Source organism: Silurus aristotelis (assembly GCF_946808225.1).
Source record: "Silurus aristotelis genome assembly, chromosome: 28".
Taxonomy (NCBI): domain Eukaryota; kingdom Metazoa; phylum Chordata; class Actinopteri; order Siluriformes; family Siluridae; genus Silurus; species Silurus aristotelis.
In genome coordinates, this window is record NC_139601.1 from 3,761,415 (window position 1) to 3,892,255 (window position 130,841).

At 38.5% G+C, this 130,841-nt stretch overlaps 8 protein-coding genes across 27 annotated transcripts; 3 read left to right on the forward strand and 5 right to left on the reverse strand.

Moving 5' to 3' along the window:
• Window positions 1-8,966: 8,966 nt before the first annotated feature.
• Window positions 8,967-14,455, reverse strand: rpn1 (ribophorin I). Its single transcript, XM_083533567.1, has 10 exons — window positions 13,886-14,455; window positions 13,047-13,111; window positions 12,158-12,464; window positions 11,601-11,810; window positions 11,311-11,503; window positions 11,086-11,185; window positions 10,815-10,953; window positions 10,271-10,390; window positions 9,892-10,137; window positions 8,967-9,774 (listed from the first exon to the last, which is right to left on the reverse strand). Exons 1-10 carry the CDS (start codon window positions 14,132-14,134, stop codon window positions 9,592-9,594), a joined length of 1,812 nt encoding a protein of 603 aa, XP_083389693.1. The 5' UTR covers window positions 14,135-14,455; the 3' UTR covers window positions 8,967-9,591.
• Window positions 14,456-14,969: 514 nt separating this feature from the next.
• On the reverse strand, window positions 14,970-34,721 carry pbrm1 (polybromo 1). 6 transcript variants are annotated; one of them, XM_083533569.1, is made up of 30 exons: window positions 34,501-34,639; window positions 33,503-33,663; window positions 32,099-32,196; window positions 30,773-30,920; window positions 28,682-28,831; window positions 28,472-28,582; window positions 28,312-28,380; window positions 27,458-27,556; window positions 26,979-27,064; window positions 26,793-26,884; window positions 26,465-26,681; window positions 24,478-24,619; window positions 24,305-24,399; window positions 23,881-24,160; window positions 23,134-23,239; window positions 22,360-22,999; window positions 22,071-22,282; window positions 21,783-21,968; window positions 21,473-21,630; window positions 21,111-21,365; window positions 20,713-20,858; window positions 20,447-20,604; window positions 20,173-20,356; window positions 19,885-20,089; window positions 19,564-19,765; window positions 18,239-18,394; window positions 17,713-17,868; window positions 17,288-17,337; window positions 16,174-16,387; window positions 14,970-15,802 (listed from the first exon to the last, which is right to left on the reverse strand). In XM_083533569.1, exons 2-30 carry the CDS (start codon window positions 33,638-33,640, stop codon window positions 15,630-15,632), a joined length of 4,926 nt encoding a protein of 1,641 aa, XP_083389695.1. In that variant the 5' UTR covers window positions 33,641-33,663; window positions 34,501-34,639; the 3' UTR covers window positions 14,970-15,629. The 6 variants fall into 6 exon arrangements, with proteins under 6 accessions (XP_083389695.1, XP_083389694.1, XP_083389699.1 ...); XM_083533568.1 differs by having other exon boundaries at window positions 28,472-28,603; XM_083533573.1 differs by lacking the exon at window positions 17,713-17,868 and having other exon boundaries at window positions 18,323-18,394; window positions 34,596-34,721.
• gnl3 (G protein nucleolar 3) lies at window positions 34,703-39,834 on the forward strand. 2 transcript variants are annotated; one of them, XM_083533586.1, is made up of 16 exons: window positions 34,703-34,855; window positions 35,396-35,524; window positions 35,745-35,803; window positions 36,036-36,176; window positions 36,268-36,387; window positions 36,568-36,657; window positions 36,778-36,913; window positions 37,001-37,104; window positions 37,186-37,330; window positions 37,443-37,530; window positions 37,854-38,031; window positions 38,252-38,394; window positions 38,553-38,689; window positions 38,769-38,953; window positions 39,387-39,423; window positions 39,560-39,834. In XM_083533586.1, the coding sequence occupies exons 2-16, from the start codon at window positions 35,512-35,514 to the stop codon at window positions 39,664-39,666; spliced, it is 1,683 nt and encodes a 560-aa protein (XP_083389712.1). In that variant the 5' UTR covers window positions 34,703-34,855; window positions 35,396-35,511; the 3' UTR covers window positions 39,667-39,834. The 2 variants fall into 2 exon arrangements, with proteins under 2 accessions (XP_083389712.1, XP_083389713.1); XM_083533587.1 differs by lacking the exon at window positions 34,703-34,855 and adding an exon at window positions 34,964-35,175.
• A 94-nt stretch (window positions 39,835-39,928) lies between these two features.
• Window positions 39,929-47,659, reverse strand: glt8d1 (glycosyltransferase 8 domain containing 1). 4 transcript variants are annotated; one of them, XR_014532167.1, is made up of 11 exons: window positions 47,219-47,659; window positions 43,835-43,916; window positions 43,074-43,172; window positions 42,790-42,997; window positions 42,599-42,707; window positions 42,410-42,494; window positions 42,216-42,328; window positions 41,624-41,790; window positions 41,171-41,283; window positions 40,682-40,936; window positions 39,929-40,621 (listed from the first exon to the last, which is right to left on the reverse strand). XR_014532167.1 is itself a non-coding variant. In XM_083533590.1 (10 exons), exons 2-10 carry the CDS (start codon window positions 43,848-43,850, stop codon window positions 40,752-40,754), a joined length of 1,095 nt encoding a protein of 364 aa, XP_083389716.1. In that variant the 5' UTR covers window positions 43,851-43,911; window positions 47,219-47,395; the 3' UTR covers window positions 39,929-40,751. The 4 variants fall into 4 exon arrangements, 2 of the variants coding, with proteins under 2 accessions (XP_083389716.1, XP_083389715.1); XR_014532168.1 differs by having other exon boundaries at window positions 43,835-43,911; window positions 47,219-47,395; XM_083533590.1 differs by having other exon boundaries at window positions 39,929-40,936; window positions 43,835-43,911; window positions 47,219-47,395.
• Window positions 47,651-49,466, forward strand: spcs1 (signal peptidase complex subunit 1). The gene is made up of 4 exons (XM_083533592.1): window positions 47,651-47,799; window positions 48,711-48,770; window positions 48,868-48,954; window positions 49,202-49,466. The coding sequence occupies exons 1-4, from the start codon at window positions 47,764-47,766 to the stop codon at window positions 49,322-49,324; spliced, it is 306 nt and encodes a 101-aa protein (XP_083389718.1). The 5' UTR covers window positions 47,651-47,763; the 3' UTR covers window positions 49,325-49,466.
• nek4 (NIMA-related kinase 4) lies at window positions 49,450-78,722 on the reverse strand. 11 transcript variants are annotated; one of them, XM_083533580.1, is made up of 21 exons: window positions 78,591-78,722; window positions 73,120-73,211; window positions 58,590-58,856; window positions 58,270-58,467; window positions 57,797-57,904; window positions 57,119-57,273; window positions 56,900-57,023; window positions 56,104-56,643; window positions 55,964-56,020; window positions 55,315-55,455; window positions 55,090-55,236; window positions 54,508-54,574; window positions 53,706-53,812; window positions 52,853-52,993; window positions 52,628-52,774; window positions 52,013-52,079; window positions 51,774-51,880; window positions 51,371-51,462; window positions 51,074-51,291; window positions 50,701-50,834; window positions 49,450-50,288 (listed from the first exon to the last, which is right to left on the reverse strand). In XM_083533580.1, the coding sequence occupies exons 1-21, from the start codon at window positions 78,655-78,657 to the stop codon at window positions 50,190-50,192; spliced, it is 3,075 nt and encodes a 1,024-aa protein (XP_083389706.1). In that variant the 5' UTR covers window positions 78,658-78,722; the 3' UTR covers window positions 49,450-50,189. The 11 variants fall into 11 exon arrangements, with proteins under 11 accessions (XP_083389706.1, XP_083389704.1, XP_083389705.1 ...); XM_083533578.1 differs by having other exon boundaries at window positions 51,774-51,883; XM_083533579.1 differs by having other exon boundaries at window positions 53,706-53,815.
• Window positions 71,683-79,259, reverse strand: LOC310721689 (serine/threonine-protein kinase Nek4-like). The gene is made up of 3 exons (XM_083533591.1): window positions 78,741-79,259; window positions 72,519-72,785; window positions 71,683-72,400 (listed from the first exon to the last, which is right to left on the reverse strand). Exons 1-3 carry the CDS (start codon window positions 78,825-78,827, stop codon window positions 72,182-72,184), a joined length of 573 nt encoding a protein of 190 aa, XP_083389717.1. The 5' UTR covers window positions 78,828-79,259; the 3' UTR covers window positions 71,683-72,181.
• Window positions 79,260-80,641: 1,382 nt separating this feature from the next.
• Window positions 80,642-114,899, forward strand: camk1b (calcium/calmodulin-dependent protein kinase Ib). Its single transcript, XM_083533641.1, has 12 exons — window positions 80,642-80,776; window positions 87,773-87,883; window positions 100,676-100,807; window positions 106,183-106,257; window positions 109,510-109,648; window positions 110,181-110,307; window positions 110,485-110,560; window positions 110,871-110,983; window positions 111,315-111,393; window positions 111,969-112,056; window positions 112,329-112,482; window positions 112,931-114,899. The coding sequence occupies exons 2-12, from the start codon at window positions 87,798-87,800 to the stop codon at window positions 113,035-113,037; spliced, it is 1,176 nt and encodes a 391-aa protein (XP_083389767.1). The 5' UTR covers window positions 80,642-80,776; window positions 87,773-87,797; the 3' UTR covers window positions 113,038-114,899.
• Window positions 114,900-130,841: the final 15,942 nt, after the last annotated feature.

Below are 130,841 nucleotides of genomic sequence, written 5' to 3' on the forward strand. Positions count from 1 at the left end.
AAGGAAGTGTGCGGAGTTCTGGCAGGAAGTGTACGATGGGTGGGGGAGAGGGAGAAAGATTCCTGCTGCCTGCTGGCATTCCTCTCAACTAGCTTCAGCTTTGCGGTTATGTTTTCCAAAAAGGCTCTCTCGATTAGGCAGGTGACACATTGCACTGCCTTCTTTGCTCTTCTCTCTATTTCTCTCTCTCTCTCTCTTTTTTCCAAATCCAAACCTCCAACCCACCTCCAGCATCAACTTCCAAAAAAAACCCACCATCACCTTGCCAAAAAGCTCTGCCAAAAACATCTCTACAGTGGCGCACTCCAAAAAACACAAGGTCCTCGAAAATCCTTCTCAATCACTTTTTGGTTGCACCACAGAGCCAAATAGTCACATTGTTTTTTTCAGATAAAAATTTGTCAAGTATAAGTATTTCGCAAATTATTAAACTAGTGAAACAGAATCTCAGCAGTATAAATAAGACTAGAATAACACAATAGGATAATACGCACATCTGAAACTACAGGTGATTTTAGAAGTGTGAAACGGGGAAAGAAAACTGCACCACATTGCACACGAATGTGAATGATATAAGAGCCAAACTGTCTTATAAACATACAGCATACTGAACATCTGAGACTATTTAAACCTGCTTTACAAACAATGCCAGGTCGCAGCATTTAAATGTGAATCCAATTTATCTAAGATAATCTTCTGAGAACGTTTGATCGTGGAACACTTACGGATATACCTGATAAGGATATAATGCTTAAACACATTTATCACCCCTACAATATTTTCAAGTCTGAATTTTCAGCAAGAAGGCACAAGCGTCCCTTGACTGCAGGCCAACAGGCCATTACACTTCCCTTGCACTAACACAAAAGGCTGTTAAAATCAGCTCAGGCATTTGGCTAACTGCAAAGAGGTTAGATAATAAAGGATCAGGTCAGACCAACCAGCAGGCGGGTCAGGAGAGGGGTAAACATGAGAGGGTGCGAGACAGGAAGCAGCAATAAAAGGAGGCTACTTCCTACCCATCAGCCAAGTTCAGGCATCAGCGCTGCCCTGGTCAATGGCGTCACTGCTTCTCTTGCCAACACACCTGGCATCACCTTCCAATCTTTTCATGCAGGTGGAGGCCAAAGAGCTAACAGCTTGAGGAAGGATGGACAGCTGTAGCTAAAGGAAAGGGAAAGAAGGAGTGAAAGTACATGAGAGTGATAGAGAGGTGCATTAAACAGTGGAGGAAGAAGGATCTCTTTTCGGGCTAAGCTTACTAGACTATCTGGGCTTCCTATCAGTTTTGAAGTGGGGGGAAATTGTCTGTTCTGGAAAGAAAAAGGTTAGATTTGTGGTCTATGGGAAGTGCCCTCGTTCCTCTAATCAGTACTAGGAAGCGTGTGTAAGTGTGTGTGTCTGACCGTCCTGGAATGCTGAAAGCGATGTGGAAATAGAGGCAAAACTAGAAAGAAGGCAAACCATGCACGCACTTGAGACATCTAGTATTTGAAGACTATATCTATAGGAAATAGACATCATGAAGGATGACCGCTAAGGAAATTGAATCCATATATTGTATTTTTAGTAATAAAATTTAGTAATTTTAAGTAATAATCCTCAAAATGTACAGAATGTCCAAGGAGATCACAGTCAAATCTACCAAGTTTATTCCTGCTTATCTTACAATCTAAAATATAAATGCTGTAAAATGATGTACTGTAATAAACATTCATGCTTAGGAATGGTCTAAATTAGGTAGGAATACAGTGGTAATGGAATGGTTCTCAAATGGCTTGTGTTCTCAGATGGCTAAGTCACAGGATACTCCGACAGGAAGCTGGATATTTGAACCTGATTCCCGCTGAGGCAAAGAATAACTCACACACATTAAAAAACATTAGAGCAGGATCTAACACACGCACACGCACACGCACACACACACACACACACACACACACACACACACACACTATCGGTAGAGATGGGCCAGCATAGACAGGAGACTCCCTGTGGAGGCCCCAGTGCAAAGAATCTTTGATGGGATGCCATGTGGTGGAAACCGCAGGTTGTTAGTTGAAGATTTGGACCGTAATCCATGAAGATGTAAAAATGCATGTGCACAAGAACACACAACACACAAACAAATACATGATCCAATAACGAAGGCAGCTGCCTCAGTAGCCACACGCTTCAAAGTTTCTTCAGACAACATTTTAGTTAAAAAGGGATTCAGGATGTACTTTTACTATCGCCTAATAGTTCAGTGATGTGCCTGAGAAGGATCTCAGTATAACCCACGTTAGTAAACAAAACTAGATTAGAGAAGCCCCTTTTATGAACGCTTTATGAAAATTTAAGTAGACCTCAAAAGGGTAAAGGATCTGTAAAGCAAAGTCCTTAAACCAAAGCCCCTTATGAATGTATGGTTTTGTTTTGTTTTTTAAAGGTGTTTCCAACCCTTAAGGTGTTTGTTTGCTCAATAAAATTCAGTTTAGAACACAACATTTTTACCCAAATCCCAAAGAACATCCAAAAAAACCCTAAGGAGCCTGTTTTTTTGCAAAGAGCATAATTTGGTGCATAAGTAGAACCTACTGATGATCACACGTGTGATGGAATCAAGCTAATTCACACTTCACATCATGTGTATACACAGATAGTGCTGCTAAAAATCACTGGATGGACACACACACACACACACACACACACACACACACACACACACACATTTAGACAATTTAATTGATGTTCCACCTCTTTCTATATATCTGTCCCTTTGCCTCCCTTCCCCCTTCCATGTCCTCTCTCGGAAAGAATGCATCTCTCTGCACCCAGGACCCAATCCTGCTTTTGAAGTCTCTCTACCGGAGTCTTCCTTCTCTCTTTCTGCCTCCCTCCATTCTGTCTTCTGCTGCGGCTGTCTGTCTGTCAGCCTTGCTCATCTCCGCCCCCTGCAGCTGTAAGGGTGGAACAGACCATGCCTTTGTGTCCCTCGGACGCTGCCATCTGCTTGTCACTTACCGCCCTGATCACACCTGCCCACCTGCATGGCACACACACCTACCTGACCTTTCATCTCTCTCTCTCTCTCTCTCTCTCTCTCTCTCTCTCTCTCTCTCTCTGCCAGTTTCTTTCTGGCTCTCTAAAATGATAAAGAGAGTGTCCTTTCTTCAATTCTTTCTCTGTTTCTCTTTCTCATTCTTTCTGTTTCTCACTCTTTCAGTATTTAATGTTGCTGTCTTTTGGGTGCCTCCTGCTTTCTTTGTCAATCCTGATTTGTTTTTCACCTTTCCCTTTTTACCTTTTTCTTGCAGGATAGAGAGAGCAAGTGGTCAAATGAGTGCTTGTCAGGGTGGAATGGCTGAGAGCGACTTCGCTCACAGAGCCCATTGTCATGCCTTTGGCCTTCACTTCCAAACCATCCTGCTTGCTTTTCATAAGCTCAAGGCAAAATTACACATTCTTAAAAAAAAGTGGCAGAATGCACTGAAAGCTTGTGTGGCTCTGTGTGTGTGTGTGTGTGTGTGTGTGTGTGTGTGTGTGTGTGTGTGTGTGTGTGTGTGTGTGTGTGTGTATCAGGGAAAGAGGGGAAAGATGAGAGCAGAGGAGAACAGAGAGAAAAGGAAGCCAGGATATGACAGGTGAATGTTCAGAGTGTGGACATTTAGGGGTCATACAGTATATCCACCTGTGCACAGATGAGTGATGCGTGGAGGATTGTACCTGCTTGGAAGGCTGGATTCTTAGTTCTGGGGTTTCTCAATCTTTTCGAGGCTCGGAACCCATTTAGTGGTTAAAAATAATAATAAATTGAGACTTATTCAAACTAATAAGCTCTAATAATATTCAGGTTATTTATTCATGCTGTTTGGGAATTGTGATTCACAGAATAAAAAATTCTATCCAAGCTAAATTTCTTTAAAGGACACTTGGGTTTAAACTATTAATGCTTGGGTTAAATCCGAATTATTCACAGGTACAATGTATGTATGTAGGTAATATTCCAACTCAGTTGTTTAGTTATTCTATCAGGAGCAACTCACGTAAATAGCTTCAGTTACTTCTTATCTTTCATGTTGCAACTGTCATATCTTTAGGAGAAATGCTTATGTATGTATCAACAATGTTTATAACATCGCATATGCATCACATACTGTAAATCCATGATCACATAGTGGTTAAGGAGGGTTAAATATGCTCTTTTGTGTTAATAAGGAGATCTTTCATGCACTTTTTGCTGTCTTTATGTTTGATATCTCCAGGCCTGAAATGGAGAAACTGACCAAGAATGAGTGAGATGTGTCTTCAAGTCATTGTTAGTTTAAAAGTGAACCTAAACTATTTTTTCAGCTGTGGCACCTTGTCAGGGATCTCAACAATAAAAAAAAGAATTACATTTCCATGTATTTTCAATACTAATGTACCAAAAAAAGAAATCTATACATTTGGAAATCTTTTTTTAACTCATAAAATGTTTTCAGTGTTGCTATTACATCAGAAAGCTATGGGAGCTCCAGGAATGTGGATGACTGAAGTTTTACAGTTGATTGAAGCATTGAATGAGTATTACAGTACTGTGCACTGTAATGTGGTGGCTGTCTTTCATTACATTTTGTACACAACCTGCTCCTTGTCCAAAACGCAGCTGGTGTTTTTTTGCAAGAAGCCAATTTTCTCCTGACTCGCTGGAAGGATTTGAACGGGTGGGATTAAATGAAACATTCAATTTGGACATTATTAGACGCTTTCCTGACACACAGACAGGCTGTTTAGCAGGGTTGCATAAAAATACTACAAGAGGTGCATATAGTTGTATGAAAAAGGAGCCTAGGATAACAAGCTGAAGATTTTCTCAAAGACATTTCCTTCATCTAGCATTACTGTTTGAGGTTCTTCGACAGCCTGCACATGGGTACACATTTATCCGCATATGTGTGTGTGTGTGTGTGTGTGTGTGTGTGTGTGTGTGTGTGTGTGATGGAGTGCGGACAGTAAGGGCGGTGGCTCTGTCACCGTGGTGATTTATGAGCGCGCTCAGTTGCGAGGTGCACAGTGCAGGATATTGTTCCCTGACACTGACTGTTCTCTGCAGGCTGTCAGGGAGTGTGCCCATGTGTGTGTGTGTGTGTGTGTGTGTGTGTGTGTGTGTGCGTGTGTGCGTGTGTGTGTGTGTGGAAGGCCTGCAGGTGAGCCATGGCCAGCCCAATCCATCAGCCCTGCTTTGCACTTTCTGCTATTGTAACTTCTCTATCACTAATTAACACCAGCTAGCTCGAACCTCTGCTTTGTATTTTAGTTGTCTAAATGTAAGCTCACATTTTCAGAGGCTGTCATTTAAGCCTTTAAGGGACACACAAGAGAATTTGTGTGTGTGTGTGTGTGTGTGTGTGTGTGTGTGTGTGTGTGTGTGTGTGTGTGTGTGTGTGTGTGTGTGTGTGTGTGTGAGAGAGAAAGTGAGCACGACCACATGGTTTCATCTAACCTGTAACCCACACACACACACCTCATGTGTGTATGTGTGTGCATTGCAGCTTTCACAGTACACCACGTCAGGATACAGTGCTGCTTGTGGATTCCGGTTTAAACAGAATTTCAGCTCCGGTTTGGTCAACAGCTCAACCGCAACTCTGGCACAACAAGGCCTGTAGAACTCAGCAGGAGAGAGAGAAAGGCTGAGAAAGCAGAGAGAGTCAGAAAACAAAGAAAGCAAAATGAGAAAGTCAGTGGTAAAGACAGAAAGACAAAAAAATACATTAACGAACTTCAGGCTTGTCAATCTGATCTGCTTATATGAACACACACTTAAATAAGTAGTGTACACTTGGGGAATGAGGGGGTGGGGGTTAACAAACATCAAGTTATATTAATGCGTATTTTTCTTTGTGTGAATTTGAGATGAATCTATCTATCTATCTATCTATCTATCTATCTATCTATCTATCTATCTATCTATCTATCTATCTATCTATCTATCTATCTGTCTGTCTGTCTGTCTGTCTGTCTGTCTGTCTGTCTGTCTGTCTGTCTGTCTGTCTGTCTGTCCCACCTATCAATAAAGATATAAAGAACATCCCCTTCCACATTTAGTCCCTATTTGCTGTTATAATAATCTCCACTCGTCTGGGAAGATGTTCCACTAAAATTTGCAGTGTGCTTGTGGAGATTTGTGGAGATTTATTCAGCCGCAAAGGTGTTAGTAAAGTCAGGTACTGATTTTGGTGAGGTGATGAGATGAGGAGTCCTGGAATGCAGTCATTGTTCTATTTCTTCCCAATAGGGTTGAGATCAGAGCCACAGGAGGCCACTCAAGATTTTCCACTCCAAACCATGTAAACCATATCTTAATAGAGCTGGCTGCTAGTGCATCCAATGGCCTCCAACTTTGTGATAACATTTTTGGGCAGAAGTACATATGGCTGGTAAAGGCAGGTGTCCCAATAGTCAACAGAGTGAATCTATGTGTGTTTGTCCCTATACAGGAAGGAATGTATGTATCTATCAATAAAGGTAAATAGCCATAGATACAAAAACATATAGTTCTATATAGCATTTATTTCTGAAGTCAAACCTTTTACGATCCAAATAACTTGTGAGGAATTTTTTTTGTAAGTTACTTACATTAAACTTTAAATATACAAGTACAGTATAATTACACTCAGAGTAGCACATTTATAGTTGCAAGAGCATCTATATCTGACTTCAGACATGGATCCAAACAGAATCCTTTCACGAAGCTCAGTTCCTTAGTTATCTTTCTACTGTTTACTCAGTTCTATTAAACAGGAGGCTGTTAGATCAAATCCTAAATCCGGTTGAACCTTAAAGCAAAGTCCTTAACTATCTCAGCTCCCTCAGCTTATTACAGGGATTCTTTTTTTTGCATTTTGCCTTTTCCTCTTTCTGACATGTCCACCAAAAAAATGACATCCGAAACATGACAGCAAGAAAAGAATAAATAAAAATGCATATACAGCTAAGGGATCCGGAGAACTGTGTGTGGTTTTGAGAATTTAAATACATGTGGCACATCAAACCCGGCATCTGTTGCGACCTCGTGCTCAAATTTCCACAGTTTGTTCGTGCATTTTACCAACAAACTATTCCGACATAATCATAACATGTCTGCTGATGTGTGGAAAGGAAGGTTTTAGACCGTTTCCCACACTGCGGGATGAATTGAAGAACGAAAAAAAGAAAATACACATGCACACACATTTCACACTATTGTGTGCATTCACTATCCTGAGGCATCAACGTTTGGTGTCCCTGCAGTGTATATTCTGCAAGATGATTATTGTATGGCACGTACACAATACGTTTGTGCTTATAACAGAGAGCCGAGAGGGGATCTTGTTCTTTCGGACCAGGAAATGACTTCAGCCTGACCTCTCGGGGGAAGTGATGGCCTCAGATTGGCCCCTGCCTTCATTAGATCTGCTATTTTTTGGGCTTAGCTAGAAATGTAACTGTAGACACAGAGACAAACAAAGCGAGGACTTGCCGTCACACATGAAGGCGAAGTGGCAGAATCTGAAGGCAAATCTGACTCTTTATTACCTAAAGGTGAATTGGCTGCACTGGGATTAAACACGGCGGCTCTCCACTAAAACACACCTCTGATGGTTATCACTATATGAGGGATGGTTTCCAGACAGAAGTAAACATTTTTTCTTTCACACATTAATTGCGTAATATTGAATACATATTTTAGTATAAACAAGGCCTTCTTACCACTTGAAAGGCAGCGTATACAGTACAGAATGTTCAAGAACATTTTTTTAGCGAAACCTTCCTATTAATTTATGAGCCATTTTTTTTTACAGCGTTTAGTTTAGGGATATTTATGCGGCTGATTGGCGCCACCCTGTGGTGATTATATGCAAATTTAAATAAATACTTTTAAGCCCAATAGATTTTTCTTTAATAGACTATTACAGTTTCTCTCAGTTGCTTTGGAGCGTTTCTCAGATTCTCAAAACTACTTGTTTAAACGCCACATTATTTCGTCACCTGTGCACATCATGAAAACATTTATTGTTGCTTTGATCAAATTGGGAATGCTTTGGTACGTTCATTTAATCGATTGTCTACAAATGTCTGCTGTTTCCTACATTATCAGTTGTTTATGTCGTGTTGATCAAAAAAAATATTATACTGGTTTTAAGTGCAAAATGGTTAAAACAGTCATCTGTCATCTAAAATTTCTATTGAACATTTTTTTATTTTTGTAAATGTGACTTGAATTGTGCAGATGAATCTTAAAGGTCACTAATGAAGGAAAGTGTATGATTTCAGATCAACCAATGATCAATAAGTTCAAAGAAGAATAAATTTGTGCTTCTGAAATTCATAAATAAAAACATTTTGTGCATTTTCAGTTATTGTAATCCAAACCGTAGTTTATATCAGGAAATACTGAAACTGTACAACATAACTAAATCTTGTTTGTGAACAATGACAAAAGGACTTTTCTGATGGGAATGAGATGTTCATTGACACAAATACTTACTTTGGAGAGATGAACTAAAGATTTTAAAAAAAGTACAGGCTTTTGCATGAAATCCAATGTGTACACAAACCTTTTGTAATAGTTACAGCTAACGTTTGTAGAACATCTAAACATCAAGACAACAAACAAAAAACGAGTGTCTTTTCTGAGGTCAGAAAACATTTACTGAAAAAGGTCTACAGTGTCCATATGTATATGTAAAAGTTTTGCTTAAGCTGTTTGTTATTAGTCTATTTATGTGGAGTTTCTGCATTACAAGACCTCAAGAATAGCTGTTAGTTTAAGTGGCATCATTTTTGGAGACTCCAGTATCAGTGCTTTGGAAAATTCACAGGTAAAGCTACCAAAAAAGTTACACCAGTGAAGGGACAACAGGTCATGTCAGTATCATGCCGGGGTAAGAGGAACGAATTATTTACATAAATGCTTGACGACATTACCAATCTTTACCAGGAAAAAGAAACAAGGCACGTTTTTTTTTTTTTTTATAACAACCTGTTTATTTTTATTTTCCAAATCTTGAACTTTCAACATTTTCTTCTTCCCCCAACACACACATCTGGTGTTTGTCCACTAAATTCATGGTATGAAAGCAAATCGTTTACAAAAAAACGAAAATTATACAAAAAACCTGGAAGAAAGAAGCAAAAAAAGAAAATACGTGGGAGAAATTTTCCCGTGCCATCCACCATGTTCAGAGCTTCGGTATTTTTGCATTTGTTTCAGGGCAGAGCAAAAAAAAATTTTTTAATTAAGTGCCAAATACACAGAAGGAAAGAAATGTTTCAACAGATAAAGTTGGAGAGGAAACATTTGAATTTGTTGTCCTCTTTTAAAACAAAAAAACAAAAGGAAATGAAGATGCATGTAACGTGAGGCATGACTTGAGACATTTCCCTGGTGATCAGAAAAAAACCTAAAAGAAATCTTGAGGGATGAGTAAATGTGTATGTACACACCCCTCTCACACAACCTACAGGATGAAAAAGACGACATACACTTACGTAGCGCACAAAAAAAAAAAAAAAAAAAAAGGCGTGTATGAGAGGTTTTGTGTGTGTTTCAGCACGGAACGGATTTTGTGTGTGGTGCGTGGATTAAAGAGCATCGAGGAGGCCGTCGACGCGTGAAATCAGCTCCTGTCTCCTGGCGGTCAGCGATTTCTCTGACGCAATGTACGCCTCCTTTTTCACCTTCCCGGTGACGAGGCGCTCGGATTCCTGACAGGACTGCAATACCAGGTCCTTCACCTGGCCGTCCAGCTTCTGGATCTCTCCCACCTGAGTGGGGGAAAGCGTTTAGAACAGTTAATATTAATAACCATCACGTGATCTTCTGTAAGTGTGGGCATGAATTTCCGAATTGATTGTATTTGAATACATCACTGTATCCATTACCTTCTCAGCAAGGTCAGATCCTTCAGCTTTAAGGCGAGCCTGCAGACCCGTGATGTCGTTAGTGAGAGTGCGGTGCTCAGCCTCCAAGTTCTTACGGCCCCCATTGAGAGCACCCGTGTCACGTGTCTGCTTGTAGCGGTTCACAACCTCCTCCATGTGTCTGTACAGACCAAGCCTCTTATTGACCAGAGTCAGGACCTGCTCCGTGATGGATGCCACCTTCATGCGCACCTCTGCTGCAGGGTCCTAGAGGACAGTAAATAAATAAGAGATAAATAACTACGTTTAAGGCATAAAAAAAAAATCTCATGTCTAATCAAAGGAGACAGTATTTGCTGAATGTCTAGAATAACTCGGATTGAGAAGAAGCGGTTCGCACCTTGGTGATGGAGAAGTCGAGGCGAACGTAAAGGATGACCGTGAAGAATAAGATATAAAATGCACCGACCACCAGCAATGGCTCCTGCAGCATTAGGATTTTATTGAAGGTGTAGTGAACCTGGAAATATAACAAACCCACAAAGGTGAATAATAATTAATACAGGTTATATTAGTATTATATTCAGTAATGCAAAAATAATAGCAACACTATACGAGATATCGCTAGTGATGATTAGGGTAAAATAAAATTTCCCAAAAGACAAAAAACAACTACTACACTTTTTATCGGTTTATTAAAAAAAATTCATTGTTTAAACTGTCACGCCTACAAAACATTTGCCCACGTGCCTTCAGATAATTCACAAAATCGTATTGGAAACAAAATTTTTTCAAAAGATTTAAAAAATCTGACATTTTCCCATCAACACCCTCTCTGGTATGATCATAAAAAAAAATACTAAATTTCGCAGCACTGATGTAATGAACATAAATTAACTTTCACCTGCACTGTAATTTGATTGAATTTATAAAGCGAGTCTTACCACCATGTCCTGAATGTGCTGCTCCACCAGGTTCTTCTTGGTGGCCACCAGAACAGGCCTGCCAAAGGTGTCCAGGTAGGTGTAGTGCAGCTGGTCGGAGCTTCGTTCGATGGGGTATGGAGTTTCCAAATGAACATTCCTGAGCAGAATAGCAGAGAACGTCATTCATTTGCTCAACAGCATCGTAACAATGAGTGCAAAGTTTTTCCAAATGATTATTAGCCTCGATACTCCATATTTCTAAACACTTGGTGAGAATCCAACACGCTACCTTGCTCCCTCTGGGAGAATCAGTTTGACAGTGAGGAGGTCGATAACCTGATCGTCGTACACGTGATCAACCAGGCGCATTTTCAGAGCGTACTGATCACCTATGGAGCGAAAAGGAATCATGCAATAAATATACAAAAGCTACATATTAATGAGAGCTATTAAAGAATTTATTCGAATTATTATTAATGAATGCAATATCAGCATTTCATTGTGAAAGACGCACCCAAGGTGTAGAGATATTCGTAGCTGGGAAGGTTGTAGCCGATGATGTAGTGTGTCTTCCAACCTCCGAACAGGGGGAAGCGGGGGCGGACTTCAACCTCGACCGAGTCTTCTAGAACCTGCAGGTGAGAGGTGGAGATGTTCCCGATCTCGTCTCGGTAATACACATCTTGAGCAGAAGCAGGAAGGATCGTCTGTAAGAAAAGGGGAAATTTAGTATGTCAAATACAAATGAAACCAGTTCTAAGAGAGACTTTGTGTAAAATATTTCATTTCATCGAGTGACAGCACCTTGAAGGATTTGATGGAGGATATGCCACTGTCAGACTGCCTCTGGTAGTCATAGCGGGAGAACGGCCCCTTCAGATATGCCCCTGTGTGTCTCAGGTCGATTGTTTCCTCCACGGCGATGTTGCCCCAGTGAGAAACCTCGATGGTGCGTGTGATGCTGCTGATGGTGAGGAATGGGGAATTATTCTCAAAGTGGATCTTCATGGTGTCCTGCAGGAATAAATTGTGTACACTGAGTCACTTCATAGGCCACACCGAAACTATGATTCTTATACAGTATTGGAAAAATATTTTGAAGTCGGGCACCTTTAGGATATATTAAAATAAATAAATAAAAACACCCAAATGCTGAGTGAAGAGACTTTTGGATCTGGAAAACACAGGTGCTTCCTCTGAGGAACTCTCGTTTTATTTTTGCAGGCGAGTTGCATAAATCTAAGTCATAAGTCCAAATCTTCCTCCACTTCCCAAAAATCAAAAGAAAAGCAAAGAAGAGAAACAACGAGGTTGCAATTAAAGAAAGAAGAAGCTCCGGGACTCCAACATATCCTGTTTACCTGACTGAACGCAGGTACGTCCTTGAACGGGCCATACTCGATCACCTCATCGGCTTTGCTCGGGTTGCCCAGTTTGGTGTAGCTCTCGATGGTTTTGGAGGCGAGGCGCACATGAGTGGTCTGGGTACGGGTCGGGTAGGGCGAATACAAGTAGTGATTGCCCTGGAAAACCACCAGCTGCCTCTCGGCCTGCGTGATGTGAGTGGGGAACGGTGTGAGCAAGTGGCTGTACACTATCTCCAACTTGATGCGCAGCTTGGCACCAGGTGACAAGGCGGAGGGCAGCTGCACCTGGAAGAACGTCCCGCTGCAAGAGAACGAGAGATGGAGTGAGGGGAGGAGTTTGCTCACGTGTAAGAACTCTTTGCATCAGCACCGGTCCTAGACATAAATAAGGAGTTATTACACCCATAACCTGCAACACTTCCTCATGTTGATGAAACTTTTTTGAGGGTATTTATGGAATTTATTATTATTATTATTTTTTTTTTTTTTAAAGTAAGTTCATTTGCTTTATGAAAATGCATGGAAAACCCATTTTATTAGGTTACTACAGATGCTTCGGTTAGAGGTGATGTATGCAGACGGTGCAGTTGTGGCTGCAGTGAAAGGAGACTTGCTGAATTGTGTTCATTGGGTTTCTTGTTCTAGTAATGCCATTCATTCTCGATGCATGAGATACCTGTCTGTGATGCTATACATAATACTGATGGTTTCAATAGCTGTGGAGTCATAATGAGGGTATGAAGAGCTGGATTGATTCAGGTAGGACACCACTGAAGGCCTGGGTGTGAAATGCACGGCTCACCACAGCAAAATAAATCATTTGCATACCCTGTCAATTAGTTTATGGCACCATTTGCTCGTAAGAAACACTGGGTGCACCCACCTCTGTCCTTTAACAGACGTCTCCTTCAATTCCAAAGCTTCATTTTCATCCTCTTCACCTTTCGCCTGGGTAGAAAGAGAGACCAGAGTGTAAAAATGTAGGACACTGATACAGGAAGTCGTTTGGGATGCAGCCCTGGTGAACAACACGAGCACAAAAGCTCAATGCAGCACAAGCATTTTGATTGACTGATGTGGCAGTTTTATACGAAATATGTCTACATTTTATTTATTTCGCCCCACGTGAAAAGTTTCTAAGAGTGCAGATTGAGGACAACCCGGAAGTGTCTCCTACACACACAGCGCTTACGTGTCACGCAGACAGTGGCGTGCTGCAGGACGCGCGCGCTAATGCTAACGAGTCCACACACACGCGAATTAAACGACGTTTACACCTTAAACTCAATTATGCATATTATTTCACTATAATTGTGCACTTTCCATCTAGTCACTGATACTTTAACCTAGAACAAGCTTAAATAAGCTAGCTGTGCTAATGATGCTAGCGGTAATAAATGATCCGCGTTTGCTAATGGCTAATTCCTTTTTTAAATAATTTAACAAGCCATTTAATTTATTACGTAATAATATAATTGGTTTGTGTATTACTCTGTAGTAAGGGTCAATAATTAGTTGAATAAATGAGTTGTGTTAAAATGTAGTTATTTGAGTTAGCGCCAGCTTTGGCCGTGTCCCAAATATCTTCCCTACATGTCTGATAAGGAGTAATGGCGTTAAAGCGCTCTGTAGTGCACACTTGTGTGTAATAATGAGATATTTGGGATACAGCCGGCCTCAATACGCTCTAACGATACGGCTAATTAGCGTGCATCGACTCACTGAGGCTCCGATGTAGGCGAGGTGCGGGCCAAGCTCGGGCTCCAGGCCCACGGTGAAGCTGTGCGCCGCGGAGTCTCCGTGATTCCCCAGCACGATTTCGTTGGATATTTTGGCGAGGTGTGTGCTGAGATCCACCGTCCGTTTCACGTCCTCATTCACCAAGCCGTCAGCCCAAACTCCACACGACAAACCGGCGAAAAACAACCACATCCAGCTGCACAAACGCAGCACCACCCGTCCCCTCATCATGTCCGGAAACTCTTTACGTTACCAGCCTGAAGTTAGGAAAAGGGCTGAAGCAGAGGCGCGGTGCATAAAGGGTCCAGGTACGGATTCGTCCGTTCTCCGCTCCTGCAGCAAGCGGTTGATTTCCTTTCCAACCCGTACTCCGACAAACGGCGATTGGATTGGCTAGTAGCATGCGTCCAAATGCATGCTGCTGATTGGACAGTTCTGAGGAAAGTGTGACATTCTAACCAATCATAGTGCATGGGGCGGGAATTAGCGGAAAACGGGTGGTATTGTCGGAAGGATGACGTTTCATTCATCGTGCAGCCAGTGACGTAACGTCTAACAATACAACTAAATAAAAGAAATAAGTCGAATGTAATTAATTACTAATTAATACAATAAAATAAAGCAAAATAATATTAAATATAATAAAAATAAACAAAATATTACAAAATAAATAAAATGCATAATTGTTTTATTCCTGTTAAACATGTATTCGTGAAAAAAAAGCGCACTCCTGCTATTTATTTACTTATTTCTTTGTTTGCTAAGTTAAAGTAAAAATCATAAAATAAAATAAAAAAATAAAAAAAAGAGTTAAAGGGAGTATCCTTTTTGCACATTTTAGATTTTGAGCAGAAGTATAAAAAAAAAAGTACAATAACTTAATCCCTAAACTTTATTCCAATATCTATTTTCCTTTTTAGATCCAAATGATAGTGTCCGTCTTTTCATTCAACATTAAACAGTAAATGTACAGCTTATGAGCCCACTTAAAACATTACCTTTAAAAAAAAAAAATGAAATGTTAAGGTAAAAATAAATAAATAAATAATGATGGAGCAAAAAAGCATTGCGAATAGCAGTTTTATTGAAGCAGAGGCTCAGCAGCAAATGATAGTCACTCTATGAAATTCTAATTAATCTAAATGAAATTATAAGAAGGCCACACCTTCTTGTGGAAAAGAAAAGAACCTACTTCCTTTAGGGAACTGCTTTACTAAACTAAAGCTGCGTTCAAAACGCTCACAGGCAACATAAAAAGACGATTTCACTTTCCTAACCGAGAACGTCAAGTCTTCAAACAAATCAAGTCATCGACCACTGTTTCACAACACAGTATGAAAAGTCTCTATCTTAGAAATGGCGTATGGAAAAATGAAGGCGTCGACAGTCGTAGAAGATTTCATGAACATCTCTATCGTAGAGCAACAGTTAATATTAAACTAAAACTAAAACACAAATTCATTCAAAGTGCTAGGAGTCCAATTACGCACACAAACACAAAGGACTACGGAGGACATCGTACAAAAACACACTCAATCTCTAAAGGTGACGCTCGTGTTAGCGAAGATGAACAGGAATGCTGTCGTTAGTTTTGCCAGGTCTCAGAGTGCCGCAGTTTAGTGTATTCTTCATGTGAAGTGCCCAAATTTGTGAAAAAAGTGAAACCCAGCGATGTGTTGGGAGACTGATGATCTGCGTAGTGCCACTGTGGCCCTCGAGCACCGGTTTAGATGTCCTGGATGTTGTATGTCTGTCGGATGTTTAGCGTGTCTCTTAACATGAGGTCTCTCAGGCGCCACAGGGCGTCGGCCATGGTGCTGTGCGCCCCTTTGCTCTTCAGCCAGTGAGTCGGAAGCCTGCTCTCCTGTTCTTTCGTGAGGCGTACGTCTTTCCTTCGAGCTGTGGTAACGTACAGAAACACACAAAAAGACACACTTTATGCATAACGTTTTGAAAGTTCTGTGTTCTGGCTTATCCCCGAATGTCACCCAGGTTTTGATGGATAATGTCACTACTGTACTGTAGATCAGGGCCTAGAAACTGCTGCTAGAGTCTCACTGCTCATCTCGGAACTCAATCACGTATGCTCAATTCTGCACCTGTACATACTCCTGCGTAAAGACTATCATACCAATATCTGGTCTCGAATGGGTTCCCTTTTGAGTTTACACCCCCCTATTATCTCAGGTCTCGAAATCTACAACTGGACTTGATTCGAGTTAGAAATCAAGCTGTTCCTTGAGCTGTGTATCCATGTTATAAGCCCTCACCTGACAACGTCTGGTCCCATTTGCTGACGGTAGACGACTCGGCGCTGAGCCCCTCAATGTACCTCAGGTAGGCCTCAGAGTGAAGGAGACGTTGGGGTTTCGGTGGAGGAGCCACAAATATCGGGGTGGAAGGCTGTTGGAGAGACGGCTGGCCCACCTGACCTTGTCCCGGGTAAGGGGGCGGGGCCTGCTGATTGGCACCAGTCATTCCTGCCTGTTGACACACACATATGCAGGCTTGGAAATTTGTACTGGACAAAGGTGAAGGATAAAGTGGGAGATACAATTTCACACGTAACAATGCATTAGAAGAAACCACAGGCACGTTTACTGACCTCCTATTGGTTCTGTGGGAATTTTTTATCTCTGAGTTTGGACCTGTGATTGTTTTATTGTGCCAATTTGCATAAATATCAGATATAAAGCCCCATGCTTTAGATATACAACAGTCTAAAGGAAAACCTCCTTTAGAGAAACGAGCTATGAAGTACGAGCAACGAAGTGGAAATCAAACGGAATTGGAGACAACGCTATAAAAGAATAGTAAATAAATAAAAATGTCAAAACATTTTGTATATATCCATATTTATTAAATTTTTCCCTCCCATGTTCCTTTTTTACAGCCATAACATGCAACTTTAGATATAAGTTAGTTCTTATTGTCTCTGAAATAAGTCAGTAGGAAATCTTTAAATATACAGTAAACTTACTGTTAGGAAGGTTTACTATCTGGTTCGAAGGACCAATTGTAAGGAAGGTTATCTGGTGTACGCTGATCAGAAGATTGTACTCGCCCAAGCGGTACAGGATTCAGAACACTCAAACCTAACTGGGTTTAGGATTGATCTTGTGCGTTGTGATTCTTGCTGTCAGGTAGGTTGCGCGATGTCGAATAAATGTGTTCTGGCCTTTTTTACTCTTGATGGAGAACAGTACTCTGTGATGTCACCGAGGTAACTTATCATGAGTGATAAACTGTGAATCTCCCTCTAGTGGTAAAACGTGGAAATACAACTGAAGGGGAATGCTTTCCTACACTTACATTATACAATAATGACAGACCTACAGTCCTATTTATATATTTACACACTGCTTATGCCTTTTTACACTTTACCTGGGCTCCATAGGGGTTTCCTGCAGATCCAGGACCCATTCCATTCAGACCTGAGAAAGCAATTGCAGCAAACACACACGCACGCACTGAATAAAAGCACAGGGTTACAGTACGTATGTGATTATCTTCACCTACTACGAAAAATAAGTCAGTGCTTTTCCTGAAATTAGGTTTAAAACCTGGTGCCATTTGCAGCTCTGGTTTACAGAATGTTCAATGCTTGAAAATATCTGACTGTGATATATTGTTGTTACCTGCTACTAGAGCACTCCTTTTCATAATGTTACTCTCTAAAGAAGCTATTTCTCATGGCCAGGTCAGGCTGGTTAAATCAAGCCTATGGTACAGGTAGCCCCTTCAGTTTGAGTTCGAGAGGCAGACAGGAAGCAACTGCACAGGTGGAGTGGGCATGTGGCTGTTCTTACCCGGGTACGGCATGCCAGGGAAGCCATACATGCTTGGCGGGAGATGGCGGTGTAAGTAAGGCAGGAAATGCGGCGGTATGCCAGCCATGCTAACAATGCCATCAACTGGACCTGGCAGCGGCAGCATGGGTGGCCGAAGAATGCTACCCATCATGACTTTGGGGAGTGAAAGAAAGGAAGATGGCAACACAAAAAATATATCCATGCATCAGTAAAACATGCAGCTAACTACAGAAAAGGAAATCATGCGCTGTGTCTAACAAAAGGCTACTTGTCTCATTGATCTTGAAATAAACCAGCTTTAGGTTATGGTTTTTAATACATGCACATGCTCATTAATACAGTGAAAGTATGAAGTGTCATTCATTATTATGTCCACCAGAGAGACAAATCATTAAAGATGAATCAGAGGCAGTGAGGATTGGAATGGCTGGAGAAAAGGAAGTGTGTTAGCAGTTAGGCTTCTCATTGCAGCTCTGTGTGGCACCAGTGCGGTGTTCCCACTAGCGCAGCTGAGAGGGGTTACCTGCCATAGGCGTCATGCTGTGGTTAAGCATCCCCATATGGCTCGGCGCAGGCACCACCCCCATGACTGCCCCTACTGGGGTACCTGCTCTCGGGGAGTTCTGCTGCTGAGCCGCTCTCTCACGCTCCTGCTGCTCTGCCACTTTGGCTGCCCGTTCTGAAACACAGACACACAAACCATTAACGCTAAATGTTTGATCATCATCATTCTGAAAGTCACACACACACACACACACACACACACACACACACACACACACACACACACACACACACACACACACACACACACTCTCAACTGTGTGATTGATCTGTACATACCTGGACTTAACACACACAATTGTACTCACTTCACACATCCATGCCCATATAATATCACTTCATTACTACAAACTGTTTACATGCTGTTTTTGCACATCTTTTTTGACTGCTGCTATTGCTTTTTATTTTGCACAAACCATTTTGTTTACATTTTGTTTAATTACAAATGTACAATAGCGTACTCTTTACTCTTTTACACACCGCACTGTGTATTACAAAAAAAACAGGTTTACTGGTGGGGCTATTTTGTGTTTTGTGTATTTGTCCAACACTGTCTTGTGTTGTCTCTGCACTGTCTGTCTTGCACTGTTTGCACCAGGTTGCACACGATGCATTTTATGTGGCGAGGACACTTACTAGTCCGCAGCTATGTGTTTTATGTAATACCGGGGTTCCGTAGGAACGTTGTTTCATTTCGTTGTCAGCTTTATATGGTTGAAATGACAATAAAATCTTCTTGACTCTTGACTTCTGGTCTGGATTACACACTGATTTGGGTGTAAGAATGCACCCTAAAGTAAACACACTATTTATATAAAACATATTTTAGAAAAAAAGACTCAAAATGCTTTGTATTCTTAAAAAGTAAAAAAAGCTAAAAGACTTTGAATAATACAATTATTTCAAGTATTTACATAAAATAAACTATAACTGTACCTCATCTTTAACATATTTAAGATATAGCTGTTTAGTATTATGAGGATGTGGTAGCTTAATGGTTATGGCTGAGGGTTATTGATCAGAAGGTCTAGAGCTCCCTCTTTTAATCTCTTTCATTGGTCCATTTGAATGTGAACACTACATACAGGATGAAGTAACATACAGACTCATTAAGGCAGGTTACGAGTCTGTAAAAACCTGAAAACTTCTGATCAATGATTATAATGATACAATAAAAACTTATTTAGTATAACAGTATAATAGCTGCAGAATACTATTTTGATCTCTTTCTTACATCCACTGGCTTTTTTTCACACAGAGGCGTCAATGCCGGCGCCGTCTCACCTTCGTACTCGGCTTTCTTGGCCGACTCCAGATTTCTCCACTCTGTGCCCACAAGACGGCTGAGTTCGCCGAAGGAGAAGTCCGGGTGCTGGGCCTTGATCACCGCCCGCATCTCACTGCTGAACAGGATGTAGCCGCTCATGTTGATCTTCCTCTTCGCACCCTCCTTCTTTGACAGGCCCTTAAAGGATTTCGGTGTGGACTGCAGGACAAAAAGTTCAACAATCCACATGCTTATATATTGAATTTTTATATTTTAATATCCACCGATTTGCATTCTGTGTAATTGCTCTTGATTTGGTTAGACCATGCTTCAGTGACCTGTATCGGTGTGTATGATAACATGTCCATATCGCTGTGTAGTGGTGTCTGAAGCTGAGACATTCCCTGGCTGTCTAAGCCATCCCCGTCATCATCCCCAAGTTCTTCCAGTTCTTCGTCGGTCATATCAGCAAACTTGGCCTCCAGCTCCTCGATCTTCTTGTCCAGCAGAGGAGACGGTTCCTTCTGAGGCACGATGAGCTTCCTGTCGCATAAACAGTGACTATGAAGTGACTGAGAATGTAGTTCTCAAATATGGTCAGATAAATAAGATTCAAAGGAACTCACCTAAAATAATAGATTTCATCCTCTACTACTTTGGCGGAGAGGGAGAATCTCTTTAGCCCTTTAAATTTCTTCATCTGCTTCTCGCTTTCAATGTAGCGACTCTCGCAGAGCAACACATCGTCTTCAGGCACTTCGGTGGGACGGCACGACAAGTAGTCTTTAAACGAGGACACTGCACACTTTCCTGAGGAAAAAGACAGGTCAGGATCAATTGTTATTATTAGACCAATAATCAGCTACTTTTGTCAATTAGTAGCAGAACAGCAAAGGATACCAGTAATGCAGGTCATAGGGCAGGACTCCTCCAGATTGCTTAGAAATACCTCCTTTTTATAGAACATCTTGGTAGGCTCGTGTTCGGTCTCCTCAGGGTAGATAAAGATCGGCCCGAAAAAGTAGGCGGCCCCGTCCCGTACCCACATTTTCTCAATCCTGTTAAAGTACATGCAAGCACAAGTTCAAAATAAACATAGCATGAGGTCGCAAAAAGAGACAGAAAAAGCTCAATGGCAAGTGTGCGCATTTGTGTCAATGCTCTACCTGCCCACACGGTGGCGCACTAAGCCGTGAGAGCGAATGAAGACGCAGTCTCCCACTTTGAGCCACATGTCGTTGTAGCAGAGCTGATCGTAATACTGACAACCAGGCTCACCGTTGCTCATCTCCACAGGAACATCCTCCCTCTCCTGCATACAATCCAGGTTTTTATCATTTACACTGCAGTAACAATCAGAGCTCTTCTACTTTTGGAATAAAATTCATTGAAACCATTTATGTTTCTATTTGTATTGAGTGTAATTGTACTATTTTTTATGTTTTATTTATTTGGGTAAAAATTTGCCTTGCCCTGTATGTATATATGAGCAACGCAGAGGGGACGGAATAAAAATAAAAATAAAAATTGGGTGTTCAGTTCTGATCTCATTTCTGATTCACACCTTTTCAATGACAGAGTTCACTGTTTTGTTGTCGTCTGTCGGCTCGGCAGCTTTCTCGCTTTCTGGTTTCGGAGCAAACATAGAGGCCACCCGGACCACTGGCAAGGGCACGTCACGTGGGACAAACTTGACCGAGCTCAGAGGCATGGTCCACATCTTGATTTTTTTGAACGACTTGGTTTTGGCCGAATAGCGGGACTCGCACACAAACACGTCCTCTGATCTAAATCCCTCGGGGCTGAGCTTGAAGTATTCCTGAATAACGACAATACAGTACAGGAAAAATAAACTAAAGAAAAAATCTTCAACTGTCCTGCTGTTTAGAAATCAGCAAAGTTATACAACAGAGTCAAAGACCCTACCTTCACAAACATGACAACACATTTGCCCAGAATTTTATTAACAGGAATTTTGTTGTAGTAGTCGCTTTTAAAGACTTCCTTCTCCAGAAATTTGCGTGTGGCCAGATGGAATGTCTCATTGGGTCTGTAAAACCAGCAGCCATAAAGCCATTTCTCTCCTACGAAAAAGCAAGAGATCCAGAACTTTCAGAACCTTCTGATATCCTATTTTAAATTCATACTAAATGTCTTTAATCTAGCTTTACTCCATACTCCTACTCCTAGTATTTTACACCCTACTGAAGTAATACACATCCTGCGAGTGCAGTACCTGTGTCATCCTGCCAGAGGCGCTCTATACAGACTATGTGAGGCTGGAGGTTTGCCTCAGCAGGCTCTACGTAGACATAATCCCCAACATGATACATTCTGTCACGAAAGCTGCAGTCCTGACTGTAGGTACGCTGGAGGCCTCCTTGCCACGTCCCGGCAGATGATTCCTCACTTTTCTCTGCTTCTGGTGCGAAAAATTTATGACAAATATTATTTATTCAATAGGCTCACAGTTTGACATTAGTACATGGATTGAAGTTTGATGTACAGGAAAAGGCTGCCATACCTTTTTTCTCCTCCTCCCTTTTGAGCTTGTCTTCCTCAAACTCTTTGGGCAGCTTCTCTTTCTTCTCCTTCTCCACATCACTGTGCAGGTGTTTGGAGGTGTAGCTGAGTGCCGGGGTGAGCAGAATCTCTCCGTTCTTACACAGTTCATCTCTGATTCGGATAAAGAAGTGCTGCAGCTCCACTGCGTCCTCGAAGATCTCAGAATCCGTCCTGTGACAGAATCCATTTTTATTTTTTATCGGCACGCCGAAACAAACGAAAAGGCTCTCGCGATTATAGAACCGTACCTGTGCATTCTCCTGGCCTTCTCGAGCACTTCGAACATGTGGTCTTGGAAGACGTCTAACCTCTTATAGCGCCCTTTCTCTACGTTAGCTCGTATGATCTCGAAGTTCAGCCGAGGCCTGTCTGGATTGGCTGGGTCCTCGGCTGCCACCTCAGCCAGCGAGTCACTATAGCAACGACCTTCGTCATCCTGGTGACCCAGAACTGAAACGAAGAGGCTGCGAATCAGGTCCTGGATGAGGCGAGGTACGTCCGGAACGTTGGAGTCGTCGCCTCCTTCCAAGTCCCTCCTGGTCTCCAGAAGGACCTTGTGAAGCACCAGAGCATCTTTGTAGATGAGTGACTCAGGCTCGTTATAGGTACACGCATTGTTAAACATCAGCACCAGGTCCTCCACCAGAGCGTCCACGTCCTGGTACTTGTTGGCCAGCATGTGGCTTTTGACCCGCTCCATGTCTATAGGTCTCTTGATGGCCAGGTAGTAGTCTGGGAGTTCAGCTCGGGACGGCAGGCGCAAGAAGATGGTGCTGAGGCGCCGGCCACGCTTGTCTGTGTAGTTCTTGACTGCCTCATAAAGCTCGTTTAGCTTCTGCTGAAGAGGCGTCAGGTATTTGGATTTTTTTGGGGAGATACCACTCTTTCCTGGAATTATATAAATGATAACTACATTTTTAAAGCTCATGCCTGTTTGTTTCTTGTGAAGAAAGGTAAGTTGTGAGCACTCATTTACAGTAAAGTAAACCGCTAGGTTTTTTTAACACGTCAAAGTAACGTACTTATTTTAAGCTTCGGTGAGATGATGTCCTCGTCTTCTGGCGCAGGCCCCAGTTCTCTCTTTTTCTCCCTCATTATCTTTTCCAGCGTGTTCGCGTCGTTATACACCTACAGATAAAGCAGCGTGTGATTTTAGCGTAAAGAAGAGATCGTATCACTACACTACACACACACTGAGAAAAGACCAGCTACTTCTTTGTTTTATGCTCTTTATAAATAAAAGCTTTATAAACACTGTGCATTAATACAGTGCTGCTGAATTCTCGATTGGTCAGATGGTATTGAGTCATTCTAGATTTTTTTATATATAAAATTCTTTTGCAAAGGAGGCATCCATTCAACGTTTATAGAAGAAGCCTCCAGTGTCAGAGAAGTCTTCAAATGAGAGGAATTCTGACAAGCTGTTTTTTTCCCCTCTTGAGAAAAAACGAGAGGAAATTTTAAATGCAATTTTAAATGGATAAAAACAGACATGTTGTTCAATAAATAAACTGTATTTCCTTACACAAGTTTCTGTGTGAATAGAATAAATTACACATAGGAAATGCAGTACCAGCAGCGCTGCTTTGTTCTAAAACGAAGAAGGCCGCATCACACGGCTTCTTTCATAATTACTTTATTCCTGACTCTTCCCAATCCTGCACCAAGCACAGCTGCACTACCACTGCACTACCACTAGACTAGATTAGATTACTACTAGACTAGTGTCTACTGCTTGGTCACTGCAATCTGTTTTCTTTATCGTCAACCTGTGAGCCTTCTTCGTTGTAGTGTCTCGCATTGCGGAACATCAGCTTCATGTCCTCCACCATGACGTCCTCGTTGGAGTATCTGTCTGCGCGGATGTTGTGGTCAATCGTACGCAGGTCCATGGGCTCCAGGATAATCTTGTAGTAGTCTGGATAGTCTTTCTTAGAAGGTTTAACCATAAACAGGTCACAGAGCCTACGACCCGTGCCCAGCTCTCGAGTCTCGGTCACGGCCTGGTACAGCGACTTCAAACGATTCTTCTTTGTGTTCTTTTTATAACTGCACGACATTCGAGGCAAAATTTGTGAAGAAACATAGCAAACTTTTACTTATATGGTTTGAACTGCATTATGGGATTGTATTATTTACCCAGATTTTTCAAACTAGTATGTAAATATCTGTATACATTCTGAACGATCGTACCTCTTGCGTTTGGTGGTACTGCCATCTGACAGAGTGGAGGACAGCATACTGTCACCATCCTCATCCTCTCTCCTTCCCAGCTCTTTTCTTTTCATCTAAACACAGTCAGGTTGATGTTGAGCCAAGACTCATTGCAAACATCTCACACTCAAAAAAAAGGAGAGAGAGAGAACCTGAAGAATGTGCTGAAGTTTTAGAGCCCGTTTGTAGATGTGGGAGTTGGAGACGTTGTAGCGCTTTGCATTTTCAAACATTACATTTAGGTCCGTGTCCATCTGCTCCACACTCTCGTATTCGTTATTCTTCATCTTTTCACTGCAAACAGGATGAACAGCTGTAACTCAAAGTCTAAATATATTGATTGATCAGGTATTTCAAAGAAATTAACAAAGTAAAAAATGTTCCATGCCTAAGTATTTAACCCCCTTATTTAAGAAGCTCCTGAGATTCTAAGGGTCAAACTCATTACAGCAACTGCCAGTCTAAAAAACAGGAGTGAAAAGAAAATCTATGGAGCTTGCTAACGAAACTGGAGACATCTAAGAGATTGAACATTTCAGTAATGAGAAAGTAGAAGGTCCATCTCACCACCCAAGCACCATCCAGACATGGCACTGCCTTAAAACTAGTGAGTAAAGCCACAGTGGGTCCAATAAATGTGTTCTGCTCAGTATAGTGACTGAAAATGGGGTGAAGGTGCACAAATCAACCATTGGCTATAGAGAAGTAATGCTAAAAAGAAACCACTAGTGAAGAAAAGCCATATGAAAAGCACCAGTGTGTTTTTTGCGCTGTGAATGGTTTCAAAACACTACTGTGTCTTATTATTATTTAACTCCATCCCCACAATGATATAATAGGAGCATTATGTTTACCCTTAGAACTTGGGCTTCATGCCAAAAATGAAAGAAGAATTGGGTTCTTCTGATCTACAGGTTGACAAACAAACTTTAGCATTATCTTGAACACTTTTCTGTATTTATTGAGTTTTAAAAATCGGTATTTAATGCTTTTTGCATTGATGGTTCAGCTTCTCAACACAGTTATTACCCATAAGAAAATCTTTGAATGCTGTTGCCATTGCCTCTTTCCCCTTCACTTTTTTGATGTGTGTGTATTTGGGAAGAGGGGGCAGCAAACATTTTTTTATGGTCCACCACACCTGCTTTAAGCAAGAGGTGCAAGGGCTCCTTGATGTATTTAGAAATAACAATAAATAATGAAGACTATGGCAGGAGAATTTTTTTTTCATGCTGGTGCTTAAGACAGTCTCATTATTTATATAGGGACTGAAAAACTATTTGTTTAGTCATGCATTGTGTAAATAGGGTTTCTCTTGGGTGAAGGCTTGTGTCTGGAGGGCTCGTGGGGCACAAACAGTTCTGGTAATCTTTGATGTTGGTACGCTTTTTGAATACTTTGTTAGATTCTAGATTTCTATTATATTGCTACGGTAGACAACCACTATAAACAGAAAATATTGAGAACAGTATAGAGATAAAAACTGTGATGAAATTGAGAAGAACCAATGTTTTCTATACAGCCTTTCAAGATATTTGCTTCTTGATTTTATATAGTGGGTGAGGAATGACTCATAATTGCTCTCATAAATCTGACATTTTCAAAATGCAGATGGGCTCTTTTTAAGATTTGGACATTAGAGAGTTCTTCACTGGCTTGCTTATCTACAAACATGTCTGAATTAAATCATTTCTATTATAAGCGTTGAGCACTAGAGCACTGAGAGGCCAGAGATATTACCAAGATGTACCCAGGAACATATTACCAATATTACCAGTTTACCAGCTGAGAATTGAGCACCAGCCTGTGGCATGGTTGACTCAATATTAAATTTGTGAACAAGCACAAGCTCTCCTTTAATAGACCAGGGCACAGGTGAAGCTGATATCTACTGATTATAATTAAGACCGTGTCCTATGGCCCCCTCTAGTGGCCAAAGCTGGTCTAGCTTCTGTTTCTAGTTGCTTTCTACCTCCCTCTAGTAAAGGGAAACAGCATTGCTATATAAAAAAAAAAAAAGTCAACATTTATGCAAAATACATCCTTGCATTATAAACATAATAAGTATTATACAGTTAATTTAAATATAAGTAGTGTAATCAAGATTCCTATTTTAAGTTCTCTTCAGCCGTAACATACCGAATCTGCTGGAGGGAGATGGGCTGGTTAATCTGCTGATAGTAGTCTGGATAGTCCTTTCGGGAGGGCAGCTGAAGAAAAGGCTCAGCTATGAGCTGGCCTTGACTGTTCCTGCCTCCTCTTATAGCCTCGTACATCTGAAAGATGGGATTGGTCATGTCCATGTTGGAATGGATGCTCTCAGCCTCTGATTCTCCCTCGTCATAATGCACAGAGCCTGGGAGAACACAGGTGCAAGGAAAAATATTAATCACACCGAGTAACGACTCGGGGGTGGCTCACTCTATGGTAAGCAAATAATCTGAAATGTTAAAAAAAGTAGCGGTACCTGTAAGGATGCCGTCTTCATCGCTCTCTGAGCCATACTGTAAAGCCATGGTAATAGAGGAGAGTCTGTCCCCATGCACAGATTTTCTGTTTCTAATTAAAGCAAAAAAACAAAAAGAAATTATACAAAAATTTCTCCAGCAGTCAATCGTTGTCTGCTTTTTGCTTTACAAGAACCGAAACGAACCTTATACGGATGCTGCTTTTTATAGGCTCCATGTGCTCAAGCTCCATCTTCTTCTGGGAAAAGATCTTTTTGATGGTGTTTGCGTCCTGTAGAATCGTTGTGACAGATTATTCTGCTTTACTTAAAAAACAATTTAACCAATCCAAGTTATCCGAGTCTTGTCATACGTCATACCACAGCCCTGCTGAGGTCTTTGTGGTTTTTGATTTTGTTAAAATAACAAGCTCTATTTTACATGTCAAATAAATTTCACAAGAGAAAATGAGAAGCCGGCGAATGAACCAGATTATAGATGCTCTAACATAAGCGACAAGCAGGAGCTAACTTGTGTTGCATGTTTCAAATAGACATCAAGTACAATGTTATTCTTTTTGAAAAATACAAAGCAGTAACTCTTAAATTGCTTTGGAATAAAATGAATAAAAACACTGCTAAATAAACTTGTGTGGATTTATTTTCCTTCATGCATTATACTTTACCTTGAATACCTGTGAACCAGGCTCATTGTAGGTTTTGGCATTTTTGACTAGCAGGTCAATGTCTTTAGACATATGATTCACACTTTTGTAGTAGCCGATCTAGAAGAGAAATACGTCTCATTTTAGTAGAAATTAAATGCTGTTCAATATGTTTAACTCAAATACAGTGGCAGTGAACAGTTTTGGAAACACCCAGAATTTTTATAAATTTTGAGATACATGCATGTTCTATTTGTTTCTATACATCAATCTAGTTAAGAGGCAACAAAAAAACAGACAGGGATTGGACAGTGAATGACTGGAAGAAAGTTTTGTGGACAGATGAGTCCGAATGGGACATTTTTGGCTTTAACAGAAGAACTTTTGTAAAACAGAGAACAGGAGAGATGATCTTAGCAGACTACCTCACACTCACAGTCCAACATGGAAGTAATGTTTTGGGGTTGTGTTGGAACAGATTATTTGAGATTTATTCTGAGTCAAAGGAATACTGATCCAACATGCTTAACATTCCATATTTCAATACATTCAGCTCATTGGAAACGACTTCACCATACAAGACAATGACCCAATGCATACGTCCAAGCAGTGGGCTGGAATGTTATTTACAATGGAATGACCTGCCCAGTCACTGCACCGAAATCCTATTCAACTGCTCTGGGATGAACTGGATCACAAGGTCAACTGTTTAACTGTTTTATTACATTTCTGTACAGACATCTGTACATTCATATATTTGTTTGGTCAAAGTGCAAAAAGCTGCACATCTACAAACAGAAAATGTATGTGTCTCTCAAAAATTATAGACTAGGTGCTTCCAGACTTTTGACAGGCTCTGTATGTATTACAGATACCTGTATCCTTTGTGCAATGGCCTTGAGGTCGATTGGCTCTTTGATAACAGCATAATAATCCGGATATTGCTGTAAACGAAATCAAGCAAAACAGTTAGAATTGATTACATTCTACTATTTTAGACTATTATATTGAACTCTTACGATATAACATTCCTACAATTTTAGAAGGAAGTCTCTGGAACAGTTCGCTGACGAGTCGTCCGTGTTCACTGTGTCTCAACACCGTATCGAGTAACTGCTCCAAAACTTCCTTAAGACTGGCTGCAGCCTGAGGAACAACCCGTACACTCTTTGCTCACGCTCACACAAAGCTGTTTTACTCAAAAGTGTAAACAATTTGATAAAAATGTTCTCCGAATGCTCTCACCTCATCCTCCATGGCACCTCCTGGAGTTTCTCGTGCATCGTCACCGTCGTCGTCGTCTTCGTCATAGTCTCCTCGCTGCACAAACTCATTTTTCGTGCGAATGTAAAGGTCCCATAATTTACACGCAGCTCGATACTCTGGGGTATCAGGCTGGACAACAGGAAATAGTTGGCTTTATTTTATTAAGACAGAGCACATGATTTCTGATCTTATATTCAATATGTACAGAAGACATTACACTTTCTAGTACTTAGTCTGCCAACCCAAGCTGCATAAAAATGATTAAATATTGGATACCATAATAATAATAAATTTCTCTCAATTAAATATGACATTTAAATTAATTATAATATTAAGTAATTAAAGGATATACATAAATACACACACACACATATATATATATACAGCAGGGAAAATAAGTATTTGACACATCAGCATTTTTATCAGTAAGGCGATTTCTAAGTGGGCTATTGACACAAAATTTCCACCGGATGTAGCCATCAATCCAAATATTGAATTTATACAAAGAAATCAGAACATTTAAGTATACAAGTTGAGTCATAATGAATAAAGTGAAATGACACAGGGAATAAGTATTAAACACATGAAGATAACAGGGTGCAAAATGGCATAGAAAGCCAGGAGATCGCCTGAAATCTGTCAGTATTGGGAGAGAAACCCTGCCCCCTATCAGTACTAATTGATATTAGCTGCTTTAGTCTTAATTGATGGCCTATAAAGGCTTCTCATTACCCAGGAGGCACACAGGAAAAACTTCATGATGGGTAAAAGCAAAGAACTCGCTCAAGATCGTCGTAATCTTATCGTTGAAAACCATTTTGATGGGAATTGTTATAGGCGCATTTCCAGAATGCTGAATGTCCCTGTGAGCACTGTTATATTACCATTATCCGGAAATGGAAAAAGCATCAGTTCACCATAAACCGGCCACGTTTAGGTGCTCCACGTAAGATCCCTGTGCCTGTTCGCCAAGAACCACTCGGGTTGAACTTCAGGAAGACCTTGCATTAGCAGGTACTGTTGTTTCAAAGAAAACTATAAGCAATGCACTGAACCACCATGGCATCCATGCACGCTCACCATGCAAGACTCCATTGCTGAACAAAAAGCATGTTGAGGCTCGGTTAAAGTTTGCGAAAGAGCATTTGGAGAAGCTTGTGGATTATTGGGAGACTATAGTATGGTCAGATGAAAGCAAAATTGAACTTTTTGGCAGTCATTCTACACACCATGTTTGGAGAAGAAATGGCACTGCCCACCACACCAAAAACACCATACCAACAGTTAAGTTTGGGGGTGGAAGCATCATGGTTTGGGGCTGCTTTTCAGCAAGGGGTACTGGCAGACTTCATACTATTGAAGGCAGGATGAATGGAGAAATGTACCGGGACATTCTGAATAAAAATCTGCTGCCATCTACCAGAAAGTTGAAAATGAAAAGAGGGTGGACATTTCAGCAAGACAATGATCCCAAACACAAGGCCAAGGAAACAATGAAGTGGTTACAAAGAAATGAAAAAAAAAGTTGCTTGAATGGCCCAGTCAATCACCTGACCTAAATCCCATAGAAAATCTATGGAGAAAACTGAAGATCAAAGTTCATAAAAGAGGCCCAAGGAACCTTCAAAATTTAAAGACCATTTGTGTGGAAGAATGGGCCAGAATCACTCCTGATCAACGCAGGCGACTGGTCTCTCCATACAAGAGGCGTCTAGAAGCTGTAATCACCAACAAAGGCTTTTCTACAAAGTTTTAAATAAAGTGTGTTTAATACTTATTCCCTGTGTCATTTCACTTTATTTATTATGACTCAACTTGTATACCTAAATGTTCTGATTTCCTTGTATGAATTCAATATTTGGCTTGATGGCTACATCTGATGGAAATTTTGTGTCAATAGCCCACTTAGAAATCCCCTTACTGATACAAATGCTGATGTGTCAAATACTTATTTTCCCCGCTGTATATATTAAATATATTCTGAACATGACTGTATTCTATTTAAATAACTATTACAAATTCTTTAACTGCAATAAAGAAAAAGTGACCCTCTACTTAATGACTTCCTACTTTGTAGTAAGTCTTAGTGTTGTTAAAGAGGAGCTGGAAATCAAGTGTGAGCTGCTCCACATCATCGTACTCCTCCATTTTCAGCTTCTGTTGGATCTTCATCATGTCGATAGGCTGTGACACTACATCATAGTAATCTGGCTGGTTCCTTCGGAGGAGAAATTGTCCAAGTTTAATGTGTGTTTGTTTCTACAAACTATGGAACAATTCAAAATAATGTTCCTCAACATAAAATTGCGAAGACTGTGAATAGATTATTATCTACAGTACAGAATATTTAAAAAAGAAAGATCTTGAAAAGATCTTAAAAAGTTTTAGAAGAAAGAGTTTAGAAACATCTCCAGTAATCATCTCCAGTTATCATTGCCTGTGAACACACTTTGCTGTGTCATTCACAAATGCAGGTTAAATTTATAAAATGCTATGTCGAATCTCATTTAAAAAAGACTGAGGACAAAGTGGAAAACTGTTCTGTGGTTAGACGAATTGAAATTAGAATTTCTTTATGGAAACCATGGACATTACATCCTCCGGAATAAAGAGGAGAGGGACCATCCAGCTTGTTATCAATGCTCAGTTCAAAAGCCTGCATCTCTGATAGTGCCTATGTAATGGGCAGTTTTTACAATTATAACCCCACCATCAATGCTGAAAGGTATACACGAGTTTTAAAGCAGCATATGCCTCCCTCCAGACAAAGGCTCTTTCAGGGTTGGCCTTGTATATTTTAGCAAGTCAATGCTAAACTGCATACTGCACCTATTACAACAACATGGCTTTGTAATATTAGAGTCTGGGTGCTGAACTGGCCTGCTGCAGCTCAGACTTTTGACTATTTGAAAACATTTGCCGCATCATGAAATGCAAAATACAACAAAGAAGACTCAGTAAACACAAATAGGAAAACATTCCACTCCTACTCCAGCAACTGGTTCCTCAATTCCTAGACATATACAGACTGTTGCTAAAAGAAGATGGGATGATATACAGTGGGTAGACATGGCCCTGGTAGACATTTTGAGATGTGTTGCAGGCATGAAATTCTAAATTAATTCTTTAAAATATATTTCTTCAAAAAAATTGTTCTGTAGTAGATCATTATATTAACTTTAAAATAAAATGTGGGTTTATAATTTAAAAACTGTAATAATTTTTAATTTATATATTGGGTTCTGAGGGTAATTTAAGGTTTATAAAACATGGAAATAATTTCCTTCTGTTTTTATTCACATTTTATACTGTGTCCCTATTTGGAATTGTTTTAATATAAACCAACTGCTGGTAAGTTTTTTGGAGTGTGTGTGTGTGTGTGTGTGTGTGTCTCACCTTCTCTTTGGAGCTCTGATAAAAAGTTCACACAACATTCTGCCCTGGTCATCCTTATAGTCTCTGATAGTGTTGTAAAGTTCATGACACACTGCAATCTGAAACATGCAGAGAAAACAGGATATGTAAGATGAAAGAAAGCAAGCATCGATTTGCCAAAATGAAACAGCTCTTAAACAGAGGTGAAATGAGATACTTATTTTTAGCAGTATTGTTATATTTGCAGCACTCATTACTACTAGCACCTGCATTTACATGACATCTATAGACTTTATAAGCTGTTACAATCTCATATGTCAATACTCCAATACAATACAATACAATATGGACAAAGGTATTGAGACACCTGACTTTTCCAGCCATATGTGGTTCTTTCCCAAACTATTATCACAAAGGTGAAAGCATACAACTGTATAGGATGTCTTTGAATACAGTAGGATAAAAATGTTCGCTTGACTTCCACAAGGAGACTCGAACCTGTCCCAGAATGACAACGCACCCGTGCACAAAGCCAGCTACATGAAGATATACTTTGCATAGGTTGGAGTGGTAGTTCTTGAGTGGCTTTCTAATAGAGCTCTGACCTCAACCTTTCTGAACACCTTTTGGTGATTTGGAACGCTGACTAAACCCCAGGCCTACTCATCCTACATCAGTATCTTACTTTACTAGTGCCTTTGTGGCTGAATGAATCTTCACAAAACTCAAATAAACACTCTCCAAAATCTTGTGGAACATCGCCCCGGAAAAGTGGAGGTTATTATAACAGCAAACGGAGACTAAATGTTCCAAAAGCACATACCAATTTTATGGCTAGGTGCCAACAAACCTTTGACCATGTAGTGTACCTCAGATCGCATATAAATGTGTTAAAGTATTGCTTCTGTTTTTTTTTTTTTTATAAAAAATATTTATAACATTCAAATCAGCAGTTGTATCAAATCAGCAGTTGTATCTAATTTGGGGGGGTTTATATCATTGACAAATACTGAAACGTGTTTTTTTTATTGTTTTTTTCTGCTTTCTGTATTTCTTTTGTCAATATATATTGTGAGAGAATCTGATAATGGAATCTTTCATGGATTGATTATGTTCCACAACATGTAACTATAAAAGGATAAAAGTACAATCTGATAACTTCCTGAACAATTCGGAATAAATACGATAAAAAATTATTTTTACATACGCTTATGGCTATAAATAGAAATACTTTTGTTGACAAATCAAACCGTTGTCTATGTTGTAAACAATCTAGGATGAAAAACAAATTAGGCAAATACTTATACATTCTAATTCTTACATGATGCCATGTAAATATTCTTAGACTCAGTAACAAACTTGTTGGGGAAAAAAAACATCATTCTATAATTGTCCATTTCACCAACACAACCCTGGGCTGCTCACAGGATCAACTGTAGGAATGTTTGCTGTTCTTCTCCTCTTGCGGCCAGACGAGGAGGTCGGGGCCGGCTGGCTGTCTTCAAAGTCTCCACCGCTCACGCTGCTGGACGGAGAGGTGGCCCTCCTCCGCTTAGAGCCCATGGTGAAGGTGAAGACAAAGGTTCCTGAAGAAAAACGCAAGAAAAAAACTTGCAGACGCTACAAACAAAAAGCTTGCAAAAAATCAATTTGGGTACTCTTTCCATTTTCCTTCTATTTATTATTGTATGGGATTCCCAGACGTTCACAAATCAATTGTGGAGATATGATACCTCTAGTGGGATGTGACTGATAAAGATCTATCAGGAGATGACTATAGGGTGCCCTAACCATCTGAGAATTGCAGATTGTTCAGGAGGATGGAGATTTCTGTTGCTTGTACCAGCTGTTCTTTCAGCACAATGACATGGGTAGATCTGCTGATTTAGATCAGCTTTAATTAAGTGCACAGATTTATTTTCACAAGAATAGAAATATGCTCTGGTTCCTGGATGCAAAACTGGATAAATGCAAAATCTAATGGATCAGCGTGCAGAGCTGCATGCATGCATGCACACATGCATGCGTGCAATATTTACTTTTGCAGAAGACAAATGCACGAAGAGAAAATCCGAATCAGACGTGCGATCAGAGATCTATTGTGCAGAGAGCTGATCTAATCGGGGTTGCAGCACCGTTATGTGCGGCTCGGTTGGAGTGGTTTTGAGTGACAGGTCCAAACACAAATGCACCGTCCAAAAGCAGCAGCACCAGCCGCAGCAGGGCACTCCACGTCCCACACGTGAGAAGCCCCGCGCCGTTTTCCCCGCTATTCCTCGCGCGCCCTCCGGTACGCTAGTGCGCATCCCCCGGCCGTAGCCCGAGCTAGCCGCTAGCCGATGATTGTTCTTCACCGGCGATGCGAACTAACCCCGAAGAGCTGATGTGGCGGGGGGGAGAACCGACCCTCTCCAAGGCCTTACCTGCACTTCCTGTTCTTTCAGCCTGCTCTGAGATTGTGGGCAAATCATTCGCAGAAGCCTGACTAATTTATTACAGAGGGGGAGAAAAAATTAACCATTTGGAGCGCGTTATTTTCCCGCACCCGGACACCGAGACATCCCGCCTCCTGCACCCGGATTGGTCAGATTTCTCCTGACTGATCAGCCACCATCTGATTGGGCAGCTGGAAAATCATTCACCGTTCATCACCAGAGCAACCACAAAAGATAAACACTGGTCATAAATAAAGTGGGAACGCGTTAGGTGTTTTTTTTTGTTTTGTTTTGTTTTTTGCTTTATTAAATGGAATATAAAGAACAATAAGTAATGAATGCGGTACGTAGTGCCTACATGTTTTTTTATTATTAAGAAGAAGAAGCAAATGATACTGATTGTGAAGATGGTGCTGATGCTGATGATGCTTTTTGTAATGATGATTGTTATGATGTTGCTGCTGCTAATGATGATGATGATGGTGGTGGTGATACCGATGGTGATAAAGATGAAGCTGAGGATGCTGAAGCGATGATGATTGTGATCATGATGAAGATGGTAGTAGTGATTATGCTGTTGCTGATGTCGGTGATGATGATGATGATGATGATGATATCACTCAAATGAGGATAGGTTCCCTCTTCAGTTTGGTTCCTCTCAAGGTTTCTTACTCATACCATCCAAGGAAGTTTTCCCTTTCCACAGTCAGAGTATTATTGTTTAATAATTCTTAAATTCTGTAAAGATGTATCTTTTTATTATTATTTAGAGTAATGTAATAATCATGTTTTGACACGTGTGTGCTTCCATAAAAAAATATGAAACAGATGAAGAATAACTTGATGCTTTAGAAGTTAACGGGAGGTTCGGTACTGCTTCTAGACAAATCCCGATCCGGTAGGGGCGGGACTACGGCGCAAAACCCGATGAGGAGCCGGAACCGGAAATAGACAGCACGTGACAGCGTCGTGCGGAGAATCCTCGTGGCAGCGACAAGCATGAAGCGACCAAGTAAGCATGGTTTTTATTGTATAAATTTCCATTTAATAAAAAATTAACAAACAAGTTAAACATTGGTGTGTCATTGAAAGAGAAATTGTATTTATGAAATTTCTCTGTTTGTTATGTATTTAACGCGTTCTTGCAATCCTAGTGTTTGAGAGTGAATGATACAGAATATGCTAAGCAGCTAACTAGAAGTACTTAAAATTATCTTGAAATTTCTCTCCAGAGTTAAAAAAGGCGAGCAAGCGCATGTCCTGCGCCAAACGTTTTAAAATCCAGAAAAAGGTAAGAACTCTGTATATCATTCTAATAAAGCTAGTTTTATTGATCATTGACCTCAGCTACTGTTTTGCTTTATGTCACATTACAAATGCACCCTCCTACTTATGAGCACTTTCTAGAGTTAGGGTATGATTTAAGGGTTCCTGCTCTATTATATTATAATCCAAATACATCAGTTTGATTTAATTTTTTTAATTTTTTACCCCCCACCCCAATCCTGTGCACTTTCTTCTAGGTTCGAGAGCATCACAGAAAACTCAAGAGAGAGGCGAAAAAGAGCGGAATCAAACGGAAGATCAAGAAGGACGTCGGCGTCCCGAACAGTGCACCGTTTAAAGAGGAAGTCCTGCGAGAAGCAGCGCAGAAGAAGCAAGAGGTAGTCCTGAATGATATGTCTGACATGCCATATTTGTGCGTCATGTATTACATGTGACTGACCTGTTGTTGTTTTTTTTGCCACGGTGAAGCTTGAAGAGCTGAAAGAGAAGAACAGATTAGAGAAGCAGAAGGAGCGAGCTGAGAAGCGAAAGAAGGGCAAAGAAGAAAGCAGTGAAGACACGCAGGCAAAGAAAAAAAAATTGAAAAAGGTGATATTGGCTTTTTGATCCCAATCCTATAAATTTATCCTTGCTAATCCATGCTAATAATCAAGATTATACTACTCTGTGTGTAAAATGTTGTTTGTCGGATTTCAAAAATGGCTAGTGGAGAAATTTAAATGGGGAAAAAAAGGGATTTATTGTATGCTTGTTTTGTTGCTTTTTCAGGCAGAGAAAGTAAAAGCGCAGAGAGAAGTGAGGGCGGCTGTCTCAAAGCAGAAAAGCTCAAAGAAGTTCAGATGTAGCGAACTGAATAAGGTGAAACTTGCTCAGACTCACCGTGGACTTTTAAAAGGAATTATAACATTACATAGGCACCGATTCTGTTGAACAGTCATTTGTGTGCGGTCTGTGCTCATTACGTTACGTCCTCCTCAGGTTATTGAGGCGTCCGATGTGATCTTGGAAGTCCTGGATGCCAGAGACCCTATTGGTTGCCGCTGCCCTCAGCTGGAGGAAGCAGTGTTAAAGCATGAGGGAAAGAAACGGCTGCTGTTTGTCTTAAACAAGATCGGTACGTACCCAGTGTGCTGTCAGGAATTCTTTTAAAAAACTAAAGATAACAGAGAAGCTGAGCGTTTTTCTTCTTTTCCCTCTTCAGATCTGGTGCCCAAAGAAAATCTGGGGAAGTGGGTTCAGTATCTTAAAGCGCAGTGTCCCACGTTCGTCTTCAAATCATATGCACACCTTGAGGACAGGACTGTGGTATGTACAATTAAAGAACTTTATTTTTTATTTAATGTTTCTGTAATAACCTTAATTCTTTTGTATATTTGATTGTTTTAGCTTAATAAGAAGCAGAGAGTATTGAGCATTCCTGAAAACCTGTGCAGAGCAGGAAAGTGCTTCGGCTCAGAATCTCTCATGGAAACACTCGAGCATTTGGCAAACAACAAAGGCAGTGAGAGCATGCTTAATGTCGGCGTCGTCGGTAAGGAACGAATTCAACAATTACGGTCAAACACAAAACTTATGATGCTTGACTCACGAATTGGTATCTTAAACAAGCACTCGCTAAACGGCGCTTATCCGCGTTTGTTCAGGTTTCCCAAATGTCGGAAAGAGCAGCGTCATAAACAGTTTGAAAGGCAGCAGAGCGTGTCATGCTGGAGTACAGCGAGGACTGACCAAGTGAGTTTATACAGTATAATCCCAACTAAACCGCAGAGGATCCCAGTTCAGTCTAAGACGTTCAATTTCTAAACAAAAACGTTTTAGTATATAAAATCACAGAAAATAACCAATAAAGGCTTTATTAGCTTTTTAAAGTCTGTGACAGGACTTAGGACCCTTTACTGTTTTTTTTTGTCATTTTATGAAGCATGATGAACTGTATTGATCTGACAGTGCAATGGAGTCTCAATTCAATCCAACCCTGAGCTTCATAGTGTACTTGTTTAAAATGCACAGTTAAGGAAACACTGGGACCGAGCATGGTATTTTTTTCCACCTAGGTGTATGCAGGAAGTGCATATTTCTGATAAGGTGAAGATGATCGACAGTTCAGCCTTATTGGCAGCTCCGTCTAACTCTGGCGAAAAGCTGGCTCTAAGGAGTCTAGAGGTGGATGAGAAAGAGGTGAATCCTCTTGATGCTGTCAACAGTTTGCTGAAAGAGTGCAACCAGCAGGAAGTGAGTGACCTTTTTTTTTTTTTGTATTGTTTTGTTTATTCTACCCAGAGAAATCGTATTATTTATGAGCTCTGCTACATTATAAAAGTAAAATCTGTCTTCTGTTTAAAATTTTTAAATATGATCTGAATAAGCTACTGTTAGTGAAAAATGTTCTGACAGTTAAAACCCATTTGGGTCAAAAGGCATCCAGATTTACCCACACCTGTTTCGTTTTCAGATCATGTTGCAGTACAATGTCCCCAACTACAGAAATTCACTGGAGTTTTTGACCACATTTGCCAAGAAGCGTAGCTTGTTTCAGAAGGGTGCGCTTCCCAACACCGAGGAGGCTGCACGTATTTTTCTCAAAGACTGGACTGGGTGAGCTGCATATATTTATTTATTGCAATAGTGGGCCTTAATAATACTTAATTGTTAACATTGAATGAACAATATTATAATTTTTTTCCTAAAGACTTAAGAGATCAAATCCATAAACCTGAGTACATATTGATCCATGAATTGTGTTTATCTGACAGAGCTAAACTAAGCTTCTTTAGCAAAGTACCAGAGAAACAAGGCCTTCCACCACACCTCACAGAGGCCCTGGTTAGAGAAACTCAGGCAGGTCTGGACTTGGACCGAATAAACACGGCAAACGTGCAGATTATTAAATGTACGTTCCATCTCGTCTTTTTATTATATCTGTGCACGGTGACATTAGATTAAAAAATCATGATAAATTTTTCCCTTAGGTGTGCAAAATCCAAAACTATCTAGCACTATAGTGTTCAATTCAAAGGGCATGACTGCTGGAATTCTGGATGTCTGTGAAATCCAGGAGGAAAAATACGCACCGGGGGAGGAAGTGGAAGAGGATGAAGAAGACAGTGATGAGGACATTTTTCAGGAAACAGAAGAAATGGAGGACACTGAAGAGGTACTTGGACCGAGTTATAAACAGTAGGACTGGGAACTGGCAGTTTGTTAAAAATAATCTTAAACTATTATTAAATTGTAGACTTTTCAATAGACCCCAGCCATTTCAGCTTCAGGTCTGTCATGCTGTTTAGGGAAATCCCAATCTAAATCCTGCTGAATAGATTCCCCCCCCCCTCCCCCATTTTTTTTTTTTTTTTTTTTTTTTTTTTTTTTAATTTACTTCCAGCCCTAAAACAAGTGTTGAGTAATGATGAGTATATTGTGTCATATATACTTGATGACTTTTTAATCCAACTCTGAACTCTATCACTGATCTTTTCCATCACTGGCCACTTTAAGTTGTTGAACTTAATACATCAAATTTTATCTAATGTCTGTACACCCCCACCCCCCCTTTTTCTTTTTTTCTTTTCTTTTTTAACACATTTTAGATCCCTGAATCCAAGAAAACCAAAACTCAAAAAACACGTAAGTAAAGATTTTTTTCCCTCCCTCTATTATCTCTGAACACATATGCATATTATTAAAGCACTCGATTAACAAAAAAGCTTACATTTTGCATTTAGTAATTTTTATATTATTTTTTTTACCCTGACACTCGTAGGTAAACAGAAAAACGGAAAGGTAAACCCTGCCTCGGTCAACATCGACCTGTTGGCTGCTCAGAAGAATGACAATGATGCCTATGATTTTGGCACAGACTTTGTATAAGAGCTCGCATCCACCCAGGCAAGGTTTTATACCTGGAAGAATCAGTGTGCGTCATTGTGATATCAAAAGAGTATATTATTCACTGACAAACAGCTGGCTAAAAACACTTTTGTCAGTCTAAGGCAACCTGTTGTATATAGAACGGATAATTAAACCTAATTTTCTGTACTTTGAGTGAATTTCTTAAGCATTTTCGGCACATCCCATCCCAAGTGTTAACTGTGTAAATTCTTAAAGTTGAACAGTAACCACACACTCAATGAACAATGTTACTTAACTTTATTTAATAATATAGACTTATTTGCTTTATGTACAAATTTGTTGGCGCACACACACAACACTGAAGCTGAAGGGAAAGGATTCTGGAAAGGTCAAGCAATTAAACATGTTTAATCTTTGATACAACAACAAAAAACATGCTTTAAAATTACACATCTAGAAATAAAAACAAAGTGGTTCTGTTGCATGCTTGATAAGTAACAAACTGTGAGCATCACTGTAACAACTGTATACTTAACTATATGTTAAAGAAATCTAATAAATGCTGGACCTTTTAAATGTAGGCTGTAAGGTTTGAGGTAGAATTTTTAGTGTTTTTGTCTGATCTATAATAGTGTAGTGTTGATCGATTAAATGTTTTAACAAGCTGGCAGTGATTGCATGAAGCAATTTTAATACTCGATTAGCTCAGGTAAAATATTGTTACCAAAACAGGGAAAACAAAATTTTGTATATTTAAGACACACCGATCAGATTCCTTTTGATCTTCCATCTATACAGCACTACTTTGTTTTGTGTTAACTTGCTTCCAAGCCTAATCACTACAATGACGTATTGTCAATATGACATTACGGCAGTCAATACCCACCCTTTCGAATGCTGAATAAAAACCCACAAAATAGTTTTCCAGATCAAAAGTGATGAAACTGGATAGTGCAGAAAGATCATTTGAATTCTGAAGTTGTTTTCTTATAATTTAGATTATGTAGGATCGCAAAAATGCTGTTCAGTACACAATTCTTATGCAACAGTGTGACAATCCTGGCCCGGATCATACTTGTGTAAAGTGTTAGGATCAAGTATTTTTACTTGTTGGCTGAGTGTCTTCTGATTGGATGGAATTTGCCTGTGGGATCCGGAACGTACCACTTGTCCCAAACATCAGTGTATGTCGAGGCTCGGCCCCATGGCTTATAATGCCCGTTCCAGTGGAGGAGTTTTGCGGCGTTGATGAACTGCGAGGAGTAACGATTTCCAGCTCCAGTGGCTCCTGAAAAACATGATCAATAAAATGAATCTATTAAACCTTGACTGCACTCTTTTATACTGCTGCTAATGCTGTAAGGAATAAATCACGTGTGCTGGTATTTAAAAATCCGAATTTTATATGAAGCGTCATTTTAAGAATACAAACACGCCATCATTAATTTTTTTTTTTAAGAACCAACTCAGGCAAAACTATTTAAGACAAAGTATTTAAAATGAACTATTAGAAACACTTCACCGAGATGTCGGACATGCCACATGGGCTCGATGCTGGAGTGGCGCTTGTAGAACACTATCAGCAGTGGTGGGGTAGTGAAGCTCTCTGCCAGCATGCTGTTGTAAAGACCTTCCCTAACGGAGGGGTAGAAAATAATTCTCAGGATTGACGAAGGATGTACAAAAATGGCACATTTCCAGATGCACAATGAAAATCGGTGCACAAGTCATCAAAAGTCTGTAGTGTTCTCTCTACTATATTAAACATTACTGGTCCATAATCATAACCAAGCCTTTTCTTCACAATGCTACTTGACCTTAAATTTTCAAACAAAGTATAATATACAAAGCAAAAATCTTTCAATACAAGTGCTCATTGTTTTTGCAAAGATATATTAGAACCGTAGTCAACTCATCAACGCCCCCCACCCCCCTTGATAGTCGTCCTGGCCTTTTTACGCTTTAGACGACTCACTTGACATTGCGCTCCATCCACATCTCAAGCTGCTGGGTGACGTTTTGGTGTTTCCATTCGGTTAAGTTCGCCACGATGACGCCGGGATTGAAAGAACACGTGTTTGCTCGCATTCCCAGTTTCCTAATGGCTTCCTTTTTGAAGTCGAGAAAGCCAATGTAACTGTTCTGTTAAATTATATGAACAAAAGCAAACACACAAAAATAAATCGATAAAAAGCCTGGATTGTTAAGAAGGCAAAGCAAGTAGCTCAGTACAAGCAGCCTTTGTGTGAAGACTATTATATTCAGCAAACTGACAATTACAGTGTCTGTCCAAAGCTTGAAAATCAGTCTTTTATTTACTTTAACCAAACAAATATATAAATGCACAGATGTTACTTACACTGAAAAACCTCCCTAGTTTCAATTTAAAACTCAATGCAGTTTACATTGGTGCAATGTATCTCAATGCTGTTAGTACAGAACAGGTTACTTAATCTCCAAATCTCACTACCTCGTTGGCTGAAGACTCGGCAGGGGGGCCATGAAGCTTTTAATTTTTTTTTTTTTTTTATTATTATTATTTACATTTTTATCTGACTGTTATGTACCTGGTTTCCTGCTCCTTTAATGATGCCTTTAGAAGATGTAGAGTCACAGTCTTCTGAAAAAGCAGCAGCATGGCCAGGCTTGAGACTCATCTCAAAAAGCTCCTGGATGTCTCCTGTGATCGAAAGCAAGTTATTTTATCCTGGCAATGAGAAGTGAAAGACATTTGCAAAGTGGTCATGGATTTTATGGGTACCTTGAACAATAACATCATCGTCCAGGTAAATTGCTCTATCTGTGTCGGGTAAAAAGTTTGGCATGTAAAACCTGGCAAAAGTGAGCTGGGAAAAAGAAAAAAAAAAAAGAACATGAAGAAAATACATGCTGAAGAATTTCTATTTGACATGTATAGAACATTTCTCGTTGACATGTTTCAAAAGGTTACCGGTTTTTCCAAATCCGGTTGCTGAGGCTTGAAAGAAATCTTTCCATCCAGGATTTTCGGCTCAAATGTGATGATTTTGTGCTTGATGTCCGTTTTGCTCAACCAAGTCCTGATGCAAAATGGCTACACATTAGATTCATGCTCACGTACGTATTGTTATGCGTGTAATAATAAAAAGCATTGGCCTTTACCGGAGATGTTCCACAGACTCGTTGAGCGTCACGACATTGAAAACCACGTTGGCTTTGGTGTTTCTGTTGATGCTGTTCATTGCAGCTACGGCAGCGCCCAGTCTTTCCTCAGAGGCCGTGATCACCACGGGGATCTCCTCCCCGGTCCTTGCTTTATGCTCCGCAAAGAATCCGTTTTCAAAGGGCAGGATCGCACCTGGAGCTTCATCTGACAGAGAAAAAGACTTTTCACAGCACGGGGCTTAAACAGAACAAAGTGACTCAAAGAGGTTGAGATTCGATACCTGAACCCTCTTGCTTCAGGAAGTCGCTGAGATTCAGCAGATTGCGATGCACGATGATTAAAAAGGCGATTGAGATCAGGACGAGAATCACCACGTTTACTGTAACGAAACACACATACTACTTTATACTTTATTCTCAGTCACCTGTCGGAAATTTTTAAGAACCTCAACAATGACTTGATAACAGGTTTCAGAAGACTATACAGAATTTCAGTTGTGAGTCATTATATTTGTGAGCAAGGTATCTAAAATAATAGTGTTTTATGGTTCTTCAGGTATTATAAAGTTTTTAAAATGTACATCCTATTCTTCAGCATTATTTGACTCACCAATAAGAGTCGACTCGTCTAGAATTCGATTCCTAAATGTTCAAAGATTGAGGCATTTTGATTCATTTTAATGCAGTTCTAACAGTCAGCTAAAATATATATTATTTAATTGAATGCTATTTTTGAATTTGAATGATTTTGTAATCAACACCGAGGGGTTACATTTTTTTCATCGCATAGATGTTATATGTAAATCTAAAATGCAAATAAAGTGGCAAAGTGAAATTTCAAATGTTTGAGCATAAAATTCAGTATTAGATTTGTAATGGACTTTCTGCAAAACAATATATAGAAACACAATAAAAAAAATTAAATAAAAAGTGGCACAATTTTTAACAAACAAAAAGGGAAAAAAGGGGAAAGAAGGCTGGAAGATAAAGCAGGAAGATATTACAAAATAAGAAAAAAAGTGTAAAACAAACTGGTTCTTACCTCTCCTAAGTGTCATGTTGCTTTATTTTGACCCAGTAGATTAAGCAGGACACTGCATCACATCTACAGCTGTTCGTCTGCACTGAAAATGAAATGAACCATATACATGGCTTTTTGAGCATCCCATTCCAGATTTGTTATTAGAGGTAGTGGGGGGGTCCGATACCGAGAGCTAGGTTGGATCGTACTTGCCGATAACCTATTAATCAACTGCTGTTTTTAAAATGCATACTAGATTAAAAAAAGGACAAACAAACACTTCATGTAACTTTATTACAAAAAACAAAACAAAAACAGTACTGAATCAGTAAAATGTGATAAATAAAATAAACAAGAATGTATTACTTATATTAATATAACTGAGGATAATAAAATACATGGATTGAAACTGAAACAGAAGTAACTGATAAATAAAAACAGTTACATCCAAAATGAATAAAAAATGAACACTTCAAATATAAACACAATTTCATTTTGTGTCCCATGAGACAAAACAGCATGTATTGTCAGTGCTTCGCCTCTAGAGGCCGCTCTCGTACTGTAAAGACATCGGACCTGGAAAATCGGTGAACCGATAAATCGGTCTACCCCCACTTATTATTCCTTTGTTGCTACACATTGCTAAAAAAAAATCTCAAGGGAACACTTAATCATCACAATAAGGACAAAGTCAATTAAACTTCAGGAATATGATGCCTGTTAAAAGTTTGTAAAAACCTGTTTGTGAATAACAGAAAAAAAAAATTTGTGGACAGATGAGTCCAAATGGGACAGTTTTTTGGCTCTAAAAAAAGAACTTCTGTAAGACGGAGAACAGATGAGAAGATGACACCAGAGGGAGGTGGAAGCTTAATGGTTTGGGGTTGTTTTGGAACAATGAAGGGGGAGAAGGGAGAGACTTATTCTTATTTGAGTGAAAGATATACTAAAACAACATGGCTAGCATTCCATACTCTGACAACATGCAATGCTCTGAATGTTGGCCATCCTGGCACCGTTCTCTTCACAGATGAGAGAGAGTTCACACTGAGCATGTGACAGATGTGAAAGATTCTGGAAATGCTGCAACATCAATCAGCATGACAGATTTGACGGTGAGTCAGTGATGGGCTGCAAAGTAATTTATTTGGAGGGACCACGATGTGTTAAGCCGGGTTCACACTTTGCGATTTTTACAGTCCTTTGCGATTCTTACTTGTCAGACTGCACAAACATGATCCCCATGTCACACTGTAGTTGTCAATGTCAGATTGTACGACAGTCAAAGACAGACGCACACAAGAAAAAGTCTCTTCTGAAGTTTTACGTCATCACGTTCAGACCCACATTCTCTCGCTAATGATAACCAGCAGCAAACAAAAACAATCTGTAGCGTTATTTTTGTTCGTGACATCACTTGATAATAAAATTCCATACAAACACTCCTGTTCCCTCCATTACTCAGTAAATTCTCGTCTTTCTGTACAGTCCACCCTGACTCATTTCCACATTTTCCCTGAGGTGGTTTGAAGTTGTCACACTAATCGTCTTATAACATAACCTGAACAGAAATATTTCGTTCATCGAAATTCAACATGTGATTTAAGTGTTTCCCTAATTTTCTTTTTCTCAGTGTAATGAGCTCTATTCCTCAGGGAAGCATTTTTTAGATTTTCGTGTGTGGATTTCTGTTCCTTCAGCCACAAGAGCATTGATAATATCTGACTTCATGTCTTGGACCTTTTAGTCCTAGGATCTTTCAGACATGGATATTCAATGTCAAATGTTACCTTCTGGCTCTCCATTTTAGTTATGCTGCCATGGCTACTTTTACATAACAATAAGGATATTTATTAATCCTTATTTCTCTCTCTCCAACATCCCTAAATTCTCTCTCTTTCTATCGAATTAAACATGTTCCTGAGCTGCCATTGATCCTGTCCTGTTCTTCTTTTAGGATCAGCCTAATCCATTCCGAGGCCCTACCTCAGGGTAAAGTTCTCTTCAACTGAAGACGCACTGTGCAGCCTAAAGAGCCATAAAGATCCCGAGCAACTCAAGAACTTTGAGGATGGATTTGGACAGTAATTCAACAGTCTGCTACAATGGCTTAGGACTACAGTTCTGCATTTAAGCACCTACCATGGAACAGGACACCTCAACAATGATGGAACTGTAATGAAGGGACATTTTACCCAGATAATGATGGGTCTCAATGTTTCTTCCTCATGAAGTCTCGGGGAGAAACCCACTCATTAGGAATAAACGTATAGGTATTAATATATAGATTGTTTTAATATTATAATGTAATTCATTTATCTCTTTTTTTTATTTCTGCAGAACCAGCAGTTTTAGGTACCAGCTTTTTTCTTCCATCCACCATCACCCTGCTGAACTCCACACTACACGGCTATATAATCAGTGTATAACTTCTGTACAGGTGTACATACAAGGTACATGTATATACCCCTCTTTTTTCACACATATTGTGCCTTACATACATCTGCACTATTATATTTAAATTTTGTGTGTATAGTCCACACACACACACACACACACACACCTTACATACTGTACATCCTGCCTAATATTTCACATATACATATGTGTGTATATATATATATATATATATATATATATATATATATATATATATATATATATATACATACACACATACATATACTAAGTGTACTTTATCGGCTTTTGCAACTCTTTCACTGTCATAGCCTTATAACTATTTACTTGTACTTTAACAGTGTCTGCACATTTTTTTTTCACTGATATAGCCTTTATATTTATTTACTGTACATATACTTACATATTTAAATGCACAATTCCTAGTATGTTCTTGTGCATTCAAACTGCATTTCGTTGCTGTGTACCTGTATTATGCAATAACAAAGATCTATCTATCTATCTATCTATGCATGATTTAGGACATACTGAAATCATACTGATTTGGTGTGATGCTCATGTGTCCGAAAACATTTGGCCCAAACATGCATGTAGGCCAGTGAATATGTGCATCAGAACAAGTGCAAGATGCACATTGCAATTCACAAGAACTGGTGCTTAACATCAACACTAGCAGCTCTACAAACTGATCTACTGTAGGACAGTAACAGTAGCAGTACAGAATACAAAGACAAGCAGCAATGCACCACGTTATTGACCGTATGTGCAAAAGGCGTCTGTGTTTAAATCAAAACTTTTATTTTTGCATCATCAGTCAGGATTCAGATGAAGATGTCGCGAAAAAAGGCGAGTTTTCTTGCTCTTAATCGCGCGAGAATAAAAAAGAAAAAATAAATAGCACCGGTTTGCACATTCAATAAAGAAAAAAACCCCTGCAATAATCAAGAAAACCCACACGTGCAAAACACACGATGCTCACCGACTCACCTGCGTTTAAAGTCCTCCTGGGATTTTTCACCCAAAATGCCAACTCAACATCAGCAAGCCCCAGAGAGCCCGTGCAGCGGCACGCGACGCTTTCCTTGTAGAAAACATGCCAAATCCCTGTAACGCCACTTCCCCCAGATCATTACATCATCCCCTGACACGACAGCACGAGAATCCGATACCATTCTGAGCGTTCATATGATCTACAAATCCTCTCAAAAAAAATCCTTTTATGTAAGGTGTTCATCATAGTGCCTGATTAAAAACGTTTTAAACTTGACTCGTTTAGAAAAAGAAATCTAGGATGTTTACAATATAGCATACAAATCATAATAATTGATATTATCGCGTGATTAAAAGGTTTATTAATATAAATTAATGTTTTAAAACGAAAAGGCGCTACGGTTATGCGCAAACGTGGCGCAGTTTAAACCCCTTAAACACTTTCACTCGGGTCCTTCCGAAATCTACGTACGCCTTTTTTGAAACCGGAAATCCTTCCTCCAGAGTGCGCTCTGATACGGTTCTTCTCATTTTATTTCAAAATGTTTTCCATGTTTAACGCCATTCCTACTCACATGGTAAGCGTTTATTCCTTAAGAAATATTTATTAACAGTTTAGTAAGCCTGATCGTTTCATTAATATTGTGCAGCCGTTAACCATCAACAAGCCGTCAACCGTTAGCAGCTTTGTGCAGAGACGCGATATTTGTTTACTTATTTATTTTAATTGTAAAAGAAAATCGTTTTTCACACAAACATTTACAAACTCTAACACACTCTACTAATGCGATATTTAACTATTTATATAACTGTACGTTTATATACATGTTGCCAGATCTTTATTTTTTAAAACGAGTACACTGCTGGTAAATCCTGTTTATTAATAATAATAATAATAATAATAATAATATCATCATCATCATTATTGTTGTTATTTCAATTAAAACAAGAATTATCCAAATTATCCGTTATAAGCCACTGTTGTATCGTAGCTTGTAAATACTTTACATATTGAGGTATGCAAATAAGGGTTAATTAAAAATGCACATATTTGCATACATAATCGAATAAACAAATGATGTAAAAAAAAAAAAATAAATTACTTTACCGTTTAATCCAGACTATGGCATGTATTTTTTTCTAATATATTTTTTTATCTTATTTACTGATAAATAAACATTTATGCAAATGAGCCTGATAAAGATGCTCCTGCTAATACTAATAATAATAATAATAATGATATGAAAAATGTAATTCAAATATTAATTTCACTGTAAAACACTCTGGAGAAAGACTACCAGAAAAAAGTTTTTGGACTGGAACACCCTGAGCAATAAGAAGGTGCTCGATAAAATGCAATATAAGACAAATTGCTCTTTAAAAAATAAATAAATGAATGAAATCTAAATAAACAATTTAGATTTATTTTACTTTAATTTTATCTTGATTACTCCAGATGTCATTGTTTCTTTCTTTTTCTTTTATTTAGGATTATAAAGGTCAGAAACTTGCAGAGCAGATTTTCCAAGGTGTCATTCTGTTCTCAGCTGTAAGTCACTTTCACATTGTGATGCTTCAGTCTATTTATTATAAATCTATATAAATAAATGACTTCAGTGTTACAGCATCAGTCTTACTTTTTTCAGGTCGTTGGATTCATTTATGGTCTTATAATTGAGCAGTTTGGATGGACTGTGTACATCATGCTTGCCGGATTTGCCGTCTCCTGTTTGGTAAACAGCAATAAAATGTCAAAAAAAAAAAGTGTATAAATATATATGACTATTTATCGTGGATGACAAACCTGTAATGCTGGGATACAGTAAAGTGCAATTTGGGGGGGAGGGTACAAACTTTTGCCCCTTAATTATATCATGAGAGTTTTTATCCCTAAGGACCCTTTAATACTTTATTGCATGATGTATTTGATCTCTATCTTTGCACTAAATATTTGTATTATAGTGACTGTTTGTGTTGCAGCTCACACTGCCTCCGTGGCCCATGTACAGACGAAACCCTCTCACGTGGCAGCCGATCGTACCAGAGACGCCCGAGACTCGTGAAAAGCCTCAGGAGAACTTGAAGAAGAAAAAACACAAGTAGAATCGCGCTCTGCGGGTAGAGACGTCTGCCAGACGGACTCTTCAGAGCGGGAACGATGGACGGCTTCAACAACTCGCTTCATTGTTTTCATTTAAAATTTCACACATGCCTAATAAAGAGGATTATTTGTTTGATAGTGAAACAGTGTTTATTATAAATCATCCTACATTTGGAAACTATATATATGTGTGTAGACAATAGAAAACATTGATTCTATTTCAATATAGAGCTGATCTCAAGTTTACCATCGTACAGTAGAAATGATGCTGGTCATTTAGATCAGGTGCATAAATACTTGCATAAATATTTACAATATATTTTTCAAAACCGTCTGGACAGAAGTATTGGGACACCTGACTTTTTCAGCCATTTGTGTCTCATCCCAGAACTGCTACCTCTAAATTGATATAAAATTTTCCCTTCACTTGAACTAGGAGAGCCAAACCTGTTTCAGCATGACAATACCCCTGTGCATAAAGCAAACTCCATGAAGATCTGCTTTTTCATGGGATGAAGTGGGAAGATCTTGAGTGGGCTGCTATAGAGCTCTGACCTCATAACTACTGAACATCCTTGTATGAACTGAACGCTGACTGCCCCCAGGCCTCCTCATCTCACCTACATCAGTGCCTGACTGTAGTAACGCTCTTGTGGCTGAATGAATCTCCACAATCACACTCCAAAATCTAATGGAAAATCTTCCCAGAAGAGTGGAGGTATTATAGAAGTAATAGGAACTAAATATGGAATGGGATGTTCACAAAGCACAAAGGTATCTTATGATCAGGTGTCCACAAACTTTTGTCCATATAGTGTATAACCGTAAAAGTCAACTTTCTTTAGCAGAGTCATGATCAGTGTTTGCTCAGCATTTTAACGCGACATCCTCGAAGAATTTCAGTTGCCACACTTTAACTGCGAACGCTTTGTACTTCTCTTCCCCCATCTGTTGCCGTAGCATGACCTGAAAAAGAAATCCCAGTCCAGAACCTCCAGTCAGAATTGATTGGAAATGTGTAAATGTAGCCCAGATACAACTATAAAACTTATTGGAGTCACACAATGAGAGGAAATTGCAAGTTTAAGCCCATTTTTTTCTTTATGTCAAACAGTAATTTATGCTCATGATAAAAATTTTCTCACTGCCATTGGAAGTGCTGGTGAGTTTCTCCATATTTTTTCATTTCAAACTTGGTTTGTGTGTTTTCGTTCCAACTCAGGAACACACTCTAGCTCACACCACACTTTCAAAAGAATTATAAAGCAACCAGGTGCTATTTGTTGTCAATACCTTTGTGATTGTGCATTATGCAGTTTGGGACAGAGCCTCGTGGTCTTAAATTCGTAACAAATCGACGGAACTGAGGATGACTTGCCTCTCGTTTATCCTCGTCATCCTCCTGCATGATGTCCAGGACTTTGTCTAGCAGTTTCACGCCGAGTCCTTTAACCACGTCTGTGCGCAAATGCTCCACGGCTCTCCTGATCTTAGCCGGCCCCGAAGAGTCATCTGAGGATAGAGGGATAGGATTCATAATTCAAACAGCACATAGTGGAGAATTAAACTACACTAAACTAAAAGTAAATGATTTTCAGGGATTGAACTACATTTTGACAAACCAAGCAACATGAGTAAAAAAAAAGCAGTGATCTGATTAGTTAAATCTAAAAATAAAGTGATGCCTTCAGTTTCTTTGTAGATCATGTGATCAGATCAGTTTTGATTAAAGCCCATATTGTGCACCGAACCTGAGCGCAAGTCACTGAGATGGAAGTCACCGTCTCCCTCTCCACTTTTCCCATGGAGCATCAGCGTGTCTCGGTACTTCCTGTTCAGTTTGAACTCGGGCAGCATGGTCGAGTTGGACCGAGAGCTTTGCTGCTCGCACAGGGGGTCTCGTACGTCCATTCGTAACGTCTGCGTCATCATCTGGACCAGGTCTTGCATCTCGTTGCTCTCACTTTTGCTGTGAAGCAATGAGAGTTAGTGTCTGACTGATTTGCTGTAAGTGTATAGATAATGATATTGTTAAAGACCTCCCTCACCCTTCTCGATAGTCTCCCTCTGAGCGCTCTGTGGAGCTGGTGGATGAACTGCACTCTTCCTCATCCGAGTGATGCCATGATGATTTTTTCTCCTGTTCAAAGATAGACATCAGAAAAGTGAATTTTTTAGGTTTCAATATTAATACAATAGCTCGTATTTCCTGTGTAGCCTTTGAAAAAGACCAAAGCCTTTAAAGGACTTCTAGAAATATCCGGGGAATATCTATAGCTGCACAATTATCTTGATCGCTTTCTATATTTTGACAGTTTTTTTTCCCCCCGGATCATAAAACCTTTAAATTCACTTTATTCAATTGAAACTGAAAACAAATATTCTCATAAACAGGAAGTCAACATTGTTTTGACATACTGCTTAGCCTCTTTTAACAATCAAACATCCCACCTTGTGTGTTACAGCCGCTACACTGGCAGGTCTCGGGCAATCAAGATGGTCTGTGTGCTTGGCATTTAACGAGGCACCATCACACGACGCACTTCTGACAACAGGAGCTGCTTCAAATAAGATAAGAAGCTTCAACGAGACAGCAATCAGTGCAAAATATTCCCATTCCATTCGCATTTACATTTACAACCGTAATCATTTCAATTCGGTTCAGAAATTGTCCCAGCATGTTCGTATACCTGATACACTCTGGTTTTCCTGTGACTTTCTCAGCCGCCTCCTCTCTCGGGCAGACAGAGGCCGATTCTGCAAGTGAAACAGTACAAAAATCTTTTTAAAAAAGCTCAGAAAATTCCAGTTCCCTTAACTTGATTTAAATTTGCCATTTATTTACAGTAATAAATGTAATATTTAAATACAATTAAATGTATTTGGTCTAAACTTATTTTATTACTTCAGAAAATAAATCTACTTTTTTTCATCAATGTATTATTTTCATGTTTTTAATATTTACTACTCTTTAAAAATATTTAGAAACATTTTTGCAACTGAAAGAATTGTTTTTTGGTAAAATATTTTTGCTATATAATATATGTTCATACACTCATATCAATATTATGTGTGATTTTAGTGTAAATTCATAATCCAAATTGAATCCATTTCATCTTTAGATTGTTACATTAAAAACTGTGGAGCAAATATTTATGCAAGGCACCATATACCCTATTGTAAAAAAACAAAACAAACAACAACAACATTAGGAAATTCTGGCTTAAATGTTAAATGATCAGTCTTTTTGTACTGTAGCTCTACAGGTCATGCTTTCTAGTTTTTTGTCTTGAAGCGAATCACACCTGTGGTGCAGGTTCATGCTGGTGATCAGCTTGGAAGTGTGGAGGGTGTTTAGCCATCTCTGCATTACCTCCTTCTATCCTATTTATGCCTACAGATGGAACGATTTCAGGAAGTGGAGGCAGAGGCCTGGAATTGGCTGCTTTCATCTAAAGAATTGAAAAACAAGGTTAGAAAATCATGAGCCAAGACTGATGGGAAGTGATTTTCGCAACGATAATACTTACTTTGCTCTCCTCATGGGCCCCCTCTCCCTTTTTCTGTCTACTCTGACGAGACAGGGATGGCTCAGATAAAGAGGAAAGAGGATGGAGAGGAGACTTGCTGTTTTCCGAAGGACATGCGAGTGGCTCTGGAGTGTGAGGCTCCTGTTATAGATTAAAAAACTGATTTTTCTATTTGACACATGAATTAAACAAAAATAAATAACATACAGGAAGCAACTTTATCATAATGATTTAAATGATGCAGTGGAATCCACTGTGACTGCAAGAAACTGGCCTACATACACATAACCATTAATCATTGTCACCATGTAGGACAGGATTCCCATTCAGTTGTATTTCCACGTTTCACCACTAGAGGGAGACACACAGTTTACCATTCAGATATGTCGCATAGGTAACTAAGGATTAATGATAACCTGTGTATCTCCCTCTAGTGGTGAAACGTAGAAATAAAACTGAATGGGAATCGTTTCCTACATGGTGACTATGTTTAATAGGCCACTTTAAACATCTTTATCATTCTATCATTATAAATGAACACAGATAAGTAGTATAGACTTGGTTTTCACATATGTTTCAAGTAAAATAAAGTGAATTTTTTAAGTTTCAATATTAATCCAATATCTTGTTACTAGAATATCTATATTTTCTGTGTAGGCTTTAAAAAGGACCAATGCCTGCACAATTATCTTGATCGCTTTCTATATTTTGACATTTTTCTTTTTTTTCGGATCATAAAACCTTTAAATTCACTTTATGCAATTGAAACTGAAAACGTATAAATTCTCATAAACAGGAAGTCAGCATTGTTTTGACATACTGCTTAGCCTCTTCTAACAATCAAACATCCCACCTTGTGTGTTACAGCAACTACACCGGCAGTTCTCGGGCAATCAAGATGGTCTGTGTGCTTGGCATTTAACGAGGCACCATCACACGACGCACTTCTGACAACAGGAGCTGCTTCAAATGAGACAAGAAGCTTCAACAAAACAGCAATCAGTGCAAAATATTCCCATTCCATTCCCATTCCCCTTTTAATCCACACTCCTACATGGTACACCTGCCGTCTTTCATTCTGAAGCACCTCAGAGAGCTTAAAGCATTCTCTAAATTCATAAATTAATATAGTCATTGTCTAAAGAAAACCTTTAATCTTCATTTTAACAAGAGGCATACAGGGACAAAATAAGACTTTTTTTTTGGTTTTGGATAACAGCTCTTGATAACTTTGTTATGGGAAAATAATTCCAGATTGTGGCCCAAATGTGAAGTGAGGTTACCATCTGAAATTTGATATAGTAATAATATGTCCCAGAGTATTGACATCAAACATTTATTAATATGGTTAAAGTTAAGGGGATTTGGAATGGTGGAATCTCGCTTTTGTGAGATACTTTAAGTGTCAATTATACAAATCCGTATTTTAGCCACAACATTTATAACATTTTAGAACAAGCAAATAAAGCTGTGATTTGCTTTACATCTTGTTGTCAGAGCTGTGACCAATCAAGAATTTAGCAATTCTGTGGTTTAACTTTAAGCTAAATCCAAGAGACTGATAAGTTTAAATAAAATAACACTCAGCTAAAACAGCGTACTCAACCGTAATCATTTCAATTCGGTTCAGAAATTGTCCCAGCATGTTCGTATACCTGATACACGATGGTTTTCCTGTGACTTTCTCAGCCGCCTCCTCTCTCGGGCAGACAGAGGCCGATTCTGCAAGTGAAACAGTACAAAACATAAAAAAAAAGCTAAGAAAAGTCCAGTTCCCTTAACTTCATTTTAATTCGCCATTTATTTACAGTAATAAATGTAATATTTAAATACAATAAATGTATTTGGTCTGATCTTTTATTTTTTTCAGAAAATAAATGTGCTTTTTTCATCAATTTATTATTTTCTTGTTCTTAATATTTACTACTCTTTACTATTAATCCTATCAATTTCCATGCTGGACATGTTGCTGGTATTATTTATGGGGACTTTTAACTCAAATTTAATCAAAACATTTATAGAGCATTCTATTTTCACAGGGTTAGGGTCATCTTTAGATTGTAACATTGAAAACTATGGCGCAAATATTTATGCAAGTCACCATATACCCTATTGTAAAAAAACAACATTAAGAAATTCTGGCTTGAATGTTAAATGATCAGTCTTTTTGTACTGTAGATCTACAGGTCATGCTTTCTTGTTTTTTTGTTTTTTTTGTGTCTTAAAGCGAATCACACCTGTGGTGCAGGTTCATGCTGGTGATCAGCTTGGGAGTGTGGAGGGTGTTTAGCCATCTCAGCATTACCTCCTTTTATCCTATTTATGCCTACAGATGGAACGATTTCAGGAAGTGGAGGCAGAGGCCTGGAATTGGCTGCTTTCATCTAAAGAATTAAAAAACAAGGTTAGAAAATCATCAGCCAAGACTGATGGGAAGTGATTTTGGCATCGACAATACTTACTTTGCTCTCCTCACGGGCCACCTCTCCCTTTTTCTGTCTATGCTGACGGGACAGGGATGGCTCAGATAAAGAGGAAAGAGGATGAAAAGGAGACTTGCTGTTTTCCGAAAGAGATGCAAGTGGTTTTGGAGTGTGAGTGTGCTCCTGTTATAGAGATTAAAAAAGGGATTTTTCTATTTGACACATCAATTAAACAAAAATAAATAACATACAGGAAGCAACTTGATCATAATGATTTAGATGATGCAGTGGAATCCACTGTGACTGCAAGAAACTGGCCTACATACACATAACTACTAATCATAGTCACCATGTAGAAAAAGAGTCCCATTCAGTTGTATTTCCACGTTTTACCACTAGAGGGAGACAGTTTACCATTCATGATACTATATCACATAGGTAACTAATCATGAATGATAAACTGTGTCTCCCTCTAGTGGTGAAACGTGTAAAAACAACTGAATGGGAATCCTTTCGTACATGGTGACTATGATTAATAGGCCACTTTAAACATCTTTATCATTTTATCATTATAAATGAACACAGTGATTAGTAGTATAGACATTTCATTCACATATATTTCAAGCAAAATAAACAAAGATAAATATAAACTTAAATTTAAAATAAAATAAAAAAACATTTTCCTCACCATCAGCTCCACTAGAACAAAAGGCTCAAGCAGCTTATCAGTAGATTCCAAACTAGTCTAAAAAATATTGAAAAAGACAGTGTTAAAGTGCTTTAAATTGCTAATGAGGAACCTTCATTTCATTACATACTATAGCGTACCCCTTTGTCTTCTAAACAATATTCTGCCTCTGTTTTTTGGACTTCTTTGGCCTCTCGGATGTCCTGCTTGTCTGTTTTTATGTCCTCCCTCGCTGCCTGCTGCAGCAGTTTCAAAGTGTCCTCCTCTGCAGACATGTTAAGATTTAGAGCTCTACTTTCTTTTACAGGTTCAATTCTCTCTGTGTGTTTCGGGGGCATTGTTCCTCTCGAACTCTGTAAAACCAAAGGGGGTTCGTACTTGCCCATAAGGACACCTGATACTTGTTTTCTGGGGTGTGGCTGAGGAACGGCATCATCCTTTTTCTTCCTCTCCTCTTTCTCTGTCTGTTTGGCTGCCGGTCGAGGCGGTTTCGCTTTCCTGAGCTTGTCTACATTCTCCTGAAGCTGAATGTCAATGTTGCTGATGGTTGCTATATTCTGGCTGGTTGAGTTCAGGATTTCCTGACTTGGGGTTTTTGGGGACAGGGGTGGGGTTGGGAGAGGATTAACATCCTTAGTGCCATTTTGAGTTTTGGAGTGTTGGGAGCAGTTTTCATCTGACTGAAAAATAAAATTTTACATCAGTAAAACAATGATGTTTGATGAACGACGTATTAATATGATATTATTAATGCTTGTACAATGTGTACAATCTTTAAACAATTAAAAAAATGAGAAATTGCTGTAGTTTTAAGAAAAATATAACACTTTGGAGTGTAATATTATAGAAACAATCACCTGACTTGTGAAGCTAGCTAGAATTTGTAGCTAAAACCAGAATTCTATCCCAATTACAAAATCTTCCATAGTGTGTTACCCTGTTTCCTCTGCTTTTCAGCTCAGAGTTGACATACTGGGACTCCTGCTTTTGAAGAACAGGCACTTCGGGTGCGTCTCTGCTAGGCCTGCTGTTTACTTTCTTTCGGGATTTGGCAGTTTTCCTGTTAAACAGCTGTATTTATAAGAAATGGACACACCGTATAAAGTTTTCTTAATAAAGCTTAGTAACCATTATGGATTATATATATATATTTACTCTTTGGTGGCCTCCAGGAAGACGGCGATCTGCTGTTTGATGTATGGCTGCCGCAGAATGTGTTTAACATCAGGCCTGTCGTCTGGTCTCTTACACAGCATGCGCCTGATCATGTATCCGAGCTGAGGATCATACTTACTCGGCATCTGAGGCAACTGTGATACAGGAAGCAGAGATTTAGGTACTGAAGTACTAAGGTATTAAATATATGGAAAGCATACTTATTAGTACAAAGATTAATAATGCTCTGGCTTAAACTGCTTGGAAGTATAAAAAATTATCAATGACACAGGGTTTGAGGAATGCACCACTTAAAGTTTGAAAATATTGAGGTTAATAGACCTAATAGTCTCCAGTCTCACAGCTAAGGTTACTAAGCTTACTACGTTTTCTTACAGAAGGTGCAAGTTCTCAGTGCCATGAACTTCCTTTGTAGAAGTTTTACAATATAAACTGTAAATGGGATGTAAATATCTGGCCATCAAACCATAACAGCATGACTCATTTAATTTGATTATATTTGCTTATTAGACATGTATACTTTCTCTTATTATCAGTTTTCTGGTGGTATTCTTTCAGTACATCACTCCATCATTCAGACTTGTAGAGTAAAATAGAAAAGGGGCAGGCACAGAAACAGCAGGAAGGCAAATTGGTATAGAATGATATAAAAGTTACCTTTCCCTCTACGATGCGGTACACAAGCGAGTTCATGTCTTTTGCATTGAAGGCGTGTTTCAGAGTCGCCATCTCGTACACGCAGCATCCCAGAGCCCAAACATCCGACTGCACAAAGAGTACCGACTTTATGATTAATAAACAATTGCCTTATGAATAAATTTGGGTTTAAACAACTGGGGGCAGGGGGGGCGAGGGGGTGTTAAATGCTCTACCTTGTTGCTTAGATATTTAGGTTATTTTTCTCTACTCAGTGTGTGTTAATCCTCATCTAATTTTCATGACTGTAAGGTTCTGTTTTCTGTTATCAGCTGGATAATTTTTGTTTCTCTGTCCTGATAATGGACCACCACTCATAATAGCTGCTCATCGGTGGTCTACTTCTGTTGACAGGACAGAGTAGGGATTATATATGGAGTTAGTCAGTAATATATGGGAGGTTTAGCCAAAAAAAATTTATTTGTCTTTGAGACCTTGTAGTTGTATGGCTTGTTGGAGAAAAGCTCAGGGCTCATGTAATAAGGTGTTCCAATCAGGGTGCTGGCCATGTCGTTCTGATTCTCCAGAACCCGCGCGATGCCCAGATCTCCCACTTTAATAATGTTGGTCTTAGTCAGGAAGATGTTCTGCGTTTTCAGGTCTCGGTGCAAGATGTGTTTCTCATGTAAATACTAAAGAAAACAAGAAAAGAAACATGAGAAATCATAACGCTACCTATTAATAGCTGAAGGGTGCATCCGATCGTATAAGTCTGTTGAATTCTTAAATCTAATCAGTCAGAAGGTGTTGATACCTGCAGGGCCATCGCGATCTGCACAAACCACTCCACCACCTGTCTCTCTGGCAGAAGCTCATTCTTCTGCTGCTTAAGCCTGTGATACAGGTCTCCTCCCTCACAGAAGCCCATGACGATATAAAGCTGATGGTCCTTTCCTTCCCATGATTCCCGGTAGGTGACGATATTGGGATGTTTGAGCTGTGAGAGCAGCTGAGCTTCCTGTTCAGCCGCCCGGCGTTCTCGCTTTGATGATGTTCTCAGGTTCAGCTTCTTGATGACGTACTGGATAGGGAAATACGGCACATGACACTAAATACGAGAGCTGTAAAGAGCAACGACGCATAAGATGCTGGACCGTACGTAGCTGAATTCCTCATCACAAAACACTCTAAAGACTTGGTTATGAATGAAACAAGCTCTTTGCGAACACATGCACATACAGTGGCATTTAAGAGAGAAAATATAGACGACAGGCAGAGGACATCACCTGGAATTCTATCTTGTGATCAACATACAGTAGAAACCCAGCCATTAGGGGGGCACAAGCCAGTGTACTCTTAGTGCCGGTCCCAAGCCCGGGTAAATGGGGAGGGTTGCGTTAGGAAGGGCATCCAGCGTAAAACATGTGCCAAATCAAATATGCGGATCACAAATGAGAATTTCATACCGGATCGGTCGAGGCCCGGGTTAACAACGACCGCCACAGGTATCGTTAGCCGACAGGGTACCGGTGGAAATTGGGCTACTGTTGGCCGAAGGAGGAGAAGGAGAGGAGGAAGGCGTCTACAAAGACGGCAGGAAAAGGAGCAGTGTAGGAGAGTAGAGGTTCGGGTTGGTACTTTAAATGTTGGTACTATGACGGGTAAAGGGAGAGAGATAGCTGATATGATGGAGAGGAGAAAGGTAGATGTGTTGTGTGTTCAGGAAACCAAGTGGAAAGGGAGTAAGGCCAGGAACATTGGAGGTGGGTTTAAACTGTTTTATCATGGTGTGGATGGAAAGAGAAATGGTGTAGGGGTGATTCTGAAGGAAGCGTACAGTAAGAGTGTAGTGGAGGTGAAGAGAGTTTCTGATAGGGTGATGATCGTGAAGGTGGAGGTTGAAGGGATGATGATAAATGTCATCAGTGCCTATGCTCCACAAGTTGGCTGTGAGATGGAGGAGAAAGAAAGATTCTGGAGTGAATTAGATGAAGTGGTAGATGGTGTACCTAGGAAAGAACGATTGGTGATTGGGGCAGACTTTAATGGGCATGTAGGTGAAGGGAACAGAGGTGATGAGGAGGTGATGGGTAGGTATGGTTTTAAGGAGAGGAATGTGGAAGGGCAGATGGTGGTAGATTTTGCTAAAAGGATGGAAATGGCAGTGGTGAACACGTATTTTAAGAAGAAGGAGGATCACAGGGTGACGTATAAGAGTGGAGGAAGGTGCACACAGGTGGATTATCTTCTGTGTAGGAGATGCAACCTGAAGGAGATTGGAGACTGTAAGGTGTTGGCGGGGGACAGTGTAGCTAGACAGCATCGGATGGTGGTCTGTAGGATGGTTTTGGAGGCGAAGAAGAAGAGGAGAAAAGTAAGGTTTGAAAGAAGAATAAGATGGTGGAAACTGAAGGAGGAAGACTGTAGTGTGAGGTTCAGGGAAGAGGTGAGACAGGGGCTTGGTGGTGGTGAAGAGGTGCCGGATGATTGGGCAACTACTGCAGGAGTGATGAGGGAGGCAGCTAGAAAAGTACTTGGTGTGACATCTGGAAATAGAAAGCAAGACAAGGAGACGTGGTGGTGGAATGAGGAAGTGCAGGAGAGCATTAGGGGAAAGAGGTTGGCAAAACAGAAGTGGGATCGACAGAGTGATGAGAAAAGTAGGCAGGAGTACAAGGAGATGCGGCAGCAGGTTAAAAGGGATGTGGCGAAAGCCAAGGAAAAGGCATATGAGGAGCTGTATAAGAGGTTGGACACTAAGGAAGGAGAAAAGGATTTATACCGATTGGCCAAGCAGAGGGACCGAGCTGGGAAGGATGTACTGCAAGTTAGAGCAATAAAGGATGGAGAGGGAACTGTGTTGACTAGTGAGGAGAGTGTGTTGAGAAGATGGAGGGAGTATTTTGAGCAGCTGATGAATGAGGAAAATCAGAGAGAGAGAAGGTTGGAGGATGTGGAGTTGGTGAAGCAGGATGTAGATAGGATTAGTAAGGAGGAAGTGAGAGCAGCGATTAAGAGGATGAAGAATGGAAAGTCGGTTGGACCAGATGACATACCGGTAGAAGCGTGGAGATGTTTAGGAGAGATGGCAGTGGAGTTTTTAACCAGATTGTTTAACAGGATTCTGGAAGGGGAGAGGATGCCTGAGGAATGGAGAAGGAGTGTGCTGGTACCGATCTTTAAGCATAAGGGAGATGTGCAGACCTGCAGTAACTACAGGGGAATTAAGTTGATCAGTCACACCATGAAGTTATGGGAAAGAGTAGTGGAAGCCAGGCTGAGAGAAGAGGTGACCATCTGTGAGCAACAGTATGGTTTCATGCCGAGGAAGAGCACCACAGATGCCTTATTTGCTTTGAGGATGTTGATGGAGAAGTATAGAGAAGGACAGAAGGAGCTGCATTGTGTATTTGTGGATTTAGAGAAAGCGTACGACAGGGTGCCAAGAGAGGAGTTGTGGTATTGTATGAGGAAGTCAGGTGTGTCAGAGAAGTATGTGAGGGTGGTGCAGGACATGTATGAGGACAGTGTGACGGCAGTAAAGTGTGCAGTAGGTACGACAGACTGGTTCAGGGTGAAGGTTGGACTGCATCAAGGATCGGCCATGAGCCCTTTCCTGTTTGCAGTGGTAATGGACAGGTTGACGGACGAGGTCAGACAGGAGTCTCCCTGGACTATGATGTTTGCAGATGATATTGTGATTTGTGGTGAGAGTAGAGAGCAGGTTGAGAAGAGCCTGGAGAGGTGGAGATATGCGCTGGAGAGAAGGGGAATGAAAGTCAGTAGGTGTAAGACAGAGTACATGTGTGTGAATGAGAGGGAGGGCAGTGGAGTGATGCGGTTGCAGGGAGAAGAGGTGGAGAAGGTGGAGGAGTTCAGGTACCTGGGGTCAACAGTGCAAAGTAATGGAGAGTGTGTTAGGGAAGTAAAGAAAAGAGTGCAGGCAGGGTGGAGTGGGTGGAGAAGAGTGACAGGAGTGATTTGTGATAAAAGAGTATCTGCAAGAATGAAAGGGAAAGTTTATAGGACTGTGGTGAGACCTGCGATGTTGTATGGATTAGAGACAGTGGCATTGAGTAAAAGACAGGAGGTGGAGCTGGAGGTAGCAGAGCTGAAGATGTTAAGGTTTTCGTTGGGAGTGACGAGGATGGACAAGATTAGAAATGAGTTTATTAGAGGGACAGCGCATGTAGGAAGTTTTGGTGACAAGGTGAGGGAGGCGAGATTGAGATGGTTTGGACATGTGCAGAGAAGGGACAGGAATTATATTGGTAGAAAAATGCTGAAGATGGAGCCACCAGGTAGGAGGAAAAGAGGAAGGCCAAGGAGGAGGTTTATGGATGTGGTGAGGGATGACATGCAGGTAGTTGGTGTAAAAGAGGCAGATATAGAGGACAGGGTGGTATGGAGACGGATGATCCGCTGTGGCGACCCCTAATGGGAGCAGCCGAAAGAAGAAGAAGAAGAAGAAGAAGATCAACATACAGTAGAAGAAATCATATATAGTGATAAAACAAGGCATATACAGTAGTACAACGGTGTCTGAAAATAACGCAATACTTTTGATATGTCAAAATAGTAATGTGACTGTTTATTCTTTTTTGCCAAAGTATGACTCTAAAAAGCAAAAGAAAACTAAAGCGTTATTTGCAAAAAAAAAATAAAAAAATCGTTATTCCTGTACTTTAGATTAGATTAAATCTAAATGGAGATTAGATTATGTGCATGTTAACATTTAAATTAAAACTAAGCTCCATCAGGCAAAACATCCTGCCCTCAAAAATAAACCCAACATCAAAAATATCTCTTCGATGACACACATCTCACCTTACCTGTTTACGGTCTGATTTGTGCTGCACCAGGTTCACCTCCCCGTAGCTCCCCTTTCCCACTACTCGGAGGAAGACATAGCTTTCCATGTTTCTCTGTTCAATCCCCAAATCGCAGCGTTACTTAGCGGATCGATCGACTTATTACGTTATAAAGTTTCACGTGGTGCACGAGCGTGCACTTTTGTTAAGCTTTAACTTTGATTTGTATTTGTGTGTGTTTGTGTGTGTGTGTGTGTGTGTGTGTGTGTGTGTGTGTGAAAGCGATGCTTCAAGAAATTGTCATGCCAGGCTTTTTCGTCACCAAGCAACCTAGCCACGTGAGCACTACAGATAATATTCTACATCCTGGAAATAAGGGTTTCTCAGCGCCATCTGGTGGTTAGGAGAATGCACATGGCTTCATCTCAAGCCGAACCTGCACTCAAGCACACTAAATGCATATCCTGATCATCACACCTTATTTTAGACTCATACCCACTTCTTGTTATAATTAAGATTCACTCTTCTGATGATTTCCATAAGATTTTGGGGTGGGATCTGTGTTTTATTCTGTTACAAGGGCTATGCACTGGACTAGGGATGAATTGCAGAGGTTAAAAGAGTGGTGCAAAGCCAACAACCTGTCTGTAAATGTGGAGATGGATGTTGACTTCAGGAAGACACGGTGTGATCCATCCCTGCTGAACATCAATGGCTCCTCCTTGGAGATTGAAAAGAACACCAAATTCCTTTGTTTTCAGCTGGCTGAGAACCTCACCTTACAGCTTTGTTAAATGCTCTACCTTGTTGGTTAGATATTTAGGTTATTTTTCTGTACACAGTGTGTGTTAATCATCATCTAATTCTCATGACTGATTCTGGTTCTGGTCTCTGTTATCAGCTGTATAGTTTTTAGTTCCTCTGTCCTGACAATGGACCACCACTCATAATAGCTGCTCATCAGTGGTCTACTTCTGTGGAGAGGACAGAGTGAGGATTATATATTATGCAGATCAATAAATAGGCTGCAGTCAGTAATATATGGGAGGTTTAGCTAAAACACTGTAACTCATTGATTTGTCTTTAAGACTTTGTAGTTGTATGGCTTGTTGGAGAAAAGCTGAGGACTCATGTAATACGGTGTTCCAGTCAGGTTGCTGGCCATGCCGTTCTGATTCTCCAGAACCCGCGCGATGCCCAGATCTTCCACTTTAATTATGTTGGTCTTAGTCAGGAAGATGTTCTGCTTTTTAATGTCTCGGTGCAAGATGTGTTTCTCGTGTAAATTCTAAAGAAACCAAGAAAAGAAACATCAGAAATCCTAACGCTATCTATTAATAGCTGAAGAGTGCATACGATCGTATAAGTCTGTCTCTCTGACAGAAGCTCACCCTTCTGCTGCTTTAGCCTGTGATACAGGTCTCCACCCTCACAGAAGCACATAACTATATAAAGCCGATGGTCCTTTCTTTCCGGGTCAGTAAACACGGGGGGACACTATGCAAGGCTAGATTATACTTTCAGAGATCACGGGTGTGACTGGGTGAGTGAGGACCCAAATGCAGGATGTGACAGGGGTGTGGAGAAAACAGGCTTTTGCAAGCAGAGCAACGGGGCAAAGGCAAAAACAAAGTCCAAAAAGCAGTCCGGGGTCTTAACACAGGCAAACAGGGCAATGCAGGGAGAGACAAAACCAAATCCTAAAATAATCCAAAATACCAATGAGCCGGCAAACAAAACAACATAGGCAAAGCAAAAACACAAAAAACAAAAACCAGTCCAGAGCAGAGGCAGTGTGGAAAAGGGGTCAGAGTCACGATCAGGTACAGGAACAAAATTCAGAGCAGGCAGGGTGGCAAGAGTATTCTCAGGTACTTTATACAGTGGCATTTAAGAGAGAAAAGTTTAATTCAATTCAATTGATTTTTATTTGTATAGCGCTTTTAACAACAAACATTGTCTCAAAGCAGCTTTACACCAATAATGTGGTGACAAAAAATTAATATGTTCTTTATAAGTGTAAGTTTGTATATATATATTTCCACATCTAGTGAGGACTCTTGCTGCTGCATTCTGAAATAACTAAAGTTTATTTATGCACTTACTCAAACACCCAGACAGTAAAGCATTACAGTAGTATAATCTAGATGTAATATAAGCAAACTGATAGCGATCAGTCAAATAAGACCTAAGCCAGGAGAGAGCTGTTCCCTTTATTCCAACAACGTTCTCAAATCTAGCAAGCATTATAGTATGATCAATTGTGTCAAAAGCTGCCATAAGGTCAAGCTAAAAAAAGTAAAGAGACAAAACCCTGATCAGAGGGTGAAACGTAGGCAAGGGATCGAGAATGCAGGTTGATTTTGATGAGGAAATAATTGAAATTAAGTCATTCTCTTGAATAGGAGTAAAGTTTTGTAATTGATTGTTATAATTACACAGCTGTCTACATGGTTATTTGTAAAATAGTTTGGATTTATATAAATCTTCTGGATTTCTTGCCTGATGTTTTCAACTTTATTATTAAAAAAGTTCATGAAATCATAACTACCTATTGATGGTGTGCATGTTAGTGCAGTGCTTTTATTTCCTGTTAATTTTGCTACTGTGCTGAATAAAAATCTAGGATTATGCTTTTTATTTTCTATGAGGGTGGAGAAATATGCTGATCTAGCAGCACTAAGAGATTTTCAATAATTTAGGAGGCTCTCCTTCCATGCTATTTGAAATTTTGTTTGACGCCATTTGTGTTCTGATTTCCGAAATTGTCTGTTTTAAGGTGCGCGTATTATCATTATACCACTGTGCAATTTTTTTTTCCTGATCATTTTGGTCTTAAGGGGAGCTACATCATCTAGAGTGTAACGGAACGTTGATTCAAGGTATTCAGTGGCCCAGGCAAGCTCTGCAGGCTCAGACGAAGATTTATTTATTATCGTCATTTCCGGAAGATTATTGATAAAACTCGCTGCTGTAGTTGACGTGGATGTACGCTTAACACGGTAACGTGGTGAGGTACTAATGCAATGACTGAGGCAGATTTTAAAAGAGATGAGGTAATGGTCTGAAATAGAGAGGCAGACTGTGGAATTATTACTATTTCTTTTTATTTTGAATCCAAATGTTAGTAACAAATCAAGAGTGTGTCCACAACTTGGAGTAACAACTGCTGCTCATAAGGAGTCTTTCTGATTATCAGAATGAATATTAAAGTCACCAACAATTAATGCTTTGTTCTAAAGAAGTAGTTAAATTTGTGATGAAATCTGCAAATTCTATGAGAAAATCAGAGTAGGGCCCTGGGGGTCTATAAATAATAATTAATGGAATTGACTGACTAGACCTACTTTTGGACACTAAATATTTTATGTTGGTTTAAAGAACTTCAAATGTTTTACATTTGTGTTTAGTCTTTTGTGTGACGCTTAGATTAAATATTATAAATAGCTGCGACTCCGCCTTCTCTGCCATTTAGACAGGGCCGGTATATGTAACTATACCCATGAGGACTCGCTTCATTTAATGCTACATATTCATTCGGTTCAATCCACATTTCTGTCAAAAACATTATTTTAAACTCCTGGACAGTAATAATTTGGTTCATAGTAAGCGCGTTTGATGTGAGAGATCTAATATTCAACAATCCTATCTTAAGATCAGGGGTGTTGGCTGTGCATTCAGTCCTTTTTAATTTAATGTTAATCAGGTTACTTAAACAGACTTTCTGAGAATTTCGACATTTTGGTTTCGCTCAAGGGACAGACACAGTCTCAATTTGGTGGATCCTGAGTGACGACCTTGTGCAGCTAGCAGACGGTCGGTTTAGCCTGTCTGTCTGCTCCCTGGCCTTGGCTCTGGACAGTCACTTATTAACTGGTGCTGTTCTGAGACTATGACCTATACTACAAGAAATGAGAGCAGCACCTTCCGGTGTGCGATGAATACCGTCCTGCCCTAACAGGCCAGCCTTGCCCTCAAAATTGCTCCAATTATTTATTAAGCCCACATTGTTTTTGGAGCACCACTCGGACATCCAGCAGTTCAGCCACCATAACCTACTGTAGGCTACATCGCCAGTTTAGACGACAGGCAGAAGACATCATCTGGAATTCTATCTTGTGGTGAGCATACAGTAGAAGAAATCATATATAGTAATAAATCAAGGCATATACAGTAATACAAAGGTGTCTGAAAATAATGCACTTATGTAAAACATTAACCTGATATAAGATCTTTTGACTGAAGACTGTTTATTCTTTTTGCCAGCGTTTCACACTGAAAAGCAAAAGAAAACTAAAGCATGTAAATTGCCAAAAGAATCGTTATTCGCGAGATCATGGCGTTTGACAGACATGCTCCTCCATGTTTCTTGTCAATCCCCAGCGTTACTTAGTGGATAGATCGACTTATCACGTAATAAAGTTGGCATGATAATTGCCTTTACTTTTTGCAAAAACTGTACAGTAAAATGACTTGAAATTTAAGACTATAAAATAAAGGGAGAGTCTAAATAAGAAATATTTAAAAGATTGAGCAAACCTATAAAGAAAAATGTTTTATGAGTGTATGAATATGGAACATGATTGAAAATGCAGTGATGTTTAGAGTGATTTTGCCTTTACTTTTTTTTTTACATTCACAGTAAAATGAGTTGAAATTTAATAGAGTAACTGACAGGAACACTCCAAATAAGAATAATCTAAAAGATTGAGCAAACCTATAAAGAAAAATGTTTGAGTGTTTGAATATTGAACATGATTGAAAATGCACCTGAGGTTTAGAGTGAATTTGCCTTTACTTTTCTCAAAAACTTCACAGTAAAATAGTTTAAATTTAATAGACTAATAGAGAAGGACACTCTAAATAAGAATTAAAAGAATGAGCAAACTTGTAAAAGAAAATGTTTAATGAGTCTTTGAATATGGAACATGGTTAAAAATCCACTTATGTTTAGAGTAAATTTGCCTTTACTTTACTTACCATAAACTCCACATTAAAATGAGTTGAATTTTAATACAGTAATAGACAAGGACACTTTAAATCAAAATTATTTGAAAGATGTGTTTGAATATGGTGATTCAAATGCACTGATTTTTATGTTTCTTAAACATTGTGCAGTAGAATGACCTAAAAATTAATTCAGTGATAGTCAGGCTCACTCTGAGTATTGATGAATTATCAAACATTTAATTGAAGGTAAAATAAAGGTGATTTTGCTTTTACATTTTATTGTATAGTCTCAAACACCATACAGTAAAGATGTTTTAAGAGTGTTTAAATATGGGCTTTAATTATATATATATTTACACCACAAACAAGAAATTGTATTATTTGTGCTTTGTTAAAAAAAACAAAACAATGTATTGCTATTTTATGTATTTTTGTTTTGTTTTTTTTATAACGAAAAACGTTCACATCTTTTTTGACCGCTCCCACCACCCATACCGTAAATGTACGATTAGACGTGCAACACAAAAAAAAGTGCGGCTGGCCTAACCGCAGTCCGATGCTAATGAGCATCTATCACACACAGTGGTCTCCTATAACACTCTTTACTATTATCTAGGGACAGTGGAGTACACACGTACAGTGCTCAGTTCGGCTGTGTCGGGACGGGGGGCGGCAAGATGGTGCCGTGAAAAGTTGTGGTCTTGTGAGCTGAGAAACAATTCGGGTATTTCTCACAAATGAATATGCAAATTGTATAAATTTGCTAAATTCTACCGATATGTTGCAGAATTTGATTAATATTAATGTTGGAATAGCACGACTTGATAATAGTGAATCATTAGCAGTTATGCTACATGACTCAGCAAAATGGCTGATGATCTTGGCACAGAGATGGAGGTCAATGCTGTAAAGGAGAAGAGAGGTTTTAACGATACGATACTCTTATGCCTGTAAAGTAAAAGCGGAGGAAGTTCTTCAAATTCTTGCCCAAAACCAAGCAAAAATCAGCCTCCCAAAAGACAGAAATATGTGCTTAGCAAAGTAAAATTTCTTTAAATGCTGTGCAGGAGAATATCATCCGAGTTCTCTCAGAGGAAATCAATGAGAGATTCGATCAGCTTGAAAGAATGGTTCAAGAAATTTCTTCCAACATTAAAGCCTCTTACTTCAGTGCATGATGATGTAATGGTTTTGCAGAAAGAAAATGAAATGCTAAAAAATGAAGAAGAAAAAAAAAAGGTCAAAGAAATGAACACAAAAATTCAGGATCAGGAACGCTACAGCCGCAGATAGTGCCTGCGTTTGTATGGACTGTCCGAACAGTCCAACGAGAACGTTAAAATGAGGACTATGGACGTATGCAAAGTGGTAGTTTCGGGCACAGACAAACAGGTTTGGATGCGACACACCGTCTGGGCCGAATTAAAACTTCAGATGAGGACAGAAAAGTGAAATCAAGACCGGTGATCATAAGATTAATTTCTCGTACAGCTGGAGATTACATTTGGAAAAACTCAAAGAACAACAAGTATCTATTCACGAAGGGTCTGTGGTTTAAGGAGGACTTGACTGCTTTTGAGCACGGAATCGTCTTTGGCCGACTGTGGAGAGAGCAAGAAAAGAAGGCAGAAATGCTTATTTCAGCGGAGGGAGGGCTTTCGTCCATGGTAGAGAGATTCGTCCTGAACAGGAAAATGGAACGACATAATTTTGATCAGCTCGCTGCAGTCTGAAATTGGTGGCATTGTGAATAATAGTATAATAATCTTTATATATGCATAGTTTAGCAAGAATTCTTGGGTGTCATTTGTGGAAATCCTGTTATGTAATAGTTTACAGTTTAGATGTTAATTGACTTGTGTTTTTTTATATTATTTATTTCTTTTTAAAATAATCGTTTAAACATTAATTTCGCTTTCTCAATTTTCTATCAATGCCAGAGGTATTCGTTCTATCTGAAAGAGAAAAGCTTTATTTTTGTATTGCAAAGAGAAATATGTTGATTTTTGTTTAATTCAGGCAACGCATGCTATTTTACAAGATAAATTTACAGGGCAAAAATTACACGCCGAAAAAGATAATGGTGGTAGATGGATATTACTTGTGTTAGATAAAGATAACAAACAATTTGTGTTAGACAATTGTTGTGCCACTAACAAAAACAACGCTAAACTTTTTTCGGAAATTAAATCTAGGATACAGCATTTCATTGCCCTATATCTTTCAGCCAGGGTTACTTGTAGAGGTGATTTCAATACTGTGTTTATTGAAACTATTGATAGATGGCCTCATAAAGCTAGACCAGGCCCTTCTAGTGAATTGGTTAATGTATGTTTAAGACTGGGCCTTAACTGATGTTTGGTGATATAAGTATCCAGACAGGGAAGAATATACATCTCTTCATTCTTGTATTGACTATTGGTTAGTGTCTAATGATTTAACTAATAATGTGACCTATGTATTGATAGAACCTTGCATAATGACCGATCGTAAAGGAATATTTATTAAAATAAATATGGTACAAGATAAATCGGTCAAAAAAACATAGCTGTTATTGGAAATTAAATAACAATTTACTTAAAAATGAAGGTTTAAGGGAAAATATTTAAGGTATTATTGAAAAATATAGAACTGCAGATTTAGAAAAAGCGCATGGAAAATATTGGGAATTATTGAAGTTTGGTATTTTGGCATTTATCAATGAAGAAAAAATTGCAATAAAAAATAATTAAGAAAAATTAAAGATATTTTCAATTCATATAAAAAGAAAAAGGAAGCTTTCACTGATTGTTATTTACAAAAATTTGATTTATTGCAATTTGACTTCGCTAAAATTTATGAGGATAAAGCTAGGAGGGCATTTATCAGAACTAGACTAAAATGGCTAGAAAAATAGGAAAAAAATATATATATATTTGTGTTCTTTCCTCAATTTCAAAATTAAAGATAAACAATAAATTTGTGGATAATTCCTCAGTTATCTAAAAATAGTTTTTTAGTAATTTGTATTGTCCCATATCAGCTTCTTCTGACATTGATACTTTTCTAAATAGCTTGGTGAGTGATACCAAAAAAATAGACCAGAACTAGTTTTAGATATGATTGATTATAACCACTTTATTGAGGATGATAGTTTTATTTTATTTATTGATTTCTATAAAGCATTTGATACGGTCATTCATAGTTTTGTTTTTCAAAGTCATTAAAATGTTTGGTTTTGGAGATATGTTTTTGAAAGCTGTTAAAACATTGTATAGTGGGTGTAATAGTTCTCTCAATCTTGCTCATGGTACCTCACAAAGATTTAATATTCATTGTGGCATTAGGCAGGGATGCCCCCTCTCTTCTATTTATTTTTGTTAGTCACAAGTTTTAGCATCACATATAAAGAGAAATCCATTTGATGGTATCACAACTTTAGGTGTACAATTTAAACTTAGTCAGTTTGCCACATTATTTGAAAAAAGAGATCATTTGTAATCCTAAAAAGCAAGGGGGATTAAAGGTCTTAGATTATAATACTCTCAATGACAACTTAAAAATTAAATGGTTAATAGAGTTTATAAAGAATAGAGAAAATGGTCCTTTGAATGTATTTCCTAATTATATTTTTAATAGTCTGGGAGGCATTGATTTTTTTTTTTTTTAAATGTAATTTTTCTTTTGATAAAATTGTTAGCATGGAAATTAAGTTTGACGATACTTCTAAAAAACTATATTTCAGAAGGGATCGACATGGTTAATCCTTATATATCCTAATAAGAATATTTTCATTGAAAATGTTGATGTTTTAAAACAACAGTGTTGTAATAAGATAAAAGGAATGCTCTCCGTTCTGCATCTTTACCTGCAGCCAAGTTTTTTTGGTCTTCTTTATTTGGTTATATTTCTTGGGTTAAATTATGGAAACTGCCAAACAAGTTTTGTATAAATAACAAAATTAAGGAATTGTCTAACAAAATACTCCATAGAATTTATCCTGATTTTTTTGTTTGTTTTTTGTTTTTTTCTCTGTAAGTGTAAATTTAACAATGGTATGTAAAAAAAAAAAAATAATTATGGATGACCAAAAAAAAAGAAAAAAGAAAAATTATGGATGACAAAAAATAAATAAATAAATAAATAAAAATTATGGATGACAAAAAACAAAACAAAAAACCCAGATGCTCCACTCATGCCGAAAGGAAGACATTTCACAACAGTAACATTTAAAGACAATTGAATGCATTTAAAATTGTATTTGTTAAATGATCTGTCTTTTTGTACTGTAGCTCTACAAGTCATGTTTTTTTGTTTTTCGTCTTGAAGTGAATCACACCTGTCGTGCAGGTTCATGCTGGTGATCAGCTTGGGAGTGTGGAGGGTGTTTAGCCATCTCTGTGTTAAATGCTCTACCTTGTTGGTTAGATATTTAGGTTATTTTTCTCTACACAGTGTGTGTTAATCATCTAATTCTCATGACTGTTAGGTTCTGGTTTCTGTTATCAGCTGGATAAATTTAGTTCCTCTGTCCTGACAATGGACCACCTCTTCTAATACCAATACAATGGACCACCACTCAAAGTGAGGATTATACATTATGCAGATCAATAAATAGGCTAAAGTCAGTAATATATGGGCGGTTTAGCTTAAAATAATGTGTAACTCATTGATTTGTCTTTGAGACCTTGAAGTTGTATGGCTTGTTGGAGAAAAGCTCAGGGCTCATGTAATAAGGTGTTCCAATCAGGGTGCTGGCCATGTCGTTCTGATTCTCCAGAACCTGCGCGATGCCCAGATCTCCCACTTTAATAATGTTGGTCTTAGTCAGGAAGATGTTCTGCGTTTTCAGGTCTCGGTGCAAGATGTGTTTCCTGTGTAAATACTAAAGAAAACAAGGAAACATGAGAAATCATAGCGCTACCTATTAATAGCTGAAGGGTGCATCTGATCGTATAAGTCTGTTGAATACTTAAATCTAATCAGTCAGAAGGTTTTGATGCCTGCAGGGCCATCGCGATCTGCACAAACCACTCCACCACCTGTCTCTCTGGCAGAAGCTCATTATTCTGCTGCTTAAGCCTGTAATACAGGTCTCCTCCCTCACAGAAGCCCATGACGATATAAAGCTGATGGTCCCTTTCTTCCCATGATTCCCGGTAGGTAACGATATTGGGATGTTTGAGCTGTGAGAGCAGCTGAGCTTCCTGTTCAGCCGCCCGGCGTTCTCGCTTTGATGATGTTCTAAGGTTCAGCTTCTTGATGACGTACTGGATAGGGGAAATCTCTCATTAAATTGTCTTTGAGACCTTGTAGTTGTATGGCTTATTTAAAATAAGCTCAGCGCTCATGTATAATGGTGTTCCGACCAGGGTGCTGACAGTGTCATGATGTTGCAGAATGTGTGCAAAGCCCAGATCTCCCACTTTTATAATGTTGATGTCAGTAAGAAAGATATTCCTGGTTTTTAGGTCCCGGTGCAAGATCCGTTTCTTGTGTAAATACTAAAGAAACCAATATAAGAAACATCAGAAATCATAGCGCTACCTATTGATAGCTGAAGGGTGCATCCGATCGTAAATCTGATCAAGAAGGTGTTGATACCTGCAGGGCCATCGCGATCTGGACGAACCACTCCACCACCTGTCTCTCTGGCAGAAGCTCGCCGTTCTGCTGCCTGAGTCGGCTGTAGAGGTCTCCTCCATCACAGAAGCCCATGACGATGAAAAGTTGCCCATTCCCTTTCCACGACTCCAGGTAGGTGACAATGTTGGGATGTCTCAGTTGGGACAGCAGCTAAGCTTCCTGTTCAGCAAACTGGCGCTCTTGCTCTGATGTTTCCAAGCTAATCCTTTTGATGACGTACTGAATAGGGAAATACGTGAAGATTATGGACTTTAAAGAGTCCATCTAGAGACGTACCAGTGCCAATTGGATCCCACTACACGTGTGGAGTTTTGATCTTGGACCTCTGGGAGTGTTTAAAGGCTCTGGCATGGAGAAGCTGTTGCTGGATCTGTGATGATCACAAATGTTGACTACTTTTATAGTGACGTAGCTTCCTGTGTTTGACTTGTTTGCCGCGAGTTACGTGTTTGTATCTCTCTCGGCGTCTTTCAAACAAACTTTGCTATCTATCCATCCGTTTTTCCTCTTTTAATAATCCTTAATTGTTTTTGTCTTCCTGACTTGTGCCTGTAGTTAGTTAACTCGACTATAACTAGTGTTGTTTATATTTATTTTCTCTCACTCACATCTCTGTATAATAAATCTGTTCGTGACGATAAGCACTATGCCGGTTGTTTGTCTGCATTCGAGCACAGGTGAGGACTCGTTCGAGTTGCAAACGGTGGCGTTGGAGATGGAGGCATTTGAGAAACAGATTCGCGAGCTGCATGTAAAACATGCCCGGCTGCGAGAGCGGAATGCGGCGCTGGAAACATCCCGGGCGGACGCGCACTCATCCCAGGTAAACTCCCGGGTTGAACCTAACGCTCCCAGCACATCAACTTCGCGTGCTTCTATGCCCAGGCCCAGCGGTGCAACATGGACCCTGGATGCGGCCGCGGCGGAAGAGACAAGCCAAGCCCCGATCGAGGACGTCTCCACCTCCACCACCGGCCTTCGAGATCTCGACCGAGAACCGCTTCGTCCCCCTCCGCGAGACGGAACGCGACACTGTTATTCTCGGAGATTCCATCGTCCGGCATGTCCGCGCTACCCGAGCTAAAGGTAAGGTGCACACTCGCTGTTTTCCTGGTGCTCGTGTTCTGGATGTCGCTGCGCAGGTACCCGCGATCCTGAACGAGAACTTCGGAGCGGTTGTTCTCCATGCCGGAGCAAACGACACCAGGCTGCGGCAAACGGAGATCTTAAAGAGGGACTTCAGGATCCTGGTGGAGACGGTACGCAGCACATCACCCACAACGAGGATCATTGTGTCAGGACCTCTTCCCACTTACCAGCGAGGGGCTGAGAAGTTTAGTAGACTTTTAGCTCTAAATGAATGGTTACAGTCATGGTGTCGAGAACATAAACTTCTCTTTGTTAATAACTGGAACTGTTTCTGGGAGCGTCCTAGGTTCTTCCGCCCTGATGGCCTGCACCCCAGCAGAGTTGGAGCAGCAGTGCTATCAGATAACATCTCTAGGATACTTCACACCATCTGACTGGTAAGACATCAAGAAATCTTCAACTATAAGAACACGCATACTACAGACCAAATAGTTACAAGTTCACACACAGCCCAGTTTATAGAAACCGTATCTATTCCTCGGGTAGTAAAACCAAGAATTAAATACACAAGATCCAGAAATAATCTTATTGCAGTTAAAACTGAAAAATGCCAGATAAACAAACACAACAAAGTTCTAAAGTTCGGTCTTTTAAACATTAGATCACTTGCACCCAAAGCACTGATTGTAAATGAGATGATCACAGATAATAATCTCGATGCACTCTGTCTCACTGAGACCTGGATTAAACCAGATGATTATATGGGTCTAAACGAGTCTACACCGTCAGGATATGTTTATAAGCATGAGCCCCGTCAGACTGGTTGTGGGGGGGGGGTGTAGGAACCATTTATAGTGCTTCTCTTAATGTTAGTCAGAGATTAGGATTCAGCTTTAAATCATTTGAAGTGCTCGTTCTTAAAATTGCACTTTCAGACATGCATAGAAAACTCGCTCTGGTCACCGTGTACAGACCCCCAGGGCCCTACGCTGATTTTCTTCATGAGTTTGCTTGTTTTCTCTCAGACCTCTTGATCAGTTTTGATAAAGTGCTGCTTGTAGGAGATTTGAATATTCATGTAGATGATGCAAACGATGCCCTAGGATTATCATTTGTCGATTTACTAAACTCTTTTGGAGTTAAACAAAACGTCACCAGACCAACCCACCGTTTTAACCACACACTAGACTTAATAATATCCTACGGAGCAGACGTCACTGATATAGATATTTTACCCCAGAGTGATGACATCACAGACCATTATCTCATACTGTACACACTACCGGTAGAGCAGATTAACCGTGTTTCACCACGGTATCGACTTGGTAGGACTATTATTCCAACCACTAAGGACAGATTCATAAATAACCTGCCTGATTTATCTGTTTCACATTAAACCCATAACTGCTGATCATCTTGATGAGATGGCGAACAACATAGACCTTATCCTCACTAGCACTTTAGACACTGTTGCCCCCATCCGGTTAAAAAAGGTTCGAGAACAAGCACCTGCACCTTGGTATAATAGTCATACGCATGCCCTAAAGAGAACAACACGTAATCTGGAAAGAAAATGGAGGAAAACTAAATTGGAGGTATTTATAATTGCGTATAAAGACAGTATGCTTAGCTACAGACAGGCGACAAAAGCTGCTAGAGCTAAACACCTGAGCAAACTCATAGAAAATAACAAAAACAATCCCAGGTTCCTTTTCAGTACAGTCGCTAAATTAACAACAAATCAGGGATCTGAAAAATGTGTTCCATCACAGTTTAGTAGTGAGGACTTTATGAATTTCTTCACTGAAAAAATAGATAACATTAGAAAAACAATTGTGGCAGTTCAACCTCTGACAGCATCTCCCGACACAATCGTACCTACAACCCCACAACTACACTGTTTTACATGTATAGGACAGGAAGAGCTGTATGATGCTATTATGAAAGCTAAATCAACAACATGTCAGTTAGATCCAATTCCCACTAAACTACTGAAGGAAGTGTTATATACAGCTGGTGAGCCTCTTCTCAATATTATTAACTCCTCACTATCGTTAGGTCATGTCCCTAAATCCCTCAAGTTAGCAGTTATTAAGCCCCTCATTAAAAAACCTAATCTGGATCCAAACACGCTATCGAATTACAGACCAATTTCAAATCTCCCATTTATGTCTAAGATTTTAGAAAAGATTGTCGCTGCCCAGTTATGTAACCACTTGCAGGAGAACAATATCTTTGAAGAGTTTCAGTCAGGTTTTAGGCCCCATCATAGCACAGAAACTGCTCTAGTTAAAATCACTAATGACCTGTTTTTAGCTTCAGACCAAGGCTACATCTCCCTATTAGTTTTACTAGATCTTAGTGCTGCGTTCGACACTATAGATCATGATCTTCTCCTCGATCGCTTACAGAATTACATCGGTATTCAGGGACAGGCATTAAGCTGGTTTAAATCCTACCTGTCCAATCGTTACCATTTCGTAGATTTAAATGGAGAGCTATCCAGGATAATGCTAGTAAATTATGGCGTGCCACAAGGATCAGTTCTAGGACCCCTGCTTTTCACAATATACATGCTTCCATTAGGAAATATTATTAGAAGGCATGGAATTAGCTTCCATTGTTATGCTGATGATACCCAGCTATATATTTCATCCAAACCAGGCGATACAGCTCAATTAGCTCGCATAACTGAGTGTGTTGAAGAAATAAGAGATTGGATGACCCATAACTTTCTGCTATTAAATTCTGATAAAACGGAGATTTTGCTCATCGGCCCAAAAAATAGTACACAGAAGCTCCAGCATCTCAGCCTGCATTTAGACGGTTGTTCTGTAACTACTAGTTCAACGGTAAAAGACCTGGGAGTTATTTTAGAGAGCAACTTATCTTTTAAAAATCACATCAATCAAGTTACAAAAACAGCCTTCTTTCACCTTAGAAATATTTCTAAGCTAAGAAATATGTTATCTATATCTGATGCAGAGAAGCTCGTCCATGCGTTTATGACCTCTAGAATAGACTACTGTAATGCATTACTAGGTGGATGTCCTGCATCATTAATAAACAAGCTTCAGTTAGTTCAGAATGCCGCAGCAAGAGTTCTTACTAGGTCAAGAAAATACGATCATATAACCCCAATCTTATCGTCCCTACATTGGCTTCCTATTAAGTTTCGAATAGACTACAAACTACTGCTACTCACTTATAAAGCACTAAATGGTTTGGCTCCCATGTATCTATCCAGTCTTTTAACACGCTACAATCCGTCACGCTCCCTGAGATCTCAAAACTCTGGGCTTCTAGTAGTTCCTAGAATAGCAAAGTCCACTAAAGGCGGTAGAGCATTTTCACATTTAGCTCCTAAACTCTGGAATAGTCTTCCTGACAGTGTTCGGGGTTCAGATACACTCTCCCAGTTTAAGTGTAGATTAAAAACATATCTTTTTAGCAAAGCCTACACATAACACACATCACACACATCACATCACAACCTTGTGCTCCAGAATATATGATTACATGCACATCATCAACTTGTGCTGTTAATATCATGAACAGCAGCTACGCTAATTCCTCTCCACTGCTTCTCTTTCTCTCCCCATCCCGAGGCATCCTGAGGTTTGGCCAGCTCCAGTCACGTCCCACCTCGTGAAGATTATGGACCTATGGATGATCATGGAGAAGTAGATGCCGAGTGTTTAAAGGCCCTGGCATGGAGAAGCTGATGCTGGATCTATGATGATCACAAATTGTTCTGTATTGTTGAAAGATTTATGACCAAACTCTTGATGTCACCCATATGAGGATGGGTTCCCCTTTGAGTCTGGTTCCTCTCAAGGTTTCTTCCTCATATCAAATAAGGGAGTTTTTCCTTGCCACTGTCGCCACGGCTTGCTCATCAGGGACAAACGCACACCATTCACCTTCACTGTTGTTTTCTGTAAAGCTGCTTTGAGACAATGTCTGTTGTGAAAAGCGCTATACAAATAAACTTGACTTGACTTGACTTTTATACCAAAGACTGTAGAAAGAACATTTACTTATAATCTTATACTCCAGTTCTCATGTTAGTTCTCACTCTCCAGTGATTTCATGTTCAAACTCTTGAAGTCACCCAAATGAGGATGGGTTCTCCTTTTGAGTCTGGTTCCTCTAAGGTTTCTTCCTCATAACATCTCCCATTCCCTTCCCACGACTCCCGGTAGGAGACAATATTGGGATGTCGGAGTTGGGAAAGGAGCTGAGCTTCCTGTTTAGCCAACCGGCGCTCTCGCTTCAATTATATTATTAGGTTCAGCCTCTTGATGACGTACTGGACAGGGAAATACAGCACATGACACTAAATACGTGAGCTGTAAAGAGCAACGACGCATAAGATGCAGGACCGTACGTAGCTGAATTCACCATCAAAATCAACCCACTATCAAAAATATATCTTCAATGACACACACTACAGATGATCAGACTCGAGATATCTGATCTCACCTTACCTGTTTACGGTCTGATTTGTGCTGCACCAGGTTCACCTCCCCGTAGCTCCCCTTTCCCACTACTCGGAGGAAGACATAGCTTTCCATGTTTCTCTGTTTATTCCCCAAATCGCAGCGTTACTTAGCGGATCGATCGACTTATTACGCTATAAAGTTTCACGTGTTGCACGAGCGAGCACTTTTGTTAAGATTTAACTTTGATTTGTTTGTGTGTGTGTGTGAGTGAAAGCGATGCTACTGGAAATTGTCATGGCAGGCTTCTTCGTCACCAAACAACCAAGCCACGTGAGCACTACAGATAATATTCTCCATTCTAGAGATGAGGGTTTTCTCAGCGCCATCTGGTGGTTAGCAGAATGCACATGGCTTCATCTCAAGCCTGCATTCTGCACTCAAGCACACTAAATGCATATCCTGATCATCACACCTTATTATAGACTCATACCCACTTCTTGTTTTAATAAGATTCACTCTTCTGAGAAGGTTTTACTTTAGATTTTGGGGTGGGATCTGTGTTTTATTATGCACTGGACTATGCAGGGATGAAGTTCAGAGGTTAACAGAGTGGTGCAAAGCCAACAACCTTTCTTTAAATGTGAAGATGGATGTTGATTTCAGGAAGAAACAGTGTGATCACTCCCCGCCGAACATCAATGGCTCCTCTGTTTTCATCTGGCTGAGAACCCAGCAGCGTCTCTACTTCTTGAAAAAGCTAAAGAAGGCCTAGGTCCCACCACACATGCTCATAACGTTCTACAGACACACCATCGAAAGCATGCTAAACAGCTGCATCACTGGTTTGGCAATTGCACTGTTTCTGATCTCAAGACCCTACAGAGAATAGTGACTGAGACGGAAAAGATCAGTGCTGTCTCTCTTCCCTTCGTGATTTATATAAAAACCCCATACGCTGCATTTTCAAAGCCACCAATCATTGTGGCTGATCATCACACACACCTCACACACACTCCTCACTCTCCTGCCGTCTGGGAAAATTTACCAAAGCATTCAAGCAAGATGTTTGACTCTTTTTAGTTCCAGTGATTAAAAACTGTACCTATATAGCATTCAAATACATGATAAACAGTACAGTACAAAGACGCAATAATGTGTCCACATACTTTTGAAAGTATAGTATCATGATGCTTGTCCTAGATATATACAGTTACTTTAAGACTGTATTTGTGTCCTCAAATCAATATATACTTATAAAAAAGGTGTATTATTTAGGGTTTGTCTGTCCTTAAGTGTTAATAATTTACTGATCTGTTAATTTGTTTATATGTTTGTACTTGTACAGGTCAGCTAAGATAGAATCAGCATTTCTTTTTAGTTAATTTGCTAATGGTGTTAAAGCCTATTTTTACCACCAGGTGGTGCAAGTCCAAAATAAATGTAACACTGCACACCAGTGTCACAGAAAACGTTGTCAGATAGAAATAAGTGGGGACTGATTAATAGACATAGTCTTAGTTTGTTTGTTTAGGGTGAGATAGAAAATTATATAAACTGGTAAACTAACTAAGTCAGTAATAATCAGTAAAAAGTAAAAAAATAATTAAATATAACTTTAGCACTTATATGATTAGGGTCAAATGTAGTAGTTGTGACGACTTTGAGATCAATTTAACCAAGCTCAACTTGCTTATCATCATCATCGCTTTACTGGTTGGGAGTGGGCAAGAGTATTGATATGTTCCGTCATATTCTCTTTGAATAAACACAAGAAAAAAGAAAGAAAAACATGTCCCAAGAACATGGAGGAGTTGGTAACACTTATCAGTGCCATGAGACAAAAAAAAAGCTTAGCATATCAGCCAATCACAATCGCTCCTTGGTGTACCTGAGGGTCATTTTTATGATTGGTTAACACTTAATAAGCCACGCCTTTCATTCTTTATACATGAGCCATAGTGACGTCAGCAGTGTGCTGCTTTTGGAGGGCTTGCGAGAGGAAGCGGAGCTGCACTGCACTTATAGCGGGCTGGGCGCGTGCACGTCACATCAACTCATCTCATCTCATCTCCGGCGTTCAGGTAGGAAGCAACGCTGACCAGCGTACACACACACACACACACACACACACACACAGGTTGAAATCTAACGCAAATAGGGAAGTGAATCTTTGTGTGATTAATTGCAAGCTATTTATATGCAGATCCCTGTATAGAGGAAGCGCGGCGACGTAAATTAGACTACAGCGGAAGGCGTTTCAGTCATTATTAAAATGACAGCATGTGCACGGGATCAGTGCAGTGAAGTTCGTTGCATTAATGATCTTGCTTCATAACACGTTATATCGCTCTTATTACCCGTGCACTGCCAATTGTGCCTCTCCTATGCAATGCTTGGAGATGCAGATGACTACCAGAGATTAAGGATGAAGGCTGCTCTTTTTCTAAACGGCCACCCAGGCAAAGAAACACAATCAAGAAGGGAAACTTATGAATGAATGGAAAGGGAAAAGGAAGTGTGATGTTATTAGAATAATACAGTCAATTTAAATTAGAAAACAAAAGGCAGGACTAACTCTAATTCCAAGTGTGAAGACAGCAAGAAAGATCTCGGAATCTTATTAAAAGGGACTTTTAATAAGGAATCCAGGAATTTCCTCAAAGTTTCCAGTTCCTTAAAAGTCCAAATAAATGCATGGTAAATATTTGGGTTTAGGATGTAAGATTTGTGGAAGGGGGAGTGTCCACTTTCTTGTTTGCCTGTCTCTGTTTTTCAACTCACATTTGCTGCTTTGAGGTATGATGTTCCTTTATACATGAGCTTAATTTTAAGTTCTGCATTTCATCTTGGGATGTTCAGCACAAAAATCTGTAACAAATGCTTGCGGCTAGGCTCAAAAGAACTACTGGTTAAACTCTTTTGCAACTCAGTTGCAGTTTAGACTGGTCTGGCACCCATACTATGCGAATCATGTGACAACAGCATGTCAGAGGACACATTAAAGAATCTTTAACCCTTGATTTCAGTAGCACAATCAAGGAAGTGCTGGTTTTTCCCACCCAGGAACATAATTAGCATAACAGAAGCTGGACTTCCTTTAGTGGCCACTTGGTATGTGAAACCATCTTTCATTCAAACAATGCTTTAATGCAAAGTGTGTTGCTAATGTCATGTCAGAGGGAAGAGATTGTTATCAGACACAAAAGTCATAAAGCCGAACTATCCTGGCAGCAATTTGACTGCTCTCTGGTTTATCTGTCGGCTATTAGTCACAAAGTGTCTTATTTTGGTGCCCTTTGGACCTGGAATGGGAAGTTGGGGAAAATGCTTGTGGAAACTAGAATACAGACCCACACAAACATGTGCACCACTTTCCCATGCTGTATGTAATAAAGAGGAAATGATGCGCTATTAATGAGCATGTGGTGTGTTTGGTTTCTATGTTCATAAGGATGTTAATGAGCAACAGTCTGGTTACAGATCAAGGAGTGAATGTAAAACAAGCACAAAATAACAAACCCAGTTTACATAACCCATGGGAAATTCCAGCACGTTTCACACAGATCATGGTGTACTAAGCTTGTCAGTTATCTTATAGTGTTTTTTGGGGTTTTTTATAGAAATGTTTTAAAACAATTTTTCTGCACTTAAGTAGACCTTTTCCAACATACAAAAAGATTTATCCTAGATTTAGTGAAAGAAGTGATATTTATAAAGACAGACGAAAGCAGGCCCTTCAGTTATGAGACAGGGGCACTGTAGTTGCAGCAATAAAGAAAAAAAAAAACCAGTCATATCGTAAGTGATAAAATTTGCACGGCAAAAATGCAAATTCTATGCAGGAGAAAGGGCATGGGGACTCGCATTTGCATCTGGTAGCAGTTACTCTGGCTTTATGCTAACTTTATCAAGGTGAACCTTTTGTATGAGCTAATAAAAAGCGAGAAACATGTAGGAGGGATTGTGGTCTCTTTGGTCACTAAAAAGTAAAATAGCTGCTTATTATTGAGTCTTAAGACTTAAGCTGTTTTCTTACTGTTGCTTGGTGAACACCAGGGGGAAAAACAATTAGCCTCTTGAGGATTCATGCTAAATTCTTTCTGCCTGCAAGAATTTTCTGGTTAGCACCTCTGCCTGCTGGCATTTCTCCAAAATGGCCGAGACATAATCTTGGTTATATACTTAGAATATATATATATATATATATATATATATATATATATATATATATATATATATATATATATATATATATATATATATATATATATATATATATATACACTCATACTTGGACAAAGAGAGTTCAATATCTTTCTACTTTTAGTCTGGGGACAAAAAAGGGTTTGAGGTGTGATTTTTGTGTCTCTTGTGTCTTCTGAGCAGCCATGGGACACCAGTGAGTATCTTCTCTTTCTGATGAGCTCCAACTCTTCTGAATGCTGCATGCAGGGTCCGACTTTTCCCATTTGTCTGAATTGCAGGGTAGTTAGTGACTGCTCAATACCACTCAATCTTTCCTTCTATATCCTCGGTCCATACTGACCGGTGAACATCTGACCCCTTATGACCTTTCATCCTGCATGCACACCAAGCACTCAAGCTCTGTTTTCTGGATAAACCTAATGTGAGCGATGCCAAAGCATTTTTACCTGTCTGCACATATTTGAGTGTGTCATAAAGGCCCATATCTGTGTTAAAGTGTCTGGTTGGTGCATCAATCTCAGTTTAGCTTTTAATCTTACATGGAGAACTTGGAGAAAAATGACTGCAGAGCTAATGCAGAAGACAGTGTATAACTTTGGCATCATCTTGCATGTTTGGATGTGATCTAAATTTGACCATGTGTTACATTCTTCACTGTCTTTGGCTGTTAAAACGACTGTCTTTGGCTTGCCAACTTTCCAGAAAGAAGTTTTGAGGAAGTTTATTTATTATCAGGTTTAAGTTTTGCAGTGTGGAAAGACAAATTCTTACATTCTTTTATGGAAATTAACTTTCTGGAATAAAAAGCATGGCATTTAAAACAAAACAAAAAAATTATTTGCTATTCATATCTGTATACAATATCTGTATATGATGATGCTCCAATGAACCCAATTCCATAAGATTCCAATGGAAGTCCATCGAATAGAAGAAGCCATATATACAGATTTTGATTCATTAAATTCAGTACTTATTAAAGTAGCACTTATAAATTAGCTATAATTGAGACTGATACATTTCCACAGTAATGACAGAGGGGATATAAACTTCTGAACACATGAAATGTTCACTGCATACCAGTTTAGCAAGACAAGCGGCATACTTTCAGTAGTCAAGACTGCATAATAAATGTCACCTCTTAGACTAAACATTCTTTACTGTCATATACTCGTTCTAGCCTTTCAACAAGTAAATTAGAAAGTTTAGAAAGGCATTACTCAATATATCATGCTTTTAGATTGCACCTTTGTGCTCTTTTAGGGAAGTGAAACTTTACATCCTGCGGTCAGCCTAGACTCAGAAGCAGTGAGGCTTACTTGTTAACTTCAGCCTCTTTTGTGTGTGACTTCCTGGGTTACTTTTTTTTATCAGCTCTGAGACCATAAATGTCTTTTTTGCCTCAACAGAATCTACATTTACCACGCTAGCATTTGTTTCCTCACTGAGACCTTACTTTCTACCACTTGAACTTTTCAGACCCAACTGCTATACATGCAATGAATTTCCAGTTGCATATTGGTTTTGCTTTTTGCCACTCAAAGGCTATTAAGTGCCATCTTGAATTATTTCAGTTTAACAGGACAAGTGTCTGATATCGTATTAGATGTAGGAGGACAGGCTCTAGAAAGGTATATTTAATAACAACACACTTGTCAGCCTAAAATTATATTAATGTTGGTCTATCATCATCCAATCCATAAATCTATAAACATCACACAAACCTTAAACATGTGATTTTCTTTCCTTTATTACTCCTCAATTAAAAGCACATTACATTTATCTTAAGTGCATCATGAACAGAACAGAAATAACTTTCTTCATTATGACCTTGCACATCTTTTTTAACAGTTTCTGCAGAGATTCAGGTGAAAAACTCTGTATCTTGTCATAAATGAGCAGATTTTTTGTGGGTTTTACATCAGTGAGAATAATAAAAATACCTGAATTATTAGGGGAGGCACTTGGACCCCGACATACATTCAGCATAAGGGCAGATTTCCTTGAGGATTTCATAATTTAGTCAAGTTTAAAGAGCCATTATGACATTTGACAGGCCCACCCATAGAATTTTATTCATTCGCATTTGAAAGGCAACCAACAGTGTCTGGTAACATCTTAAACAACGATTCCATTTTCAATTCACTAAAAGATTAAACGAGTCTCCTTTAAACCAAAAAACCCAAACATCTTGGCATCTTGACAAAGAGAATAGCCATTGTCTCTAAGTTAAAAACAAAAGACCATTACAAAATATTTGCCTCTCCACAAAGGTGTTTATTTAGAGGCAATCAAAGATGTAAATCACAATTAATTTTATGCTGGTAAATCAGCTAGTGAAGGTCTGAAGAAGCAGAATTTGGAATCTCCCACAGCATCTATCTCTGAGTCCTGGAAAGCAGGCTGTTATTATGCTGGTTATTTTGGTCCGAGAAGCCCTCCCATTATTGCCTTTGAAAGGCCGTGTGTGCGTGATGACTGATGTGCCCACTGTTTGTGCCATTGCAAAGCCCTAAAATTAGAACCAATGTGCATATTCCACACAACACAACTCCACCCAGTTTGTTAGGGGTTAGATGGAAAATATAATAACTTGTATTAGACTATTATATAAGGCATTAGTAGTTTCACTCTGTTTGGTGTGTGTATATGAGGTCAGTGAGTGAATTACACAAAGCACATACTAACTCCAAAATTACAGTATGTAATACACATTCCTGATATAGTACATTTTCTTTGAATAAATGAAATGACATGCAGTCAGTTTCATGCAAGAGCATTTTATATCTGTAAAATTTTTCATTGGCCCGTGAGAGCCTCTCTGGCTTTGGAGTACAATATTTTGTTAAATGAATGATGAACTAGGAAAGCTCTTGTAGGGAAATTGCATTGAAATGAGACATCACAAAATGAGCTCTGTAATTCAGCTCATTGATCGTCTGATCATTGATCCCATCTATTTTTTACCAATTGTTGAATAGTTTCTGTAAGGTTTCTGATTGCATACAAAGCGATTCACCCTAACAACCCAGTTTGCATATCTTGCATTGTAACATTTTATTGAAAACACATACCACTACAAGATCTTTCTGTATGAATTAAAGCAATATCTATAATCATGATATTGTTTGGGAAGCTTTTCAACACTTTGTTTTGAATTAATAAAAAATTAGGGTGCAAATTAAAGGTAAAACCAAGAATAAAATTACCTGATTAATGTCTTTTGTAGGGTTATAAAATTGCTTCTCTCATGTGTCAGTTACAGGTCCTTTAAATGCAATCTTCTGAATCTTAAAAATTCTAAAATATAAATGCTAAAAGTATCATTTAAAAAAAGAAACATTTAAATTCCTTTTACATGCTTTAGTGAGTTTACAGCACTGTATTTTCGGAAATACTTGTAATGCATTCAAATTGTTTTTAAAGAATCGCAAATTGTTGCTTTTTGTATAAATTTTAATAAATTAAAAAAATGTTTACACAATTTATCTCTCACTAAATGGAATTGACTGATGTTCCTAGTATCTTTTTAGAACGTGTCTCAAATTTGTTATAAATTCCTTATAAATCAAATTCAGGCAGATATAAAAATGGCCTTTGTGTTTATTTTATTTTATTTTTTTACCTCAGTGGTAATAATGGTGAATTCACGTAACGGTATATAAATTTTTATAGGATTGCCGTAACCCCGTTTAAAAAAACTCAATACTTATTTTCTGTTTTTGAGAGTATTTATAAAGCCTATACAAAAGCAGAACTATTATAGGTTACATCAATCTACATTTGGTAGATGTGCTTATCCATGCTTGTCTTGTGATTTGAATTTACTTTCACAATCTTAACCACTGGGCTAAGATAAAAATGAAACAAATTTTTTATATAATTGTAATATAATATAAATTACTAATACAGTGGAACCCCGCTGATCGAGATTAATTTGTTTGTGTCCAAATATGCTTGTACTCGCATGTAAATTTTTACATAAGAAATAATCTAAAAGCAATGAATCTGTTCCCAGACCTCAGGCGATCGCTTATTTTAGCCCTTAAATAATGTTTTATGCGTAATTTGACACACAAATATACTTGTAACCAAGTACATTATTTTCTATTTGTTCTTTATGATTGTACTTATAGTTGATCTAGACATGCCATATTGCAGACAAAGATCTTGTGTCTCGAGACCACGATCATGCTTTTCTACAATTTTTTTCTTTATTTCAATGGTTATTCTTTTTACAACCTTCTTTCGAGCGCTATCACTAAACTTCTTGGGACCCATGATGCTTAATTTATAGTGAAATAAAACAAAAACACCATAAAAACAGACAAAAAGCACAATATTCACACAAAGAATAATGTCTATGAAACGACAGCATGAAGCGTGGGGACTGAGGTGATGAGCGACGAGCAGATTTTTACAAGTAAACCCGCTCGTACACCGATATTCTCGTACAACAAGGCACTCGTACACCGGGGTTCCACTGTATAACCCCGTGTCAGCATGCACTTTATCTAATGTGCTGGCGCCACAAAAACATAAATTTCCCAGATTCTGCTATTCAAATGGCCCAAAAAACTTTGTACAAGATAAGTAGCATCACATGGGACATGTCAAAATGCACTTTAGCTTTAACCTTTGACCTCTACAATCTCATCTTTCAGCTGCATTCCCTTGTATACGTAGTAAAATAATGTGACTTAATCTTACAAATGACTCTATCCAAGTTCCTTTTCTTGTTATCCACCAGCTTACAGTTGGTGGATCATAATAACAGTCATCCTCTAAAACGTAATGAGAGGAAATTTAATGCAGATTACCGTATTACAAATAAAACGAACATGTTTGACTGAACTGTGCTTTCCAACCCCTAGCTACACGATATTTGATCGGAACAAGATGCCCCTGGGTGAAGATGGACACTTGTGGAAGAAAAAGACATCCGACATAAAGGAGAACTACGACTTCAAGGAGGTGTTGGGAACGTAAGTTTTCTCGCTGCTATGGTGCACTTAATAAGCTATGGACATTGTAATGTGAAGGGAATTTGCTGGGGATCTCCATATGATTTTTGCCACGCTTACTTTTACACAAAGTGCAACTTATGTAGTGGAGAATGGTTCAATGTTATAAACATTTACTACTGTAGGACATAATTCCTTTCTTTTTTTTTTGAGAAACAAATCCACAATTATACAAGTGACTGTTAGGATTTGCTAGTTGGTTCAAAAGATATCAATGTTTTTTTACAGCAGAATTTCACTATAATATTTCTGTCATAGTTTGAATAGTCTATACAGAATGTCTATACAGAATACATGTCTATATAGACAATAGTCATAATAGATATGACTAATCTATTGTAGTATTCCTAACTTTCTAAGTAAAATTGATCTATTATCGAAAAGTTCTGACAGTGAGTAATGGCACAAAATTGTTTTCATAGCAGTATCACCTATGCTAAGCATGATTAGTGCAGTTTTGGACATGTAGAGCATTTCTATGGTAATGTGTCGACACATCTGAGAAAAATGTTGACATTCCTGATATTTTTGTCCCATTTCCAGTGTTATTCTGCCTTTCCTTTGTTTGTATAAAGAAGTGCTAGTTAGTTAAATTGAGTCATTAGCTAGCATATGCTTGGCCAGTTTCTTAGCAACAGTGTTCTCACCACTTTAACCACATGAACTGGGAGCATATTGTGTGTGTTCCCATCTCAGGTCAAAAGCACACAATTTAAAGTTAGTGAACAGCACCAAAGTAAATCCATGTTTATTGCAATGTGGGATTTATTAGTAATCTAGAGGAACAGTGCTTTTTACCCAGTATAAAATATTAGCATGCTCATAAATCTTTGGTTATTATCCCTTTTTTGCAACACTTTTATTGACTTATTGAATTAAGTGACTTCAATTGCAGTCATGTGTGACCATTCTTTGGTAACTCCTCTGGTGTATTGATCAGTGAGTTGACCTCTGTGGTCATTCTGAGGTCTAGTCCTCAAAAGCAGACATTCCTAGAGCAGAGCAGCCACTCTCTTTCTCTCTCGAGCTGTTATCAGGCAGTAGTTTTGATGCATGCTCTGCTAGAAGGTCCTGGGAGAGAGCAAGCTAAAGAGTTGTCTAAAATAGCAGCTTGCACCATGGCACAGGGGTCACATTATTTCATTTAACTGTGTGTATGCATGTATGTATGTGGATGGAATGGCAATGGACTTGACCTTGTGGTTTGTTCATTTTATTCAGTTGGCTGACATTTAATTGAATATGACTAATGCAGAATTTGAGACCATTTCAGGAAGTAAAAACACAACATCGGTTCTCTTGAGGCCCTAAAATTGAACTTGTCACCTTCTGTGTTCTTATACACAATAATACCCACTTAGTTATGCCAGTTTTTTTTTTGTTTTTTTTTTATTACTAAGAAAGCCTTTATCCAAAACCAAACATCTGTTGGTGAAAGATTTCCACTGAACTCCAAAAAGGAATCTTTTTTCAGTCCAAGACATCCTTTCCTGGTAACACTGCAAGCTTAGGCATGCGTGCAGCCTTGCAACCTCACAAGATTACCTCGCACCATGCTTATGAGTTTTCCGACCCTCCTCTTGTCCAGACACGGCGAGGAAAGCATCGCCAGCTCTTCCTGCCTCGCTTAGCTCCGGGTTCATCGTGGGCTGGTTGTCTTGGCAACTGGAGCAGACACTTTCCATATGGACTAAAACAGTTGCTATGGAAACAAAGTTTTATTTTCTATTAATAATCTCGCCGACAAATGTGTGAGCGATTGCAAGGCTTGGTTTAATCTATCTAAAATGATGTGTTTTTTTTTAACATGATTTTTGTTCACTACTGTGAGATAGGGGCAGTTTCCAGGAAATTCCCCCCCCCGCCCCATTGCACAATTTTTTTCAGTTTCATTTTGGCAGAACCTTTATAGTTCCTGGTTCCTCATTTTCTTGCACTTCTTTATTTTTATTTCACAGATAAATTACATGAAAAGTGAGAACCCTGCAGAAGATTGAGTTCGAATCCAAAGTTTGGATAAACAGTGACCCAATTAATAAATCTAAATAAAATGTTGACCTGAGAGAAAACTAATTTTTTCATCAAAATGCAGGCAACTTGGGTGTCTTATTTAGATTTAGTAATGGGGCCTGGGCATGGACATTTACATTTAAGTTCAGGAACAGAAATTCACATGTCCAGTAAATGTTTTCTAACTGTGTACTAAGTAGACTTAAACCTGTCCTTAAGTCCTCTCTAGTCCTTTCCAGTCCTCTCATGTCTACTCATCTCCAAAACAATAGATAACTCAATGGTAATTAACAGTGCAGTGAGGCTCCATGTTTTCTCTGCTGTTCTCTAATTAATATTAATATAATGCACAAATCCCTCAACACATTCATTTAATTTTAAATGGAGTCTCTTGTTCGACCTACACTGCTTTCATTACAGAAACAAGGGTTGACTTTTTGGTGACATGTTATGACTGGCTGCATATGATTTTCCATTTCACCAAAAGAGCACTTTAATTGTAGCAAGCCAAAGTGCTAGGTCATGCAGTTTTGGTGCGTGTGTGTGCGTGTGCGTGTGTGTGTGTGTGCGTGTGGCAAGAATAGTCTTAAGGTGACATGGTCGCTCTCATGATTTTGAAGTTTATTTTTTAGGTGGCTCCTGTGTACAATCCTGTTAAAGTGCACTTAGATAAACTTCACTTACCCATAAAATGTAAACTCATATTTGATAAGCATCATAAATCCACAAGATCTTTTGAACTCCTGCTACTGGCTAATGATATGACACCATTATTGAACAAACTCAGTTCATCCGGATCATAATTAACTCTTTTGAGTAAATGTTTGCATAAGTAAACTATTGTGGATATTCTCGTGCCAAACAGACTTTTTTTTTCTTCTCACCCCCAGAGTTGTTTAGAGATGACTTAACAAATGTGCTTTTGTCCTTTAGGGAATGCAGTATCCAAAACTAGTGGGCTGTGTGACTTTGCTTCTGGGTTTCTTGACTCCCAGCTCCTGTAATTAAAACAGAACATAATTAATGAGTGCCAGCTCTGCTTTGGAGAATAGCAAATCTTACTGTTTTCTCTTTCTGTCATTCATGTATACTGGCCTGGTCCTCATCTGCTTCATTAGAGAAAAAAATACGACTCAGTTCAGCTCTTATCGAGTCTCGCAGAGTCCTTAGAAAGATGGCATTAGAAACTCTAGGCCACAAAAATTAATCGAAAAATGTGTAAACAATTAACTGCCTGTGACTAAAGAATAACAGGTTGATTTTAAGGTTTTTCTCTTTGATAGATAAACTTTAATTACTTAAATATTCTCCTTAAACTAATCAAACCTGTTGTTCAGGAACCAGTCTGATTGAACCATCACACATTTACATTCTGCGCTATTGATTTTGCTGGTGTGACTAACAGATAGCCACATCGGTCTGGATAAGCTAATAAACTCCCTCGAGTAACACAGTAGCCTGGTGTGATCCATGGCAATTCCCAGCATGCTTTGCAAACATGGTTGGTTGGGGTCTGGACTGGAAATATTTGAAAATCAATATGGAGTGTGGATCTGCTTTTTTGCTTGGCTGTTGTTCTTTGCTGGTGATATTAGTTTGGCCTGTTTTCCATTTTACAAAGCTAAACTTGGTAGTTTTGTTTTGTATTTTGAGTGGCTGTTGTTCAGAACACAAATTCTTAAATTTTTCTCTTTGTAATGAATCATTCTTCCAGTATTTTGAAATTAACAAATGCAAAGTAGATGCAGAGTACTGCTACAAACGTTTTTTGATGCACTATAAAGTGATTTGACACTTTTTTATTTTGCAGTTTTTTACTGAACCACCGAAGATTGTAGATGTAACCCCTTCCCACTTTCTTACAAAAAAATAATAATCATTTGCAGTCTCTTTGTGGCTTCTATTCTTTGACTGATGATAGCTGATAAACCTGAGCACAACATTTAGTCGAATAGCTTAAATACAAATCTTCTAAATTAATATTATTGTCTCCTGAAATTCCAACTCAAAAATAATTTCTCTGAATAGAGACTTTTCTAAATGAAATTATTTTTATTATTTATCAGACCTAATGATATGCCAGAGGCTGCTAAGCACCCATAGCTTTCACTGCCCTAATATAAATGTTAGATTAAGTGATTGGTAAAATAAGGCATGTGTGTTTTGTTTTTTTTGGGGTTTTTTTACTCAGCGGTTTTGTTTCTATTTTGTCATCATATATATATATAGAAGTTTCATGACTTTATCTATCCATCTTGTGTGAATCAGTGGGTGGGTGGAGGTGTGAGGTTTTGGCCTGTTTAGTTCGACTGAAAACTGAAAGGTATGCTGTGTGGTGTGCTTTTTTCATGATGTTACTGACCACATTTTCTGAAAGAGTTATTTTATGAGAATAAAAATTGCCACAATAAGACTAACAAACACAAAGAATATTACAAATTGATCAACCGTGTGTCCTCTTGATGAGAGATACTTGAATAAACTCTATGCAATTACAATAGCAGTGTGACTATGTGTTACTCACTTTTAAAGTCAAGCTAGTTTTCTATAAAACAGTGTTTGTGGATCCTTTCTGCTTTCTTTGAAAAATGTGTATTAAGTTTTAAAGTTAAACTGAGATGATTTTGAATTTGTATAATATAAACATGAGAAACTTAAACATTATCACAAGTCCAAAAAATTGCTGTTCATCAAATTCAGAATTCTGAATAAGCAAACTAGCATATTTGTGATTGATATTCATCAATATTACATCACTTAATATGCGAATAACCAATGAAAGGTACACGAGCTGGGGGACCGCTGATACTATATAGGTGATAACATGTCTAATTACATTCAGATGTTCCACAGCATTAAAAATAACTACAAAATATGTTTAAAAAAAATCCTCCATGGTGGTAACTTATTATTTTGCTATAACATGTCGTATTATTTACTTAACTGTAAAGGATTGTGTTGTCAGTACAGACTTGTTTCTAAACTGACCCACAACTGAGGCAAGCCATAGTGTTGTAGTTTAACAATGTGGTTGTGTTTGGCTGTGAAACTCCTCTCGCGGTTCAAGTTTCTAGCCGGGTTAGTGTCTTGTTGTATAAAAAAAGGGAGCACAAAAGGAGTATTATGTTACTCCAGTGGTTCAGATGGTCTTATTTCACTGCACTCTGTGGGTTTGGCATGATGATGGACGTGGGTACAGTGCCAGCTCATGAATATTAAAAGAACATAATGGTTTATTAAATAAATCACCTATTAAACAGACGGTTAAATATTGAATGGAAGTGTTTAGAAGTGGAAATAACATGACGTTTAGCTGCATAATTTGGTAGTAGTTTTATCATGCCCAAGGCAGGTACTGGTGTGTGTTTGAGTGTGTGGTTGTATGGATGGATGGATAAATTATACATAAAGACACCACCCTGTGTTTACGGGGCTGCTAGAGACACCTGCTCCCTCCTCACTTTCGCCTGCACATGCATGCTCACACCTCCACTAGAACAACAAATTAAAACAAATGAAACACTTCTCTACGACACACAAAAAAACACCTCGGTGGACATTCTTGGTTACATTTGTTACTTGTATTTCATCCTGTTTTTGCAACCTACAAATTTATGTTGTAAATTGCCAAACCACTGAAATTTCACATGCATTGTGCAAATACAGGTTACACTTTCCTGACAAAATTATTGGGACACCTGACTTTTCCAGCCATATGTTGTTCCTCACCAAACCGTTACCAATAAGTTGGAGGCACACAATTGTATGGGATGAATGAAGGAACATTGGATTTTCCGATCACTTGAACTAGGGACCCAAACTGTTCCACCATACCAATGCTAGCTCCTTGAAGATATGGTTTACATGGGCTGGAGTGGAAGATTTTGAGTGGTCTGCTACAGAGTTCTGACCACCAGCCTACTCAACACTTTTGGGATGAATTGGAATGTTGACTGCACCCCAGGCCTGATCACCCTATACCAGTACCTGAAACTCGTGTGGTTGAATGAATCTTCATGGAATTTCCAAAAGCACACTAGAAATCAATTGGAACATTTTCTTAGAAGTGTGTAGGTCATAATAACAGCAAATAGGGATTAAATGTGGATGTTAAAAAAAAGCACATAGCTTGTGGTCAGGTGTCCACAAGTAGTTTGTCCATATAATGAAGGTCTTTTTTTTTGTTTGTTGTTTTTGTTTCTAACTATGCTGGTATGCATTTAATTTGTAGTGTGTATGTGTATTGAAAATGGCAACATCTTCATGAATGGATTTTTCTGTACAATGTTTAAACCAACATTATTCTGAAACAAATCGTAGAATCTTGTGGATTGTGGTTATAGATTCAATTCACTTCATTTTTATTTGTATGTATATATATATTTTAACAGATCAGGACTTTGATTTGTTAGTTAGTTCACAAGAGTTGTACGATCTCAATTTAGCTCAGAAATAAACTGTTAATTACGACTTTAAGCCGAAACCTTTTTTTCTTTTGCTTGAGCTTCTGTAGAAACGCCTACAATTCTTTTGGGGGTCAGCTTTTGTGGGAGGAAACACAATAGAAGAAGCATTTTTTTCCAGTAAAAATGTTACACACACACACACACACACACACGCACACGCACACGCACACACACACGCACACACACACACACACACACACACACACACACAGTGATCGGTACCACATGAGATTACTTGACCCTAGCTAGACAAGAGAAGAGGTGAATTTAAAATGGCTCTTCACTGAAGATGTAGTGCACCATTACAGAGCAATGTATTTGTTGTTACACTTGTAGTGTACTATGTAGCTTATTTTATCAGATAGGTCTGATACATTATAATCCAGGTTGAGAGGCTCTGTGCCAAGTCCTCATGGGTGTTTGCACAGCTGTATCTGTTAACAGGGCCAGTTTAGAGTTTGAAACAGGATTTTTCTTTGTCTGTGTGACCAGAAACAGATCCATTTATTTTTAAATACATTTTACACATATTATAGAACTGTATGATTGCAAAGAGTTTAGTTCAGAGTTTACTCCATTTTGCAAGATGATGTTGCCATGTTGTATAATTAATTGCTTTAATTTGTTTCCAGGAAGCAAGGACTTAATGTGAATGTCACGTAAATGTGATCTCCAAATAAAACGGATGTGGAGGTTTTTTACTTTTGTGTTTCTTTGTCTTGAAATCAAGTAAGGTTGTTGATTATGTTCTCTGGAAGTAGGAAGTAAATGTAAAAAAAACAACAATTAACTAGTTTTAGTTTAGTTTACCAGGCATTGCAATTTTATGAACTTTCCTATGTGACTAAGCATGTGAATCTGATGGAAACCTTTGCAAACACTTGCAAAACTCTACACAGATAGTACCCGGAGCTCAGAAAGCTGTGATGCACTACCACTTGCACCACCATACCACTCAGCAACTTGGGTTGTTAAACAAAATTCTCACATTAGTATATGGTTTGTCACATCCCCTTTGCATTAAGTTAATTGTAGCATGTAGTGTGTTGTCTTTCTATTCTGCTATAGCCGGGCAAGTTGTGTGGTAAGTATGCAGGCCATGGAAGAACTGCAATTTTTTGAGCTTTGGGGAAGTGGTATAGAGCCCTGCAAGATGAGGACAGGCATTGAGGTCAAAGTTGTAGTAAGGATCTAACAATAGACCTCAGGATCTCCATTTGGCATCTCTGGACATTCTTGTACAGACAACAACATATTGTTCCAGACACTTTGTACCCTGAGTTATAACAGTTGGTTGTTTTGTTGTGTTTGTTGTGGTGTTGATTATTTAGTGACTGTGATTGTTCATTTGAGGTGACTGTTGGTTACTGGTGTTTGGTTGGTTGTTTTTGGTGGTTAGTAGTGTTCATTGGTTGTTGGACATTGCTGGTTGGTTTGTGTGTTTAGTGGTTGTATTAGTAGTAGAACCAACTTGTTTTGGCTTGAAATCTGCGCTCTTTGTTTGTCTCCTTATCAGAAATGTTGTCTATACATACCGTTTAATGTTGGAGCAGCCATTTAGATGGTGACAGGAAATTCACTTGGGATCTCATTGGATTTATAGCCCTGGGTTAGCAGAGGTTTAAGCTGTTAAAGTCAGTAGAATGTGTGCAGATGAAGTTGCAAGCTGATGCAATTTCCTATCAAAACAAAAAGTGTGCAATTGGGTTTATCAACCAAATTACTCCATATACACATGTTGGCTGACTCAACCTTGTTTACACTGCTGGTTACAACTTCCTTTTCACTGTACTAGGACACTTGTTTCATATTTCTCTTGCATGACTCGGAGTCATGGGAGGACCATGACAAATTAGAATTCTAGTTCTGAGATTGTATTGCAGAGATTTCTATTCAATAATTGTTAAGCATTTGATTAAATCTTTATAAATGATTTCTATCGCACTAAGTGTGTCATGCATGCATTGCATTTGAGAATTCTGTAGATCTTATCACGATCAAAATTTGTTGCAGAGTGTAGTATTTTTAGGCTACTTAACTGCCTGGAGGAATTGTTTTCCTCATGTAACAGTTTTTATTTCTTTGTTTTAAGTTGATGGGCTCTTGTCCGGAGAGAAATTTGCAGTGCCGTAATTTTGACTCACCACTCCCCTCATTTCTTCATCTTTGTTATGAATGTGTGATAATATTTCCAGCTGTAACTACCACTGCAAAACACTTGAGAAACTATGTACATATCAGATCTGTTTTAGAGCCAACTCTAAGAATTTTGATTGGCAAAATATACCTGTATAACAGTATGTCCTATTAAATTGTAATTTTCCCCCATTTAAAAACTGGTCCCAATTCAGTAGGAATTAGCTGTCAAACGTAAAGTAATAGCGTCATGTTTCCGAAGGCATGAGGTGAATACCCTGGACTAAAACTGCCAGCACACTTCATATCGGAGGTTACTGAGTGTATGAACATGTGGGAGGTGCTTTCTTGTTGTCTTTCTGCACAGTTTGCTCTCGCTTGTATAAATGCCTCGGCAGCCTGATCACATTAAATTCATAACATCTAGTTCATATTCAAAATGCGTTTTGGTATGTATTTTATGAGTTTCAGAAATTCCTGTCTGTCATTTAAATTTAGTTTGAACTTCAGCATGCTTGCTTCGAAATCTTGTTGGTGTTAAAGCTGCTAAAAGAATAACGAATAGAAGATGAAATGAGCGAATGAGTGTTGCTAATCCTGATCAGTTTAGAGGAAAGGAGCTGAAGAGATTTTAAAGAAGAGATATTTAGAGAACATCTGAATTTGGAGAAAATATTTGCTAATATGAGGATCTTCCAAACAGATTCCATTGTAAAGGCCAGAAGGTTTTCTGGTGGAAAAAAATGACCTGATGGTTGGTTTAATAGTCTTAAATAGCCAGCGAGCTGTGAAACAAATAGACGGCTAAGTTCTGCTATTCTGATGGACAGAGCTTATCAAAGTTTGCGCAACTAAATTCATCCTGCTTATGCATGAGACATTTTTTTGGCTGGCTGCAGTATAATCTGCACTTGTGCACGTCATTGCTGGCTATGCACATCATGGACAGAATTTATTCCATTCATTGCTTTTAGTTTAGTCTACAATTTGTTGATACTTTTGTCATTTGCTGTTTAAACTTTCTCACGTTTTCTTCCACAAATGGTGATCTGTACTAGTTGAAACGTTTGGTTTTCTTTAACGACAAATGCATCCAATACTTCTGGTCATTTCAGTTTATTTATTTTAAGGCATCTTGACTTATGCCTAGGCCATATAATTCCAACTGCAGTTAAAAAAGTTAAAGACTCCAGGCATAAATATAGATTGTGTTCCAAAACGAGTAGAAATAAAGAAAACTTTGCAAAATCCTCCACGAAAATAGCTGGGACTTTTGGTACCATAATGTCTTAAAAAATTCTTCTTCTTAAAAAAGACAAGAAACAGAGATGAGAAGGTTTAAGTGTGTATCAGTGTCATTCTATTGCTCTTAACATGCATGTATGTATGTGTGTGTGTGTGTGCGCGTGTGTGTGTGTGTGTGTGTGTGTGTGTGTGTGTGTGTGTGGCTGTATGAAAATGCCTGGTGTTGGAGCAGAGCTCGTTTAAGAGGTAATAAGAGTGCATTCGTGTTTGCCGAAGGTTGCCGTTAGCAACAGGGCCTGGACACCAACTCTGCACAAAAATAGGCATTAACCTTTTTTTAAAATGAAAGGGTTTTTTTTTTTTTTTTTTTTTTTTTTTTACTTCAGCTCCTCTCCACACATTTTCTTCTCCTGTTTATGCCTTAAGACATTCATGATCCAGCACATCTGGCTTTGTTTGGCTAAAACAGCATTTTCAGAGATTCCACCATTCAGATTAAGAAAGAGGCCTCACAATTTCACTGATTTTCTCCAGCCCTGAATATATACCTATGGTAGTTATAATAAGTTCATATATATATATATATATATATATATATATATATATATATATATATATATATATATATATATATATATATATATATATATTAGACTCAATAACTGCCTGAATTAATTGTCTTCCTCAAGCAACCATTTCTTTGAGATGAACATGAAGGCTCATGTCTGGAGAGAAATTTTTAAATGGAGCAATTGCAATTGTGACTTTTCACTTTTACGGTCAGTTCTTCACCTTCATCATGTTTTGAATGTGTGACCGTATATCCAGCTGTAATGCATACATAGGGCATTTATAATATGCTCATATCTTTTTCATGCATTCCTCTTTCCAAAGCTCAGACACCAAAAATAACTCTACAACCTTCAACCTGTCCCCAGAACTAAACTTCTGGATTACCATATTAACCGTATTACTAAACCCAAAAAACATGTATTCCAGACAAAGCAGTAGCAGAAATTTGTAAAACCGTGTTGAAAATCTGCCTACTCTAATAAAAAGATATTGTATCTAAAGACATAAAGGGAAAACAATAAAATAACATTGACATTGTGGTTCAGTTTGATGTGAAACAATAAGCAGTGAAAATATTTCCAGGGGAAAAAAAAGGGTATATTTTTCTGCTGGATCAATTAATATAGTTTTTACTTTTTAATAGGTTAATCAGTAGTCATATATTAAAAAGGTACCCTAAACCAGTGAGAAGTGTATGAAGATTCAATCCTTGATTGACTGTTCAAACTGATAGGATTGTAACTGAAGCTTCCACACAGTTAAAGGTTCTTCCTCTTTGTGATCCTGAATTTGTTTGATTAACTAACACATAGGCAGCTTTGTCTATTGTTTAGTCTGTACAGTATAAGACGCTTTTGTGTGTGTGTGTGTGTGTGTGTGTGTGTGTGTGTGTGTGTGTGTGTGTGTGTGTGTGTGTGTTTGTGTGTTTGTGCGTGTGCGCGTGTGTGTGTTCAGTGCTGTGTATCCAGCCGGATGTGGGTCTGAGAGCTATAATCATGTCCTGTTAAACAATTAGGCTAGTTAGGATACTCTCTCACACACTCTCTCTAACATACACACACACTGCCTGATCTCTGTCTGTTCTTTGTTCAAACAAAGAGCAGGATGGATGGTTATTGTTTACACAAAGTTTTCCAGAATGTTTGGCATTTCGCTGTGTGATAAGCCACGTTACTTGAACTGAAATTGAAAGAAATACACAAGTCAAGAAGTGTTGTTTTTTTTGTACATTTTAAACCCTTTTCTTAAGCAGGAATTAACAAAAAAACATTAAGAACCTGTATTAGCATTATCTTCTCATAGGGTTGCTAGCTGAAGTGGAAATTAGCGAAATTATAAGACGTAGGCATCAGACTTTGATATGTCATTCAATCCAAATTCAATTCAATTCAATAAAAAAAAAAAAAAAAGGTTTTGGAAACTGATGGTCCAGGTTTGGTAAAGCTATTTAGATCAGGAATCTATAAAAATATAAAAAAAAGACATTAGGAAGGAAATGGGTAAATAATTCCTGGTGCATATGTATTAGAAAAACAGAATTTAGCAAGAGCATTAGGGTTCTGAGTTAGTAATAATCATGGGTTTGATGGGTTTGTGCCTGGTTGATACTTGTCTTACATTAGCCACTTATAATGTTTTTTTTTTTTTTTTATGTACTATTTGGTCAAAGTAATATTAGCATTATGGATTTTACTTTATAACTACTATTGACTTTTGATTAAAGATTGTAGAAGAGAAAACATTATTATATTTATTTATATATATATATATATATATATATATATATATATATATATATATATATATATATATATATATATATATATATATATATATATATATAAATAAAAAATTCTAAACCAGAGGTTGAAAAAGTAATAACAAAAGAAATAAGAAAAAATATGATGCACTGTTGCACAGGCCTGGAATTCGAATGAAAAGTCGCACTTCCTGTTATTCCATCCTGATCGCACATCCGCATTACTAAAAGAGTCTTGCCCCCGCACCAGTCTTTAATTAGGCCATTATGTTGAGACAAACCCTGGGGGGGACAAGTGATCTAAGATCCGTTGTTTCTCTGAAACTCCTTAGACATGTGTAAACAAGAGCAGCAAATTCTTGGAAAATTTTTGGAAATTTGCCAATACAAACTAGAGCTACCTCAGTTCAGGGTAATGACAAAGTCTCTGAATAAATCAAGCTGTTGCAGTATTTCAAGTGTGCCTTATTTATTTGGTTGACCTATTTATTAACTCTTAAACCTGTGTGTCTGTGTATCTGTCTGTCTCTCTCCACATGTCTCCCTCTCTGTTTGCGTATGTAGTGGTGCGTTTTCCGAGGTTGTCCTAGCCGAGGAAAAGCGAACGAGAAAGTTGGTGGCGATAAAGTGTATTCCGAAGAAAGCACTGGAAGGAAAAGAGAACAGCATTGAGAATGAAATCGCTGTTCTTCACAAGTGAGTACTCTTACACACACACACACACACACACACACACACACACACACACACACACACACACACACACACACACTCATTCGTCATATATTGTTTCTCAGAGCTGTCTATTTGATTATTTACCATTAGTTGCCAAAGTTTTGATTAAACAGAATAAGATTATGCACTAGACTGTGACAGATGCTAATATACTGAGGTAATGACAGTGTTATGGTTTGGATACAGTTCAGTTACTTGCACTGCATCATGAGAGGTCAGGGTGGAAGGACTGTGTCAAAAAGAGGTCATGTCTGCCAATATTGTGACTCACCAGAATTCACCAAGCGCTCCGGAAAAACGGCTGGCTCCGAAGGCGCTAAGGCTATTTTTAGGACACGTGTGTGCAAGCGTTGCCTGGGTTACTGCTGCCACACTGACCTGGAGATCAGAGAGGGATGTGAACGAATGTGTGATGGAGAAACACCTCCCTTCCCCCAGCACATTTGTACAAGGACATGCTTAGTGGAGCGTCCACTTAGTATGCAGTCCTTATTGCTTTTTTTTTTTTTTTTTTTTTTACTCGCTTAGTCTCTCATGTTTATAACATCGACTCTCCAGATTGCAGCATCTCTTGAGGTGATGTTTCTGTTGGAACCCCAGAGTGATTTACAGGCACATCTGATCTACACATTTATGTTCATATGCTTGTGGCTGCGAAATAAATAGATTTTTGTTTGGACTATATAATTCAGAAAAAACGGATGATTTTAAGAATTTTACCATCAAGATACTCGTATAAACATATTGCCTGAGTTTGAATCCCGACAATGCCACAGCCATTCGTGATCAGGTACTTAGGGATCAAAATTGGTTATAGGAGGGATATTCTGACTCTCAATCATATAAATCTAGCAAATCATTGTCATCTGTGAACTCATGTATGCCGAAGAGAATGAAATTTAGCTTTTCACTGTTTTATCTATGTTACTTTGCTTTGTGGTGCAAGACAACCAGCAGTTTGAAAAGATGCAGTAGGCTGGTTTTGTGTGTCCCAGAGGAAGCTGTTGTATGACAATAAGGAGCTGGGGGATAATACATTTTAGAGCAATTGATTGCACTTGTATTAATACAAAAAAAAAAAATTCAGAACTGCAGTTTAGTTTTTAATTGCATAATCTGGAAAAAGAACAGGGACACCTAATTTTTCCAGCCAAATGTGCTTCTTCCCCAATCTCCACCAAACTGAAGGCACACAATTGTACAGGTTGTCTGTTAGATAAAATTTTCCCATCTCTTGAACTAAGAGACCCAAACTTGTACTAAGATGACAATGCCTTCAATGCACAAAGCCAGCTTCATAAAGCTTCATCTATAAAAAAATTTACACAAATGAAAACTTTTACTAATGTGATGGGGCTGGTTTAGCAAAGGTGCTTCAGGGTGGTGAGTTATGGCCCCACATGAAGCATATCCACTAGATGGTATGGCAGTCAGCTTTCCAAATCTAAATTTAAAATACTTAACCACATCAACATTCTTCGAGAAACACTGTTTCTCGAAGAATTTCGGAATTACTGTGATAGTTTTCATGGTCCGCACATCATACACTCTGTCCTTACATTATCAAAGATTTCCTCATCTGCGAAATCCAGGAGATTCCAGGATCCCGAAGAGAATTAAAGCTGATATGGATTATATGAGGTGCCATCAAAAAGTTTAGAGACTATAGCTACAGTGCTCCCAGCGTTCCTGACACTTCTGGAATGTGTCCAGGAGGTCTTCTTTTCGAAGCGTGTTAAGCACCTTCTGCAAATCGCGCTGGATCTCAGCACTGGTGTCAAAACGCCGACCTTTGAGCTGGATCTTCAGAGGGTCAAGTAGGAGCCAGATCTAGTTAGTAATGTAGGTGCGGAAGTGAGATCATGTGGATTGTTTTTCCCGACAATCATCATGCACAATTTGCCGAATATTTTCGTCATTTTCGGGGGATGAGCTCGTTAAAGATCTTCCTGATCTCTAGTCCACCAGTGATGTTCTTTCGCTCTTGAAGCACGCGTCACTCACAACACATCGAACTGATTGAATCATCGGCGTATGTCACATTTCACGTTTTCGTTTAGTTCTAACTTGCTCTCCATGATGAGAGTAAAATACTAGTATAGAATATAGAATACTAAATTATGCGTTTCGAGACACGATGCGCCTTTAGTGGAGGCAGGCAAATAAATTTGTATTGTTGAACTACACTGATATGGTGCATTAGGATATTCTAATGACCAAGTATCACTTGTATCCCTTGGACATTTGTAATATTTATAATTGAATGAAGCAAAATGGGAATTTAGCACGACATTGTACACTGATCCTTATGTCTTATAAGCTTTACTATACTCTTTTCACTTTGTTTGATTTACTTTGTGTTTGAATCATTGGTTTTCACCTTGAGCGTTACAAGAAACATTTTCTGTGATGACATGAATCACAAATACCAGAGAACTCTGACTCTGCTTAATAACAAGCGTTTTTTTCACACACCAAACAAATTGTAAACCTTTATGTCCTGTTCGTGAACGCTGTTCTGACTGGCAGCTTTTCCAGAGAACATTCCAGATCCTGTAATCTAAACTGAAATTTAACACTTGAACGACGAAGGTGTAACTTTGTGTTGTAGGATGTACAGTACCACTGAATTTTATGTTATTTAAGGGCTTGAGAGTGGGAATTAAGCTAACACAACTTTGAATAATTAAATAATCGTTTCCTTTAGTTAGAACTCATTGTTGATAAAGCTATCCTTCTTTCTATACACCTGTTTCTCTTTTTTTCTAGGTCATTATATCTACTTAATTGTTTGTATTTTTTTTACTTTTCTGTATTTTCTTTTTTGCTTTTCTTTGTCAGACATTCTTGTTTTTCTGTCAGTCATTCTGCTGATGACGTTTTTTTTTTTTTACCAATGTCTATTCTTTTTTTAATATTTCGACTTTGTCATTATTTCTTTATCAGTCTATCTGTCTTTCTATCAGTCTATCTTTTTTAAATCTCTCTGTCTTTATGCTTGCTTGTTTTGTCATTTTTTTGTCACTTTAGACAAGAAGGCTTTGTGTGTATTATATGAAAATATTGTTGCAGTTCCTTAGTGCCATGCCTCGAACCACCCACCACCTGTAGAGTTGACCCGGACCCCATGCACAGAGGGGGTGTAGTGTCAACGAATGAGCCTGAGACAAAGACAGGGGGTGATACTGACCGCATGTACAGGACGTGCCCAGTGCCTGGTGGGGGAGGAAAAGTTAGAGAATGAGTGCGAGTGTGTGAGAGAGAATGGAATGAAAGGCTCAGTGGGCTGGTGACTCACCTGCATGTGTCGTTCGTGTTATGCGCCTCAGGCGTGTGTGGGAATCCACAAGGCAACCCAGTGAGAACCCACACACAGCTCGCTGTCTGTCTCACACTTTTAACCCAGCAGGTGAAAGGAAAGTTAAAGAGAATGTCTATTGACTGAAGCTGAAGAGAAGGCGACAGAAATGAACAGATAGACGTTGATGTCACACCTCTCTAGGTCATTAATAAAATCTTGTAAATAGCGATGAGTCAACCAAGGCAGCAATCTTACAAAGAATGGGAAATAAGGATCACGATAGATTTACAGGATAAACGAACACTAGTCGTGAGGTACAAATAAGCCCTGGATGGGACACCAATCAATCACAGTAACCAGATATTCCTTTTTATTTTTATTTTTTTTATAAGTTCAGTGAAAATATTTGGAGTGATATTCACCAAGAATTCTATGTGACTCTTAGTAGTTGTCTAGCGAGACCGATTCATAAAAGTATGAGGAATTTTTACTGATTTCCTAATTAAAGATAAAAAGATGGGGTGGTTTTACAGTAACAGAATATAAATATCAACAAGCGACACCCACTTCATAACAGGTCATAAATTTTTTCTGATACATCTATTGCAGGTTGCCAATGTTCCTAAACTGCTTCTAGTGACAGGAATCTTGTAATTAAGGAGCTGATTTTATCCATTTGTATGAGTTTTGACTTAATTTTATGGGTTGTTTGACAGTTATCATTTTCAGTCAGAACTAGGACAGGACTCATGCGAGTTCTCCAACCTTGTGGGTATTGTTTCAGTTTGACCGCCCTACTGTTTCAGTGTTCTGTCATCTTCATCTTGGGAGTATTTGCATCTACATCAGATGAATCATCTGTTGACTCTAAACAAATGAAGCATTGATTCACAGGTCGCCAAAAAGAAAACAAATCATCTGAGCTATGACTAAACAACCTTTGGTCTTTTAAAATGTTGTCTGATTCTCATATGCATTCACAGGTACTGATGTACATATAGTGGTGGAAAAATCTAAAATCTTCACTTTAACCTTATAGTCAAGTGTTTATCTGTGGTGGTCCAACGTTTTTGTTGGCATTGAGTCACATATGCAATACAATTTTGCTAGATGATGCTCGTGTTGTAGTTCATGTTTTTAAATATGAACTAATCCACAACACGAGCATCATCTAGCAAAACTCGACTGTTTCATTTCATGCCTGTGTTTTAACCGTGTTTACCGTGCTGGATCAAGTGCCCCAGAATGGGAACTATCATACTGAACAGTGGTCTGCTTCTCAAATTGACACTCCACAGCAGACCTGGGCAAACTACGGCCCGCGGGCCACATCCGGCCCTTTGTACGTCCCTGTCCGGCCGCGTGAGGCCAACCATAAATTACAGGGATGCACTGAAAATTTTCGAAATTTGCCGAAATACCTAAATCACCGAAACAACACGGCAGAAACACAATTGTAATGACGCAATAAAAAAAGCGCAACCAGCACACGGTTATCTGGATAAGAGCCAGCATGTCTGCGGTGTGAGGAGAGCGATTTGCAAAACATGCAATGCTGAAATTTTAATAGGGGGTGTATCTGCAAAGAGTTTCTCCAAGTCGGGATTAATTTATCACCTGAAATCCAAACATCCTGATTGCCATTCTAAATATGAGAAGAATGCGGCGCAGAAAAGTAAAGTCAATCCGAGCATGCGCACTCCGTCTGTAGAGGACGTTTTTGAAAATTGCCTTTTGAATTGAATTTTCATTTCGGTGCATCCCTAAAATATTATCGTTGGTGTGGCCCTCTGACACAATTCAGGTTTCTCATGTGGCCCCTTGTAAAAATTAATTGCCCACCCCTGCTCTACAGTATAATCATAAAAGACAACTGCAGAAGTACAGTTTCTAGGTCACCTAAGAGATGAATACCTCATGGAATATGGGGATTTTTCTTTTTTTTTTGCATAATGACTCAAATATTTTAATGTATGTTGTGTATATTATTGTAAGGTTATTTATCTCCAGTCCTCTTTCTCATTTCTTTCTATAGGATTAAACACGCCAACATCGTTTCTCTGGAGGACATCTATGAGAACAAGTCGCACCTTTACCTCGTCATGCAGCTGTAAGTGAACGTCTCTCTTTAAGGTTGAACAGAGAGCGAGCGCATGCCTGACTTATAAAACCGCCACTCATGATCTAGTTCAGTTGCCTCTTTTAGCCCCCTATTTCAGACGACTTTTATGTTTTGAATCTTAACTGCATTTTTCACAGCAGACAGAATGGTGTGTGTGAATGTATGTGTGTGTACCTGTGTGTGTCTTTGTGAGCATATATATGTGTGTATAAGTGTTTGTGGTTGCTAAAAATGCGGTCAAAGCTTTCAGTTCAATACTATATCTGAGCTTTAGGTACATGCTTTTTGGTTTAAAAAGCGAATTCTTCCTCTCAATTTCGTATTTTTATAAATAGAAATGTTATCAATCCAGTTACTGATATCTAGACATCAACCACACATTAGTTTTTGTTTGGTTTGCGTTTTGTTTTAGATTTTTCCCAGAATGGTGGTTTGGTTTGTTTGGGTTGGTGTTTTTGTGATTTATTTTTTGTGTGTTTGTGTTGATGTGGCTTATTTTTTGTTTTTTTATTTCAAAATTGGTTGATTACGATGCCTTTTTGGACTATTATTTATTTGTCAATGAACACTGACAAAACAAATAGAGCAAATAATATAAGCCATTTTAAGAATCCATCCGATACCATGCTTATTTACTCACTCATCTGTTCCCACATAATACTGTATGACGTTAGCCTAGAGCTCACTACTGCACTATTCGGCGATGATTGCAAGCATATTTCTGAATCAGGAACTCATGGAAACCGTGACCTAATACTCTTGACTTGGAATCAATTGTCAGCTGCACTCCTCCAGTCTAAAATCCAAACCTCCATGTGATATTCCTTACATAACTCTGCACCATTAAGGAAGGCGATGGCTGTCTAATTCTGGATTGTGTCTCCGTCTGAGCTGTGTACTTGTTCACAGCTGTACATTAGCAAGAGCTACTTCCAGCCAGTACTTTCATCTGTAAAGAATACACATTACAAAGGCCATGTGTCACCACTTGCCTCATTCCAGCTGGGATCTCTGCATGCAAGCAGGCTCACTTGATGTGAATCTTCCTTTCCCTAATTTGTGCTTTATTTTTCCAACCCTCTTTTTTTTTTTATTTTTTTTTTTTTTTACAAAATAAACAAAGCTGTGTAGAGACGTTGGCCAAGAGACACAACATTTAGATTTGCCGGAAAGGATAATATTGATTATGTATGGATTTTATATGAAGCACTTGCCACATAGCTCCAGGGTTCAGGGTTCAGTCTGTCCTTCATATTGCCTTTTGGTGTGAATATGTCTGCAGAGGTTTATTTTTGACACTCACGATTAGAACTACTAATAGAGAAATAAACCATTTAAGTTCAGTACAATGTGTTGATTGAAATTTTATTGATTAATAATATATAAGTGGATCAGGGACTCATTTAGAATTGAGATTGTGCAAAACTAATCATTTTCGGTGGGGTTAGTTGACACAGGGAGTCTTTTTTCGACACATTATAGTGTACTTCGTATCATAGACCCATTAATCAATAATAACATTATGAACTACTTGTATTAAAGAATTTAGATTCTTTTTTGTGGAATAGTCTTGGATTACGTGAATACATATGAGTGAAATAAAGCATCCATTACATCCTCGTAATGATCACACTAATCTGTGGTTGCTATGTGCATCATAATATTGTTTCATATATAATCTGTATGTGCATTTATCACTTCTTGCCGTGTGCTCGCTCCTACGTGTGATGTCAAGGCCCTTTAATTGCACATATGCCTTGGAGACTCTCTATAGTCTTGTCCACTGAGAAATCAAGCTACACAAGACAACACACACACACAAGCTCTCTACCCACCCACTGTGCAGCCCTGGGAGCGTGTGCCCACACCTGTGTCCTCCCACCCGTCAGCTGAAATGTCACGAAAGAGAAACGGGGGAGAGAAAGAAGAGAAAATTAAGCAGCACATGGACAGAGTATGTGTAGAAGTTTGGATTACAATGAAGACCAGAGACGATGATAATTAGAACATCTGGAAAAAGGAGGTCAGTTAAAATAAAGAGATGCACGGAGGAAAAAAGGAAGGATGGACAGGAGGGTGGCATGGATTACAGGAGGGATGGAGGAAAAAGCCTTGGAGGAAGGGAGACAATGCGGCAAATGTAATGAAATAAATAAGTAGTAAAACAGTGATGGATAAGGAAAATTAATGATGAAAGTAAGAAATGATATAGGACAGATGGATAGAGGGAATGGTGAAGATAAGAGGGATGATGTGATTACAAAAGATAGCAATGTTGTAAGGAGGTGGGTAAGAGAAGGGGATGGACATGGAAAGCAATGAATAGAGGGCTTGTGTTGATGGAGATTGAGGTAGAATGTGATGAATAGTGATTGATGTAGAAAAAGAGAGACAAAGAGATGGATAGTGCAATACAATAAATGGTACAATAAAAAGTACAATAAATGGAGGCAGGAAGGAAAATTTAAATAGGAGAGAGATGGATGGATGGATGGATGGATGGATGGATGGATGGATGGATGGATGGTAGAGAAAGAGGTGAAGAAATTGAAGTGATGGAATGGTGGGATTAAGGATGAATGTCAGTAGAAAGATGGAGAGAATTGTCAAGACATGGAGGATGGGATGGAGAATGTGCTTATTAGAAGTTAGAAGGAGAGCAGGCAAGGCATGGTTTTGAAGGCCGGAGTAGAGATGGAGCCGGGATGGAGATAAAATTGGGAAGCTTGCAGGATGGAAAGAAAGCAGTCTATGAAAGTGTGAGGAATGTGGCCAAGAGATAGAGAGACATAGATAAAGATATGGAGTGGCACAATAGATCAAGGATTAACATACAAGTGCTGAGTCTGCCAGGTCTTTCATCTTTACTGTGTGTGTGCGCGGGTGTGGGTGTTTTTGCGTCACTCACAGTGAGCTGGTTGTGTTCCTATTTCGCAGGAACTTCACTAGAGCAGATTGGAAAAGGGAAAACAGATTGCACACATAATGATGCCTGATTTACAGCGAAGTAAAATGTTTCTCTGATTCACACTCGAGCCGACTTTAACCTGCGTGAGTGAAGAGTAGGAGGTGGGAAAAAGAACGAGCCCAAGAGTGCCTCCTGCTGGTAAAAGAGGGCTGGAACATCACCAGCTGGCCACAAGAGTCCATGCTGTGATGCAGTCTGTCTGAAGTGCAAGCGCAAGCGCAAGTGCGCGTGTGTGTGTACCCAGCTTCCACAGCATATTTCTCTCGTTGCAGGGTGTCTGGCGGTGAGCTCTTTGACAGGATTGTGGAAAAAGGTTTTTACACGGAGAAAGACGCCAGTAAGCTCATCCAGCAGATCCTGGATGCTGTGAAGTATCTCCATGACATGGGCATAGTGCACCGAGACCTGAAGGTTGGATCAGAAGAAAGTGTGTGTGTGTGTGTGTGTGTGTGTGTGTGTGTGTGTGTGTGTGTGTGTGTGTGTGTGTGTGTGTGTGTGAGTGAGAGAGAGAGAGAGAGAGAGAGAGAGAGAGAGCGAGAGAAAAATCTAAGAAATCAAAACAGTTTCTGAAAGCGTAAAATGGAACGAAATGAAATCAAGTGCTTTTTTCCCCTTCTGCTCCAACTGCGATCGCATCATCCCCCTTTCCTTTGCTGCTCGAATCCAAGAAGCCTGCATGTACTGTAACTAATTACAATGACGTTTAGTTTCCTCTCCGGTTTCTGAGGTCACAGTTATTAGTCTTGTTAGTCTGTGGGCTTAACAAGCTCATTTGTTTACATGCAGTGAAGGGAAGGACATACAGATTAATTCTCGTGCATGACTGAACTAATTAAGCCTCTCCCTAAACATGATTCGGATCAGTACGAGTGAGAGTAAGAGACTGCGTTTGTTTGCATGCCTCATTATAATGTGTGTGTGTGTGGGTTTTTTTTTTTTCCAGCCCGAGAACCTTCTTTATTACAGCATGGATGAAGACTCGATGATCATGATCAGCGATTTTGGCTTGTCAAAGATTGAAGGTTCGGGGAGCGTGATGAGCACGGCGTGTGGCACTCCTGGATATGTTGGTAAGATGCTCACTTTCAATGTCATCTCAATACACTCGCCATATACAGTGTTTACCTTTGGGCAAGTCATTCAGAATATAGAAGCAGGCAAGTTATTACAACCATTTTGTGATCTGCCTTCGAGTCGCCTAGAAAGTTGTTGCTATAGAAACAGAGAACGTGTGATGTGTTTTGCAGCTCCAGAGGTTTTGGCTCAAAAGCCGTACAGTAAAGCCGTGGACTGTTGGTCCATCGGGGTCATCGCTTACATACTGTAAGTGTTAAATACATAACTGAGTGTCAGTTTGCTTCCATTGTGTCTGAACAGTACTGTAAAATATACTACAGGACACAAAGCGGTTATCCTTCAGAAAAAACTTTGTTAAATCCTGAAATGTTTCATCATTCCTATTTCACAGCCATTTGTAAATGCTCATGTCATACTGCTTATCGGTTCATGATAAAATTAATGATCTTTTGAAACATTCGAACTCGGGCATAATTCAAGATTCATTGATAACAAATGTACATCATATTGTACATTATGCATATTCTCCTAACATCTCGCTATTCCTCGTTTACAGTTTGTGTGGCTATCCGCCATTTTACGACGAGAACGATGCCAAGCTGTTTGAGCAGATCCTGAAGGCCGACTACGAGTTTGACTCACCATACTGGGACGACATCTCTGATTCAGGTAGCACGTTTTCCATCTTCTCACCATTCCTCTGGTTTCTATCATGCCTGTATTATTACTGTCCAGACAATGTCCCGTCCCTCTGAACTGCTGCCAAACTGCTGTTATTAATAATAATAATAGTACTAATAACACACTCTTAAACTCTGGAAGTTATTACTTCATCAGGCCTTAGGAGAACAGCTAATCCGATTTTGATGAATGTTGAAACTGGGCAAATGTTTTTTCCCCATCCTGAGCCTGTTCTGTGTTACCAGATTACCTTATGGGAACATAGACACTGAAGTCATTTAGAGAGCTGTAATTGTGATTTTTTTTTTCTTCCCCTCAGCTAAGGACTTCATTGTACATCTGATGGAAAGAGACCCGATTCGGCGCTACACGTGTGAACAAGCACTTCAGCATCCCTGGTATGAAATACACACAGTTGAGCAGAACGGTTGATGCTTTTATTAGGGGTATTTTATTAATGTTCATTTATTTTAAAACTTTTTTTTTTTTATATTTGCGGGTAAAATGTGATGAGTTTGTATTGTAAGCATTAGATATTCAAATATTAAAGAAATATACAGTCTTCTGCTCTCCATGCAAACATGGACAAACCTCCCATAAACCCCCAACAAACCAACAGCTGCAGAAAAAACTTCTAAAGAATCCTTATATTTACAATTACAGGGCAATATTAAAAAAGCATCATTTTATTGCATGATTATGACCCCCACTTCCATTTGAGCGAGAAAAGTTCAGATTTTGAGTTTCAATGAGCAACACTTGTTTTGTCAAAATAATTGTTTCGAATTTAATGTTTTCTCACAACAGAACGCATTGCTAATCCGGCTCGATCCAGTTCTGTTTTGGCGGCTTCCGTGTGGCTTTAAAGTCTTGGCTTTCTTTGCAGCCAGATGACTAACTTGGATCTCAATGGATAGAACTGAATGAATTTGAATCTTTTTTTTTTTTTTTACTTTGTTGTTGTTATTTCCAGGATTGCGGGTGACACAGCACTGGACAAGAACATCCATGAGTCTGTGAGCGCTCAGATCAAGAAGAACTTTGCAAAGAGCAAGTGGAAGGTCAGTGCTGTTGACCGAAATAAATACTGCATTGTTTGAAATACTACATGTGGAAAAGCTAAACGGAGCAACGTGTCCAAAAATCGAGTTCGATTTAGAACATAATATAACCAGATAATCATATGATGCATGTTTAAATATAATCCTGTCAGATTAGAAAGACAAGTTTGACTGAGTTGAAGATTTCCCCCCAAAGCACAGGCTTATATGTTCAAGCTCTCTCGTGTCTCTCTCTCTCTCTCTCTCTCTCTCTCTCTCTCTCTCTCTCTCAGCAAGCGTTTAATGCCACAGCAGTGGTCCGGCACATGCGTCGCCTCCAGCTGGGCACCAGTCAAGAGGGGCAGAGCCAGCTGTCACCCCACAGCCCCTGCAGCGAGCGCCTCCTGCTGCCCGAGGGAACTGAGGAAGAAGAGGACGAGCAAAGCAGTCAGTTCCCAATAATTCACATAGTAAATTCAGTGTGCTGAAAGAAAAAAATAATAATCATATTTACCCACCCAAATATAGTCAGTCTGCCAAAATTATATCTGTCAGCTCCAGTTTTTTACTGAAATGATGACGTTGGAGACATTGGTGCAAACACTGGACTCAGAATGCAATGCAATTTAACACAGTCTGCTCTTGAGGACTGTGGTTAGTATTTACATGGGAGCTTCAGAAGCTGATCTTTTCCTCGAGATCTGGACAGATTAAAGACTAAATGACTAAAGTGCTGGTTACATAGAGATCAAGTGAAGTTGCTATCAGAATGACCTTTCACTGTATTGTGAGTAATGTAGGAAGCCATTACTGAATTGAAGTAAATAAAAAGCCATTATGGAGTTAAAGAATCCATTAGTTATGGGGTGTATTTTTCTGTTTTTTTGCTATGTAGCCTCTCAGAGGGAAAAAAGCGGCTGCTCTGAAAGCGCTGGCGATGGGGCGGGGCACGACAGCATCCAGAACTGCACCTTCCACGTCCACCCGACCAGCCGGGTCTAAGCCTTTCAACCATCCTGCTGCAACCAATGACTTGACTGTCCCGTGTTTCTACTGGAGTCCTGCCACACCCCCAGTCTGGCCAGGAATATTGAGTAACTTCAGAGCTTGGCCACTAGGTGGCGCCGCAGTGTAAAGAATTCCAGGGGAGAAAGGGGGTCGCTATGCCAACAGAGGGTTACTTGTTTACAGACAGGTGAGCTTAAGGAGAGGAGAGGAGAAAAAGAGAGAGAGAGTAAAAGAGAAAAAAAAAAATTTAAGTGACGCATGCCACAGCTGCATTATGGGTAATGGACTGAGATTGGACAGTGTTTTATCTTCAGTTTTACAAACTTCATAATGTCTCATCTTTCTGTCTTGAAAAAAAAAAAAGGTTTGGGGTAAGTTTTTAGTTGGGTCCAAAATATATTTTGCCTCAGAGCTTTTTAGCTTGTAAACTAAAACACAATTTCATGTGCTATCAGCACACACACTTGTCTAATCATTGTTATTACTTTGTCATGGACATAATTGAGCCAATTAATGCTCTGCTTCTCCTGAAACCTATCCTGATCCTTATCATCACTAAACAAAATTAAACCTTTATATACATAACATATGTTTTTTCTCCCAGCCACAGATTAACGGGCATCCCCAAAAGATATAAAAAGATATATTGTGGTTTTGTGAGCCACAGGTAAAGCTGAATTTCTCTCCATGCCATGAACATGAAGAGAAGCATTTTGGATTACATAGTTTAACATAAATTCTGATTAACATTTCATTCATTTGTACAGGGCTATATTTGTACACATTTTGTCTATATTTGTGTTCTGTATTTTTGTCCTGCAACAAACCAAGTCTGCATCACTGTCTCATGGAACATTTATTTTTTCATGCATCAGACACAGTCTCCAGTGCCTTTGTGGCTGCAGTTGTTCGGGTTATTAACTCTTCATTTTTGTCTATTTATTGCTGTTATGATCTTTCTGGGTTCGGGATGCTTGAAATGCATAAGCTGTTCTATTTAATACTGCAGCCGTGCCCTGTGTATGCATGTGCACCGCCTATAGATGTGTAATGTGTCTTTTACCATTCATGTAAATGTTTTTATATACAAACTTCTTTTTACTCATGGTTTTACTCAGGGGATAATGATGTGTTTGGGGTTCGAATTAAATGGTACAGGATTCGCTAGTTGACAGATAAATCTAATGTTAGTGTGGTGGCCTGGGAAAAACCTGTCGCCATAGCTGAAATCACAAATATGTCGCTTTTGCTCACCTTCGCTATCGTCCCGCCAGAGATCATTCAGTTTATCTAAAGATATTGACATGATCATTATTCATTTGCTTCGTAACCAGCTGTTGTCATGTTTGTAATGCAATTTTTATTTTTCTAACTGTTGCTAATTATTCAGGATTGCTAACTATTCAGGATTTTTACCAGTGTCAAAGGTTTCATATTTGCACAGAATGCAGTCGATTTACATCTACCACCTAAATCATGCGTTTTCTTTATACGAGGGGATTTCCTTTCCCCTCAGCAATGCTTTCTATCTGCTATCCATCTATCTAAATTAGACTTTTTTGGTTTATTAATACTGTAAAACCTCGAGAATTTTGGGCCTCGATTGCAACACCATGAACATTTCAACCCGAATCACAACAACATATATTGTAATTCTGTATATATATAACTAAATGTAGTAAATATGATATCCTTATTCAAAGAGTTATCCCAGGCTGCCACACATACAGTATATTTGAATTGAGAAAATAATTTTTGCTCTTGGACATGGGCGGGCCTGTAATATTTCTAATGCTGGTATTGCACCACTGACCCTATAAAGAAATTGCAAGGCATTAAAAAAAAACTTTATTGTACCTCGTCCGTCCCATTTCATTTGTTTTCCATGCACCATTTTCTGTCACGCATTCACCTGGACCATGCCCGATATCAATTTGCATTAGTATTTGCATTTAATTTCTGTGTCGCTTAAGTTCGTATTTCATTAGAACAGTTTATAAAATTGCCAAACTAATAAAACATTCCAAAATGTCTGTATCTGGAACTAAAGACCAACAAGGAGTACTCTTTCCTTCTTTATTTATTCTATTTCGAATTCAAAATTTTATCTAGAATATAATTTCATGCCTCCTGTTCATTTTTATTTTACTTTTGTCAAGTCTGCCATTCAGATTTCCAAGCAGTTCAATCCACATGCTCCATTTCCATTTTGAATCTAAACCATGATCTTGTCTCTTTATTCTGGGTCAGACTGGGTCCACTAGAACCTCTCTGCATGTATCCATACGTCAAATATATATAAAGATATATACATATATATATATATATATATATATATATACATATAAAAAAGAAAGACATACTGAAATGTACGGTGTTTTATTTTATTGATTACAAAGTGGAAAAAAAAAAGTCGATTTATTTTTTATGCTTAGTCTGTATTATTTTTAGGGCCTCAAGGAAATAGATTTTATGTTGTGTTGAAATCGTTCGCTTGTGTTTCGGTCGTGAGAAATGAAGAGTTTCCTCTGTGCGGTCAATCACCTGTGTAACCTGCACTGTTGCTTTTAAAACCATTTTAATGTAATCGATCGAAACGTCAAACCGACTTCAAGGTCAAAAAGTGAATGACGTCTAATTGACCGAGTGCTTTGGCAGTTAGTGCGCTGTACACTGGTATTTTCCAGAACAATCTTCATAAGTACACACCGTGCTAAATGGTGAGCTTTAAATATCTGTTTGCATGAAAAAAGAGATAAAAATACTTCAATTTTTATGCTAAGGAAGCTCGAAGGATAAAATTTAATTGAAGAAATTTCTTCCCTCTGAAACAGCAACAGTGATGTGAACACAGTGGGGAAAAAAAAAGGTGTCGTGTGTGCGCTTTCCGATATGCTTGGATATATAAAAGTTGTTTAAGAATTGCTTTGCTATGTATGGCACCATGTTAAAAAAAGATTTTTCCTAAATCCTTACTTATTTGCAGGTTATACTCTAGAACAGAGGTTTTCAAACCTTTTTTGCAGCCATTGTCCCTTTAGATAAAAAAAAAGAAAATAATTATTATATGAATTATTTAAATAATGGGCTCATTATTTAAATGAATAGATTAGGATCAACAATATTCTGGATATTTATTGAAGAATTTCTTTTTAGTAAAAAATAAAAAACTCAGCCCCCTTGCTATACTACACTAACCATATTTTGAGAACAACTAATGTAGAATGTATGGAGTGGTTAATATGGTTTTAGATTTTAGATTTTTTTTTTATATTATGCCACTTGATACAAATTGACCTTGACATTTATTTCATTTCAATGCTTATTCTGACTTTTTCTCCCACCAATTCCTTGTAGACTTGCTGCAATTTCCAAGAGTTTAGGACATTATTTAGCAACTCAGGACTGTCTTGAAATCCATAATGGTGATGTAACCAAATCAGCACAGAAGTGCACACCTTTAAAAAACCTGGAAATTTAAGTAGAATTTGCACAGTTTCATTGGCGGATAGTCTCTATTCAAAATGAAACAGAAGGGCTTGACGATGAGGCCTTGTTCATATGAGTGCTGCAGTGATTAATAAAATGGCCATTTCTTCACTTATTTGAATTTTAATACAGTATAATATAAAGTTTATATCAGCCAGTTTAAGAAATGTGTTTAAATTGTGTATAAATGCCTTCCTGTTTCTAAATCAGTTGTACCAATTGGCAGGATATATACACTGTACTGTATAATATTATAATATCTATCACCATAGCAAAGCTGTATGTTAACATTTTGTAAGACTTGTAAAAAAAAAAAAAAAAAAAAGCTGTTTTATTTGTATGGATGCAATGCATCATGGGTAACTGCTGGATATTCTCATACGTAATGAAGTAACACTCGGTATTTAAGCTGACGATTTGTACTTTTCGAAAATTTTTAAGTGTAAAGTGTATTAAAAAAAGAAAGAAAAAACTTGTCTATACATTGTGTGTCTGTTGTATATGTGATGTAAAACTGTAGGAAAGCTAATAATATAGGAGTTTGATTACCTGCATGAACTGCAGTACAATTATCAAACTGTATGATTAAAAAGATGCAAATAGTACACATACAAATACAACATAGTAGATGTGTCTTATAACATCAGGACTTTTGCATTTTGTAGTTCTAACTTTATATATCTATATAAAATATGTGTGTTTCTCATTTAACACAAAGCCATGTATGTAAAAAAAATGGTTGCAATGGGCATCAGAGTAGTCCTCAATCTTCATCAACTTTTTAGGAATATTGTACTTTTTTGGGTGGTGCTAGATGTAGTGCAGAATTGGGTCATCATTTGAGTTAGACAATTATAATTTTGTGAAAAAAAGATCCTATTAAAAATGTTTGCATTTCCCTCAAGTCCAATTGAAATTCCAGAAAGTTCTGTTTATTCAGGAGATAGTAGCAGATTCTGCAAGATATACTGTCCAGTTTCCATGCGTACAGCCAGATATTGTTTTGATGGCAAAGTGCAAAAGGTTTCTGCTAAGAGTTTGGAATGGCTAATGCTAGTGTTTACTGTTAACATCAGATTTGCAAGGGAAATTTCACCATCAGTAACGACTGGCTTGTGGTGGTCCAGTGGTATTCCCTGTTGACTCAATAGATCATAATGTGAGTTTTGTTCCCATATGCCAATATTATTCTTACTATTATGTAAATGGTTCCTGGGTTTAAGGTCAAAATCAAGAAGCGTTCAGGTTTGGATTCTGTCTGGCTGTTTACTTTTATGGATGGAACAGATCATGTTTAATTGCTAGATATTATTGTATGCAATGGAGTTTGACTCCATTTAGGCTAACTTTGTCTGTCAGTAGCTGCTGCTTGTGAATGAAGACTTTCTTTCTGCATCATTTGCCTCTCTCTCTCTCGTTCTTTTATAGAACTGTGTCTCTCATTTATCTTTTCCACTGTACGACTCTCCATTTCTAGTGTAATTCGGCAAGACCTTTACTCTCAAAAGCCAATTCATTTTTCTTTGCTAGACTGCCTGAGGAAACCACTTTTTTTTTTTTTTTTTAAATATATACAGTACCAGTCAAAAGTTTGGACACACCCTCTCCTTCAGTGTTTTTTCTTTTTTTTAATATTATTTTATATAACATTGTACATTATATTTTAGATTTTAGATTGTCAAAAGTAGCTACATTTAGCTTTGATAACAGCTCAGCAAAATCACGGTACTGTTATCAGATTTACAATGTCGCCACCTGGAATAGTTTTAAATTCACAGGTTTGCCTTGTTAAGAGTTCTTTCGTGATATTTCTTGCCTTCTTAATGTGCTTTAGACAATCAGTTGTCTTGTACAAAGGAAAGAGTGAGTACAGAGTCAATAGCCCTAATAGTGCTACTACATCTACTGTACAAATCCATATTATCACAAGAAACACTTGTTGAGAAAAGACTTGTTGAGTCCTTTATTACATTAAGAATTGAAAGTTAGTCCGTTTAAAAAAAAATCTCAAGAACTTTAGATGCATCCCCAAGTACAGTCTCCAAAACCATCAAATGGTATGATGAAAAATGTCTCTCATGAGAACAAATACCAGGAAAGGAAGACCAGGAGTTACCTTTGTTGCAGAGGAAAAGTTTATTAGAATTACCAAACTCAAAAACTGCCGATTTACATAACTGCTTCTAGGAGTTTACCTGCAGACATATTTTAGCATCTGCAGCATATTTCAGCATTATTCTTCCGAAGAACAAGAATAAGAGATTTGCTTGGGCCAAGAAACACAAGGGCTTGAGAATAGATCAGTGGAAAACTGTCCTTTGGTGTGATAAATCCAAATTTGAGATTTTTGGTTCTAACTGCTGTGTTTAACAAAGACATACCTTAGAGACGGTAAACTGATGGTTCCTGACATGCCATCCCAATTGGTTTTCACTTAATGGTTTTGTAATGGACAATGGCACACAATGACCTTAAACACATCTTTTTTCAAGAAGGAGAGTGATTGACTGCAGCATCGGAGGACCTGGCCTCCACAAGTCAATATCTAAATCCAGCTGAGATGGTTTGGAATGAGTTAGACCAGAGAGTGAATGAAAAACAGCCAACAAGCACTCAACACCTTTGGGAACTTTTCAAGATGGTTGGAAAACTATTCCAAGTGACTAGCTAATAAGATTATATATATATATATATATATATATATATATATATATATATATATATATATATATATATATATATATATATATATATATATATTTATTGAATAGCAGAGATACCTCTAAAAAACCATTCATTGTTGCGCATTGTCTAAAGCTTTAAATAATATACAAAAAGAAAGTAATCAGTTGCTACATTCTTAAGAAACTCCGTTTCGTATTAAATGTAAAGGTCAGAGGTCAATTATCATTAAACCCATGGTATAGCAGAGTATGTATATATATGTGTAAGTGCATGGCTGCTGTTGGTATTCAGCATACCCCACCTGTGTGGCATCTGATTTGTCTTTACTAGGAATGTTGATGCATGTTGACCTTTGACTTTTTCCCAGTCTGATCTTGACTGGTTGCTTTCATGAAGAATGATGGCCACTGAGGCAGAAATTATTTAAATGAGGATTGAATTTAAAGTCAACTAAGTGGTGGTGAAGTTCGGGCAAAGGTCAATGATTAACGGGCTGCTGAATATCTGCGACATGTGAACTGTATGGAATGTTTTTTTTCTGGCTAAAAGCTACAGTAAAGACATTTCATGACCATTTGAAATTACAGTGACATATTTGGAAGTGAGGGTGAGTGTTTATGAAGTTGGTGCAGTGCTAAATTAAAGGTTATAATTTCTTTAAATAATGTTTGATCATTTAGCCTTATAGCTTCAGTAAAACAAATCTATTGACCACATTTTCAGGTAAGGGAATCATTTTCAGCATAGCTCTTCCTTTCCAACATTTTGGGATTTTGTGAATGCTACTTTTTTTTAGACTGTATAATATCCCCTCAGCTTTTTTTTACCTACATGTTCATGCACATGTTGCAAGAGGTGTCAAATCTGTCTTCGAACATATCTAAGCTGCCATGTTAGATTAATCAAACGGTTCTCTCTCTCTCTCTGTGAGACAGTGATTGCCAAAATTCTCAAGCTGTTTTATCACAGTGCATTATGTCTTCATGTCAACAGGTATTATATGATACATAATTTGATTACACTAGAAAACATTGCATAGGACATTCTCCAGACCAACAAAAAGAATGACTCAGTGAGATGAGTCACTCAGAATACTGACTCTACAGACACACAGAGGTGAAGCAGACAAAATGTTCTGCTGAAACTGATGCTGTTTATTGGAATTATCCATTGTAACATTAATTCCAAGATCATACATTTTGTCATTGTTTCCATTTGGTAACACTTCTGAGCAGAATACCAAAAAATTGTAGAGGTGGTGCAGACGTTGAATTTGAAAGACATAACCATTACAGTATAATGTCCTATACAAATTATTTTGAATGTTGAACCTATCTGACATTACACCCTGAAAAGGCATAACTTTATGGCCACAGATGAGGCAAAACATTATGACCACCTGCACTTCAAACTCGCTCAAATCCTTGCGCTTACCCATTTTTCCTGTTTCTAACACATCAGCTTTAAGGCCAAAATGCTCACTTGCCTCTACATCAGTATGATTTTTCACTACTGACTTTCCTGTTTTCACACAGTCAGACCTTTATTGTGTCCAAACTACAGGACAAAGAAAATCTGTTCAGAAACGTAAATGCAACTGTAAATTCCAGTCATAGAGGTTCATTGAAGAAAAAGAAAGCTAAAGTAAATCAAAAATGCTGATCCAGCAGTTTACTGTGGCATTGGCATATTGAGAGAGAGGGGAAAACATTACTCATTATTCCCATCTTCATTTACATGAAGTGTTTCCATCATCCAACCACTAAATCCAAAGCAAATTCCAAGTGGTTGTATATTCTTTAGCTGGGGTCCTTTGGGGAGAAATTTATACAAATAACGGGAAAGCTTTTCTTTAGCTTTTGTTTTTTTTCCTCTGGGTTTTCCTCTTCTTCTCTGTTAAGCCATCATTCTGTGCTTCACTAAATGTAGAGTTGTGTTCTCTTTCATCACCTCTTTCCTGAGGAAACACCCCAAACAGCTGGAAAGGTCAGGTGTCAGATATGTTTGTCCATGTCAGATTTGTGTTCCAAAATATGTTACCATAAAGTTAAAGGCACACAATTGTATAAGATGTCTTTTGATGCAGAAGCAGTAGATTTACCCCACACATGAACTAGGAGACTCAAACCTGTTCCAGCATGACAATGTCCCTGTACACAAAGCCAGCTCCATCAAGATATGGTTTGCATTGTTTTGAAGTTGAAGATCTGACTTTAACCCTATTAACCACCTCTGGGATAAATTGGAATGCGGACAGCACCCCAGGCCTCCTGACTTCACCTACATCAGTACCTGACTTTGCTATTGCTGTTGTGGCTGAATAAACGTCTACATCTTCCCAGAACAGTGAATGTTAATATATAACAGTTGTGTGAAAAAAAAAAACAAGTGTGCATATAAAAATTAAAGATCATTTTGACTTGCAAATCAGATTCCCAAATGAGTGAGGCAGCCAAATTGTTAGGAATTTCCTCTTTCTCCTCAAATAACTCTTCATGCTCCTTTCCACTCTGTTCTGATTTTCTAGAATTCTCACTTAATTCTCTATTCTATTATTTGGCAAATTCTCTCCAAATACTTGTTTTGTCAAATACTGTTTTGTTAAGCTCTTTACAAAGATCGGACTGTTTGCCATATCTCTAAAACGTGTGTTAAAGAGTTAAAGTTTCGGTTTAGCAATGATTTCACTCCACAGTGAACCACATAGCCTCAAGGACAAAAGACCTCAGTGGTTCACCAGGCCTTGTTATCCATTGTGTCTGCACTTACAAAAAACTGAATCTATGTTTATAACAGATTGTAATAATGTGGATGGAATGTGCAGGACAGAGAAAAAAAGCAGGATAAAAGTTTGGGTGATCTGTGTGAGTTTGAGTATGGGCAATGAATGAATTAATTAATTTTAGAGAGAGTTTAAAGCGTGTAATAAGTAGGTAAAATAGTCAAGGACAAACAAATTAGTACAATAAAGTAAGAGACCAAGCACATGACAGAGTCATAGATAGGACCAAATTTAGGAAATAAAAAAAAATAATCTATAGCAAATCAAAAGTCTGTGTAGTGGTATAATAGCTATTACATAAAAAATTTATTTAAATGCTAAAACAATATTATTAATATTAGCACAATACACATGCATAGAATACAGCAGTGTATAATCTGTGCTAATTAAGAATATGCTTTTCTAAATGTACAAATATGAGGAAAAGACAACTTGATGTAACCCTAATCCCAACCTCAACCCTAGTCATAATCCTAACCCCATTTCTTCACACTAACCCCTAGCACACTATCAAAAATTAACATCTTATGAGAAGCTAGTTAAACACTCCAGTCTTGAACATTAGAGAACCAGAGGAAACACTGCGGAAAGTTTCACTTTGTTTCCAAAACTATCATTTTCCCAGACGGTTTTCTTTTCTTTTCTTCTTATTTAAAATTATTTTTGGTAAAGGGATGGCAAAGCTAAATATATATCAAACTCACTTTACATTATAGAGACACATGGGAGCCTTGCAATCCAACTGAGTGGGAGTTGTGGTTTTTACACAGATCGATGGTCTGAGTGGGGATTCACTCACAAATGTTCTGGCTTCACAAAGTTTTGATTTGAACCAATAAAAAAAGTTCTTCCAAAATCAACAAAAGAGGTTTGAGGGGAAAAAAGCCCTCCAGTTTAGAAAATGATTTGTAGAGCATTTTCCAGGGTGTTTATGTAGATGCTTTTTGCACACGGCTCCATGCTGAGAAAAAAATTAGACCAGAATGAACTCATCCAAGCTGCTGATCTGGTTTTAATTTTGTTGATCTTCCAGACTTGAGAAGTCAAAAATGTTAAATCTATGCTTAAAGATTGTACTACACCATTTTGCTCCAATCTGTTAATTTGGTTCAAATGTCTACTGTTGTCTTAAAATGATCTAATCGCAATAAACTAACTGGTTGAGAACATTCATTTTAAACACCTAACAGGACTGGCTGTAACATCTGAGCCACATGATCAACAGCTGTAATGGTATCTGTAGAGTTGCTCAGGACTTTCATGTGAGAGTAAATAACAGTTGGTTCAAGTCAGCAAATACGCTTCAACAGCAATTTATGCACCACTAACAACAAACATATGGAAACGTGGTGCTGCTTCTGGACACCATTTGAAAAACAGTCATAAAACCAGTCGACAGAGAGACTGCAATCACGGCAATAAATGCCCACCCCATTACAGACCAAGTGATAGGAATCTAAGAAGCTAAGAAATAATGGTAAACCAAGAACTAAAATGTTTAATCTTTAATAAGATACCATACATTCAGCATCCACTAATCAGGACTAACTACAGGACTCAGCCATGCTTCACATACGGATGTCTCGGATCTCAGGGGCAAAGACCATGTACTTAGTTCATGGTTGTATGAGGGGTGATTATGGGATTGTGGGAAAGGAAAGAACTTTGAGAACTTTGGCTGAAGTTTAGGATGACCTCAGTCATGTTAAGAATAAAGAATCAAAAGAATAAAATCTCAAAGTTTCAGGATTTTCAGTACAAGACCTTCTTTTATTGTACCGTTATGGCACAGAACACAAAGGATCTTTAAATAATCCCTGAAAATGTAATAAATTAAAAGGAATTAGAAACTCCATTGGATCAAATAAATTAGGTATTCTTTTGAATGATCGATTAAATAGAAGTCTAATAGCCATGTAAACTTTCATGTTTGATTATTTTTCATAGTACAATCTTCACTATAGTGCAAAAATTTGCGGACACTTGACCATAAAACTCATATGTCCCATATTTTCCCACTTACAAAAGAGATCTTACAGAGATCTGTAATCATCATAGGTACATCTCAACTGTAAGAGACAGAATCTAAAAAAATTTCTAGAAAATCACATTGTATGATTTTTAAATAATTATTTTCCATTTTATTGCATGAAATAAGAATTTGATACAATAGAAAAATAGAAGTTAATAATTGGTATTGTTTAAAATAGGTCAGACGTTTCCTGTAGTTCTTGACCAGGTTTGCACACACTGCAACAGGGATTTGGCCCACTACTCCATACAGGTCTTCTCTAGAGCTTTCAGGTTTTGGGGCTGTCGCTGGGCAACATGGAGTTTCAGCTCCCTCCATAGATTTTCTATTGGGTTCAGGTCTGGAGACTGGCTACGCCACTCCAGGTTCTCAAAATGCTTCTTACAGAGCCACTCCTTAGTTGCCCTGGCTGTGTGTTTGGGGTCATTGTCATGCTGGAAGACCCAGCCACGACCCATCTTCATTGCTCTTACTGAGGGAAAGAGGTTGTTGCCCAAAATCTCGCGATACATGGGCCCCATCCATCCATCCTCCACTCAATACATTGCAGTCGACCTGTCCCCTTTGCAGAAAAGCACCCCCAAAGCATGATGTTTCCACCCCCATGCTTCACGGTTGGGATGCTGTTCTTGGGATTGTACTCGTCCTTCTTCTTCCTTCAAACACGGCAATTAGAGTCTATACCAAAAAGTTCTATTTTGGTCTCATTTGACCACATAACCTTCTCCATGCCTCCTCTGGTCATCCAAATGTTTTTTGGCAAACTTCAGAAGGGCCTAGATTGAACAGGGGGACCTTGCGCACGCTGCAGCATTTTAATCCATGACGGTGTAGTGTGTTACTAATGGTAATGGTTGAGACTGTGGTCCCAGCTCTCTTTAGGTCATTGACCAGGTCCTCCAATGTAGTTCTATGCTGATCCCTCACTTTTCTCAGAATTGATACTCCATGAGGCGAGATGGAGCCCCAGTACGAGGGAGATTGACAGTCATCATGATTTTCTTCTATTTTCTAATAATTGCGCCAACAGTTGTTGCCTTCTCACCAAGCTGTTTGTCTATTGTCCTGTAGCCCAGCCTTGTGCAGGTCTACAATTTTCCCTAATGTCCTTAGACAGCTCTTTGGTCTTGTCCATAGTGGAGAGGTTGGAGTCTGATTGATTGAGTGTGTGGACAGGTGTCTTAAATGCAGGTAACGAGTTCAAACAAGTGCAGTTAATACAGGTAATGGGTGGAGGATATGAGGACTTCTTAAAGACAAACTAACAGCTCTGTGAGAGACAGAATTCTTGCTGGTTGGTAGGTGATCAAATACTTATTTCATGCAATAAAATGGAAATGAATTATTTAAAAAATCATACAATGTGATTTACAGATCTCTCCATTCTTTGTAAGCGGAAAAATGTCAAAAATCAGCAGTGTATTAAATACCTATTTGCCCCACTGTATAGACAGCTTATTAGGAATCTGCTATTTGAAATTAAGAGACAATTTCTTTCAATAAAAAAATAGGGGGAAAAAAACAAAAAAAAAGCAACCAAAGAGTTATTATTCTTCTCCATATATCAAACTCCATACTGACCCCACATGCCATAACTCAGAGACATGTACACAGTGAAGCATTTATAGTGTTCTAGGTTAAGGTCAAGAAACAGGCTTGCCATAAAGCACAGACCTCCTACTGTTAACTTTTGTAAGGCCCATGTCTCTCTGTACATAAAAGCTTTGCTACTGACCTGGATTGCAAAAGTAATTGCTCTGATTCTCTATGTTTGAGTGTGCAATGTTGTAAAGAAATAAAGAAAAGGTTTCAATTCAAATAACCATATATCAAATATTTGGGGTGTAAAGCTGATAGTCACCAAAAATTAAATATATTATTCATTGTGAAGAGCATAACCGATCATCTCAATGTAAAATGAGGAATTCATGGGGAAGAGGCATTGCTCAAATGCCTTCATGGTTCCTTATGCTGCAAAGTCACACAACAAAAACCCCATCTCTTTCACCCGCTCTCTGTTTAGTTAAATCTGACCATAAATTTCTCCAACAATTTGTGCACTGTGGTTAACCTCCTAACATAAAGTTTACAGGCTTCATTGAGAATGACCTCTAAAAAGTGTTTACAACTGCAAACTTGCAATGTCGGGGCATTCCAGTGTTAATTGTGCATTGAAACATGTTTGGAAATTTGCTGTTCTAAGATTTCTTGCCACCAATACAGAGTCTAGGATACTAAAACTGGTGTGTTTAGAATAATTTGCTCAGAGTTCTGGATGTAGGGAATGCAAAGTTACACAATATATTGCATAAAACCCAAGCGTGATAAAATCTGTGCAAGCTTGATAAAACACTTTAGTCAGCAATATAGGCCAGTAGAACACAAGTTATTTTTGAGTTATTAAGTTATTTTACTAAAGCTCAATAAAAACGACCTTTTTTTCTTTATCATTATTATTATTTCCTTTTTTGGTCAAGTAAATGAAGACACCTTGACCAAAATCGATCATATGCAGCAAAACCAAGGAAACTGTTGAACAAGCATTAAATAGTCTCTAAACAGGAAGCTGTGCTGTAGGTTTGTGTGTAGAAGAAGCAGTTAATTCCTGTAATGATGATGCCCCCTGCTGGAATGGAGGTATTATGGATAGATGTTACATAAAAATCTTGTCTATTATCTGCTATACAAGTCCATAGAAATTATTATAACATTAATATACTCACATGAATTGAATAACAGCTGGTTACTACTGACATTGCATTCTGTTATATACAACCAAACAACACCTTGTGATTAATAAGCAATGTAATACAAGTATTCAGTGCATTTGTAATTCCATGATCGAGAAGTAAAAGCTTATAGATCTTTTACGATAAACTTTCAAACGAGTGGTACTTGTTTCCCAAGAGTGATGGGTGATTTGAGGGAATTTAGAGCATCTTGTTGTCTCCTCTGATTCAATCTTACACCAAGAATAAAATCTGCAGCTTACATTAACTATCAGAGGCATGTGATTGCATGCTATTGCTGAGACTCTGGAGATGTCTGAGCTGTTTTGGACCGAAAAACGTTTGCGAATGCCAGGATCTCAGCACACACAGATTGTAATGTACTTAAACCAAATGCTAGTCTTATGTTGTGTGACCTATTAGTAGTACTGTTTATCTCCCATCTTCTGCTGTAGTGCACATCATTCTGTTGTTTCACATCATTGGGTATCCTTCTGACGTTTTTTGTTCTTACTTTCTTTAAAACATTTCACTATTCTACTTGCCCGTGGGTTCATTTTACTTCCTCTTGCTTCCAGAATCTTGAGCTTTTGCTGTTATCACACTCTGTCCATTTAAAAAGTCACAACAATCCACCTAAATAGCTTTTAATTACCCTGAAATGTATTCACACACTTTGTTCAAGCAATGCCAAATGGATTCGACAGTGTAGTTATTGGCTTGAACCTGCAACAAAAGCTTTTGCATGGCAGAAACGAGAGTCACACCAAATAAAATCATTACAGGAAGGCCAGTGAAACTCAGGACTGGTTTGTTAGGATACTGTTTCCAGTGTTCAAGCACACCCTCCTCCTTTCTTTAATTTCTTTTAACCTTATAGAGATTATTTTCGCACTGTGTAACTTGATGCGTATAAAACCATTTACACTTCATCACTTTTTTTCTCTACTTATACATTATTCTTTTGCGTATACAAACATGAAATACCTAGCATACAGTTCTTTGCAAAAATATTGCTTTATGAGTGTGAATGCAAACAACCACACTTGAACAGATACAAATGCTAAGTGTTTAAACTTAACATGTTTTTCTGATCAATTTAACTTGATTAGGAGCATAAACAAATTTGACTACGAGCGTAAAGATGAAGCACAATTAGGCCCTTTAGAAATTAAGAATAGAGAATTTGGAACATTCTTTTCACACTTTTTAACTCTTTTAGCTATAGCCTCTTTCATTTTACATTTTGTGAAGCCTCCTTTGATACAACTAAAAAGTTTGGAAGCAACACTTGGAGACTTGTAGAGGGTATTTCAAATTCTCTATTCTTAATTTATGTTTATGCTTTATGTGTGCTTTATGTTTATGCTCCTAGTCAAAGATGGAGTCTCTTCTGGGAATAACAAAGCGGGAAAACACCCTGTTTGGTGATCCCAATTTAGCATAGCTGGAGACCCCACAGGAAATTCCATACAGACAGTAATCCAATCTCAGGATCAAACTGGAAACAGTGGAGCTGTGAGGTGGATAAATAGTTTTTTTAGATTTATTTCCACAAAAATTTGTTCCACTGGTTGAATTTTTTACTTCTACTTTTTGCTCATTCTGTTAAATGGTGTACAAATTTTTAGGGTTGATTCTATATATTAGAGAGTAAAGGAGCTGCAACAGATCATTCATCAATATACCTCAACTGTATGTTTTGATTTAAAAAGTGTGTAGATGCAATTTGGCTCAATCTTCTTTTTCATGTTATGATCAATGCCATAGTCCAAGGATTATTTCCAGTCCAAGTTATTTGCCTGCAGATGATAATTTTGAATAAGCACTTGCTTTATAGACACCGATCTCACCTTGGCAGGAATAGACGGGGTTTATTTTTCCTCCTGATTCCAGGTGGACAAATTGACGAGGCTAAAAAGAGACATGGAAAAGTCATCAAAAGGCATCGGCAAAAACCTGCCCCCGAAAAAGTCTCGATATTGATAATGTGACTATAAACATCAATCAAATAGTCCTCATACGCTGACCAATACGCTTTCTGGAAACACCTGATTTTCTTCTATTTTTGACAATTTGAACAGCTCGTCATTAGCCATGTGCATCTAGGCAAAAGGAACACGTAATGCTTCACAGTCACCATGATACATTTACAGATCTGTAAAATCTTACCATAAAACACAAAAGCCGTTAGACAGATTGCAAGCTGGAATGTGAGAAAATTACCCTGGTCAGTCGGAGACAGACCAAAGCATATCTCTGCTTTTACAGAGCTGTTATTAATTGGAAAGAACACATAGGGGCTGGGGTTTATTTTCAGAAGTAGGAGTCCTGGATGCTGTTAGGAATTATGTGGTAATTATGAACAAAACCAGACGAGACATTGGCCTTCAGATTATTCCAGGGGGCATAAATCTCAATAATGTATTTGGTGTATATCAATGAATTTTAAGCAGGATAGGTTTATGTTATGGTTTTGGAGTTTATCAGAATAGGTCTTATTTTAAAGCCCTGACTTGATTCACAAAATGTTTACAAAATATGCTTTTTCTTCTTTATATATATATATATATATATATATATATATATATATATATATATATATATATATATATATATATATATTATTGCATATGTTTAAATAGCTCCAATGCTCTCAGCAGGACACACTTCCATTAATAACACATCTGTTTTGAAGCTAGTCTGAAATTATATATCATCATTGGAGGTATGTAGGGTAGATGGTGCCATGTATGATGTACTGAGAGAATGTAATGAGGCATGCTATTCAGTGTCACTTTACTGACTTTGAAAGGTCAGATTCAATCCATCACGGTCAATAGGAATGGGATTTGTTTTCTGGCTTTGATCAAGAGAAAATATATATATATATATATATATATTGTGAAAACCTTTTGGAGAAATGTTGCTCAAAAATTTATAAAGAGATAATGAGATAGAATGTGCATGACTGAGGAAAAAACTCCTACCACTAGATTCTAAACACATGAGCACTCTTTGTTTTCTGTTAAGGAAATCTATTCCAGTTGTTAAGAGGTTTATAAGTTCATAACACTTTGAGTATCGCTTTTCTAATCATACAATCTTTGAATTTACCATCTAATCAGTGTTCGACTGATTCAAACCATCTGCATCACATAGCATCAAAAGAACATCTTCAGGTCCAAGTCCCCAATAATCAACTTCTTTCAAATCTATGATGATCGCAAACGCAAAAGCTGAGCTATTTTATGAGTTGCTCAGTAGCTCCTAGTTTTATAACCACAAATGACTGTAAAAGACTGTAGAAAGAACATTACTCATAATCTTACATTCCAGTGCTAATGTTAGTTCTCACTCTCCAGTGTTTCTTAAAGATTTATGATTACACTCTTGATATCACCCAAATGAGGATGGGTTCCCCTTTTGAGTCTGGTTCCTCTCATGGTTTCTTCCTCATAACATCTAAGGGAGTTTTTCCTTGCCACAGTCGCCATGGCTGCTCATTGGGGATTAATGCACACCATTCGCCTTAACTCTTAAAATTCCGTAAAGCTGCTTTGAGACCATGTCTGTTGTGAAAAGCGCTATAGAAATCAACTTGACTGACTTCAAATGAACAAATACAATACTATAACACACTTTCACCAATAACCACTTCACATGTTTATCTTGTTTTCTCTCAATACTGCACTTCATTTCTATACCTTAGTTGCTTATTTAGTGAATATAAAAAGTCTTAACACCCTGGTGTTCACTCTTGCATACACCTTGAAAGGGGTGTTCAGACTTCAGGTGTTGTAGGTTTTTTTGTTGTTGTTGTAAGATCACATTAAAGATGTAGCGAGTTTTGTTGCTATTTCTGTGTGTAAATTTTAAAAACCAGCAATTTTATAAAGGTATAAATAGACTTTTTATATCTACTCTATGCAGCTCCTGTAGTGGTAGATGGTTTTTTTCAGGCCCAAAACAACATTTTGTTGTATGTGTGTTGTATAGAATGTCTTGTGCTGCATTTAGTGTATTGTCCTATTGTTTGTATTTAAGGCTCTTTTCAATTTATTGTATTACCTACTGGGCA

Excerpts from the sequence above, each read along its gene's own strand:
- pbrm1 (XM_083533568.1), bottom strand. The coding sequence starts at position 33,640 with ATGGGCTCTAAGCGGAGGAGGGCCACCTCTCCGTCCAGCAGCGTGAGC. Across the intron at positions 26,682-26,792 it reads TGAAGACGGCATCCTTACAG|GCTCTGTGCATTATGACGAG; the intron begins GTACCGCTACTT and ends GTGTTCTCCCAG. Across the intron at positions 17,869-18,238 it reads CAGCATGACGCCTATGGCAG|TCATGATGGGTAGCATTCTT; the intron begins GTAACCCCTCTC and ends CACTCCCCAAAG.
- rpn1 (XM_083533567.1), bottom strand. The coding sequence starts at position 14,134 with ATGATGAGGGGACGGGTGGTGCTGCGTTTGTGCAGCTGGATGTGGTTG. Across the intron at positions 11,186-11,310 it reads CGAATATCTCTACACCTTGG|GTGATCAGTACGCTCTGAAA; the intron begins GTGCGTCTTTCA and ends TTCGCTCCATAG. Across the intron at positions 10,954-11,085 it reads ATTCTCCCAGAGGGAGCAAG|GAATGTTCATTTGGAAACTC; the intron begins GTAGCGTGTTGG and ends TATTCTGCTCAG.
- glt8d1 (XM_083533590.1), bottom strand. Across the intron at positions 42,495-42,598 it reads AACCGGATTTGGAAAAACCG|CTCACTTTTGCCAGGTTTTA; the intron begins GTAACCTTTTGA and ends TCTTTTTCCCAG. Across the intron at positions 40,937-41,170 it reads GTGGCATGTCCGACATCTCG|GAGCCACTGGAGCTGGAAAT; the intron begins GTGAAGTGTTTC and ends CATGTTTTTCAG.
- camk1b (XM_083533641.1), top strand. The coding sequence starts at position 87,798 with ATGCCCCTGGGTGAAGATGGACACTTGTGGAAGAAAAAGACATCCGAC. Across the intron at positions 110,308-110,484 it reads TGGCACTCCTGGATATGTTG|CTCCAGAGGTTTTGGCTCAA; the intron begins GTAAGATGCTCA and ends TGTGTTTTGCAG. Across the intron at positions 111,394-111,968 it reads CAAGCACTTCAGCATCCCTG|GATTGCGGGTGACACAGCAC; the intron begins GTATGAAATACA and ends TGTTATTTCCAG.
- spcs1 (XM_083533592.1), top strand. The coding sequence starts at position 47,764 with ATGTTTTCCATGTTTAACGCCATTCCTACTCACATG. Across the intron at positions 48,771-48,867 it reads GTGTCATTCTGTTCTCAGCT|GTCGTTGGATTCATTTATGG; the intron begins GTAAGTCACTTT and ends TACTTTTTTCAG. Across the intron at positions 48,955-49,201 it reads GATTTGCCGTCTCCTGTTTG|CTCACACTGCCTCCGTGGCC; the intron begins GTAAACAGCAAT and ends TTTGTGTTGCAG.
- gnl3 (XM_083533586.1), top strand. Across the intron at positions 36,388-36,567 it reads AGAAAAAAAAATTGAAAAAG|GCAGAGAAAGTAAAAGCGCA; the intron begins GTGATATTGGCT and ends TTGCTTTTTCAG. Across the intron at positions 38,954-39,386 it reads AAATGGAGGACACTGAAGAG|ATCCCTGAATCCAAGAAAAC; the intron begins GTACTTGGACCG and ends AACACATTTTAG.
- nek4 (XM_083533575.1), bottom strand. The coding sequence starts at position 78,657 with ATGGTGAATTCAGCTACGTACGGTCCTGCATCTTATGCGTCGTTGCTC. Across the intron at positions 58,468-58,589 it reads AGATCGCGATGGCCCTGCAG|TATTTACATGAGAAACACAT; the intron begins GTATCAACACCT and ends TGTTTTCTTTAG. Across the intron at positions 52,080-52,627 it reads AGCATGAACCTGCACCACAG|AATCGGCCTCTGTCTGCCCG; the intron begins GTGTGATTCGCT and ends TTTCACTTGCAG.
- LOC310721689 (XM_083533591.1), bottom strand. The coding sequence starts at position 78,827 with ATGGAAAGCTATGTCTTCCTCCGAGTAGTGGGAAAGGGGAGCTACGGG. Across the intron at positions 72,786-78,740 it reads ACAAATCAGACCGTAAACAG|TACGTCATCAAGAAGCTGAA; the intron begins GTAAGGTGAGAT and ends TCCCCTATCCAG. Across the intron at positions 72,401-72,518 it reads AGATCGCGATGGCCCTGCAG|TATTTACACAGGAAACACAT; the intron begins GCATCAAAACCT and ends TGTTTTCTTTAG.